This window comes from Pteropus medius, unplaced genomic scaffold, assembly GCF_902729225.1.
Source record: "Pteropus medius unplaced genomic scaffold, Ma_sr-lr_union100, whole genome shotgun sequence".
NCBI lineage: Eukaryota > Metazoa > Chordata > Mammalia > Chiroptera > Pteropodidae > Pteropus > Pteropus medius.
In genome coordinates, this window is record NW_024352787.1 from 1,197,285 (window position 1) to 1,301,526 (window position 104,242).

Here is a 104,242-nt window from a genome sequence, read left to right on the forward strand (position 1 = left end):
CCCCACTGCCATCGAAATTGCTGCCCTGTGGAGTAAGCTCTTCCAGGGAAGAGACCAAGTGCCAGTGCATTCTAGGAGACCTGCTGGCCCCAACTGAAGAGCAGACTCTTCTTCCTTGTTCCTTCCTTCCCTGAGCAATTTGGTCCTCAGGCCACACTGAACTTAGTGGCATCAAATGAGTTGGGGGCGATGGGGAGAGGGATTCTGTGCAGGAGTCAGCATGGGAGCAGGGCAAGGAGAGCTGTCGTAAGCGGCAAGCTTAGCTCAGGAGAATCTCAGCCACAGGTCAACTCACCTTCCAGAATCAACTTTTCCAGTCACAGAGCAGCTACTTGATGCCTGTTTGAAAGTTGTGGGTCCCTTTTCCTGTTCAGGACTCACAGGGCACTGGGATGGGACCAGCTCTTAAAGAGACCCCCAACCCTTGGCAACTGTCCCCTTTCCCTGAATTTTCTGGCCTCTTCCCCAGGACACATAGGCTGGCAGCCTCACTCTACCAGGCCCTCAGGACCTTGGGCCTTGGGGCTGACCCTGAAGCCCACCTGCTTCCTCAGCTGAGGGTGCCTGTACCCCTCCCTTCGCCGGTGGCGCACCACAGTACCCCTCAGGCCCTGAAAAGTGTCACCTCCTCTCTGAAACCTTTCAGCCTCTGCAGAATTAATGAGCCCCTCCAACCTTGGTGCTTGTGCAGCTCTTGATGACAGCTCTCAGGAGGCTTCTCACAGTGATACACTCCTCAGCGAACCTCTGCAGCTTCAACACCCTGGGCCCTGTGGCCTGTGCTAGTCCTCCTTTTCCGGTATTTGGCACAAAACAGGTGCTCTGGACCTACGGTCCCGCTGCAAGCCCCATGCTTCCCCTCCCTGGGACACCCACAGAGGAGAGTGGGCAGGTGCTGTCATGACTGTGAGTCTAGGCAGATCAGACCCGAGTTAGGAGCCCTTGAGAGAGGGGCACACTCTCAGGCCCTCACATCTGCACTGCTTCCAGAAGGTTCTGAAGATCACCCCTAGGGTCTGACCCAGTGAGGCCCATCAGCAGGTCTCCCTCAATGAGCCGGGGCTGACGCCGGCCTTCGATCTTTCTATCCTGACCCATCCTTCCGTCCAGACAGGGATCCCAGGCTGGTGAGCTAGGGTCTGATAGAAACGTTCTACCCCACTGACAACAGAAGCAGAAAGAGAGGGTGTGAAGAGCAGCTGCAATCTGAGCCTTTCCTTCAGAGCCCCAGGACCTTGCTCACGCCCTGAGAAGAGTCACCTGTAGTTGACCTACCTCGCTCACCAAGGGCAATGCACAGGGAGCCAGCAGAGCCTTGTCCAGTAGTCAGCTGCCTTCCTAGGTGGCACAGGACATCAAAGTGCCTGTGCACTCTCCTCTCGGCAGGAATTAAATCAGTTTACCACTAGACTCCACGCTCTTCCTCTCTTCAGCTACCCCTGCTGAAAAAAAAACAACAACAGAGTATCAGCCAAAGTAATCTTCCTGCCACAGGACGTGTGCCCTCAGCCACAAGACCTCCCTACCTGGCCTATACCCCACAGCTTCGGAGGAGGGAGGGAAGAAAGTCACTTTGGGAAGCCAGTTTCCTCTCTGTTCCATTTCTATGCCTCTGACAGGCTGGGATTTAAACCATAGATGTGACTATGGAGCCACCAGAGTCAGGAAATTCAAAAGCATCCACCATTCTCCCCCCGCCCCATCCATGACTGGCGGTAGTGAGCTAGGAAAGCAAGAAGTGCCCTCTGGGGACCCTGACATGCTCCCCCTCTGTGTAGGAGAGTGGAGAGGAGACATGGCCTGGCCTGGGGTTTCCTGGATTCTGTGCCTTAATGGAGCCCAAAAGCCATATTTGCAGCCCTGATAGGCCGCGCTCCCAATGGATGAACTTAGCAGGGGCTGGATAGGCCTGATGGCAATTAAACCAGGATGTTCCCCACCAGGGCAAGGCTGGGCCGAGGCCACCCTCTACCACTGCTCCTTTTTAACTCTCATTTCCCAGAGAATGGTTTTCTCTACCACACGGCTGGCTAATAAAGGAAGCATCAAACCCATCCTTTGATTAGCATCTGGCCTCACTCCTGACTGGTCATCTTTGGAATGCAAGTATGTTCCTTCTGAGGCTTTCTTGAAGTCTGCTTCAGTCAGCGGACGGCTCTCCCACCCCAATCACTCATTCCCAGACCCCTGTGTCTCCAGCATGGCATCCTACGTGCCTCAGTTTCCCCCAGGTTAGAATGTGGAGCAACACACCCTCCTATCTGGCCTGCTACTGATGCAGGCCACAGGACCCAATTTTTCCCAGGTATAAATTGGGCCCTAAAAGATGTCCCTCGAAGCTCATGATCTGTTGGAGAGAAGCTTGCCATTAAGGTCCCTCTGAGCACCTCCAAAAGGAATAGCTAATGCAGCTTCCAGAGGTGCTCGACTTATACACGCCTCACAGACCCTAGGGGAACTTTCCTCTGTGCCCTCAAGGCATTTGGGATTATCCTATTAAAAGGTGAGACCTCTATGGCTTAAGAAGGGCAAGACGTTATAAAATACTCCATACATTGCATTCAGTACATGTTTACTAAGTGCCAACTTGAAGCCAGGCACAGCACCGTAAGTACAAGTTTGCGCAGGAAGGAAAAACACTTTCCTCTGCCCTCCTGGGTGTAGTGGCTGGGCCCTGCCAATTAAACTGACAGAAGATAGACGAGCAAGAGAAAAGGCACACACATTTCATTTGACGCTAATAGTTTTAGGAGGCACAGGAGTCTTCCCAGAAAAAGAGTAAGATCCCAAAGAAGTGGTTAAGGCCTAAGAGTTTATATAGCATTTTAACAAATGCAGTAAATTGTGGAGATGTGACAAGACAAAGGAAGGTAAATAGAGGGAGAAATTAACATAGGATAAGGGCCGCTTAGTAAAGTTTGTCATGCAGATTCTTTTCTGTTGGCTCTGGGCTAAGCGCCTCTCAGGTGATGACAAGCTGTTCTTTCTCTAGTATGGGGAGTGAGATACACTGAAAACTTACATCCTGCTTTTAGCCAAATCGAGGGACAATAGAGGACTTTCTTCTTCTATTTCTACTATTTCCTTATTGCCTTCAGCTAAAAATCGCCTTTAGGCCAAAGGGCATGGTCCCCTTCATGCGTACCTGTGACTGGAAAGTGCGTGGCGGGCCCTCTGCCCATGCTTGGCCTGGAATCTGGCGAATCTCTTGCTAAGTTATCATCTCTTCTGTGTGTGCGTAACCTTATCTAAGTGTAAGCAGTAGCCCCCGCTGGCCACTTCTCTCTGTTCCTCATCCTGTGTTGATTGTCTATAGGGCACACTGGACTTCACATTGTCCTTCTCCAATGGTTTCTCATGCAGGAGTGTTTTATTTCAACCAGATAATGAGTTCCTCAGGGGTAGAAACTGCAGGAGCCTCTTTTATCTAAAAGAGCTGCAAAAGTGGGAGGAATGGGAGACATCACATAGTCCTTGGGAACTTTGAACCCAGATGAGAAAACAATTATGTCTTTATTTTCATTAGGCTCTAACTGAAATGTGGCATTGCAGTTATGGACGTGGGCAGCCGGCCACAGTAGTCTGAAGTGTGACTTTGTCACTGATAGAAATCGCGTATTTTTTCATAGTCCATTACAGGTGATTCAGGTACCTTGAAATACAATGTATGTGCACCACTACCTTGAAATTACAGTTGTTATTAGTTAATAAAGAATGATATGTAACATTATATCAAAAATCTGTTTTTTTTAATATTTTGAAAACTGTATTTTAATATGAAAAATTTTTTATAATCTCATGTATTTCACTTTACTCATTTAAAACCATTTTACTCTGACAAGGGGTCCTTAAGCTTCACCTGAGGGGTTCCGTGGGACAAGAAAAGATGGAGAACCCTTGAGCTAGTCTAACATTTTTGTCATCCAAGTGAGGGAGCTGAGGCAAAGCATTTCCCAAAGCCTCCTGGCTCATCCATCCATTGAGACAGGATCGGAGCCCTGGTCTCCTGTTCTTTTTCAGGGCTCTCCCCACAATGCAGTGCCTTTAAATCCCTATACCTCATTTCCACTCAACACCAAACACATCACGACTCAACAAATATTGGTTTCCAAAGGCTGAGATTTGGACCTGAGCTGTGACTTCCTGACCTGTTAACTACCCTGACTCCTTCTCAAGGTGGCTTGACAAACTGCCTTCCTCTTAATCCATTTGTTATCTTGTACCTGATCCTGGATAGAGCACAGTGGCTGTCCTGCTCATACAGGCCCAGGAAACCAATAATAGTAACAGTAACAATAATGGCACCTGTAAGTGAAAACCTACTCTGCACTAGTCACGCTTAGCTTTATTTATTTATACCTCACTTCATCCACAAAAAGGCATTAGTATCCCCATTTCATAGAAGAGAAAAATGAGGTTCAGAAAAGTTAAAGTGATTTGTCTAAGGCCGTACAGCCAATTGCGTCAAAAATTCAGGTTCTTTTGATGGGTTCAATTACAAGGATGCACCTGGGGCCATAGGTAGGGAGGTGGCGAAGGAATAATGTCTCCCAGATTTAAAGGACAAAATGACTGTGTGCTGCTCTTCCTGGGGTGGGTGGCGCCCCTGCAGCTACGGCTGCTGATGTCTGAGCTTGATGACCACCCTGGGTGTTACCCAGAAAGCAGCTTCAGAAAGGCACTAATTTCTAACCTAATCTGTGCCTGCCCAAGAGAAACAGCCATGGCACCCCTATCTCATCTTTGTGGTTTGCACGTCTGTGTTCCGCAAGCGTCTTCAGCCCCAAGCATAAGCAGTGTGGCACGGTGTGGTTTAGTTCAGGGTACAGCTGTCCTCTGGGTGGGGGGATCTGTGAAGCCAATGCTTTCCCATCCCCTTTTTAATAATGAGGAGGGAAAGGACTGGGAGTGGGTACAGATGTATTTGTTTCTTTTTTTTTTTATCTGTCAATTCATCGATAGGACTTCTAGACACTTGAATAACGTATCTGTTCGCTCATCCTTAGTGAATGTCTGCATGATATTGAACTTCCAGAACTAGCTGGGGATACAACAGTGACAGAACCCTTCTTCTGATAAAGCGGACAGATAAGCAGACAGGCAAGACATCTACAGAGACAGACGCGACGGAGACAGCAAGTTCAGGGAACGAAGGGAACACCCAGAAGGAGGCTCTTCCTGGTTCTGAGTAGTAAGGGAGGTTTTCCTAGGGATGAATGATAAGGACAATTTGTCAAACATTTCCTGCCACTGAAGCAGAGGGAAAGAGAGTGGGGACTTGTACACTGGATCTTTGTGTCACTTTCATTCATATTTCATTGACCCACATAAGTCACATGGCCACACCTAACTTCAAGAAGATAAGGAAGTGAAATCCTGCTGTGTACTGGGGAGAAACACCAGGAAACCACACCACTAACTGTGTCTGTCTCCAACGAAACCAAGACTCATGTGTCCAGCTACCCAAAGGCCACCGCCGGGGCACACTGGGTCAGGGCAACTCCTCAGACCCATTCTTCCTTCTGGACTGGCCCATCTCCACGAACACACCCTACAGCCACCTGCACACACCTCCCACCCTCTCCTTCAATGCACCATACAGCCAAGTCTCTCCCACAACATGCTCGAAGCAGTTGGCCATAGTCTAGGCTTTGCCATCCCTCTCCAGGAAGACAACCACGCAACCACGGCTTCTCGTTTCCCAGTCTTGGCTCTCGGCCTTGACACTCCAGTCCACTCTACATGCTCCATAGCATGGTAAGAATGAGTTAGCTAAAATACGCAGTGGCCCTACTTTTCTTTTAGGACGTGATCCTAACCCCATGACTTGGCATTTCCTACTGTCTCTGCCTGGAAGGCACTCCCCCACCTCCACCTATCCTGTCAAGTCAGCTTAACTGCTCCTTACTCAAGACAGCTCTGGTGTTGCCTCCTGCAGGCAGTCTGCCTCGCCCGTCCCCAGCCCCCACCTCATGCAGATGCTCCTCTTCAGACCTCCCATGACATCCCATTCCTCTCTATATTCATGTACGCTGTAAAGGACTACCGTTTGTCTGATTGTGAGCCAGTGCAGGAAGTGATGAGCTGCCACATATCTTTGTCTTTCTAGGACCTTACTCAGGGCCTGGCATGGAAGAGGTGCTTAGTAAATGATTACTGAACTCAGCAGCATTGGTGAGATGCTGCTATTCCAAGCCCGCCTACCATAGTTTCTACTGGCTTGTGTTCCCACCTCATCCAAAGCCTTCTTCCTACAAAGATTCATTGTCGGGAGCACCTACTTGACCATGTGCTACCCATGGGCAGGAGGGATGCAACATAGTCTAAGACACATGCACACCCACAGGAAATTTTAGTCGGAGTGAGATGTTGGGATGCCCGCAGGTCATTGAGAACCATATGATGCTGGACGTGTAGACAACAGCTGGGGTTGAGAAGCCAACCAACTTGTCTTCCCATGACCTCATACAGTCACCAGGTAGAGGAACTTGATAAAGACTCCTGCCCAATCCTCCCACATTGCAGGTAAGGAAGCTGAGGTCCAGAGAGGTGAACGACCTGAGTCACTGAAGTCACACAGGTAGCTACAGACAGTGCCAAAGTCTAGACCAGCCTACGGCCTTCCAAGCAAATGCTCTTCAAGAGAAAGAAGGGATGGTGCCTCCCACTCCATGCCATGTACACCGAGAATGCAAGCAAACACTCAGTTAACTAGAACCAACCCTATTTTCTTTTCCTTGTACTCTTCCTTCAAGAGGAAGTTGAAATTTAGTTGAATTGTGTCTTCTTTCTCTCTTTCAGTCAATAATTGTTATTTAGGCACCGTTCAGGCTCAAAGCACTGTGCTGTGCACAGTTGATGATCCAAGAGAAAAACCCACCCTTTCTTTAGACTGTGGGAACAGGACACATGTGCTTGCATGTGCTTGCAACCAACAATGAAAGGGAAATGGGTGGTTCCGGCAATGAGGATAGTTGGCAAAAATTTCACAAGAAAATGCCCCCCCAGGACAAATTTAGTCAGAAAATTTCACAAGAAAATGCCCCCCCAGGACAAATTTAGTCAGAAAAGCAACTCCTAGGGAGATCCCTGGGCTCCACTCAATTCCTACCCATGATCAACGCCCACCTGCGACCCTACTGTGCAGCTCGACTTCACTGATGACCCTACAGCTGAAAAGCGCAGAATCGACAAAATGAGATGACCTCGTAATCTCAGTGTTAGACTTTCTCCTAGGCCCAAGGTCTATCCTGGGGCCCTGCAAGGCATTCTTCTCTCTGAAGTTTTCCTGTTGTAGAGGTTGAACATGGAAGTATCTCCTTAATATTTAATTGTTCTTTTGTTAAGCTTTTTTACTGAAATATATCATATTTACAGAAAAGGGCACAGAATATGAACTTGATGACTTTCCATAAAGTTAACACACCCATAGAACTGGCATCCAGACCAAAAACCAGAACATTCTGTGTACCTCAAAAGCCCCTTCCAGTCACTACCTCCCAAGGTTAGCACTACACCCTGAATTAGTTTTTTCTGGTTTTGAACTTTATATAGACAAGTGAAATCACATGGTATATGTTCTTTCGGCTCTGGTTTGTTTGTTTAACATGATTTTGGTGCAACTCATCCATGTTGTTAAAAGCTATCATTCTTTCACTCTCGTTGCTGTATATGTTCCTTTGGTAGGACATACCAGCACTTATTTATTTATTTTCTTGTTGGTGAACATCTAAGTTGCATTCAGTCTGAGACTATGAACATTCCTGATCACAATCTTTGTTGACTGTATGTATTCATCTCCATTGGAATATGCCCAGGGCAGGATCGCTGGGCCACAGGGCGTGTACGTGTTTGGCTTAAGTCAATGTCATACTTAGTTGATATTTAGAAGAGAAAAAGAGAACAATGGAGAAAAAAACTTTAATTCTCTGAAAAAAAAAAAAACGTAAACTTAACCCTTTATTAAAGGGGTGCTTTTCCTCAGCGATTGCACAATTAAAATTTAAAAATAACAATTGGAGGAGAACTTAGATATTTTTCAACCATTGGGTTGAAATCCATGATGGGTTTAAAATGTTGGTTTTTTTTAAATTTTATTTTATTGTGACATATACTCAACGACATTTACCATTTTAACTATTTATAGTGGGTTTTGAAATCACTGTAGTGGGTCATGATCAGAATATGTTTAAAAAATGAAATGGAGTAGAAAGCAAAACAGTAGAAAAGAAAATGCATCGTAGTAAAAATAAATACATTTTGGTGGAACTTTTGGTACAGTGTGCGTGCTCTGGGCTAAAAAAAAAATTTGTAAAATATAGGTCTAGTCCAACTCTTTCAATTGAAAGAATGGAAAATATACTCAGAGACACAAGCGATGTTTCTAAACGCAGCTCGAACTAGACCGTGACATTCTTGTTTCCAGTTCAGAGTATTTTCCAATTCCTATCTCATCATCTTTGCTGCCAGTCTTGTCAAACTTACTGCTAGATGGGGCCGTATCTTCATGGCCCCCCATTTTATCAGCGTGAAAGGGTCTCATAATCCCTGCCCATGGAGGTGGCCCTCAGTAGGCTTCAGAGGAGCCAGAACCCAACAACTAGCACCTTCTGAACCAATTAAAACCCAGGGCACCCCATTTGACCCTATTTACTTTAGGGTCAACCAGGAATAGTACAGACCTAGAAATTTAAAAGAAGAGTGGGGAAAGGACCTGTGGTTTGACATTTTTCAGAATTTTTTTTCTCTTTTGTGTGTATTTCAAGGGCACATTTCAAGTGCAGAGATCTGGAGAGGAAGCACTATAAATAGAAGGGGCTGCAGTGTTGAGGGAGAGGGGAGGAAGTGTGTTCTGAACACCTGCTTGTCTCCCAATCTAGGGCCCTGGCAGGGCTTTTCAGTAGGCTCTTCCCGCCTCCCCCGACCCACTGTGCCCCACCCCAGCTTCTTCTCAGTTCATCAAAACCAGGGCTGGAGCCAAGTGCTCTGGCCTGGGCCACCACGACCCTGCTCCAGCCTATCACCAGCCCGGTTCCACCAAGACAGGTCCTGGGAGAAAGGGGATCTGTCCTGCCTTGGGTCTAAGTTTAACTTGGGTCAACTCAATGAACCTCCATGGCATTCGCCCCTCACCCCTCAGTGGTGTCTTACTTCAATTAAGTTGCGTCTCACCCTAGTATAAAACAGCGATGCCTTCCCAACATCTTAGAATAAAACCTACCCTCAGCCCATGGTCATCTTTGACCAGGAAGACTCCGCAGGAGGGAACGGAAGTGAGGGCATGCATCTTGAGGCTGTATCTGCACAGTATCCAATGTTTTTACTGAGTGTATATTTCCTTGGGGGCTGGCTTTGGTGGGAAAGGGCAAAAAGTCCATGGAGATCGTTGAGAAGGCAGACTCCCCCCTCTACGATCCCTTCGCCTCCCTCACTGGTCACCTTTCACTCCTCCCAGCTACAGCTCCATTACCCAGAGCCTGCTCTCCGGAAGAACTAAATGGTTCTCTCGCTCTGTCACCCCATGAAAACTGGTTTCACACTTTCCCCTCTCCTAACAGCCACTGTTGTTTCAAAATGGAAACCCGCTTCCTCGCAGCATACACTCTTTCTTCTTGTAAGTAGCCCAGGGGCAGCTGTGAGCCAGCGAGTGGCAGTCCTCAGGTTCCAGCCAGGCACACCGCTCACCCTGCCAGGCAGGGCAGCGGCCAGTTGGGGCTGCACAGACCCCTGGCAGACATGCGGAGCCCAGCCCCTCCCTGCAGCCCTGCCAGAGTTTAGGGGGAGGCCTGGGCTCAGTGTGAAAAGGGGGGTGGGTACGATTGGCCTAGGGCTTTGGTTTGACTGACTGGGATTTAGGATTTGGGAGCCAAAGCTGAGCCGTTTAAGACCATAAACTGCACCCTTCACTCAAGCAGTGCTCAACCCCCGTATGTCTAACATTTTTGAAGAACATCCATTTTCAAGAGTCCTCAATTCTAGTCGGCTTTTGATTCAGTGCACTTTATGGAAGTATGAATTACATACCCTAGAATCCATACTTTCTAAATGTAGTTCCATGATTTTTATTGCTGTGCAAACATCACCATGATCCAGTTACAGAACATTCTTATCACCCCCAAAAGACTCCTTGTATCCACTTGCATTCACTCCTCCTTCCAACCCAGACCCAGCCAACCTCTAATCTGCTCTTTCCACATACAGATTTGCCTTTTCTGGATGTTTCACGTAAGGAGAATCATATGCAGTGTGTGGCCTTCGGCGTTAGGCTTCTTTCACTGAACATCACATTTGGAGGTTCTAGCATGCATGTATCAGTTTGTTTCTTTCTATTGCTGAACAGTAATACAGGACCTTGACTTCATATCAAGAGAGGGGAAAGCTATTTCCAGTCATGTAGAAACCATTCCTTCCTTCAAGGACTCAACTGAAAGGGAAGTTGGCACATGTGACACTTCGTGCCTAGGAGACAGACAGACAGACAGAACATCCTGTCATGGCGATAGAGGCGGAAACATGCACTGGATGGAAAGGTTCAAAAAGATCTCCATGGGACAGAATGATGAGCAGAAACCAGTTAGGTCAAATGTCAAAAAACGAAAAACAAAAAACATCTCTCCTTAGTTTTCAAATGTCAGTTGCATAAGTGAGAAGTGCCAGATTGGGTAACACCTTGCAGAGCTGTAATTCAGAGAGATGGCTTTAGGGCTGCACATCAAGGCCAGGATCAAATCTGGATGAAACAGATGAGGATACCCCAGTGCAGGTTAGGCATCAAGAGCTTTTCAGACCTCCCAGATGATTCCAGTGCACAGCCAAGGTCAAAATCAAGGACGACTGCACCAAAAGGTTACTGGTCACCCAAAGTAATCACCTGGCTGTACGAGGAAGGGGGAACCCACATCCTCCTTCCAGGGGGTGGAATCCTGGTTCTCCCCAACAGCCCTGCGCAGACCTCCCCTTCTGGAAGGCCACCCAGGAGGGTACAGCTACTGTCCTCATCTCCACCACTGACGCCCTAATGCTGACATCACAGAGAGGGCCTGATGGAGACAGAGACAAGGCCGCCTTGTAATTAGACTGAGAAGGCCAATTCCTTCCATGTCACTAAAGAGAAACATTCACAAGTATGACATGAATAGGCCCTCATAGAAAATTCATAAAGGAAATGTCCCCATAAAGGACTGATCACAACAACAGTCTGATATGTCTATTTCTACACATTTTTCCATATATTTACCTTCATTGGTAAACATACAAATGTATAGTTTTTGTTTGGTTCGCAATCAAATGATATTACGCTCGAAGAATTATGTGAAAACTTGCTTCTCGATGGAGCCCCAAGATCAGTCCATGTCAGAACTCACAGTTCTGATTCCTTTCTAAAACAGCCGCAGAATGAGAGGTGATTTTCCTCATTTAGCCTTCGCCATAGATAAAAGCCTGCATTGTTCTCAACGGTATTTGCTCTTGAAAATGTCACTTCCGGGAGCCTCCTTGTACATAACCTTTATGTACACGTCCAATTTTTTAAAATAGGGTAGATTCTTGGAAATGGAATGTTGCAATTCTGGGCTCTCCACCCAGCTTTGTTCATTTATTTGCCTGTTCCTGTACCAGTCGTGACTGTAACACGATGCACAGTCGGTGGTTTCGTTCTGGGTTATAGTATGGATTCTGTTGCTCCTGTGAGTAGGTTCCTTTTCCCCTTACATTTTCTAATTGGCTATTGTTAGTGATTAAGAAAACCACTGATTTTAAAACATTGCGATAAAATACACATAACATAAGATATACCATTTCAACCATTTTTAAGCGAACAAACAGTTCTGTGGCAGTAAGTACATTCAAGTTGTTGTCAACTGTCACCACTATCCATCTCCAGAATTTTTCTCATCTCCCCAAACAGAAACTCTGCACCCATTAAGCAAAACTTCCCTCCCCACTCCCCTCAGCCCCGGCAACCACCATTCTCCTTTGCATCTTCATGAGTTTGACGACTTTAGGAACCTCATCCAATATTTGTCCTTGTGTGACTGGCTTCTTTCACTTAGCATAATGTCTTCAAGTTTCATCCATGTTATAGAATGTATCAGTACTTCATTCTTTTCATAGCTAAATAGTATTCCGATGTACGTATACAACAAACTTGAGCTGCTGGGATGGGCAGACGAAAAGGACAGAAAGGAAAGAAAGAAGGGGAAAGTCGAGAGACTGGATAGTGTTTGGGAGTAAGTAGGAAAAGAAAAGAAAACAAACTCTGGCCCTGGGCCGGCCAAGGCCACCACTGGAGAGAGGGAAAGTCTACTGGGCTTGTAGGGCGTTTGCCGTAATCCGAGGCCGCTGATGCTTTTGTGCCACTGGGGTCCACTGGGGGAGCAGGAACAAGCCTCACGTCCTGTCTGCAGCCGTAGGACACCATGCAGGTGCAGGGTAGGAGCTGAGGGTGCCTGACTGCAGGCCTCCCCTCCCCTGAGGTTAAGGAGGTTGCAAAACCTTGAACTGATTAGGAGTGGCAAGGTGACAGGGCTAAGTACAGCTTGGGAGACAAAAGGTCTAGTATGGAGATTTTTAAGAGAGTGTGTGTGAATCCTTTGAAAGATCTTCGAACAGAACTCAGGAGGTTGATGAACTTAAGTGGGAAAGGTTTGCATCTTTTCTTTTTGTGAATTTGTTTTTATTGGGGTGTAGGGGATGTGTTGTGCAATGTTACCTTGGGGTGTGCCCCACCAGTGAAAAGTCCATTCCAACCTTCTGGGGATCGTTCTTTGGAACTTTTTCTTGGAAAACTTTACACCTTTATTTTCATTCACTTCTAACGGAAATTGAATACCTACTTGTATTGGGAACATAGGCAACAATCATTTAGTTGTAGCCATACCAAGAAAATTAACAGAGATTTTTCACATCACACTTTAGTTGTCGCTAAGAACAAAATATTGTTTATGCTCATTGCTACTTTGAAATCATGTGGTCACAGATCTGTGGGTAACAGAGAGAGGGTGGCAGCGTCCAGCCCCAAGGGCCGGGCTGAAGGCAGGTGGAGGTGTCCCCTGGGCCCTCGGTTCTGTCTTTCTATCCAGCACGTTCTCTGTGACCCAGGGACAGGCACAAAGGAGAGCAAGGCAGAGACTCTGCCTGGAGGAACTCGGGAGCTGGTGAGGCACACAGCTGAGCCAGACAAGCCACTGCAACGCTGTGTGATTCGTGCATTGAGCACGGAGTACGGGCTCGTGTGGTCAGACTGGGTTTCTCACGGGAAATAACATTTGAACTGACTTTTTCAGGATATATTAAGAAGTGTGTGCAAGGACACAGGACTGTCATTTAACCAGAAAAACCCCTCCTCTAGCATGTGCATCTCAGCTTAGAATTCAGGGGAGCAAAAAGCAGAAATTTCCCCTGGCCAGGGGGCTGAAACAGGAAACCACCCAGAAACCCTTGGCAGTAGGAGGCAGGGAGTTCCCAGCTCCCCAGGATCAAGCAGACATTTTCACAGGAAGCACCTCTGGGGGCAGCAGCATTTGATCACCCCACTCCGCGCCCCACCCCACCCCGCATTGGAATGCGGCCTTCGTGAACTCACAGGTTGTTTTCTGTTCTGTTTGCTAATGAACCCCAAGCACCTGTGCCTGGCACAGATCTGGCCCCTGCATTTATTTCTTGAATGGGTGAATAAATTCAGCCACAGAGGAGGCAGCTAGATAGGGGAGGCCATAACTCTGCCTCCACATGGCATTGTGTCTCCAAATTGTCATGGTGCCTGAACTCTAGATGACCCGGGGAAAACCTCCACTGAAACCTCAGCCGGGACAGAACTGTTTCGAGGCAATGAGCAGGTGGTATGCCCAACACCTGGGCTGCTCAAGTGCGAATCATCTCTGCCCTCTTCCAGGACTGTAGTGTTGTTGCTGGGGTCTGGAGAGTCCTGGCGGATGTCTCAGCTGCCTGGATTAGGGATCCCTTTCCTCAGAGTGTAATCTGAGCTGGAAGGGTGAGCCCCAGGTTAGTGGGGGCAGAGGGCTGGGAGCATCCTTACCAGAACCTCCATCTTTGAGCTCATAGTAGGTGGGCAAGGTCTCCTCCTGTGACAGGCCTGACATAGGCTGGTCCCTGATAGGTAAAGAATAAAGCAGAGCATTTCTACGACATCATCTCTGTTCCCTTCGATGATGTTATGAGCTGCACCGTGTTATCTACCCTGTCCCTCACCCCACATCAAGCCATTTGTTGAACTAACCTCCAGCACCTCAGAAAGTGACTGGATTTGAAGATACGGTCTTTAAAGAGGTGATTAAATTGAGGTCCTTAGAATGAGCCTTAATCTAATCTGACTGGTGTCCTTCAGATTAGGACATAGACACACAGAAGGACACATGAAGACAGAAAAAAACCAGCCATCTATAAGCCAGGAGAAAGACCTCCTGGTCTTTCTGGTCAACTCTGCTGACACCTTGATCTCAGATACAAATGATACAAATTTGTATCATTTAAGGCTTTCAGTCTGTGGTACTTTGTTACAACAGCCCCAGCAAACTAATACAAATGATCTCACTCTGAATTTTTTCAATGGGCTCTCAGAGGTATCATCCTCTCTTTCTGCTTTTTGTAGCCACAAAAGAGAAATAAAAAGAAATGCCCTCCAGAAAGACCTCGTGACATAAGGATGGGTTATTTGGTTATTTGATGACCTTGCTGCTTACTCAGTAAGAAAAACAAGCTTTCAGAGCTTGAATTTCCCAGAAGCACGAGCTGCTCTTGCTGATGTCAGAGGACCCACGTAAGACAGTCAGCGGGTGTTTGCTAACGTAGATTTTACACACGGAGAGCCAGAGGCCGAGTCGGGTTCAGTGGCGAATATCTACAAGGAAGTTAGTGGGTTTTTATGTTAATAAAGAAAATCTCATGCCATGCCTTAGTTTTTACCAGGTTTAATAGAAATGTGCCTGACTTTACAGCATAAAGCAAATAACAAAAGTATGTCCAACTCTGAAGTTTCATAAGGTACTTGGCAGCCAGTCTTTAAATTTTAAATGCATATCACTGATTGCCTGGAAATGCCTTAGAGGACTTGGGAAACGCTGCCCATCCTACCTGTCGCTGCCCAGTCTCTCCAGCTCACTGTACCTTAAGTCGCTGCACAGATAACAGCCTCCAGCTGGGCTTCGCTTTAATAAGACTGAACCTCCCTGTCCCCGAGAAAGCCCAGACAATTTTGTCTGTTTCCAAAAGAAGAGTGACTAATGGCCCAATCTCTCTTGCTGGGCTATGTCACCTCCTGCAGTCCACATTGCCCAAGCTTAGTGGATTCCTCATGGGCCCAGGGCTTGCAGGGCAGTAGGCAAAGATTTTGCTGTTACCTGGCCCAGCTGCTTCACTCTCTGGCTTCAATTTCCTCCTTGTAAAGTGAGAATAATAACAGCCCCCTGGGAAGGCCTTTGTGAGAATTAAGGGAGTGACATATGTATGAACTTGCCTGGGATCTAGTAAATCCCAGTGTCTGTTCCCTTTCTTCTCAGTCTCTCCCCTTGATGGCAGGACTATGGCTTCTACTCAGCCACCACATATCACTGAGCACAATGCTGGACACACATGACATCTGAATAGAGTGTCAATGAATTGATTTCCTGGTTTCATTCATATCTCATATGTCACTCACCTGTATCTAGCTCAGTTAGGACTGCCTTTGAAGAAGGAAAACTTTAAAACTATTTTTCTGATAACAGTAATTCATGTTCCTTGTACTCAGTTTGGACTATGTATTCAAGTATAAGGAAGAAAATAAATGTTATAGCCAAATACAACATCCAAAGGTAATCATTGGTTAATATTTTGCGGTATTTCTTTCCAGTCTTTTTTCTATGTGTACGTGTACCCAAGTCTGTTTTACTCAGCTGCCTGAACATTCTGTAGTATTTGCCCCGCAGCATCTTAGAGTAACTGCTCAGCTTCTAGGGTCTCAAAGAAAGGATCTTACTTATAGCAGAGCTACATTTGATAGCTCTCTCTCTCAATAGATGAAGTATCTGGAATGTACATGTCTGTTGATACTGTCTCACATTTCTGTCTTGCAGAGAGTAAAATCTGCTCCCATATCAAAAATACAATGGAGGAAGCTGACTATTTCCAGACTCTCATCTTGTAATGAGTATCTATTTAAGCTAGGCAAATAATTTAGAGAAAAAAATTTTCTGTTTTTTTTTGTTTGTTTGTTTGTTTGTTTTTTTTACGTGCTGTTCTGTGCTTTGTTATTTACATGAAGAAACACGGTAATGGAAAAGAAGAGTGACTAATGGCCAAATCTCCCTTAAACTAGAAAACATAGTATTCTAGTTTAAGGAAAAATTGTCAGCAGACCCTCCAACTAGATCCTTTCCCCAGATCACAGTGTCACAAATGCGGTCTGAGGGCTGGCACATCTCCACCCCTTGCTGTCAAATGGATGCTAATTCCTTATTTTACCAAAGTCAACCAGGGCAGCCGGCCAGGAGGTTAAGTGGGTCAGCAAGTCTAAGCAAATTAATCTGATTTGAAGTATATTTTGGAAGTGGCAATGCAAAGATTATTTTGCTCAAATATGAGACGTTATGGAGTCCAACAGGGCTGTTGCAAGCCTCTTTCAATTTGGGGCAGTGTCCACAATTTCACACCAGTAGGGTCAATAAAATTATGGCTTTGGTGGGTGATTCGCATATCATCACAGCGTGGCTTCCCTCGGTGGGTGCTTTTGAGTCCTAAAATCTCCCCTTGAGAACTGTGCCACTCCTCCTCTGTGTGGACGAGTCCAACTACCTTTTGGATACATTTAGAGGTGTGCAGGTGTATGTGTGTATATGTGTGTAATATGTGTGACTTTGTGTGTTGTGTGTGTGCACTTGTGTGCTGCATAGATACACACATGTATATATAAATATAATCTAGGAATTTAGTATATTTCAGGATAAAGAAAAATTGTGTAGAGGAGCGAATATTCTCATGATCAAAATAGTTTAAAAAGTTAGACCTAGCCAAGAAGAAATTGTGCAAGGTTGAACTTGAGAGCCCCTTTCCCCCTTTCTGTCCCTTTACACACACACACACACACACACACACACACACTCTGTGCCCTGAAGCTATGCAACCTGAGAGAAAGCTCTGATTAGCCTCTCATAAAACAGTTTGAGTGCACGCCTGCGCCCCCTTGTGGTACAAAGGGAGCAAGACAGGGTGACAGGTCCGTGGTACTGAAAATGTTTCCCTTGGGTGAATGTCAGTTACTTCTATTTCATTGTTGTTGTTGTTGTTGTTGTTACTAGTATTATTGTTGTTGTTGTTACCACACTCTCTACTGGCTTATTATTCGTGAGGACATTATTAACCATATAGCCTGGCACTGTGCTAAGTAAGCACACACCTTGTTTCGTGAAAGATTTATAAGAACCCTTTGTGTAACTATTGTTAGCATTACCACTTATAGAGCAGGAAGCTACAGCTCAGATAGGCTGAGTAACTTTTCCAGAGTCATACAACTCATAGGAAATGGGTGGAGGACTTAACCTCAAGCCTAACCCTAGGCCTAACTCCTGCTCTTAACCACTTACCCACTGCACTGAGCCCCGCCAGAGCCAGAGTGGTGTTTCTCAAATGTGAGTTACATGTGGATCCCTTGAAAAGAAAATACTTTCTTATGAGTGAAAGAAAATTGAAACTCCTTTGAGAAATAGCATTAAAAGTAAAAGCCTATAGCTGCAGATGACTCCCGGTACCATCACAGCCACCCATATGGCAAAAGGCCCACCTGCAAGGGGCTTCCCTAGATGGCATCAACTGAAATGAAAACATAACCAAATTTAATTCTCAAGAGACATGTGGGCAAGGCACTGCCTTCCTCCGTCAACTCTGCCAATCATTTTTAATAGAAACCTGTCTGAGAAATGCTGGCTTAGAATATGGGTAAAGAATAAAGTGATTGGTGTCACATTGCCCATTTAATAGTGCTCATAAGACAGTACCTAATCGGTGGACCCTTTAATCGTACATATTTTTAAATTCCATAAGCCTTTTCTTGGATTTCATCTGAATTTGAGTCTTGGAGCTGCAGAGCTACCTTAGGCAGAGTCCCCCCAAGGCAGAGCTAAGAAAAAGGCTGAATGCCCAGTGAATTAGCCACAGGGGTTGATTAGAAAGTGATCCCAGGAGGTAGGAATGAAGAACAGGGGAAGGGAAGTGAGAAGGAAAGCTATACAAGATATGCTCTCAATTATCCACCAGAACCCTCGGCAGAGTGCATAGAGTGATCTTAGGGTTGTCAGCCTGCCTGAGGGAGAAGTGGGACATTTGTCATCCCCTGACTGGCTTGTTATCCCACTCTTCACTGATGCAGGGTCCCACCCATGCCCTGCTGTCTGCTGAGCACCACGCTCCCGAGAAGACCCAGGTGGTCTATTCCTTCCTTGTAGCCACTTGTAACATATTACCACACACAGGGTGCCTTAAAACAACAGAAATTCTATTCTCTCTCACTTCTGGATACCAGAAATCCAGCATCAGTTTCACTGGGCCAAAATCAATGTGTCCTAGAGCCTTGCTCCCCCTGGAGGCTCTAGGGAGAATCCCCTTCTTGTCTCTTCCAGCTTCTGGTGGCTGCCGTGTTCCTGGTCTTGTGGCCGCATCACCACACCGCCTTCTCCTCTGTATGTGTCAACTCTCCCTCTGCTTCTTTCTTATAAGGACGTTTGTGATGGCACTTAGGGGCCACCCGAGTAATCAGGATGATCTCATCTCAAGATCCTTAGTCACATCTGCAAAGAGTCTTTTCCCAAATAAGGTGGCGTTTACAGGTTCCAGGGATTACGATGTGCATATATCTTTGGGGCGGGGGACATTTTTCAGCTGATCACAGGTGGGAAGAAAGAGATAAGCCTTGATCATTGGAGGCGAGACCTGTCAGTGCTGAGTGGATGGAGGCTCGTTGGAGCTGGTGGCTCTCCACGAGGCTGGAAGCAAAGGTAAGGCTGACAGCACAAGGACAAAGAGACGTCTGACAGAAAAACAAAGTAGACAGTGCCGCACACCATCGGTTGACAGACCAGGCCTGGAAAGATGACAGTGCAAACAAGCCCCAGTCCTTAGGAATTCCACAATTATATTTCAACTCAGGTGAACATTTTCCATATATTGTGGCATCTGCTTGATTTATTTCTGCAGGAGAGAGGCAGTTATCACATATCAGTTCTGCCAAGGGACATGTAATGGGATAATGCCTGAGATATCTTTTCCTACATGTTTGCTTTTCACTCACCCGGATGTTATTGGAATAATTGCAGTAAGTACCTACCTGGTCCTGTCTTCACTTTCTCCACCCCAAAGAAACTTATCTCCAAAAAGTAAATCTGCCCATGCTCCACTTACATCAGGCCCTTCGGTGGCTCCCAGGACCCCAAGTCATTAAGACAGTGTTGCCAGACAGCACTGAGACAGCACTTTACACCACAACCCTGCTTCTCTTAGTCCCCTGTTTATTGGGAGGGGACATTAGAAAATGCAAGAGACAGAAACAAAGAGACACTTGGATAGCATCATAACTCACTGAAGTTGTACTGCTGAGAGTTGGTCAACACTAGCCAGAGAAGGATTTGCTGGTGGGAGATGGTCTACTCTAAGGTGTCTGAAGCTCTAAAGACCTTTAAATAAAAGCAGCCCTTCCAGAAAAGCACTGGACCTTCTAACTGTGCTTATGTGCCTGCCACCTAACTACTGGTTGAATGAATAAGTGAATGAAAAAGAACTTAGTATCGACACTTGCCATTGGAAAATATTACCAAAATTTAGTTTGTTGTGCAGGTTGTGCATTCATGGATTTTGAAATTCAGAAGGTGCAGAGGGTGCACACACACTCCTACCAAGTTTCTGCAGAGGCGCCCGGTGCTATCTGCAACCTGCATATCCTTGCAGAGTATTTTATGCATGTATGAGCCAAAATGTGCATGCATAAGTGCTTTCTTTCCTTTCACAATCTCTTAGAAATCATTCCATAGGTTTTGAGTTCTTTCATTCCCTTCTCTTTTGCGATTGCCTAGTGTCTCATTGTATAGATGTGCAATAGGTTTTCTAGTCTACTCGATTAATGGACATTTCCATTGTTTCTAATCTTTTGAAAACAATGGAGTAGTTAATTACCTTTCACAAAAGTAATTTCCAGATGTGCAAGTATGTCTGTAAGATAAAGAAGTGAATTTTCTCGGTCAAAAGGTAGGTGTGTTTGCAATTTTGAAAAATATCACCAATTGACCTCCAAAAAGAAGTTATAGCAATTTAGACTCCTCCCAGAATATATTAAAATGTCTATTCCCTCACAATGTTACACAGTGTATGATCAAATGTTTTGCTCTGTGCCAATTTGAGAGATGAAAATGGCATCTGAATATAATTTTAATTTGTTCTTTCTTACAAGAATGAGATTGAACATCTTTTTTATATGTTTAAGAGGTTTTTTGTATTACCCATCTGAACAGTTAAGTCTTCTTTAACCATTTTCTTATTCATTTTATCTTATTGGTTTGTAGAGCTCTTCATATATTATGAAAATTAAGCCTTTACATGGGATATATTTATGATCAAATAGAAATTACATATCATTTAAGCAGACATATTTTCTTTCATTTTATGAATAGTTCATTGGAATTGTAATAGTACAATTGACTACATAAGGCAATTTTCTTACTTACTTTTGAGAATCAAATGAATACATTTGATTATAATGATAAGCTTTTATAATTGGTAAGCTTTTCTAAACTTAATTTTTAGGTAATTAAATATTATATCTTTTCGTGGTGCCTACCTTTCTTTCTTGAGGTTTTATTTTAGCTCACACTGTTTCCACGGTCTGACACATGTCCTTAGGGTTCACATCCCGCCGTTATGCGAAACCCACATCAAGTCCCACACCCTCAAAAAACTTGCCCATGTGTTCCCACCCACATGAGCCTTCCCTTTCCTTAGGCTGTAGAGCATATGATGTGGAATTCACCCCACAGTGTTCAGCACAGCTCGATATTTTTTCTGGTTGTTCCAAACACGTGAGTCTTATCCCTTCTGAAAGGCAAGGATGTCATTCATGTTCTTCCCATCACTAAAAACTCTGCTGAGAACAAAGTATGAACACAATAAATACTGATTAACTGGAAATAACCTTCAGAGGTTCTTAACCTATGTTCCATGAATAGAATTCAGGGTGTCCTGAATTATTATTATGTTCTATTTTATATTATATTGCATTATATCATTATATCATATTACATTATATTATGTTCATTAATGATGTTTTTATAAGAAGGTAGCGATACACACAGCCACAGACATAGGCTGTCCTTGTGTAGACAGATGCTGCCATTGGCTAAGGAAAAGCTGGGACTACCACAGGTGGAAGCGCTGAGGAAGGCTCCTCCCCCACAGGCTTCAGAGGGAGCATGGCCTCTGCCCACACCTTGATTTTGGACTTCTCACTTCCAGAACTGTGAGACAATAAGCCACCCAGTCCGTGGTATTTCTTAACGGCAGCCCAGGAAAACTAATACACGATCTATAACTTTGTCACCAATAGAAATCACAAATATTTTCATGCAAGATTATTGTTGCTACAGATATATCAAAATAGCGTTTAAGCACGTTCCTGCTTTGAAATAACAATAATTAGACCCAAAGATAGATCTTTTTTATTAATGATGTAATAAATAATATCAACTTGTTTTATACTATTTTAATATTATAATAAATTTATTTTAATGTAAGTATTTACTTTATTATTCTGTTTATTTTATTTTATGCATTTAAAAACGTTCTGAGGAGTCCGTAGTCTTCACCGGAATGCCGAAGGACTCCACGGCCTTATCAAGTTCTGCCTGAGCTGCAGCATTCAAGTGTGTTCAGGAGAGGGCAGTAGAGCACCTATGCAAAACTTCATACATATTAGTACTGCATATTTTACTGTATTTTCCCCATGGCAGAAACAGAAATATCCTTTAAATTCACATTATATCTAGAGTATTAATAATGTATGCTCTAATTAATAATTAATAATTAATAACGTAATGTGTGATCAGAATATGGAAATACTTGCAGGCCTGCTATCCTATTTATTTGTTAACTTTGAAAATTTCCATACCATTTTTTTAAATGCTTAAATAAACAGTTGATACTGAAATTATTTTAAAACTGTATCCTACAGCTAGAGTTAGTTTGTAATTTCTATGTCCTACATAAAACCATAAAATAAACATAAAATGGAAATTAATATAAAGAATAGCCTGACCACATTCAAAATATACACAAAACACCAAATAATATGATCCACAGTGATAACAATACAGAAGGGCCTTCTAGGTCCTCGCTCACCCAGCTAGAACATTACCTAAAGGCTTCCTGGTGTACATAACGTAGTCCTTTTTTCTTGGGAAGTAAAAATCTTTATAATTGCATTTTCTCAGAGTCTGCTCACTTTGGTATTTGTTAAATTGTCCAAATAAACGCAGACTGGGCTATTCAGCTCCTTCTTTTCCCTTCACAATTTTGACCAGGAGGCCAGTTTGAAGGCAGCACATTTTTTGTCCTTCTCTTTCTACCATCATCTACGGCCCTTCACAGACAGTAAAATCCACAGACAGACTTCTGCCTATGTTTTTTTGGTGGAACAGAACCAGAGAATGAGAAGAATGCAATAACAGGGTGAGACCCGCCTATTTCTTCTTTGGAAATTGGTAACGACTATGACGAACAACTTTACTGATTCCTAAGCACTCCAGGCCCATATCCCGTGTATCCCTGTGGCCCACGACATGGGGGAGAAATAGTCCCCTGAATCTAAACACTCTATACAGGGCAGTGCTGCCTCTTCACACTGCACGGAAACAGTATTGCATAATTCGGGGTTTAGTTGGATACGACTCTGAGGAATAGCGTGGAGAAATAAAATAAAGTCACTATAGCCAAGAGCTAAATTACTAAAATCAAGTTGGTTGAGGCATGAAGAAACAATTCTGTCCTTGTTTTAACTAACCTGGGAACTTAACCTTTTGAACTTTCCAGTCCTGCATCAGCTCCTGGATATTCATCAAACCTCCAGATAAAATTGTGAAGGACCATGGAAAGAACGTTCATGTATCCAGACCACCTGACAGCCACTATCCAGACCACTGGTCATCTAAAGGGTTACATCTCAGACCAACACAGAGGCTAATAAATGCAGGACCTATTCTTTTCAAGAATGCATTTTTTGCTATAAGAACTCTTAGCTTTTCTTTCTTCTTTGGAACACTCTGGGTATTGCCTAGGTGTGTTGCCAGTTTGAAAACCCTAAGACCCTTGAATAAATCTTAAATGACGTTGGGCAAATTATTTATTCCTGAACCACGTCTTTGAATAATACTCATCTCTGAAATTCTCTCTTAATGTGAGTTGTCTCCTCCATAAAATGGGGTAGCAATTGTTGTTTCATGCAGTGGTTGTACAAATTCAATTCAATTTTGTTTGTAAAGTAGCTGGTGCATAGTAACGCTGTCCTCCCTTATCCGCAAGGGGATGTTCCAAGACCCCCAGTGGATGCCTGAAACCCTAAATATATTATGGTTTTATCTATATATCTATCTATCTATGATAAAGTTTAACTTATAAATTAGGCACTGTAAGAGATTAACAAGATTAACTAATAATAAAATAGAACAATTATGACAATATACTGTAATGAAAGTATGTGAATGACTTTGAGGCCATTATTAATGAAAATGAGGGTTACTCGAACACAAACATCGTGCTACGTTGGCAGTCAATCTGATAACTGAAACAGCCACCAAGTAACTAACTACTAAGTGACTCAGCACATATACAAGAATGGATGAACTGGACAAAGAGAGGATTCAGGTCCTGGATACGAGCGAGCGAGATGGCAAGAGATGTCACCACACTACTCAGAAAGGCGCACGATTTAAAATGTGTGAATCCTTTATTGCTGGAATTTTTCATTTAATATTTTTGGACCAGGGTTGACAGTAGGTGACTGAAACCGCGGAAAGTGAAACCTTGGGTAAAGGTGGGCGACTGTACGTATTCTGTCAATGTGGAACCCGTCACTTCCTGCTCCCCAAAACATGCTTTCCCTTGAAAGAGCCACACATGTTTGTTACTTCATGACCCTAAAAATAGTCAGAGTGGGGCTGTTAAAAAACACATTTCAGGAAAAGATAAAATCATGACTGTAATTCAAATGTAAAAATGGACATGAGTTAAAGGTTTTACTTAGCTCTTCATTCAACAAGAAGCCAAGAAGCACAAATTTATATGTGCTTTATATGTCGTAAAGGATGTGGTGAAATGAATTGTAAAGGAGGCTAAATGTTTTTTTCCCAGGCAGGACAGAATTTACATGGCTATTAGTTATCTACAGCTCGCAGGGTTGTAAGAATCCTTCAGAATCAGAAGGAAAAAAATCAGAATCAGATAAGGCAGAAGGGTATGTTATAGACGATGCATAATTTTCTAAAGAATACACCTATTTTTCATGCCACTAGAAGGTGTTTGTGGCAGTAATGGGCTCCTTGGTTTTATTTCCTACTTCCTAGAATTAGATCATACAGAAACTAACCTGCTGTGGCGCAGGTTGTGAAATCACTAAAAATCAAGGTCCCATGTCCTGTAACAAAGCCACAGTCTCCAGGGGCAAACAAAGCTGTTTGCTAAGAATCAATGCATTGCAACAAAGAAAGCGTGCTGGCAACACAGCAGCAGCACACAACCTCTCCTGCCCCCAGAGCTCATTTCCAGGGTTCTGATCACAGCCAAAGCATGTGGGCGGCACTAAGATCACCTGCCCTCCGCCCCCTGGGTGGGCAATGGACCAGTGGTGGTGGTGGGGGCTGGGGGGTCCTACTCAATTTCACACCCAGGGGGCTGCTCAGGTAAAGCTCTCCGCTGGGCAGAGCTGCACCACTAGCTCCCAGTTTCAAGCCCTGGTGGTTGGCTTGCTTATACAAAACAAATTCTTTCCCCAACACCTTTTCTTCCATTCTCGAGACTCATCAAAAGGCCATGCACCCTACTCTGGGAACCTCTTACCTCCATTCCTGAGCTCATGAAAATGTTAGTCTTAATGTGGCTCCATCGCATTGCCTGTGGACAGGCATTTGGCCTGTGACTGTCGTCACCAAATACTGTCTTGCTTATCATTCAGGTTTAGTACTTAGGTACACAGAGGAAGTGATCCGAATCATTTTTATTGATTGAGCTAGGCGGCTTCTATGTTGAATAGCAGTGGGTTCAGCTCCAGCTCAGCCTTTCTCCACTCCCTTTGGACTTCCCATTCGCCAGGGCCAGGACTAGAGTGAGTCAGTGAGCATTCATTCCTGCGAAATTTAAGGGGTGCCAGGGTGCAAAAATAATCCAAAATTAATTAATTGTCACTTTCGCTTGTCCTTTAATGAGTAGGAAAGGTTAAAGATGTGACTCTAAGTAGATCACACCCCCATGCTGTCTGGCAGAAGTCTCCATTGTTTATGTAAGGACAACTACATGCCTTTATTATTTTTTCTGAAGCCCTGACATCACCTAGTATGTGATGGATTTTTTTAAAAATGAAAGCATTATTGAGATATAATTCTCATACTATAAGATCGTATCCATTTAAAATGTACAATTCAGGGGCGTGGCCCGAAAGGGGGCCGCCCCCTCGCCTGGCACTTACTGCCCAGAACCTGGAGCTAAACCATTCGTAAAGGACCTGCTTCTGGGTAGGGACTTCGTAGGTAGCGGAGCAGCTCCCTCGCTGCGATCTTTTGAAAGTCAACCCTCGACACAAGGGTTTGTAAAAGGGGCGGGGGGGAAGAAAATAAATAAATTGATAGATAGATAGATAGATAGATAGATAGATAGATAGATAGATAGATAAAATGTACAGTTTGACATGAATTTAGTTTTAGAACATTCTCATCACCCCACAAAGAAACACCACACCCTTTAGTCAGCATCTTCTGAACCCTCTATCTGCACTCTGTCAAACTGAGGCAACCATCAGTCTAGTCTCTTCTCTGAAGATTTGCTTGTTCTAGACATTTCACATAAACGGAAGCATACAATATGTGGCTTTCTGTGACTTCTTTCTTTCACTTAGCATACTGTTTTCAAGGTTCATCCATGTTACAGCACGTATCAGTACTTTATTCTTTTTTATAGCTGAGTAATATTAAGTCTCATCAAGTGTGGTCAGAAAGACATCGTGTGGTCAGAAAGACAAAGATGGCAACCGTAAACTGTGTGTCCATTCATATAAGATGTCCAGAAAAGGCAAATCTATAGAGACTATTAACGTGGGGAACATTCAAACCTGTAGAGAATTTTTATAAGAGCTTATGTGAGCCAGACTGTTGACATTCCCAGGAAGCTAGATACCAAATGCTCCAGAAAATGACAGTTTTGCAGTTTCCTTTGTATATTTGGAATTAAGGAGGGAACATAAGGGAAATTACATGAACGTGAGACAAAGTAGCACAGGGAAATCTCTATGATGGAATTACAGAACAGTTAACAAGATTATGTGTCCTCTTGAGGGTGGTTAATCTTCCAAAGGGTCCGAAAAAGAGGCATTTCAAAGGTGTGTTAACCTAGATGCACAAAAACAACGGATGGGGCTTGTTAAGACAAAGATAACCTTTTACTAGGGAAGTTATAGGCCTGAAGTGTGACTACTCAGCATGACCTGCCCAGTTAGGAATTTATGCTTAGATCACCCTGTGAGATTACTTTTGGATAGATTTATTACAGAGCTCCTCTTTTGTCCACAAGACCAAAGGCAGATTCATGGTTTCCTGGAGCTGGGGGGTGGGACCAGGGAGTGGCTGGAGGGCCCTTTTGCAGGTAATGAAAATGTTTTCTAATTGAATTGTAGTGATAACTGCATAAGTCTGTAAGTGTAGTAAAAATCATTCAATCGTACACTTAAAATGAGTGAATTTTATGATATGTAAACTATACTTCAATAAAGCTATTTTTAGAAAATGGTGCAGAGACTTAAAACTGCCTATAGGCCCAGGGATTCAGGGCAGCCTTCCTCCTTTGTCTGTCTGCATGTCGGGCATTGCGCTGCCCCAGGTGATGCTGGAGTGAAACCACTCTGCTGTTGGAAAGCCATCAGACATTGCCCAACATGAGCTGGATAAGTTATCTTATCTCCCCAGGTTTCACTTTCTTCATGTGAATAGCATTGGGTGCTTACTGAAGAACACCTAGCACCTTGAAATCTGATAATATTATATTGTTACAAGGTGCCATTAGGGATGATTTCTTGGCACTATGAGGCATAAATACGGTAATGAGATAGTCATCCAAACGAAAGTGGATTGGGAAAGCATCCTAGCCCCAGGACACTTCATAAAAGGAATGGAACTTTTAAAATGAATAATGTAAGAGTGATAATAAAGAAGGGTACAGTGTAGAGCATAAGGAAAAGTGCATCAGGCAAGAAAGTGGCAGTGAGCACCATTTCTGGATGTGAGGCTTTTAAGGATTTATATGGTTGGTAGAAAGTCTGGCTTCAGGAAACCTCTAACTCAGTTTGATGAAGAATGAAATGAATTTCCATTAGTTACTCCAGTCCTATTCCACCCTTCTGATAACAGAAGAAAATTGAAACCACTGAAGTATGCTTTATATAACAAGATTATTGATTCGATTGGAGCAGGTAATAAACTTGGGGTGAATGCCGCATGTGATTGGTTGAATTAGGTCATATAGTCATCCGTTTTAGTTCATCTCTCTTTTAAACACCGGTCCAGAAATTTCTCTTGCTTTAAACATCTCTTGGAAGCTCAGTTTTCTATCACAAGTTTTCCCTCAATCAGTTGTGGTTACTATAAGTGAAATATTATCTTATAGGTATCTAATTATCAGAATGAATTGTATCAAAAGAAAATTCTGTGTGTGACCAATATTCCAAATGATTTTGCTTATAGACGGTAATGGCCGTACTGGGGATTTTTATTATTTTATTTTTCTGAATTTTACAAATATTCTAAAACAAATTGGTGTTGTTTAACTTTACTTTAATAGTAGGTATTTTAATTTATTTAGTTATGCCAAGTAATACATGAATATATTCTAGTCATAAAAGATTCAAACAGCTCAAAGGCATTTAGAATAAAAAGTTATGTCCGGCACCACTGCTCTCAGCACCAACTCCAAATGCCTTTTTTGCTATAATAACGTAACAGTTTAATATGTATCCTGCTAATTATTTACGTATACTCATATGTAGTTTTCATGCTACTATATTATATGTTTTGATTAAAATATGTTGTGACTTGCCTTTTTTGCTTAAAAAGTCTGGATGATCTTTTATTTTTTAATTCTATTATTATTTTTTAATGCCTACAGCACCTGGTCTCCCATCCAAGTACTAACCAGGCCTGACCCTGCTTAGCTTCTGAGATCAGACAAGATCGGGCACGTTCAAGGTGGCATGGCCATAGACTTAGATGACATTTGAAAGCATTACATATTTATATATAAAATTACACAAATAATATACATAATTTCTTTTTAAGGGCTGCATAATATTCCAACATTATAGCTTATTTTACAATTCTCACATTGATAGAAGTTCGATTCCCTTGGTCTTCTAGTTCATTGGACATGCTGTACAAAGGATTAATCCTCTGTTCATACACAGTTGGGCATGGAAACAAATATTTTTGTAGGAGAGATTCCTAAAAGTGGAAATGGTAGATCTAACATCATTTGCATTTTTAGTTTTGGCAGATACTGCCATATTGCTGTTCGTACAATCTAAGCCATACACACTCTCACCAGCACTTTACAAGTGACCAATTCTTTCACAAATCCTGAGTATTATCATTTAAAAATTTTTGCCAGTCCAATTGGCAAAAAATATCCCATTTTCTGAGTAACAATAAAGTTGAGATTAAACATATTTTCATATATTTATTCATCGTGTTTCTCCTTCTGTCTTTTGTTGATTTTACATGTTGCGAACATATTCTTCCAGTCTCTCTCATGACTTTATTTTAGTTCATATAATTTGTCGTGCAGAGATTTTTCATTTTCAAGCAGGCAAATCTGTCAACTTTTTCCTTATGGCCTTTGTGTTTTGATTCATGTTTATAAAAGCCCTCTCCCAGGAAAAGATTAGGAAACTATTCTTGTATGTACTTCCAAATCTTGAACACTTTTATAAAATTAAAACTTTATTCCATTTGATAAATTTTGTTTTATTTTATTTTATGTATAGTGTAAGGTAAGGCTCTAATTTTATTTTTTTCCCAAATAGATAGTCAATACCTCAACACCATTATGAAATAATAAATCCTTCTTCCATTGATTTGAAATACCATTTTTTATCAAATCAGAATTGTTTTGCATTGCATTTTCTATTTTGTTATTATTGATGTATAGGAAATATATTTATTTAATTTAAATTTTAATACATTTTGACAAAAAAGGTTGCTTCATTTTTTTTCTGTGTGAAAAAAGAAAACTGTCTTCATTGTGATGTCTTGGAATGACAGAAATTGTTTTCAGCAAAGTTCACACAATCTGAAGGTATCAAGGAAAAGGAATGAGTATGAGATGGTTAAGAGGCATTTTTCTAAAAAGAAAATGATGTCATGCTTTGCTACTCAGTGTGGTCCTCAAACTGACAATAGGGAAATTATTAAATTGCAATATCTCAAGGCTCATCCCCAGACCCACTGAATCAGAATCTGCATTTTAACAAGATTCTCAGGCTGTACATGTGTATGTTAAAGTTTGAAAGCACCGGGGTACTGAATATCACTATTTTTGCTTCCCTGGAGATCATGGCTCTTTCCTTGTTAAGAGCACCTTGATTTTGCTTTCCTGAAATGCACTTCCCCCCTTGCACGTGGGAACGACTGGGTGAGACTGTCAACCGAAGAGCCTTTTACATCTTTGCCAAGAGAAGTAGACATTCGACATGAGTTCAGCAAATAAAATTTCTATCTCCTTGGAACACCTGCCATAAATGCCAAAAATGATTAAAGTTGCTTATTCCAAAGACTGCACAAAAACAAAGACAAAAAAACCCAAAATCCCATCCATTAGATCTTGCTCTGCTGGGCTGTCTTGGTTGCTTCCCTTTCTAGGGCCTGGCTTCTCCTTTGACTCTGCAAGGCACATCACGTACGTCGACTAAATTTCATTTTTGCTTTCGTTAACCAAAGTTGGGTTCTATAGCTTACATTCAGAGAACTCTGACAAATTCCTCCAAGTGGGATGTTGAAAGGGACAAACTCCATCATGTGGAATTGGCTGAGTCAACATAAGGCAAGAGACTAGACCCCATCCTTTGCTAGGAAATTAAGATTCTAACGAAGTCATTAGAAAGCTCCAAGCTGTGCAGACACCGCGTTATCCTGGAATTCTGTCCGTGTGCCAGCTGAGACTAAGCTTTAGGAGGCTTGAATGAAGGGTTCCGTGTCTTGGCTGCTCCTTGTGGCCTTTAGTAGAAACCTACAAAGAAAAAAAAAAAAGAGGCAAGCTTTGAAATAAAAAAGAGCCCTAGAAGGCTAGGAGAATGGAGGCCTGTTTCTCAAAGACTAAACCTATCATGTCTATGTCAAGATTTTAGGACCATGACCATGACTGACCCTAGAGAATTTTAAGAACCCAAGATCAGGGGTAGCTCCATGGTGCAATGTTTAGCATGTCTGCTTTACACTTAAAAGGTCCTGGGTTCGGGCCCCAGGTGGAGCCATGGACTATATCTCAGGTGTGCTAGGCACCCCCACGTGCTTGTGGGAGGAGATGCCCCACCTTTAGAAATCTAGTTCTTAAAGGGAAACGGCAACATCCTTAGGTCAGGGGCGGAAGTGTTGGGGGGGAGTACTAAAGAGGGGAAAAAAGAAAAAAAGAACCCAAGATCCCCAGAATGTGGGCTCCTCAGGACAGGGACTTTGTCTTTTTCATTGCTATATTGTCAGCCCTGAGAACGGTGGCAAGCACATGGTAAGTTTTTGTTGAATGAATGACTCAGCATTCATTTCAAGCATTACTAGTCTAAGCATTTGATTTTAAATGCAAACTGGATGAAAGTACTCCACAGTTTTATGGGGTCCATATTGCCAGAGAAACCCAAAGCTGTTCAAACAATGTAGTTTGGGTGGGGCTGACCCCTCAGCTTCAGCTCCAGGGTTGGGCATGGGACCCAGTTATGGCCAAGCAGAGCAGTGAGTCTCCAAACACACTGATTGGTAGAGATGGAGACATCATGATGCACGCTAAGTCAATTTCATCTCTGGATCAACTGTGACAGCTTCTGGGCTTTTTCAGATGCTCGAGATGATGAATGCCCTTTCTCTGCTTAGGACGGCTGGAGTTGATTTTTGTCACTTGTAACTAAAAGGAAACTGAATCATACGCTTAGTCTACAAGTTTGTTTACCCAGGAATTCAAAACAGGATGTCAAATCAGTATACAATCTTTTCAAAACTTTGTTCACTGATTTAGTTGATGTCGTGGAAGGTAATCAGTTGCAGGCAAGCACACCCCCTTCCTTTTGGTTCACTTCAGTTCACTTCCATTTTAGGTTCTCTTAAGTTGGTTGAGCTGCAGTGTGAATCAGTTACAGTGCCAACAGTACTCAGGAAATTTGTTTGGGAAATAAATTGTCAAGCTGCTCATGTGAATAGGGTGTCCCCATGAGCCTGCAGCCTTCTGCTCTTATGATCTCTAGTATTATTTTTTGCCTTTTTTTGTGGAGAATTTCCTTAGGTTCTATCCTTGACCTTCAGCTCCTTCTCTGAGTTGATTCTCTCTCTGTCTCTCTGTCTCTCTGCCTCTCTGTCTCTCTGTCTCTCTCTCTCTCTCTCTCTCTCTCTCTTCCACTGCCTGCTCTCCATGTTTATTTTCCTTTAGATAACATTCATATTTCTATAGCCCTAAATTCTCTTTTCTCCATAGAAAGGTGTATGCAAAGCACAGTGGTCTTTCTCCTGAATGAAAATATTAACCACTGGGATCAGTGAAGCTTCACAGAGGTGGTAACTTGTCTTTAAAAGATGAGTAGGGCTTGGTTGGCAGACAAAGGATAGAGTTGGGGGCACCATGCAAACACATTCCAGACAGAAGTAACAACAACATGTGTGAATGTAGGAAGAAATAAATATATAGAAACATAATTTTAATAATTTTAATTCCCCATTATTAATGTGCAACAGATCAAGTAAAAACAAATAACTGAAGAAACAAAGGACGTAACCAATACAGTTAATAAGGTAAATTAATCAATCATACAGAGACTGTATGTAACAAGAAGTTATATCTTTTTCTTCTCTCAGACTTTTATTTGGAAAATGTTTAAACTTAGAGGAAAGTGAGAAAAGTGATATTTCTCCATTGAGACTCTGGGTCTGGTGCCAGGGAGCATATAGAATCAGAACACAGACACTGCTGCTTCCTGGGCTGTCGATTTTCTTTGAAGATTTTTGGGACAGCAAAACATTAGTTTCATAAAAAAACAACTTAAATATTTCTGAAGCAGAATGCAAACTTGTTTTTTAGGATCATGCTCAGGCCTTCGAAGATGATTTTCACAACCTCAGAGAAACTCACTAGTTCGTCTTGGTCATTAGGGAGACATGGGTGGAAATGTTTGAAAAGCACAAAATCTAAAATTTCTAATTTAGCCCAATTTTATTATTTGGTCCAGCAGCACATCTCAGATGTATCATCACACTTCTCTTCATTCCACAGGACCTGGACTCTGACTTCTTGGGATTTCTCATCATTTCCCAAATATTTCTGTCTTAGCATCTGCTTCGGCCCTGCCTAGAATCATCCTTGAAAATCCAACTCGAGTTTTACTTCCTCTTTGAAATTTTTCTAAGAAGGATGTAGTGGAGAGAGGCTATCTTTGGAGTTTCTTAAACAGTATTAAAAATGTTATTTTAGTTTTTCACTTCCCTTACCAGTTGCCCTGTGACTTACCTCCTTGTAAGTGTAAACTTTCCCTGCCCCGCTACTCAGCAGGGACAAATATCACAATCAAATGGAAATTCTCAGAGACATTACAAGGTTTAGCCACTTCTGTTTTCCTTCTGCCACAACAAAACAGTGGCTGCTCTTTCAGTCTGAGCCCTGGAATGAAGAAGACATGTGGAAGAGAGCCGTCACTAATATACAGATGACTTGTAATGGAATGGAAAAATAAATCTTTGTCGTTATAAGCTACTGAGATTTGGGGGCGTGGAAACCTACTTGGCACCCCAGATAATTTAAGCTCAAGACATTTGAGATTCAACAGACGTAAAAACAAAACAAAACAAAAACAAAAACAAACCTCATATTTTATCTGACTTTTTCTTGTAATTTTTCTTTCTTGTGAAAACCAAATAGAATAACATATTGTGACCATCATTTATTGGTGTTAAGTCAGAGTAATATATATTCTTTTTCAGAAGATAAATTATACATATTGATTGTAGCGAGAAAAGAGATTGTATATTTGCCAAATTCCCGTGAGAAATAATTGTCTAAAAATTGTTCTTCTTTACTGTTTTAATGTTTCCATTAAAGAGTAAATAAGGAAGTGTTCATTCAATGTGCTTGAGATTCTCATTTAGAATTATGATGATGGATGTCACATGGCCCATCATCGCTGCCCCAGGAGAGGTCATTGCAGGAAGTTAAGTCCCTCCCTTTCTTAAAGCTGGCACCTCACCCTCCCCACAGAGTTTGGCTGTGGATCACAAGCAGCACTTCTGTATTTGCCACTAAAATCAAATAAGGAGAGTCCTCAAAATACTCAGATGATATTTGGAAAAATCATCTCAGAGCAAGGGGCTAAAAAATTATATATAGTCCTAGATTTTGTAGCAAAGAGTTTGAGATAGGAAATAAAAGATATAATACACTATCATTTGACTGCTTGTTACTTATTATTGTGCAGAAACTTCCATCTCATTGAGTATTTTAAAAAATCATGGTTGAAATAAGAGGTTTTCTCTCAATTTATGTATAATTTGAATTTTTCCATAATGAAAGTTTAAGCGGGGAGGGAGAGGGAAAGACAGAGACAAAGAGAGAGAGAAAGGGGGAGAGACAGAATCAAAGTAGGCCTATCTGGGGGGTGGGGCTGTCACCTGACATTAGCTAGAGTTTAAAACAACTGAATAAATTACTTAACTTTCTTTGCTTCGGTTTACCTGTGATATGGAATTAATAATACCTTCCTCAGAGAATAGTGTCTTCATAAGGGATTCCAGGGACAATATCCTTTTGTTCACAAAACAAATACTTGTTTGTAATGAGACTTTTTTCTCTGATTACTAACGTAACCCTCAAAATATTCGAAGTCTCTAGGTAGGAAGTTTGCTGTTGCAACTTAATTATAATAAAGCATTTGGATCTGGCAGCAATGCTGTTTTAAATATAGGTATGTGATTAGGTAAACATTTTAAAGGACTGGGGGGATAATTTTGTCTGAGTAGCCCCCAATTGCCTGCGTGTTCTCTATGGATTTGGATCTCTAGCCTGGCTGCCTTGTGGACCACTCTTTGAAAGACTCTGGGCTCCTCAGCTGAGGGAAGGCCCAAAGGCCATCTCGGTAGGAAAACCTCGAGGGCATCTGTGTTGCTATGTTGAAATTGCTAAAGTTCACAGTTGAATGCGATGTTCCTCCTCTAACCAGAGAAGGGGGAAGTAGGTTCCCTGAGGACCCTTCCATCTCTCTCCACCAACACTTCTGCTCCTGCAGGCTACAAGTTGTAATCTTTTAACTGCCTTCTGTGGCTAGAGATGCATTTTCCCCATTTTTTACTGTAGATCCTTGGAAGGATGAAAGGCAATTTAGAGAGGGCAGAAAAACCTGCTTCACTTCGGAAGTAGGCATTTATTCTTTAACTCAGACTGATGTAGATAAAAAGGTAAAGAACTTGATGCTATTCTCAATCAATTTCTTTCTTGTTGAGTTCCCTCAGGTCTCCAAGTATTTAGAATGTTCTGTTATAGCATTTAGAATATGCAGTGTATTTTTATTTTCCTTATTGGACAGTGAGTTCTTCTGATATATGATAGATGCTCAATGAATGTTTACTAAATGGATGGATGGATGGATGCCCTGGGAGATGCATGGATGAATGAAAGGATGGGTATGTGGGTGAATAAATGACTGTACAAGTCAAAGGATAGAAGGCTATCTGTAAGCCAGGGAGATAATAACAGCACCTATCTCATAAGATCGTTATGTTAGATATCTTTATTATTATGTTATAATTATCACTATTGATCCCTAGATTTGCATTAAAGAAGTCTGAATTTATCTTATTTTACATCCTCATTCGTGAAGGCAGTTTTAATGGTTAAGACTGGGTTTGGATCTCAGGCTTACCCATTGCTCATCCGTCCATCCATTGATCCCCTCAGTTTCCCCACCTGCAACGTGGACATACTAAGAGTGTATTCCCAACGGGATAGGGTGAAGTATTCCATGTAAACCGCTTAGTACAATACCTGGCACAGAGCAAACACATACTAAGTGTCAGCCGATAGAAACAGCACAGTGTTATGTTGAAATGGTGGTGCAGGCACAGGTGGTGGTGAGGCTGCCATGCTGATGACTTCATGGCTGTCTTCACAAAGCAACTTTTCCTGGGAAAAAAGGGAAGATGGGCCATAGTGGGTCTGTGATGGAAACCACCCCCCAAATTCCCATGGGGTGAGATGGATGGTCATGGCTGACAAGTATTGGCTTCCTTAACTGAAGAGGAATTCAAACTTGTCATAGCTGGAACGTGGCCCTGTATTGGCCCTTCCCCTCCTGAATTGGTTTGAAGGCTAATTCATTCTGTGTCTGTGTGATGACAGACCTTTGTTGAACCTTTATTGTGCTTTTCAACTGAGTTTCTTAACACATTCTTAACACTTGTGTTTATAAAGTAGGATGAACTAGACACAAAAAAATTATATTTACCCCCCAAAAAGTAACTTATCAAGTTGAGGAAGGTAATTGTTCTCTTGGAGCCTAAATTTTCTCACGTATAAAGTGAGAAGTTTACAAGATCAGCTGTAGCACTGCGTCTGGTTTTCTGGGGATGTATCTGGCACTCTCATTGTGGTTCCCTAATTCCTGGACCTTGTCCTGATGGTGTATGGACACAAATTTCTGTGAGTTTTGTTTGGAATATCGATATTAAATGGCAGTTGGGTACCATGTCCCAGGTTCAAGTACCCTGCTTGCTATTCCTTCTTCTCTGTCACCATCTGCACACCAGAGACCAGGGGACAGCTGAGCAAGACAATATCTGATTGGATGCTGGGGAAAAGGACAGAGAAATTAAGTGATAATAAGCCTCTATCTGTACAAAATCTTTCCACTGCTGGGATTGATGGCCATACCCTATTTCTATCCTCTCCTCAAGGAATGTCTAGGCTGTGTACTTTTTGCTTATTAATAAGAATAAATGTGCAAGCAGGAATGCAACATTATTATGTCAGCCAACATTTATGGAGTATTTACCACGTGCTTGGCGCTATTATCAGTAAGACTTTTACAAGCATTGTCTCTTTCCCTCCTTTTCAGGATTACTCTTAATCAGACTCTTATCAGCTCATAGGCACTATTACAGCAATACCAGTTGATAAACTATGGAAATACCACAGTACTGATTGGTAACTAGGTGATATTCAAGCCCACCAAGTGCCTCCTACCCACCCATTGCTCTGGCCCTGAGGGGCTGCTCTGGCTTCTACCTACTAGCAACCTGCTGGGGCTGCAACAGCTCCCACCCAATTCGTTACCTCAGACCCATGAGAAATGCCTGGTGCTGACCTGGCTCTGCAACACTGTGTTTACAACTGGCTCCCTCCGTAATTATGGCAGCTGCTTGTTGTAGTGGCCTCCATGGTATATAATACAGGTTATTCAATATTTTTAATATCACCTGATTTTCCCCCCCACCAACTAGCAGATTAAAGCAAACTTGACTAAAAGATTTTTTAAAATCTTCTCAAATCAGATGGTTTCCATTTTTACCTGCTATCTTGGAGATACTGTATGCATGTATCTATAATTATTACACAGCTGTAATCACAGCGAAGTTCATTTTGGTGTCTTGCTTCTTTTACGTAACATTACTTCACAAGCATTTTCTGAAAGTTTTACATGATATCAAAATTTTTATTTTAATGATTTATCAGGTGCCATTTTGATTTAAGCCAGATTCTGCACTCTAAAAATTATGTGTGAAGGGTGTAGGAGGAAGAGAGAAAATAAAGACAATACAATGTTCTCTCTTGTCATTTACTGGGACCTCCCACATCCAGAAGATTTTTCCCAACACGTGTCAGATAGCTAGACAAAATATAAAGTTCAAAGGTCTCCTACTGGGCTGAATTCATAGTCCTGGGGAAGAAGAAATTCCAATATAATTTCACAAGCAGCTGTCATTACAACTTCTTGAAGATCCTCGGTTCTTTGGTTCTACATTGTTTTGCAGCCATTTTCTTGGTAAGCTCAATCCCCATGACACTTTAATGCTTTTTGTAGAAGTACTAAGACTACAATTAAATATGATAACTAGAACAAATGGTTAGTTTTGAAAACAAAGCCTGTCCATTAAGTTCTAGAAAAAGATCACTAGTCAGAAACATCAGTTGATCTCAGAATGACTAATTTGTTTACTTACGAGAATCTTTTTTAAAATTGAGTTATCTTTTTCTATGCCCTACATCAATTGTCTCTATACTTCCCCATGTCTTCTTTCAAGTTGGAAAAGTAATAAAGAAAAATGAGAGAGGGCTTGATAACACTAGATATTTGACCCACTTTCCTGTTATAAGGCTTTTAAAAAAATTCTTTTTCATAGTACACGGTATTATCCCATGCTCAGCTTGCTGTAGGCAATTTAGCAACAGGATTTACCTAATAGAGCAGTTTTTGCTTGATCTAATTTTAGGTAATTACCTCTCTTTTCCAAGCTTGTTTTTCTAGTACTTCTGCTGGTCTTGGTTTGTCACACAGCAACGTTTACCCCAGGATCCCTGCTTGTAAGGCAATAGAAAGAACAGCTCAATTTCTTAGATTGACTATTAAGCATGAAATATAAATAAATGGGTAAAATAAGGAATTCCGCATCAATCATAAAATCTACCCACAAACAGGTATAGAATTTAAAAAAAAAATCTGAACCAGAATGCCTAAGTCAGTAAAAGATTTCATAAAACCAAGCAAATGCCAACATTACTGACAGCTGGATATCTAATCTGAGTCATTACCCAAATAGGGTGCCCTACTGTATGATCCCCGAATACTGAGAATTTTCACTCAAAAGGTTATGCTTTCCTGGAACTGGGCTTGCTAATGCCTTCATAAAGTTAAACCCGGGAAATAAAGATGTTAGTCCCAGGAAATAAATTAAAGAATAAAAGGGGGGGAAATCTTTTTACTTATAGAGCTTTCAATCTTTTTGTGTGAGCACATTTAAAAATGCTTGCTTTCAAATAAAGAAATATATTTCCAAATATTTATCACAGGGGAGAGGGGGAAAATATCAGGGCCTCCTCTGGGCCAGGCACAGAGTAGGTGCATTTTGGCTGTCTTCTCATGGAAACTCAGCCAAACTACATGCTGAAAACTGTCCCCAGAAGCTCCATGGCACTGGCTATCTGAGCAGGCACTGTCATGGCTTCCCTGCTTATGTCACAAAGGTTTTGTGAAGACCAAATTAATGAGTGCCGTTGCAGACCGGGGGTGGGGAGACTTCAAACTCCTAAGAGCCATTACCTGTGTGGGGCAGGAGGCTACTTTTTACTTAAGACACTTTTAACGTTATACATTACATTTGAAGCAATCGACTTTTCGATAACAACTTTTTATTTATGCGCAGTGTGCTAAAGGTTTCTTAAAGTTTAAAACATAACAACTAGTATTATTAAAATATAACAACAATTAGTATTATTCACTTCACATTTATTTATTCCACTCGAATCTAATAAAAATGAAAAAAAATACCATCTGAAAATTTCCCTTTTTAATATGTACTTTATTTTTAGAGCATTTTCAGGTTTACAGAAAAAAATTAGCAGACAATACCCAGAGTCCCCAGTCTCTTTCCCATCCTTTCTTCCTCTATTAACATCTGCCATTAGTACAGTAATTTTCTTATAATGGATAAGCCAATGTTGATGCAGTATTATTGACTAAAGTCCATAGTTTACATTAGGGTTCACTTTTCGTCTTACACATTCTGTGGGTTCTGACAAATATATAATGACATGTATCCCCCACAACAGTATTATATAGGACAGTTTCACTGCCCTAAAAATCCCCTGCGTCCCACCTATTCATCCTTCCTTCCCAGGAACCCCAGGTGACCGCTGACAATAATTCTCTCCAAACTCTAGCCAGGCTCCTCTGAGTCTTTTTTCTTAACTCATTCTCAACCTTGGCCTATGAAGACTCGAATGAACACTAGCATAATTTCTAAAATCCCAATTCCTAGGATGAACTGAGCCCCACTTAAAGTGCCTCCCTGAGGAAACTCAAGGCTGCCAAAAGAATTGACTCTTCCAGCCAACAGCTGAAGATAAGATCCCTGTCCCTCGGCCTCTGTGGGAGGACAGGAGCCTGACTTTGACAAACGCCAGTTAGCAAACCCAGATGTTTTCCCATGGACGAATCTCCCCTTCCCACTTTTTATAATTTTTCACTTCCCGCCCCCACCATTCCCCTTTCCTACTCCTTCCTCTCCCTTTAAAACAGCCAGTCTTCTCTGCATAGATCAAAGTTGAGTTCAGTTTATGCTGGATTCTTTTCCCTACTGTAACTGATTAAAATCTGTCCTTACCACTTTAACATCCTTCTTTATCTTTGACACCACTTACCTTTTTACTGACTCCGAAGTTTTGTCTTTTCCAGAATGTCATATAGTTGAAATCATACAGTAACGCAGCCTTTTCAGGCTGGCTTCTTTCACTTAGCAATATACAGCTGGGGTTCCTCCATGTCTTTTTGTGGCTTGACAGCTCATTTCTTTTTGTCTCTGTATAATATTTCATAGTCTGGATGCACCACAATTTATTTATCTATTTACCTTCTATAGGACATCTTGGTTGCTTCCAAGTTTTGGCAACTGTGAATAAAGCTGCTCTAAACATTTGTGTGCAGGTTTTTGTGCAGACATAAGTTTTCTGGAAATGTAGTGTTTACTTTGCTTTTCCACTTGACACACAATCTTAAGTCACCTAAACACTTCTAGAATAAATATGATTTAAAAAATGGTAAAACCTTAATGAACCAGAGAATTTAACATGTGCAATGTGCAATTAATTAAGATATTTTCTTCTATATTTGACTTTTAAGTAAGGAGAACAAATATATAGAGAAACAAGCTATTGGAAATTTATAAAATCCCACATCTTATAGGTTGAGTCCTGGGGATTTTTGCAGTTTATATTTGCAGTTGTACCAAATCAATGTCTACATTTTGTAGAAGAGAAAAAACTTTTCCTTTTCCTTTCTAGGTTCTTTGGCTGGCCTAAAATTAAATTTACATAAGTCAAAGAAAAAATTTAGTTATGCATGTGTGGGAGAAATATGAGACTCAAAGAAATGATCAAAGCAGGCAGATTTTATACCTTTTAGACAAAGAAACACTAAATTTGTGAAGAATTGACAAGACAAGGGGGTTTGGGCTTTGGGTAGTAAATTACTGAAGAAGAACAAGGTTTGTTTATACAGCCCTCCATTCTCAGTTCCCTGCTCTGGTGATAAGGATGTGCCTCTACCTCCCAGTCCAGGGAGGATGCCTGTCACATGGGAGCTTTATCTCCTAATTTCAGGGGACAAAGGAGGGTCAATTTCTTCTTGCACTGGCTATTTCTTAAGTAACTTTAATTCAAAATAACCAGTTGGCCAAAATGGCATAATTTGGAGTAGCATATTTTGCTCCCCCTCAGTCTACAAGATGGGCATTCTCACTACAATTGCTTGCCTTGTCCATAGATCTTAACTAAAGAGCTCCCTACAAAGTAGATGCCATGCTTGGCACTGTGAGATTTCATAGCACACTGTGACCCTGGCCCATTGATCAGATAATTGTCAGGGGCCCGGTCCACAGCTGTGGAGGTGGCCTTTTGCGAAAACACTACCTGTCAGGGTCAAGGCAATGGAAGTCTTCGTTTAGTCTACCAAGAAAAATGCCCCTCTTCTTCTGAGAAACATTCCTTCTCACCATGTGGCATATATTACACTCTATCAAGTTATAAATGATGCCCTTGGCGTTGTGCAAGTCATGACCCTATTATGCCAGCCTGTTCTATACACTTCCTTCCTTAAAAACCTTCAGTGGCTCTCCATTACAATAAATAAAACTTAAACTGACTGCAAGACACTTCATAATCTGCCTCCCACTAGTTTTCTTGGCATTACCATTCACTATGTGCCCTTCCATTTCATGTCATATTGAGCCCAAGGCTGGGCCTTTTTTTTTTCCCCCTCTGTCTAGTATATTATTAGACTGTTCCCCTGCCCATGTACCTGTACTGGAAGATTGAGACAAAAAGGCACAAACTCACATTAAATAAGGTAATTTCATCACAACCTCCTTTCTGCTCTCTTCTCACTTCTTTATGGAATTTGTCACTCTGAATTATCATCATTCTTTTGTCTGGCTTCCTCACCAAACAGTGAGCTCCTCAAGAAAAGAAAACTTTAGAAATCCCCTCTCAGTGGGAAGTCAGCGAAAGCCTAACGATGCCCTTTCTTTTCACTTTCTACCCAGTAAAATGCTGCCACCTTCCTCTGGAGCTGACAGTTTCAGTGAGATTCTCTCTCAAAAGGCCTCACCTGGCCTCTCACAGTCCTTGACATGAAATCTAGACACTCTTAAGGTTGTGGATGGCTCTGAACCTACCCCCTCTACCCCACATCCCCAGCTTGCTTTCCTGCCGCCGTAAACTGTCCACCATAAGTTCCTTTACAGATCTCATTTCTTCTTCTGTCATGTGGTTGCTGTGTTTCTGGATATTCTTCCACTTCATAATCACTCAGCAGTTAGAACAGAAATAATCTAATCGGACAACTGTTCAAGTCTCACTAGACCATCAAACCCTATTGTATTATTTCTCCAAGGTTCTTTTGTCAACTATGAAACTACCTTCCCTATTCAGCAATATTCAAATCCCAATTCCTTCTTTAGGTGCTATGTCCCCTTCCAAACTTCCATAGTTAAGGAAAGAGTAGAAGACCCCTTATTCCTCTCAAATTTATTAGAACACTTAGTCTTATAAAATGACAAAATAGTGAACTTATCCCTTTCTGCCCCACCCCAAAAGAGGATCCTAAGACTTAAATTATTTTAAATTGATTTTAACTTATACCAATAATATAAGATGTGAAAACTTCAATAGTTAGAGGTAAATTTAAAGCCCCCCACTTCCATTCTTCACTATTGTCACCAGGCTGGTGTGTATATTTCCGGATCATTTTCTATGATTGCACATATATGTTTGGGTAGCGATGAAAATATTAGTGTAGAATTTTTGGTTTTGCTTTGAGTTGCAGAACTATTAATGGGAGTCAAGGCCAAAACCTTAAGAAATTATAACATGCCTGCCTTAGCCTTTTGTAATATTTTTGCCCTGTGTGACATATATAGCTCAGAAGGCAGCCAATTGCTCACTGTCAAACTGCCAAAATGAAGCAGAAAGTCTGATAATAGCTATGGATTTTTGAGAAACGGCTTGGCCTATAGGATGCCTGTAGCTTCACTTCCTGCTGGTAGCCATGGCATGAACAGATGAGGGAGGTTGGGATCCCCCCAAGGAGTAGTGGGAAGTGTTGATTTCTGTGGTCCAGTAGGGGGTCTGCTTCTCAGTGCCAGTCTGCTGTCAGAATCTCAGGCTTTTGTCGTGGACGTACCAAATAATGACTAAGGAGGCCAAACGCACTTGGTTTAAGTTTTGCTCTCTAGGTTTTGGATAAAAGCATTTAAAAATTTCATCTAACATAACTTGGGTTACTTTCATAAAGCAAAATTAAATAAGCCAACTGCTGTTGGAACTCCCGGCAGCTTCCTAATGCTTAATACCTGATGAGAATTCTGATCCATTTACAAGACAAGCTAAAATTGATGAGAAAGAAAAACAAATACTTAGCCTATGATTGCATCATCACTTCTACATTTTTTTCCATTTCAGAAGGAATTCTGGCTGCATACCCTGAAGTGAAAGTTGTTGGTTAATGGATGTTAATGGGAAACCTAATGGTGCAGCAGAAAGCCAAGACACTTTGTGCTATAGCCCATGGCAAAGTACAGATTTATGGAGATATGTTAGCACTGCCAGTTCTTTTATAAGTGAGAAAAACATCTTATCCAAAACATATTTTTCCAATAATGCAGTGAAACCTCTTTGTCCCCCAAAGGCTGAACCAATATGAAATAATGGCAGGCATCACTCAAGTTTTCCTATAACATGATCTATTTACATAAATATGTATATGTGTATTTATCCTATCTATATAAAATTTCTTTACAAATATAACATATGTTCACTATTTTTTAAAATGGAAATACTATGCAATCACGAGGGAGGTAAGTCAGCCTGTATTTGACCCCATAGAATTAACCCACTATAAAAATTTTCAGATGTGTCCTTCCATTCTTTTATCTGTGATCATATATATTTTTCAATTTTAAATACTTCTTTCTATGAGTTTTAATACATATATAGATTCATTTACTTCCACCAAAATCAGGATACATAACAGCTCTATCATGCTCCCAAATTCCTCTTGTTATCCCTTGTAATAATATCTTCCCTCACCCCTAATCCCTGGCACTCGCAAACACCTATCGCTAAAACTTCGGGCTTTTGAAAATGTCACATAATGTCATGTAAATGGAATTATAGAATCTGTAACCTTTTGAGACTGGCTTTTTCACTCAGTGTATATGAGATTCATCCAAGATTGTATATTAATAGCTCATTACTTATTATTGTTGAGTTTGTATGAATATACCATGGTTTGTTTATACATTTTTGGGTTGAAAGACATTGGATTGTGTTCATAACTCTGGTGATTATAAATAGAGCTGCTATAAATATTTGTGTACATATTTTTGTGTGACCATGTTTTCATTTCTCTGGGGTTTAAATATCGAGGAGTAGGATTAATGGGTCATATGAGAAGTATATGTTTACTTTGTAAGAAACAGTTAAATGTTTTCCAGAGTGGCTATACCATTTCACATTCCTAACAGTGCTTGCTATATGAGAGTTCCAGATGCCTTACATTTTTGTCAGCTTTTGATATCGTCAGGATATATTATTTTAGCTATTCTGATAGGTGTGTAGTGGTAACTTGTACGGTTTTAATTTGCATTTTTCTATTGGCTAATGATGTTGAACATTTGTATTTATTTGCTATCTATATATCTTCTTTGGTAAAGTGTCTGTTTAAGTCTTTCGCCATTATTTAATTGGGTTGTTTGTTTTCTTACTGTTCAGTTTTGAGAGTTCTTTACATATTGGAATAAAGTCCTTTGTTAGTGAGGTGATTTACCAATATTTCCTCCCAGCCTGTAATTTGTTTTTTCATTCTCTTAACACATGTGGACATTAACAAAAATAAAATCATGAATTGCATGTTATTTTATAATAAACTTAGCAACATATCTTTAACATCTTTCCATATTACTAGTTCTTCTCGACATAATTTTAATGGTTGCAGACTATTCCATTATATTCCAGTTCACAGAACAAGAACATCAGACCGGGCATTTCTGTGACCATGATCAAGACAAAATGTGACACCTTTGTTATTATGTACCATAATTTATTTAACAAACTCCTCTGTGGAACATTCTGGTTGTTTTCTATTTTTTAGTGTTAAAAATATTACACTGGTTAACATACTTAGAGCTAATTTTTTTCATACATTTAAAATATTTCTCTAAGACAGATCTTGCAAATTACATATATTTTAAAGGCTTTTTCAAAAATATATAATACCAACTTGCCTTTTGAGAAGGCTATTTAACTCTCATCATCAGAGTATGAAATAACATCAGGCACTATCATTGCTTTTTAAATTTGCTTCCTTGGTAGATTAAAAAAAGTGTGTCATTGGTTTCTTAAAAATATGCCATTCTTTTATTACAAATAAGGCTGACTATTTAATTGCCTTTGCCACTCATATATTTGTGTGTGTAAGTGTATGTGAATTGTCTCTTCATGTCCTTTATGCATTTTTATATAGGAATAGCTCATCTTTTGCTTATTTTTTCTATAATAACTCCTTATTTTATTGCAATGTTTTCCCCCAGGGTTTTATTTCAATGCACCTTAATTGTGCAGGCCCCTTTGAGTTCTTGTTCGAATCCATGTAAACCAAGGATCTACCAGTATGAGAGTTGCCAGATTTAGCAAATAAAAATAAACAACAAATACTTTTAAAATAATTATACCCCAAATAGACATGGGATATATGTGTACTAGAAAAATATTCATCGTTTATGTAAATGTAACTGGCATCCTATACCTTATCTGGCAACCCTAGCTGGGAGTCACACCTGCAATGGAGTATGGCTTAATTGGGTGTTAGTTTCCAAAATTCTGCAAAAATTGTATAAGGCCGAAAGTGTCATTAAAGTGCCTTAAGTAGCTTTCTAAGTTCAGTATGCATGGACTTCTGCCTTCTACCCTTTTTGATAATTTTTATGCTCCAAGAACCTCTCAAGAAAAGAAGAAAAGTCACTGGGAAGATGCCTTGTCATTCAAACTATCTCACTCTTGTGTGAAGTGTTTCTGTTTGTCTGTAGGCCCTTTCTATTTTATATCAGTTTTCTAAAAATGTTTAAACTTGTAGTTATTGGTAGTTGTGGTGGTTCAACAAGATACAAGGGAAATTCATCTCACATGGGTATTAAGTTCTAAAGTTAGCTCTTAAGGAAAACATGACCACGCTGTGACTCCACTGAATTATTTTTATATAGTTACCCTTCAATCTAGAGTCCCCAACTCCCTCAGCCCAAATTTTATTTTCAATAAACATTCTACTCTCAAATTACTCAAATATTTTTCTTCTGGGGGAACCTGTGTATTTTGGCCCATTCAGTAGCTACTTAAGAGCAATCATGGTGACGGGCCTCATAGCGCTTGTTGTGCAATCATGTCCTGTTTCATGCATCCTTTGTCTTTGTTTCCCTTTATGGATGCTTTTCTATGAGCTTTGCCCAACATTTATATAGTGAAATATACCTAGAAATACTTGGAAGTTTCAATCATTAGCCAGGATTCCAAAGCAACATGTATAGAATGATGTGTTCATTTCTCTCAAGCACAATTTGTGAATGACATCAAATCTCATTTATTTCTAGCATATTCCAAACACTTCAATGAAATAAAAATTTGTAATTCTTGCTCAAGTGCATTTTAATAGTGTTTGGCTTGTAGTCAAAGACATTGTCATATTGTCTGTCTTCTCTTAAATATATTTATATCTGTACCTATAATACAAATTCAACATATTTATATTAATACGTGTATAAAAATGTTCACTCAGATTGTCATTTTACATATCAAATATATTTCTTTTATTGGTTAATACTATCCAAATACACTAACTCTCTTTCTATCCTAATTTTCAAACCCACCATGGTATAAAAGAATCACATGGCTCTAGTCATTGCTATGGTCTCTGGAAAATCTGGTTCATTTTTGAGGAAATTGGAAGGTCAAGGAGCAGCTCAAATATTTACAAACAAATATGCATACAAATATATACATGCATAAATATACATGTACGCATATATACATACACATATTCACATATGCATACACGTTTAAACTTTTTATCATGGAAAATTTCAAATGCAGAAAAGTAGAGGGAATGGTATAATCTTCCTGTACTAATATCCAACTTCAACAATTAACTTTTTCACAGCAATAATATGCATTTTAATAAACTTTTAAAAAAGTATAACATACACACAAAAAAGTATACTGATAATAAGTGTACAGCTCTATGAATTATTACAAAGTAACAGCACCCAGATAATGACCACCTAGATAAAAATACAGAACACAACCAGCACTGCAGTTGCCCCACCACGTGCCCTCCTAATCATTACCTCTTTATACCTCCCTAAAGGCAACGACTATCCTGATTTCTAACGCCACAGATTAGTTTTGCATGTTTTTGAACTTTATTTTAATGAAATTATATTAGTTCTACTTAATATCATGTTTGTGAGATCAATATATGTTGTATTTAGTAGTAATTTGTTTTCATTGCTGTGTACTATACTACAATTTATCCACTCTACTGTAGATGAACTTTAGACTTCTGTTTTGGTGAATACATCTTTTGGTAAAAGTAAGTAGGCATTTAGATCTAGGAGTGAAATTTCTGGTTTCTAGAATATGTGTGCCAAACAAATTTCCACCAATTTACACTCCCACTGGCAGTGTATAATCATTCCAGTTGTTTCACATTTGGTATTGTTAGTCCTTTAATTTTTAACTCTTTTGTTGTTTGTAGCTGTATCTTATTGAGGTTTAATTTGCAATTCCCTCATGATTAATATACATATATATATACATTTTTTTTTTTTTTACCATTGACTATCTACTCTTGTAATGCATCTTTTCTATCTCTTGCCTATTTTTCTACTCAGTTGTCTTTTTTTAAAAAAATTGATTCATAAGAGTTCTTGCATCTTGGATAGGAACACTTCAGTATTTACATGGACAGCAAATGTTGCTAAACTGCATTTAAAAGATGCAAGGTCATGAAAGAAAGTATTAACAGAATACGAACATTGTTGTTCACTGCCTCACTTATAAGATGAAGGGTGAATCACTTAAACATCTATAAAAATTATCACAATCTGAGTTTGAAGGTTGGAGTTTACCCAACTGGGGTAATATTTTTACCAACTGGCCTATTTTTGAAGTTTCAAGAAAAAGGCAAATAAATACATGTAGTGATATAGAGGAGTGAACGCCTGGCTAGTTACCCAGATAAGTCGTTCACTAGATGGCATATCTTCGTGAGAAAGAGAGAAGCAGCTCCTGGCATTGGGAACTGGCCTGGTACTCACACCTAGGCCCTGTTGAGTATAAACAATTTCACAGAATATGAACATCAGACAAGGCCACTCTGACCACAATTAAGACAAAATATGACCCTTCTGTAATTATGTCTAAACAAAAGACAAAAAAACTGAATATTGTCCAAACTCCAAAATGGTCAACATTCCCCTATTTTAAGAACTGACTACTGTTGTGTGTGTGTGTTGTTTTTGTTTGTTTGTTTGTTTGTTTTTACCAATTACAGCTTTAGCCTCAGTCTAGTCTGCCCCCCTTCTAGATAAGACTTATTAAGATATCCAGTCTTAAGAATTATTCTTGCTTCTTGGCAGTATCTAATCCAGAGCAAAGCTCTAGTCTTTTATACACTCCCTCAAATCATCGAACACAAGCTTGAATCTTATAATGAGTACCTTTCTAATATACTTTTACTGAGACAACCCATGGTTCCCTATAGTGTGCATTCTTTCTCACTGCAATGAGTAATAAATGCAATGAGTAATAAACCCAGCCATTGTTGTGTTTCTGGTTGTCTTTGACTAGAGGTCATTGACTTGGGGAATCCAGAACAATCCAGCAGCCTAGTACAACTTACTTGTCAGAAAAGTGAAAACTGATCTATCTCTGGGGTAAATTTACATTAGCCACAGACACAGAAACTGATGGATAAATAAAATTATTATTTTAAAAAGCAAACCCCGAATTGTCAGAAAAGGCAAATATATAGAAATAGAAAGGAGATTAGTAGTTGCTTGGAGGAGTGTATAGAAAGGGGATTAAATATTAAAGGTCATCTCATAGGGGTGACGTCCTAAATCTGTATTATGGCCGTGGCAGCATAACTCAGTAAACTTGATAAAAATCATTAATTTGTACACTTAGAGTGAACTGCATGGTATATAAATTATAGCTCTATAAAGTTGTAAAAACAATCCTAGAGGAGATCAGCTATTTGAATCCAACACTCTCTCTGTAAGCAAACTACATGGCAAGCTACACTGTAAACAGAAAGTTGGCTGGTGGGTATAAAGTTAGAGCAAGCTGGATTAGCTAAAGGCATACCTGTTTATTGCACTTCACTTTACTGTTTCACAGATGTTGAATTTTTTTACAAATTGAAGGCAAGACCCTCCACCAGCAAAAAAAATTACAACTTGCTTTATTGCAATACTCACCTTATTGTGGTGGTCTGGAATCACACCCTCAATATATCCAAGGTATGCTTATATATGATTAGAACATGTCTATCTACATCATCGAGATACTCCATCAACAGCACTGCAGATACAGTCTTTGGGCCGGACCAGTGTCTTCCCTGAGTAACTCTTTGCCTTTGTGGCTTTTCCGGGTTCTGCTGCACAAATAATCTCTCTTCTGGTCCGACTTTAGCTTATAAAACAAGTCTCATTGTCCTGGGGACCATTCTTTTATCTTAAAATATATGAAGATCTCTCACACGTTGGCTCTGAACTACCATGAATTGTGTTTTTAGCCCGTTTTTCAGGGCCAGTTTCATTTCCAAGTTGCAGTGCTTAGACTGGGAGGGAAGGTGTCTATGGATGACTCACTTCTTGTCCTTTGGACTATCACAATTTTATATCAGAAATTGAAGGTCAGTGAGGTGACTTTTATCTTCTAGAAAACCTTAAAAGCCCATTCCTTTACAGGCATACAACAGAGTATAGCTGTCCTTCCTGCAACTTGACACAGAAGTGGGTTGCCAGGTAAAATACATGCATGTCCTATAGAATATTTAGGACATATATGTACTAAAAATTATTCATTATTAATTTGAAATTAAACTTTGGGCATCCTGTAGGTTTGAGACTAAATAGAGGCCCTGGGAAATGCAGAAAAACAGGCTGTCCGAATTACTTTGGTGGAGAAGAGTGGAAGAAACAAACACCAGATATTTAAGAGTCTTAAATCAGAGGAGGCAAATGTCTTCTGTAGCAGAGAAACGGAAAAAAAATCGTATTCCTTAAGTTTTACAGCAGAGTCACAAGCATTAGTACTTTGAGAAAGGGCGAATCACAGTCTGGGGTGCATGGAAGGAAAATTTCATTTCTTCCTAGTTTGGAATTGGAATCCCTACTCAGCCTTTCTGTATGACAGCACCCACACGGCAGGGCAATTCCATTTTATTCATTGGGTGGGGTGCGAGAAGAGCTCTCCACGTCACGCCTTAGGTACTGCTCGGACAACGCAGCAGGTGACCCAGCAAACACCGGGGTGGGCGTTTCCTTGGAGAGTCCGGATCCGGATGTAAGGGGTCGGCTCCGCCCCGCGGCCAAGGCCCGGCCCCTGCCCCTCCCACCAGGCCTGCTGCATGGGATGACGTGTCTGAACTCTGGAGGCGGAAGCAGGGAAAAGGTCGAGGGGTGGGAGTTGGCAAGGTGAGGTTGGCCAGTTTTGCGCATGCACTGGTAGGACCGTGTTGTGTTGGGATTCCAGAAACCATTTTTATTGAGGAATACTCCACTTCTCCGGGTTTTTGATGATGCTGAGCTCGGAAGATTGAGGAGGCTGAGAGGTTCGGAGGGAAGAAGGTTGGGGATCGGACTCCCACGCCGTTATGGGCTCGGCTTCAATGAGTAGCCGAGTGGCTGCGGGCAGTCCCGCACCTTTCTTTTCTCTGTAAAAGGAGGTTAACCTTGTTTGGAAAACCTGAGGTTTATTTCAGCGCTGAAAGTCTGTGGTTCTAAATTCTGATCGCTAGAATTTCTGTGGTCTGGCCAGTACCAATCCTGTAGTGCTTTCCGGTTACTTGCACCTCTTGTCTTTATGTGTCAGACGCTGCGCTAGGTTCTGGAAATGTAGAGATGTAGGTTGCAGAGATGAGCTCCTTACTCCATGGAGTTTACATGTAAATGGGGAGTGAGACAAAACAAATAGCCACACTAATTCGATAGTGGTAAGTAGTGGTAGTGTGGGATGTCAGGGAGGCGTTAAACAGAAGAGTGATATTGAAGAAATTAAAACCTTTTTACTACCGAAAGCTTTTCTGAAAGAGTTAATTGAGCCACATGCTAGCCAGAAAAAGGACCAGGTCCTGGGGCATGCAGTCTAAACCACCACCAGCAGCAGCGCTAGACAGAGAAGACGAACTTGGCTGCTGTCCTGGAATGGATGGGCCTCTTTTTTAATACAAACAGTTCGGAGAAGAAAGATGTGTTTTGAAGGAATTTAAATTAGCTATAGATAAAGAAGGTAGGAGCCGGTGAAGCGGGGTTAGTTCCTGCATGGGTCGTAAAGAAGTGTTCGCTCTTTTGGACTGGTTGTGGGCAACAGTCTAGAGAATGTAGTGGCACCTGTTGGTAGGCTATTCTCTAATTGTGGAAATAACTACATTTGGAATTTAATTCCAAATTTTATCATACATTCAGTAATAGTATCAGTCTTTTGTTTTTTGCCTATATAGAAAGGGGATTAGCTGTTATGTAGCTGTTAACTGATTAGCTGTTATGTAGCTGTTAACTGATTAACCTTTCTTGTCTCTTCCACCTTCCAGCCGGCTCTAATTTAATTTACGACATCTCAGAATTTCTCTCTTGTCAAAGAATTTAAAGAGTTTTTTCAAAGGTTGCTCTTGCCAGAAGTGGAATTTGAGAGGCAATTATAGTAAGTAGTCCTAGATAACTAAGATTTTGGCTTCAACTGGGGTGTAGCTGTGGACGTGGAAAGTATTGAAAGGGTTTAGTCTAGCTCAGTAGCCAGGGGAACAGAACTTGCTGAAGGACTGAGCGTGAGAGAAGAAGACATTTAGGTTATCTCCTAGGTTTTGGGGCCTGAGAAGCAGGGAAGCAGCGATGCCATTTTCTGAAATGGAGAAAACTGGGGGAGTTACAGGTTGGGGTAAAAAAACGGGTAAGTGAGATCGAGAAGGTCAAGTATTTATTGGTGCCAAATTGATGATAGTAAACAAAAATATTAGTTTTCTTCTCCTTTCTTAATTGAGAGAACTTCTGCTTCCTCTTATAGTGGAAGTCTTTGGGACTTCAATTACAGAATATTGTAATTCCTTTTCCTTAACCTGATTTGCTTGAGGGAGACTAAAAAGGGGGGAAGTGACACTTTCACTGCTAGATTGGCTTTTGTAAAAATGGCTTGTCATTCCTCTGTGCCAAGAAATGTGTTATGTGCTTAATGTACATTTTTTTTTTTCCATTTAATCTTCAAACAACATTAAGAAGATGGATGTTTTCTCTCTGCTTCCCAATTCTACTACTTGGGACTTGAGTAACTTGCTCAAGGTCATATGACTAGATAGTTTCACGCTGGAGCTCCTAGTGCAATCTATCCTTGCAAGCAAGAATTTTATCTTACATTGTTCTGGTTACGCTACAATATAAAAGTGATTCTTAACCTTTTTGCAGGGTCATAGATCCCTTTGAAAATTTAATGAATGTTACCAGCTTTCCAGGGAGATGTGCAAACACCCACAATAATTTAGATAGGATTGCACGGGGCTCCCCACTTTTCTGAATTCTTTTAGTGAACTTGCCCATTCCTGAATTCCGAGCTGGAGGTACCTTCGGGTTATAATTCCTTGCTGTATAGTCTGAGTTGATGCACTCTTCTGAAGTATTTAGTTGAACCTTAAGGCTCAACTGAATCGACTTCGTCACCAAAGCAAATTTCTCCTTGAAAAATACTCGGAAAATGCACCACACACATAAACTTAAGTGCACAAACACGGACATGATGCCACTGCAATAGGAAAAACAACAGAAACTTGCTCTAGGATAATCAGATTTCTTTTTCGCTAGAACTACTATCCTCATTCACTGAGCCCTAGGGTGTGCCCCCATGTCCTCCTTTGCAAAGAAATGTCAACACTACCTTCTATTCGCCTACTCCTGTTTTTCTCCGCACCTCTTTTCCACTCTTAAAGAGGTCTTGTTTGTTCTATGCAATCACTGCCCCATGCAAGAATGAGCCACTGCATCCAGTACTTTGAACCTGTCTGTGCACACACCTCTGAGTAGCTGTTTCTTTGAGGATTTATGGCTGTTCTTCCCCATTTGTTTCCTCACCCTGCTCTCAACCAGGTGTTTACCAAACTTCTCTCCACCAACTTCGCCTCCATCAGCAAGGACTCTCTGGAGCACTAATAGGGGGTTGGCGTGCTGCGGTCAGCGTGGTGTGGAAATTTAAGAGATGTGCAAGGGAAACTGAGACAAAGTAACAAGCCGGGAGCGTCAGCCAAGCGGAACGATCCACGGCGCTCCAAGGGAGCTCTTAGATCCGAATTTGGAGTAGGAACGTGAGCGCCGGAACATCTCTCCCAACAACCATTCAGCCGGCCCGCTGAAAACCTGGAAAGTGGATTTCCTTCCCTGCCTCCCGGAAGCTCCTCAGGGCGCTTGCTGCCGCTCTCACTGAGCATGTGCAGGCAGCATTGCGCATGCTCAGTGTAGATCCGGCTCGGTTTCTGTTGCGGGACCCGCCGTATCTCCTAACGCAAGCGGAACTGTCCGTCGCGGGCTGGCCTCCTTCAGCTTGGGTGGCCTTGTCGTGTCCGAGGGCTCCCCGCCCCTCATTCCCTTTTCTCCCCTTCGGCTTGTCTTCCCTTTCCCCGAAACAGCCGTCATGAGCGCAAGGCTGCCGGCGTCGTTTCCACCTCGGTGGCCGCGGTTGTTGCTGCTGTTGCTGCTCTTGCTGGGAGCGGCCCCCGGCCCGCGTCCGGGCGCAGCTTTCTACTTGCCCGGCCTGGCACCGGTGAACTTCTGCGAAGAAGAAAAAAAAAGCAACGAATGCAAGGTGGGTGAGGCCCGGTGGACCTCCAGGTGCACTGTAGGAAGGGGAAGTCTCCCTCTGCGGGAGAAGCTGGGGTCCGAGGGGAAGGAGGCGTAGCAGGGGGTGGGGCCGAGTGTCTCCTGAAGCTCTTGGGCTTGGCCGGGTGTCGGTCGGAGGCTCTGAAACTGCCCTTGAAGGGGGCGTAGATTCTGTAGGACTCAGTGGGCCTCAGGCTCACCTCCGTCTCGTGGGCCGGGTTGCACGAGCAACGGTATTCAGTTTTCCTGGAGCAGGGACTATGTGTGTGGCGCACCCTTGGAATTGAATGCGTGCATGTCAGCAGCAAGCGTTCCACGAGTGAGTTGTTCGCCTACAGCCCTGTGTCACGCAGTCCAAACAAGTAGACCAACTGGTCTTCCAGTAACTTTATTTCATTGCTTCCTGTTTTAGTCTACTTTCTGGACCAACTCCTGGTTGATTCTGAGAGCTTCTTCCTTCTAGGACTTTTATATTTTAACTTCACGTTTAGCGGTTAACCGGTTCTTACTTGTGAAACATAACTCCCAGAACCGCGTAAACTGCATTAATAAAGAGTTGTTGTAATGGTTGAAACTGTGCATTTTTATTTTTCCAGTGCAAAAAAAAATTTTTAATGTATAAAAAATAAATAAGATCCCACTAGTTTCTCTGAGATTGTTTTTAATGTATAAAAAATAAATAAGATCCCACTAGTTTCTCTTAAGACCTTCAAACTCAAGGTTTTCATTTTAACTGCTAGTAAAAGATATAAGTAACATGCTTTTAGGTTAGGCCGTATAAGCTATGATGATATACATACATAATTATTCTAAGATGGTAAAATTTAACTTTTGGGGCTTGAGGATCTCTTTGAAACCATTAATATTTTTAACAATTCAAATAATCGTTCAGCAAACTTTTACAATCTATAAATAGATTTACTTATTAAGCTTGATTTTTTTCTTTTAAAAAATGGGTGTTTATTTTATATCTGCTGGCTTTACTATAGCTGTTAATTTGAACTTATTTTAGGGCATTAAAGAAGCTATTAAAGTTTTCATAGCATTTTACAGTTTCTGTTTAAAAACTTGGATCTCTAAAAATATCTAAGGACCTTTAAGTTTAACTCAAGTCAATAGTTGCAATTGTAACTCTCATACCCTGCAGTGCAAGAAGCTTTTACTTTGAGAATTCTGAATTGAGAATATAGTGCTTCCTAGTGGAAGGGAGAGCTAGTCTCGAAAGCACACTGGTTTTTCCATTAAATATGTTAGTAACCAGCCTTTAAAACCTAATATTTGGTCTTTAAATTTAAATTTAACAGCAATTGTGTATTGTATTCCTTGTGCCTTAGAGACAATAATATCTGTCTTCTAGGAACCTCAGTGAAGGACATAAATTTGAACAGATTATTGAAATCTGATATGTTATAAAAGATTTATGTCCAAAGTACTCTAAAACAGAAATGAGGAAACATCTGTGGATTGGAGTCTTTGGGGAAAGCTACAGAGAAGGAAGTGACATTTGAGATGGACTTCAGAAAGTGATTATGTGTGAAATTTACAGGTAGTCTGCCAGTTAGATGATTTTTGTTTTCTCAGCAAGGTCCTTTAAGTAGCTACTTTTTTAGTTAATTTTTGGTTAATCTCAGAGAGTCCTTTTGAATTTTTAATTTTCAAAAGTATAGGGATAAAACAGGCAAGGAAAAACACCATTTTTCTGAAGCCTTAGGATTGCATCTTTTTTGCCAGCTGCGTTCACATCTCCGTCAATGGAAATAACTGATCAGAAGAAAGATATACTTTGAGCAGTTTTTGTTTTTTCCTACAATTTGACTAACTGATACAGGGAGTTTAAAGTAAACTAATATTTCTTCTCTTTGCCTCTCAAAGGAGAAAAACAGCAGTTTAAAATTTCACTGCTTCGATCGGGGTATTAATAATTTTTTTTCCAATCCATTCCATATTTGTTAAGAAGGACAGTCTTGTGTACACTATTCAGAAAAAGCTGAAGGGACTTATTTTAAAAATTAGAAATGGAAATGATTATTTCCAGAAGATAGGATTAGAGTAGGGAATCAAGAGTTTAATGAATTGGTCAGGTCATTGATAGTTTCCATCTGAAACAGGGATAATCATTTGCTAATTATCTATTCCCCTTGAAAGATATTTTGCATTTCTTAGAGGAAAAGTACCATATTTATCATTGTGATATTAGAAAATATTCAGAAGTGTACAGATAAAACAAGTATTGATATCTTCAGCATAAGTGTAATTATATAGTATAAGTCTTTACATGTACTGTCAAGTCTGTGTCCTGCATTTCACTCAGTGTGTACATTGAGAGACAGACAAAAGAATCCTGAGGATTTGGTCATTTTCTCCTCTCAAAATATTTTATGTTCGATTTACTGGCAATAAACAGAAACAGAAGTTAAGTGCACATAAAATTCTGTTTATATTGCTCTGACTCCAATTTATGATCTTTATTCACCTTCATATAAATGCTATGACTGAGTTCTGTGGTTTTTTTTCTTTTAGCTTGGTATCATTACATGCGCATACATTTGAATATCAACATAATGTACATTCTTACTGGTTTTTCTTGACTACATAGTATTTCGTTCTATAACTGTACTGTGGTTTACTTAACCATTTCTTGCTTGTAGAGCAATTAGATTGGCCCCAAATTATCTCTCTTATAGCTTTGATAGAATGTATTTATCAGGAATTACTGGCATATTCCCAAATTACTAGGTCAAAGGCAAGAAGCAATTCTATAGCTTTTTAAATTTAATATTGCCAGGATTCTTTCAAGCAAAGTAGGTTTTGTGCACCTGAAACTACTGGATTTCGTTAACCAGTGTCACCATAATAAAAATAAATAACCTGTAAAAAGAAAAAAAAAAAGATAGGTTTAATTTATAACACCATTAGCTAAATGATTCCACAATATTTTATAGTTTTTGTTTTTCATTTTAATAGCTATGTGATGGTACCTAGGACATTTTTAATGCTACCTTATTTTCATAGCCGTTGAGGTTTCTCTTTTTTAATTTATTTCTTTTATTTGCCTTATTTTCTTAGTTTTTGAAACCATAGTAATAAAGGATTCAGCCACATAATCCCTTCCTGTAGAGTCCATTTTACTTTCTTAAAATCAAAGGACAATAAGTTGACTGCAATAAGTAGAATAAAGCCCTGATCAGAAGTGAAATAGATCTTCCCAGGGTGTAAAATGTGCAGTTCTGATCTATTTTGTGAAAAGTTTTGGCAGTTTCAGTTAGTTACCACATGCTGTTTAGGTTTGGAGTGAGTCTTAAGTGTGCTGAGTAGCATTCTGATAGCTAATAGCTAAAGATTAGTGAGCAGTTGTTCACCCTTGCTACTTTTTAATTTTCAGTAATTACTGGATTTTCAACATTAATTCAGACCCAATAGCTAAACTCTATAAAACATCTGCTTCTCTGTTACTATTTGATCTCTAAATCATGTTCTTAGATGAAAGATTAAGGTTTTCTTTCCTGTCCAATAAGGAAAGATAACCGAACATACCCACTGTTGTTTTTTTATTTTTTTAAAGAATATTTAAATGAATTTAACAACTTTTTAATAAAAAGGAGACCAAATCAGAATCATACTTTTAAACTTAATTTCTTGATAGTTATCTTTAGACACTCTTAATAAATGGTGTGTCTGTTATTTGGGGAGCAGTTGCCTATAAATATGGAATAAGTCAAATTTAAGAGTTCTAAATGTTGCTCTGGACACAAACATGATTGTATATCCACCTGTTTTAATTTGACCGTAGAAATAGTTTGAAGATTTTGAACTATCTAAAGAAAAAGTATAATTTACATGTGTACTTATCAGTATAATTGACACATTTATTTATTGATATGTAGTTTCACATTCTCATAGTTTTCTCTGGAATAATAGCATTAATTTTTAGCTTCTGAAAACTAATCAGTGTGTGGGAGTTACAGACAGTGTTTCAAATATGAAATCTGGCATGGAATGAGTGACTTCGATAAATTCACATTCCAACAATTGTTCTTCCTTCTGGTGAACAAGTACATGGAGCTAAGTTAGAAAGTTTGCTTTCCAAATAAAAATTTTGAATAAAATTATTTTAAAACTGTGATTGTTCATTATGGTAGATCTGAGAACTAGGATTGGGAAAGCAAGCAAGGTGCATGTGGATAAAATAATATCCTGTTGCCTTTGGCTCTCCACAAAGGGAATCCCTTCCAAAGGTATGTACGTGAACATCTGAAAGAAAACCACAGACGTGTGCTCCATACCACACACCCTCCTCATACTCACACAGACACAAGTAATTTCTAGAAACTGTTTTGTGCTGTTAGCCTTAGAGCCCAGCTCCTATTCTTGCAGTTTTCTATCATTGCCCTCTCAATAAATGTTGTAATTGTCGCCACTTTAAGTATACTCTAAAAGGAGATTCTCTGTTGCCATTAAGTATCCATGAAAAGCTTTGGAGGAAATTTATAAAAATTTTTCTTTGTTCTTATTCTCAACTTTCAGACCTATTTATTGCCCTTTGCTATTGATATATGCCAGGTACACACAAAGTAATACAATTGTAGTCTTTGTTAGTGATAATTATATCATTAATTCTCAGAACAACCCTGTGGTTTTTAGATAGGGAAACTGAAGCTGAGTAAAACATAGTAACCTCAAGAGTACATACATAGCTAGTAAGTAGTGAATCCAAGGTACAAACCCAGGAGTGTCAGAATCTGAAGTTTGGGCTCTTCATTGGAATACTGGTTTATCTTCCATACTGAGCACTCTCTACTTCTTTTCCTGCCTTACTCTGGAGATCCTTGGCTGTTTATAATCCTGGACTTCCATAGTTAATATAGTTATTATATTGTTTTCTCTGATACAGTCTAAAATTAAAATTTTATTTTTTGGTGGCGTATGGAGAGGAAGAACCTTAGTATTTAGGTGATCATCTTCTAGGCATTGCAGGTCAGATAACTCAGAGCTCATAATCATCCATTTGTGTGTTCCAGCATTTTTTACTATGTCTGCATTAAGATTTCTCTTCAGAATTTTTGCCACTTCTCCAATATTTAACAGTTGAAGCTTCCATAGCTTTTCTTTTTTTGTGGCTTTGCCTTGGTATCTCAAAACCCTCATTGTCACTTGCTTTGATCCTTGTACAAAGTCACATTTCTTTACTGAGATTTCTTTCTACCTTGAAAACCAATTGTAGATATGGGGTCTCACAGATGTGATGACAGTTAGGTAAGATGTAATAAAAGCCGAGACAAAGGAACAAGGAAATGGGGAAAAATGTAGTCCTGTGGCATGGCTTATGTGTCTTAAAGCAGTAAAATAGACTGTAGTTGTGACCAATGCTGGGATCAGATGTAGAACTGGCAGATTAGAACTAGAAATAAAAATTGTACATTTGGGAGAAGAATTTAGAAAGGAGACTATAGAACTCCAAACCAATTTCCATTATGAATTTCTTATGGTGCATTGTAATCAGTCTTTTTGTATAAATCTTCCTTTAGAATTTATAGTCTTTAAGATTTATTTATAACTTTCTTAAAATGTTTACTGTTGTAACAACTTTTCATGCTTTTAATAACTCAATTTGGACATTTTGAAAGTGGGAATGTGAAGTAGCTAAGTAACCTTCAGGGCTCGTTCAAGTTATATCAGTGATATTTTGGAGTCAGTTGTCTATTTAAGGCAAATTTCCAGAAGGAGATGCACTTGATTTTTGGATGAGGAATAAAAATGATGTTTAGAGTGGAAAGTGACCTTGAAATTAACCAAATATTGCCCTCTTATAGCACATTGCTATTTTAGTGATAAAATTAAATCCCTTAGAGATTGAGTAGGTACCCCAAGAATATATAAATAGCTTTGTCACTCTTTTATTTTCTCGAATATTTATTTTGTCTCCCATTTGGATTATAAATTCTTCGAAGGCAAATGTTAATGTGTTTTGTATTATCACTCACAATATCTAGTTCAGGACATTGTGGGCATTAAATAAATACAATAATTGAATGATTTTGTTTGTTTTCAGAATTATTTGTTAGTGTTCTTAAGTTTTCACATACATTGCAAATTCTATGATTTTTCCCTATTTAATATTTCTTTTGAAATCATCCTCCCTGCTTCTTGAACATTTTCCACACTAAATTTTACTCTCTCATCTTTATTTCTTACTGTTTTGATTTAGGTCCTGTCACTTCATAGGTCTAAATTCTGCCCTCAACTGTAAAGCCTTTTCTTTTTCCAACTCTTACTGTGACGTTTTTCAAAATTCAAATAAGTTGGAAGAATAGTATAATGATCACTTGTATAGCTGCCTAGACCCCTAGAGCCTACAGTTGTTTATATTTTTCTCTATTTGTTTTATCTGTGTGTGTGTGTATTTTTTTAGGGATGCACATCATGATGGTTTAGTGTACTTTTGCCCTTGATTGTAACCACAAAAAGTCATTAGCGGTCTCATTTCCTTTCTCTTTTCTCTCAATTTTTAACATTTTCTCTACTGCCATATTATGAGGATCTCATTCTTATAATACTTTTGAAATTTTATTGTTTCACTAGAAGGATCAATATTTAAAATACAGTATCATAATGTAGCATATTTACAAATGTAAATTTCTCTATGATGTTAAATGTATCATTAATTTTAACTTACATTTCTTAGCATGTTTTAAGTGAGATGATGATTCTTAAATTTTCAGATTTTTACAATTTAAAAAAGGAAGAATGAATAAAAGTACTGCAAAACTAGTCAAGATGAATTGAATATCTAAGGTGTGTTTTGATTAGTTCAACTGAACAACTGTAAAAGGTCCATAATTTATTGGTGATATCTGTGGTGGACTAACTTTCTTATAAAAATAAATGTGGAAAAGTGTCAGAAGAGACAAAGATGAAAAGGACAGAGTAGCAAAAATTAAAAGTGATGGTAGCAACAGTTGAGTTTACTTTTTTTTGAGGTAGTAGTCCAGTTTTTGAACTTTTTTGTCTTAAAGTAGAGCAAGTAATTCCTAGGTCATAAAGTTATTATGAGAATTGTGCTTGATAATTATTATCTTCTTCCCTAGAGTAATAGCTAAGAAGAGAGTAATGAATAGGCATAAATAGGAGTTGAGAATGCTTACTGTCTTAAGTGTCCTTTGATGGAAGGAGAAGAGGGAGGACCTCTCACAGAAACGCTCAGAATGATCCTTATACTAATAAATATTTAGATTCAGGAATTCTACTTTCTGTAAAATAATAAATAATAATAGCTGTGCTTATTTAGTCATTTAACTTATTGCATACTCACTGTTGACCAGCTTCTATGTCATTTTCAGTTATTACCTTGTTCATTCCTCACATTAAAAATTATTACTTGCCTAAAAGCTCATGTTAAGAGTAGACCTGGCAGTCTGACACAGTGCTTCCTCCAAACTGAAGTCACGTTCCCTATTTATGTGCCATATGTTAAATTTTGTTTTTAGGTGAAAAGTTTGTGAGAATTGTTTTTTTGGATTTTGCTATTTTGGAAGATTTTGTGGACAGCCCTTAATAGTTGTAGACATTCTTATAAATCACAAAGTAAGGCTAAAACATACACTTGTTGGGTGGCATCGTTAATACTCTTGTTATTAGGAACAGAATTTGAAGCTGCTTCACCAGATCAGGAAAACTTGGCAGATAAGGTTAATTAATTAATTAATTAAGTTTATTGGGGTAACATTGGTCAATACAATTATATAATTTTCAGGTGTACATTATAATTTGATATCTATATAGTCGATTGTGTGATTACCACCCAAAGTACAGTTTCCTTCAGCTACCATATATTTGATACCCTTTGCCCACTTCACCCTCCCCCAAAACCCCTATAGTTAAGGTAAATTTAATGGGGATTTGATATTAGCTAAAATACCAAGAAGATGGCTAAAAATTTAAGAATGAACAAGTAAGAAAACAGGGAGGGAAAGAGTAAATGGGTCTTTGGGTTATAGACTAAAATGAGGTAAACGTGGTTATAATCAGTTAAAATAGTACTAAATTATATAAACAAAAGAGTAGCATGATTTCTAGAAGAGACATTCACCTGTCTTATAGTTATTCAGGACTTACAGTAGACTTAGAGGGAACCAGTGAGTTTGATTTCTAAAATTTTGACAAGATTGTTATTTAAAAAGGTTAAATTGGAATTTAAAGTGGTATAAGTTAGCTTAAGGTCAGAATAAAGTAAAGAATAAATTCATGGGGAATAGTAAAAGTGGAGACAGATTTCCAGGACAGGTGCTTGAGGCTAATTTGGATCTTAAATTTAGCTGAGTATGAACGTCAAACGTTTCATAGTATTAAGCTCCTGTGTGTAATACAAAGTAAAGCCAAAAGAATATATTTGCAGAAGCTCTCTTAAATTTATATGAGAGAGCAAAAAGTAGTAAGTTAATTTGGTCATGAGCAAGTTAGTACATTTGAAGAAAAACAATAATTATATTTTTGCGATAATGAGCTCTAAGTTGTTAGTTAAAGAACATAGGAAAGAGATGAAGAGTATCTATCATTGAAGAATTATGCTTATGATCAGAAAGGGTAATGAAAAGTAACAATGTCATTCTATACATATGTGAAACTTTGATGTCTAAACCTCGAAAATTGCCTGTAATTCTCAATGAAATACCTTTTGAGAAAGATACGAGGGTAGGGCAAGGTCCCGAGAAAAGCATCTGGCATGATCAGGAAGATAGACAAATCAAAAGATTAAGACCTTTCTGTTTTGAAAAATTAAGACTCAGGAGATATGAGAGAAGTCAGACAATGAGTAAAGGGTTTTCTCTCAGTCTTATTAATCCTGTAGCCAAAATATGTACTGTAAAACTTCAAAGACAATATCATAGGCTAAGCAAAAATTCTTGTCTCATCCATTGGGTAGAAATAGAAGAAACTTTCACCCTAAGTTTATATGCCCTTGAATAGTGTTCTAAAATTTTTCACATAGCATTAGGTCTTTGAACTCCGCGCCTGCTTTAGGTTCTCTAGGAATTTAAAGAATATTGAAAAATATCTAGAAACCGGAGCTCAAGGACAGGGTAGGAGTCCATTCCAGCTTGCTGCCTGTTTTTGTAGAGTCCTTAAGCTAAGAATTATTTACACTTTAAAGTGATTTGGGGGTGGGGGGTGTAAATCAGAAGAATAGTATTTAGTGGTGAGTGAAGATCAAATTTCAGTGCCCATAAATAAAGTTTTATTGGGCGACAACTATGCTCATTCACTTATGTACTGCCTATGGCTGCTTTTGCACTACAATAGCAGAGGCTGCATGTCCTGCAAAGCCTAAAATATTTACTCCCTGGCCCTTTAATAAGTTTGCCAACCCCTGGGATAGACTGACAACATTAGAGTTATTTTTCCTGGTAGAGGATACATTGTAGTGACTAGAATAAGAATGATAAGTATATGAAGAGGGGTATATAAGCGGTACCAAGCAGCATTTTGTTGTTTTCTGTTGTTATGATAATATTGAAGCCATTAGCCACCTATGACTACTTAAGTATAATTAAAATTAAATAAAATTGTAAAATCATTTCTTTAGCCACACTAACCACATTTTAAGTGACCAATAGCCGTGTGTGGCTAGTGGCTACTATATTTGACAGTGCAGACAGAATATTTCCATCATTACTTAAAGTTCTATTGGACATTGCTGCATAATAGTAAATACTTACATAGTATTTTGTTCTTGAATCTTCTCAAAAACCACTTGAGGCAGGGAGTAGTATTACTTCCATTCTACAAATGAGAAAACCGAGGCACAGGAAAGTAAAGAAATTTGCCCAGGATTACACAGCTAGTAAATGTCTGAGTCGGGATTTAAACCCAGGCAAGTTAGCTCAGAGTCCCTGTTCTTAATCACTTCATATTGAACAAAGTTGAGAATAAGGAATATACTTAATTATAGCTCGCAGATTTAGCTTATATGGTGAAAATGTGGCTCTTCACATTTTGAAACTCAAGGTCGTGTAGAGTATACTAGCTACATTCCTCTCTAGAAATAAATCTAGAGATGTGTACTGGATTAGCTTATAGGAACCTTTCAGTCTTCATTAAGATATATTTAAAAGAGTGTTTGGAGTCTGATGTGTCTTCATAGCAGTAAAAACTATAATTAGTGAGCATCATTTTGGCAGAGTAAGCCATCAGCTGGAATTTTGCCTTCACAACAGTTATACACATATGTGTATTCAAGTATGCTGTAATGCTTAAATGTCGTATCCCATTATCTTTTTAGCTAAAATGACCAATAATATAGTCTTGACTATTATGCAAGAAGACACACATTTGTTGTGTGTTTGAGATAGTGTTGCCATTAAGTTGTCATTTCATTTGAGTAGAATTTTTGAGTTGCATATGATATTGTTTTCTGTACTGTATTCAAAAGTTAATGTCTTTTTCCCATTTTATAACATGAATGTTGGATAAGCATTTTAGTGGACCAGCAGTGTAGTTTAGGCATTTTCAATTCTGAATATCATTATATTGATTTGGTTTTACTTATTTGTGTATTTATGAAGTACTTTATAACTCATCAGTACCTCTGCGAGGTAAAAACTTTCTCCCATTTTGCCGATAAGGAGACAGAAGCACTCTTGAGGAAAATGAGATATTAAATAACTTGACCAAAGTCACACAAGTAGTAAGTGATAGAACTGGCTGGGGTTTGAACCCAGGCAAACTGCCCCAGAGTCTGTACGCTTGCCTGCTATGTTTTGCTGCTTTTCCATTGACAGTGTATTATCAGTTTGTTGTGCATCAAACATCTTGACTTGCTTTTGGGATGTTAACAAGTACAGACAGCACGACTACTGACAGCGCTAGTGAATGAGATCAAAATGACAGGTGTAGTTTTATGCCATTCCATGTAGCCTAATGATCACAGACTCCAGATGCAGCCATAGCAGGCTAACTCTGTGAAAATAATTTGTCCCAAGTAAACAGCTCCTATTTAGTTGTTTTTGGTTAGCACCAGAAAGTACTTCCATACCAATTATTTACTGGAACTTTCTTTACTCCTTGGAGAAATTTTGGGAGCTTCAGTAGGCAGGTATAGCTTTAAATTAGCCATATTTCCTAAGAAGTTGATAGAGCTTTTCTTTCCCTCCCCCATTTTCGAATTTTATCTGGTCTTGTAAATTTCTTTAATTGGTATTTCCCTGTAGTTAGCATTCTCAAATTGATTAGAGCAGCCCTCCAAAGTTAGACCATGTTGTTATTGTCCATCTCCTGTCTGCTTAAGGGTGATACACAAGTATATTTCTCTTATAGTTGATCTAGAAATTTCTTGCCTGCTTGGGAGCATTATTTTTGTGCTACAGAATGAAATATTGAGTTTGAAAAACAGGTTTTTAAATCAGCATCTATATTGATGTAATAAATGTTTTAGTTAAAATATCTTATTAAATTTTTAGAAATTTTAGAATTTCAAAAGCGTTTAAAAAATATTGGAGACATTTGCACCTCTGAGAATTATTTGGGTAATACATGTAAATCTCACTCAAGTGAATGAGTTTATAAGAGAATTGTTTAATGTAGGTTGCATATCATAAAATTTCACATTTCAAACATGTTATTCTTTTTCAATTCTAAGCATGACTTTAGTTTTAATCTTCAGTTATTTATATTCTTATTCTGTGTTTCTTTATTTTCAGGCTGAAGTAGAACTATTCGTGAACAGGCTTGACTCAGTGGAATCTGTTCTTCCTTATGAATATACAGCGTAAGATCTTCAGCTTGGTTTTTATATAAAATTTTGTGTGACTCATCAGGATTTTGTACATTTAGAACTTTAGTTTCTCCACAGTTGTGGATAAATTCACATGCATTTAAAAAATGTACATGGCCTGAAAACATTTTTTAATGGGTATTTTTTATTATTAAAATGTGAAATGTGATCTTTTTATGTCTCTTTGCAATACAATGGAAGCACCAACTAGAACAATGTATTTCTTTTTCATCTGAGTGGATAAAAAGCCATCTTTTTCCTTTAAATTTTTAATAATAAAAATTTTTAAACAAAATCCTGTGTCCCACATAATCAGTCCCCAGAAATAATTACTTTAATGTCTGCTCCACATTTTTTCTCTGTCTGTTCTAATGTATGCAACCACATTTATATATTTTTGTTTTAAACAAAAGTAGGTTTATACTATTATATGATTTGCACCTTATTTTTTCTCACTGAGTGTAATGTAGGCGTCTTTCCGTGTTAATGCACAACTACCTCAGTTTTTTTAGTAGCAGTTTATTATTTCTTTGTAGAGATTTGTTTGTGTCCATGTATGATTTGTTTTACTAATAACTTTTTAATGAACATTTGGTTATTTCCATCTTTTGATATTATAAGAATGTTGCATCAATATCATTTATTCATTTGACCACTCTATACCATATTGGGTATAAAACATAGTTTTTTAATTTTAGTTGGCTTTTAAATTTGTCTGAGAGTTTCGAAAGAAAATATGTGTTTACTGTAGAAAAAAAGCACACACAAGAAAGTAAGACTATCCTATAAGAATCCATATGCCTAAATATGTATGAGAGTGCAAAATTCATTAATGCATGAACCATAATTTATATAACTGTTGGAGACTTGAATGCTTTTTCGAGTTTTTATTTTCTTATATAAACAAACATCTCTTAAGTCTTTGTGGCTTTTTCTGGGAAAACTTAATGACCTCTTATATCCAGTAGATGGAGAGTCTTTATTGAGGCCTTCGCAATCCCAGTTTTTTATCACTCGAGAGTCATCTTCCTTTAAGAATCTAACTGATCTGTAGCTATCATTTTGCTGGCCTCAGGTACTCCCATATCATTCCAGAATGAACACAGAACTTTAATTTTCTATAGCAAAGCTGAAAGTAGGCTATTATTTCAAAACAGAACTTTATTTAAATCTGGTTAGTAATACAAGGGAATTACAACAGAGAGGGAAGCTTACAAGTGACTGATGATGACCCTTCCACAGCTCCATTCTCAGAAGGTCTGGCAATGCTTCTCATATTGGGATGTGTTGGCCAGTGTGTCAGGATGCAATAGAAACCCAGGGAAAATTGACATATCTTCCTGAAATATCATTATTAAGAAAAAATTTGGATTGGAAAGTTATAACAAAAGGAGCTAAGTTATGTAAAATTAAGAATATTATTTAGAAATCAAAGCTTTTTTTTTTTTTTTTTTTAACGCGCTCTGGCACCTGGTCTTCCTGCGTGGTCTCCAAGCCAAGTACTAACCAGGCCCGGCCCTGCTTAGCTTCCGAGATCAGACAGACTTGGGCGTGTTCAGGGTAGCATGGCTGTAGACAGAAATTAAAGCATTCTAAGGCATAACTTTGAGATATTTTGTTCTTTTGTTTAGGGGTAATGTGGTACGTGGAACTTGAAATATGAATATATTTGTTACTCATCTATTGGAGCCGCTGGAATGATCATTACCTAATCTGCCCTCAAGATTGTCTAGGGGTTTGTTATTTTATTATTTCCTTTTGTATTTAAAAACTTAAATATTCTTTCCCCCAGGTTTGATTTTTGCCAAGCGAATGAAGGAAAACGCCCATCTGAAAACCTCGGTCAGGTACTATTCGGGGAAAGAATCGAACCTTCACCATATAAGGTTTGTATTCAGTGTTCTATGTTATTTAGTTGCATTTTTCTTCTTATAGAAAATCCTGAGATAACTTGGCTGTCATAGCTAAGGAGGAATTCATTTCTCTTTTGCATCCAGGAATAGTTTCTTCAAGTTACAGTTTAGAAGGATCCCTCCCCTTCTCATGATATGTCATGGATAAGTTTGTCTTAACGAACTTATAATACAACCAGTATTATAAATGATAAGGTGGTAGCCGAAAAGACAGTGCTCAGACACCCAGCCTGACCTCATAGAGAGACCTAGAACCCAGGCTTCAGTTATGAAAAGTTGCCCAGCTGCTCCACATCTCCTTCCCCTCTTTGGGAGCAGTGTCCATAGACTTTCTCTGTTAGCAAATACAGCACAACTTGGACTCTTTCATTGGGTTTTTGGGAAGCTAACCTCTCCATTTTGACCATTGAATATATTTGGAACATCTTTGATATATTTTTAGTTCATCAGTTAAACCAATCTAAGCACAATATAAGATATTCTGTTCAATATAAGTACTTCATCGTCACCCAGAATAGTTCTACCTTTTAAATCTAGTATCTTTTAAGCCTGTTATCTTTCTACATTGCATAGTCTCTTGTTCATTTTATATCTGCTGTCTTGCACAAAGAATAATGGTCTCTCCCCTTTAGAAAAATTTAACCAGTTTATAATAGTAATGTATCAACATATAAAAAATTAAATAGTACAGAAGAATATAAAATGAAAACTTAAGTGTGTTCCCCCTACCCAGTTCCACATCACAGTTTCTTATTATTAATCTTTCCTGACATTTTCCATACACGTACAAGCATATATAAATAAAATTAGATTTACTTAATGCTTTAACATATTCTGAACTGTGCATTTTTCTTCAACTCTGCCTTGAGCATCTGTTCACATGAGCATTCCTTTTAATGGCCTGACCTCAGGTTTTATTCCCCAGCCTAACAGCTCCCTCTCTTGGTTTCACGTCCTTCTCTTCAATGGCTTAGACCCCATGGTTAGCTGCTTTCCCTGCTTCTTTATTAAACACACTTATCTCTCTCCCTTGTCACTTTATTACACTGAGGATCTGTCCATCAAATCTCGGAGCCAAGATTAGTCCCATTAGCCCTCTTATTCCTTCCAGCACTGTACTTATACTGTGAAGCACTGAAGGAAAAGACACATAATTGTGCTAGTTTAATCCACTAAAGTTTATTATTTTCAACCATAGGTATGTCCTCTTAAAATATTCTAACCTGTGATTTTCTACCCCAAACATGCCAATAATTTTTTTAAAATTTCAAAGACAGTAGATTTGAAAGCCTAATGGGAGAAGTCACTGGGAAAAGAGGCACTCAAAGTGTATGGACATGGGTAGTATTGGGTAGGGCAGGCATATTAATTGTGTTAACATCTCCCTGATAACAATATTTTGAAAGGTTATTATGGGAGTTATCACATTCTTTTATAGCAGAGAGTGACATATTAAATAGTGCAGTTAACTTAAAATACTTCTATGAACTCTCAGCCCCATCTTTCTGTTTATTTATTCTTTGGCCTTGAGAAATAATTGAAGAGGGGAGGAACATTAGTAACACTGTTCTGTGAACTTGAGGGACAGCAGGAGTCTCTAGTAGTAAACAGCCATTAACAGCAGTAAACAGAGAAGGCCCACAAACCCATGGAAAAGTTTTGTCCCTTTGGGGCAGAATTTAAATGCAAATTACTTCCTTAGTAAGATCCCATTCAGAGTACTTTTGTGTGTAAAGACTCTGCCTTGCTCATGCAAAAGATTCTTCTTTTAGGCTTCTTATTTTTCAGATTTAATTTTGTTCTAGGAGTTGAGATAAAATAGAACAGAGGGAATATTAAAATGGAGAAAGATGTGCACCTAATATTTTCTATGCGTTTCCTAGAATTTTTTAGGATCAAGATTTATGCTAAAACAAATTCTTTAAGCCCCAATTTTAAAGAGAGGCATTTCTTAAGACCAAGGCATAGGAGAACAGAGTCATGGGGGCTAAGATATCAGATTTTTTCTCCCAGTCAGCCGTAAATGTATTGACTTACATTTTTCAGTATTCAGTATTGATTTCAGTATTGATTATTTGTCCTTTATTTTTAAAGAATTTTACCTTCAGAGCTGTAGTAAAAATAATGGTAATAACCAACAATAAAATGAAATCCCAAATCTGCTTTGCTGTCCTTTATCTATGACTTCAATTGAGGTCAGAAAAACAGCAGTGCAATACATTGCATGTGTTATGTGAAGCTGGAGCCACATTCATAGGATCATAAAATCTCATCTCCTGTCTAACCACTCATATAAACTCAGTTAACAGTACTTAACAGAAGTAGCAATGCAGCCAGAACAAAACTCTTGGCTGACAGGTGGCAGCAGTGGTTTACACTTGAAACATTTATCAGCTGATACACAGAAACTGGTTTAGGGATTTTAATAAATAATGTACAAAAGAATGAACTACTTAGAATTGAAACATATGCATATTTGTTTTTTTTTTACCCCTGGTAATAATGTTTAAATTTATTAAAAAGTATAAAATTATGAACTGTTCATGGTTAGTTTAGTAAATTACTGCCTTCAGGATACTAGGAAATATATTTTTTAAATTAAGACATAAATGGGTCTCGATAAAGTAAACCTACATTATATAATATGATGTGAATGTCATTATTTTTACACACATGAAATAAGTCTTAGACTCCAAAATTGGAGGAATCCTTAGTTTTCAAAATTTGGTTTAAAAATTATCAATTTTTGTGTTTCAAGTTTACTTTTTGTTTCAATTTTCCTCTTTGTTTTAACTTTATTATTAAATAAGATCCTGAAAATTGACAGTTGTTTCAAATGTAAGTAAGAAGAATCACATTTACCCTGATTTTAGACATCCAAATTTGGCTTCTTGTATCATCATAGTTTGTTATTCACTACTGAATCTCCATCACCTGGCACAGAGAGACCGCTTAACAAATTCCACCAAATGAATATATGGACATAAAAACTTGTCTGCTTGTTACTAGAAAGCCTTCAAATCCGTAATGTCAAACATTATCAGGGGACATTGCTGTGGAGAGACTGATGTTCCATTTTGTTCTCCATGTAGATGTTTTCCCTTCTAGGACTCCTTTACATTTAGAAGGTGGGTTAAGTTGAAATTATCAAAAATAAAACCTGTTACTTGTCAAATGAAAAATTGATGAGCAGTTTTTATAGAAAAAATAAGATTGAAATTTAAATCTGATTGAGCTATGAGCAGTTTTTAAATGTTTGTTATCAATTTGAATGCACTTAAGTAATTAATGAGACCACTGTTTTTACTCTATGGTATAGATGTGAAGGAACTGGATAATTTTTTTATAATTTACTTTTCACTTTATTTTAATACAGTTTACATTTAATAAGGAGGAGATCTGTAAGCCTGTGTGTACAAAAACATACCATACAGAGAAAGCTGAAGACAAACAAAAATTAGAATTCTTGAAAAAAAGCATGCTACTGAATTATCAACATCACTGGTAAGACATCGAGATTTTGGATTTTGGGCTTTTCCTTTTCAAGATGAAACCTGTTTCACTGAATGTATAAATTACCTCATTGACTCTATTAAAAATATAGCAAATTAATTTATTTCCCTTTTTTGTTATGAATATTAACATGAAGTAGTGACTTTTTCTTGCCAGAGGAAAGTACCTAGGTCAGTCTTCTAGAAAAATACTGTTATTTTATACTTGCAGGCTATGAGAAAGACCATTGAAAACAAAATTTAGGTTTTGTTTAATGTTTGATAAATAGCACCTACTTCAAAGAAAATACGTACACTTTGTGTAACCCGTTTTTTATTTTATAAACATGCTGTAACGTTAATGAGGTCGTTACCAATTTGTGTTGTAATCAAAAAGCATTTAAAACTTTTATTTCTGCTTCCACAGTAGTTGTTACTTACTCAAAAAAAGAATATTAAAAAAGGGTCTCAAAATCCAACTTGTCAGGTATAACTATTACTATTATTCTAGATGTTTGCCAACAACAAATGTCTGTATTCTGTGTGGGGTCATGGTTTACACATGTTTTTGTGTGTTTGCCTTTTCTAAAAACTATAAGATGCTGGAAGTGGTGAATAGGAAGATTGTCTTCATGTGTTTCCTTTTGAATGTTTGTCATATCAGTATCTCAAATTGACCCATTTGCTCATATCCAGGGAGGTTAGGAACTTTTGATGTCAATTTGGACATGACCTGATTCTGTGGCTCAAGTTTTGTAGGTGGAGCCTCATTCCCTTTTGCCCCCTCAATTCCTCTCCCTCCTCCCTTCCATACACATAAAACGAAAAAGACATAGGGAGGGCAACCTTGGGTCACATGCCTATTCATGAACTAGTCTGTGATCAGGGAAATTCACTCTGAGTAGCCAGACCTGATTAGTGTACACCTGAACGATACAGAGTTTCCCATAACAGGGCTCTATTAGAAGAAAGGAAATTTGCACATTGCACTTGTATCAGCTTCTTTCTCATGTGACCCTCAGTACAAACAGGAACTTGAAAGTCTCCTCCATCTCCTCATTTCTTTGGTTTCTGGTAAGCCAAGAGCTTTTTTCCTCTAAGCTTCTATGAGAATATTACTTAATTGCTGAATTGGTATAACTTGGGATACATTTATTTATTTAGAAGTAATTGAAATTTCCTTCGGTGTATTATTCTCTTTGCTTCAAATTATTCTTTACTGCCTTCACAATGACATTTAAGGCTCAGTTCTTTCATTTACATATTAGCCCCATTCACCTTCTCTTTCTCTTAACAGCTGCTTATTTGTTTCAAATGAAAGAATGACCCTTAAGGCCTATTGGTGATTTTTAGCTATCTCCACTGCCCTCTGTTCTTAGAATACTGTTTAGAGTCTTGCTCCTAAAGGTAATAGAAGTGGCTCTTGTTCGTAACTTCTTCACAATACTTAGAAATATTTTTAACTAATTTATGATACAGTTAATATAGGTACTGTTTTGATGCTCAGATGCTTAATAACGAAGAATAAATAACTTAAAATAGTTTACAAAGTTAGAAAGCATTTGATAGTAAAATTTACTAAACAGTTTGTGATAGGTGTCTCAATTGCAAACTATTTTGTTTCAAATGGAGTTCATGGAGGGTAGAGGGAAATAATGAAAAGGAGTCCTTAATGGTAAAATATTGGGGCCAAGCATTCAAACTTTATCCTTTTGAGTCCTCTTTTTATACTTTTTTACTCTATCACATTGAAAATATTATATTTAATATTTTTTGAGTTATAAATTCAAGTAACTACTACTCCCTGGTAATACTTGAAAATTATATTCTTTAAATTTTCTTGTGTACGGTCATGCCACCCTGAACAAGCCGGATCCCGTCTGATCTCGGAAGCTAAGCAGGGTCGGGCCTGGTTAGTACTTGGATGGGAGAACACCTAGGAAGACCAGGTGCTGTATGCATAAAAAATAAAAAATAAGGGATTGTAAGCTGACAAGGTACTTGCAGTCTGTGAGGTCAACCAAGGGTTGCCTCCCCTAAAAAATAAATAAACAAACAAATATTTTTAAGGTTTTTTGTTTTTGTTTTTGTTTTTTTGTTTATTTTTAATGCTTCCTAGTACCAGGAAAAGGTTATTGTGTCAAGGTATTGTATAAATGATAAATTTAGGACTATAATTCTTATGTAGTATTTTCTCTGATATGATAGCGTAAAGGTATTATACTTAACATATTGCTAGTATACTATTTATTTATTGAATGGTCTTCGCACTCTAAAAAATTAAAGCAATTAACTGATTTTTTAGGCCTCCAGAAAATGTGAATTATTTACATTATATAGCATTGCCTTCATGCTTCTAATATTTTATAGTTTTTTTCATGGAAACCACTAGCCTGCTGGTTGTAATAATGAGCAACTTAATAGTTTAGGTGATTCTAAAATTTGGTACATTGGGTACTATTAAATAGCGTTTAAATGTGACGAGACATGTTTTATTAGGTCATTAATGTACATCTGGGGTGACTATAAAATCATAATTTTACTTCCTAAGGCATACATTAATTAAGAAATAAAACATGCCCTGGAGTGTTGTCTTTTGACTATAATACAGCTAGTATATTTTTAGTAATTTTTTTTTTTTTTATTCGCATCCTGCAGTGTGCTTTGGGCATAGGGGACCACATGCTCGGACTTTAATGTAGTCATGTAGTGCTACAGAACCTTATACTTTACTTTTACTCTTTTTTGTTTAAAAAGTTCTTTTTCACTTTAGAACTTGAAAGATTTGTTTCTCTAGCTTTATCGTAGTATTTCTTTTAGAAATAAGTTGGAGTTACACAGTTTTAATAGATAATACTATAATTTTCACTTTTTCACCTGGCCCTTAAGTTGAATATTTTCCCATATCTTGCAATTATATTTTTCTCCTTTTTATTGAGTTGCTTGAGTGATAAAAGACATTTGCTTCTATACTGTTCCCATAAACTCTGACCTATTTAAAGCTTTTGAATATTCTGCTAAAGGTAAGTTATACTTAGGTGTCTAGATAATGATATTATTAAATAAGGAAGTGTAATAAATAAATGTCCCTTTTCTACATATGTTTATAGTTTCAGCTATAAAGTTTTTTTTTTTTTACTGCAGTGTATCATATTGGCATAATGCTTCTACTTATGAAATACCACATTTCATCAAAATTCTTTGATTGTAGTTTTAACATCTTAAGGTATTTATAGACATTTTGTGAAATGATGACATATTTGGGCAGTAATTCTTAGTCATGTTTGGTAATTTCTTCTTGACTATTATTTCTGTGAATAGGATTGTGGATAATATGCCTGTAACGTGGTGTTATGAGGTTGAAGATGGTCAGCAGAAGTTTTGTAATCCTGGATTTCCTATTGGCTGTTACATTACAGATAAAGGTCACGCAAAAGATGCCTGTGTTATTAATGTAAGTTTGTGATAAACTCTATACTTCTTTTTAAAATACGGCTTTTTGGTAGATGGATTCAGTTTTTACCCAGACAAAAAGTGTTATATTTATCAAATGAGTACAATACAAATGTTCCGAAGTACAACTACTTAGATCTTAAACCTAAGCCAGATTAACAATGTATAAATTTAACTCTAGAACTAAAATAATACAGATTCAGTTCAACATTTACTGAGAGTGTCTGTTACATGCTAAGTACTACACTAAGGGCTAGGACTTCGTATGTTCTGACTAATAAAAGTTAGATTTATAATCTTACATATGAAAATATGTAGATAGTAGAGTGCCAAAAAAGACCTCATTAAATCCATGAAATTTGTAAATTTAAGTCCATAATATATTATATTGCAAAAGTTTGGTATTATACCTTTTTTAAAAAAAGTGTCTTAAATGGTTACTAGACTTAACGTGGTGATCATTTTGTAAGATATTTAAATGTCAAATCACTATGTGGTTGGTACACCTAAAACTAATATAGTATTGTATGTCAACTCTTTCAATGAAAAAATAAATGTGTGTAAAAATGAATGAATTAAATAAGATGTCTTGTCTTCAAGACCAAATTTGATGTTTAAAAACAGAATAATAAAGTGAAGACATTAATATAGAAAGTAATTACAATTATTGGGATATATATTAAATTAAATTTTTTGTAATCAGGTCACCCTGATTTAATCTCTTCATTTATATGATCTGGGAGTAGAAGTTAGCACGAGCTTGATCGTGAAACTGGTTATAACAGTAATGCTTTTGTGCGAGTTGACAGAGACACTTGAATAATTTAGGCTATTATTGATTTAGTCTGATTATAAATTTCCATGGGAGAAAAGAAAATGTATACGATTTAGCATGTTCATAACATATAATATTTTAAAATTTGTTACTTTTATCATAAGTAAAAAACTAGAAAATATTAGATTTTTTTTTTAATAAGTACTTATTAAGTTTTATGTAAGAGTTAAAACGTTAAGCATAATTTTCACCTCTACCAATCAGTTTTGGCTTATAAGAGTTTAGGCTTAAAACTTAAACATTTTTATGGGGAAGGATTAAGATCCTGTTCAAGCTTAAATTTTCCTACTTGTTGTGGCTCATTTTAAAGTTTTATGTTTTGACTCTTGTATAGCCAGTCTTCTACCTTTAATTCTAAGTTCTTTTCTATAGTCAGAATTCCATGAAAGAGATACATTTTACATCTTCAACCATGTTGATATCAAAATATACTATCATGTTGTTGAAACTGGGTCCATGGGAGCAAGATTAGTAGCTGCTAAACTTGAACCAAAAAGGTAACTATACAAACAGATAAGTAAATATAAGTGAAATGTAGGCCCAAAGAATAAATATTTTGGGCCTAATGAGCTTTTTCCTTAATCAGTGTTCTGGCATTTTAGGATTGATTTTATTAAAACTCCCTGTATGATTTGTTACTGAGTTATGGTTTGTCAAGAGAAACCATACAAATATTTTTTTCCTGTCATGGTAAAGTGGTCAAACCAAGGTGACTTTTTGTTTAGTTTTCAGTCAGGAAGTTTTGACAACTTTTCTGTGTCAGCTTGGAATGGAGGCCGTGAGGTGGCTGGGTCAGTGTTCTCTTTTACGGTGGGAAAGCATTGCCTCTGATGTTTGCAACTCGACCTCTCATCAGAGGCACAAATGAGCGGACTAGTACTATCATTTAGAAAGTCTCCATGTTGTGCTTGCTTTGGCAGCACATATACTGGAAAGTCTCCATGCAGTGTTAGATGCCAGTAGGTGACAAGTCATTGAAAGGACATCTCTTCAAGTTATCAATTTTTTAGTATGAAAGTACCTATCAGTTATTTGAGATCCTTTTTTGATTCTATTTTTTCCATGACTTCTCTCCCCTCATTGAATTAACCATTTTCTCATGCCACTGGTGGCATGCCATAATAAGATGGCAGTTAATTTAAACTTCCTCAGTGGTTTTTTTTTTTAGATTATTTAATGCTTTTTAAGTACACAGTTTTCAAGTTTGTTTCTAATTTTGAGTAACAATTTGTACACATTCTTAAAACTAAGCCCATTATTTATACAAGGTAAATATTTGTATTAATATTAAGTCTGATGTGATAATTTCACCTTTGTCAGTAGCATTATGAAATATGTACAAAATCTCTAACCTTTACTTTACCCCATTTTTTAAAACTGTACTTTATCAGCATCTTGCCAAAATGTTTCTTCCCACAGCTTCAAACATACCCATACAGATAAACCAGACTGCTCTGGACCCCCCATGGATATAAGTAACAAGGCTTCTGGGGAGATCAAAATTGCCTATACTTATTCTGTTAGTTTCCTGGTGAGTTTGTTTTTATCTTTAGTATAACTCAGAAATTGATTTTATATTCATACTACTTGCACTAATTCAAATATGAATGACTAAGCTTGTCCAATAGATAAACTTTTAATGAGCTGATTTTTGGAATAGTTTGTCAGTGCACCAGGCAACATAATCACACCGAAAATTAAATCTTCGTTTAAATGAGACATATAGGAAATTGGAGAATTGAGCCTGATTAAGTGTTAAGTCATAAAAAGTTACATATGAGACAAAAGGTAGAAAATAGAGGTATGAAAATGTCAAAGATACGTGCAGCAAGCATTTATGAAAACAACACCATTTTTAAAATCTGGATTTGGGTATAAACTTAAATGGAGAGTTTCTTGATGGTAGATGATTTATATAAATTCTTAGGGAATTTAAGGGAAGGTTTTCATTAAGAGAGAGTTTCTTAGGAGGAAAGTAAAAGTTCGTTTTATGAGAATCTTAGGCAGTATTCTACCTCTATTTTTAATAAACTATTGTGGCAGTCCAATATAATTGTGACATTTACTATCCCCATATAGTGTGTAATTTGGCAAGCCGAGTGCAGTAAACAATATATATTTCTTAACAGAGCTCAGTGTGGGTGACACCTGCCAGACATTCAGTGTTACCTGGGTTGTGACTGTGGTCTGGTTAAGCGCCTCATAGGCATAGATAGATGGTGTCAAAGCAAATAAGTTTTTCCATTCGATTTTCTGAAAAAATTAAATATAGCTCTAAATTTTGACATCTAAAATAATCCCTTACTATTTAAGACTTCAAAAAAATAAAGCTAGTAACTAGTTAACTTTAGGAACTCTTATTATTTTTTATTTACTGTTTAATCTCATCCTGATTTTTCTAAGATTTGAGTAAATTGAAACTTTCTGAATCTCACAACTAACCCAAGTTATGATGAGAAATTGCATTTATTGACTGAATGGAAGGTCAAGCTGTGAATGGAAATTTTTGGATTTTTAATATAGTTTTTCTGCAAACGCTTATTTAAAGAGGTTTGTTTTCAATCCTTCTAGGAAGATAAAAATATCAGATGGGCATCTAGGTGGGACTATATTCTGGAATCTATGCCTCATACTCACATTCAGTGGTTTAGGTAAGACTACAGATTAATCTGCTTTATGTTCTTTACTTATTCTAATCTTTGTCCCTTTGAACATTTCATTCACTCTCTAGTCCTTTGCAGTTATTCAACAGTCTGACCTTTTGAATCAGACTTAGGTTCAGTCTCTGGTTGTGAGTCAGGCCAGGTCACTCAGTTTTTCAGAATCCATTTCTTTACAAATATCTGCCTTGTGGGACTATTCTGAGGATTAAAGGAAATAATGAAACAGAGCATATGAGCACCTTACCTGGCATGGAAGAGTGCTCAATAAGCAAGGTTCTGTTGCTGTTATGATTATTCATTATTCTCTTTTAAAAGCATGACTCATAACTTTTATTTAGAAAACTGTTCATGGTGCCATTACTCTCCTTTTCTTACTTTGCTGACTGTCCTTTTGAAACTCATTAATTTACTGAGTAAATTTGTCGTTCAGTAAATTTCTTGAGGGACAGATTAGTCCTTTGTTGATTTTTGCAGCTTGTGTTGCACTGATTTGGGCACAGTAGTCATTTAATAATGTTGACCATGGACAAAAAAGTTCTGGTTTTCAACAGACCACAAAACTATGTTATAAGTATATCATAAAGTTATGTATCCACTGTATCTACTGGAAGGACACATAGCAGAACACAGTTAATTGAATTTATTGGATTTTAAGTCAAATTTCGATTTTGAAAAATGCTGTTTTAATATTTACTCAATAAACGATTTTTTTTAAAAGAGTGCTACTGTTCCAAAGATTAAGCTACAGATAAATCCTGACATGCTTATTTCTCCAGCATCATGAATTCTCTGGTCATTGTCCTTTTCTTGTCTGGAATGGTCGCTATGATTATGCTACGGACATTGCATAAAGATATTGCCAGATATAATCAGATGGATTCTACGGTGAGTGAAACACGTGAACTGTGCTTTGGTTTTTCAAGAATAGCCTTTATTTTTCCTTTGGAAATGGTTTAAACAATAGCTTTGGACAGAATCTGCCCTTAAAACATTCTTCTCAAAAGTTAGCCTGAATTCACATTTTCACTTGGAACATGATCCTTAAGAATTGGTATTCTCTAGAAACTTAGTCACCACAGCATTCAGAGCCGCACTGTTCACAGCCTCATCTGCGTCAGTAGATTGGTGCAGAATGGGTGTAGTTGCACAGCTCCGGTTCTGTCCTCTTTTTTTCACTTATGTGCCATCAACTCTCAGATTCTCCATTCCCAGCATACACCCAGTTTGTGAAATAGCAAACTTGAGTGGATTAATTTCCAAGCAAGTTTATTTGTGTGTATATTTAATTTTTTGAAATTAATTTTAACTGAATTTTTATCATTTCAACCTTTTGGTATATTCACAATAAAGTTCCAAGCTCATTTATTCTCAAACATTTTAAGTGGCATAATGTTACACATTTTATAATTTTTCATTTCATAGCAACTCTTTAACAGAATTTCCACAAGAATCAGTGACTTGTAATAAATACAAAAAACTCAGCCTTTTCCCCTCAACCTTTCTGTCCTGTCTTAATGAGGAAAAGAACACATTAATGTTTATGAGCTTTTTAGCACTTCTACTCTACAATTTTTTTCTGATTTTTATTATTTTATTAAATATTTTACTAAAATGTTTTCAAGATGCTCTGTTCATATTAGCAATTCCAAATAATCACTGAGTTAATGGAATTTTTTCTTTAATTTGTACAGAGGTGTGCCATGGCATATGGGCCAGGACAGCCCTGCTTCCACTCTTGCTCTCTTTTTTTTTCTTCTTCTAGTTTCTTTCTGTAATGGTCAGAACAAATCTGTTCAAGCATAAGTCAGATCATTTCACTCCTGATCACAGTGGCTTCTTATTTTCTGAGTGACAATCAAAGTCTTTACAATGTTCCATAAGGTCCTGTAGTACCTCTTGGAGCTCTGCTCCAGCCATACTGGCCACCTTGCTGTTCCTCAGATATGTCAAACATGTTCTTACCGCAGGGCCCTTACACTCAAAAGTTCATCCTTCAGATATTTACATGGCTAGCTCCCTTACTTCCTTCAAGTCTTTACTGAAATATGAGCTTTCCATGAGACCTTCCTGATCATCCCATTAAAATTATATCCTCTCCACTTCCCATACACATCTATACTTTCTAATTTTTCTGTATAGCACTTAAACCATTTAATGTACTATATATATTTTTTTTTACTTATTTATTGTCTGCCTTCCAGTGAGCACATGTACTCATGAGAAGAGGGATTTTTCTGTTATACTCACTGTAGAGTCACTGATGTTTTCAACAGTGCTAAGCATATAGTTGCTCAGTAAATATTCGTCAAATGAATGAATAAATGAGTCAGTCCTTTACGTTCCAGATTTGTTGGTACATTTCTGGGCTCAAGATAGATAAAAAAATGTATCTAGGGGTACCCCACCACTCCCCTATAAGCCCCCACCACCAAAAAAAAAAAGTGAGCTGAGGCCAGAGCAAGAAGCAATGCAAGCCTGAGAGGTTGAAGTTCTTTGGGTTGATGCTGATATAAAGTCTTTAACCAATTGGGAAACTAAACCTTGGGTCATTAGTGAGGGGACTGAACCTTAGTCTACTCCTATATTAAACTTGGATTCTTGCAGGGGAAGGCCAGATGAGTCTGGGTCTGTAAGTGCCTTCTGATTCTTGGCCAACTCAAGTAGAAATTCTCTGAAGGAAAGTCTCCCAACTTTAGCTTTTAATTTTAATTAAATTAAAATTAATTTTAAAATATAACCTATTAGCAGAAATTCATAAAAATTCATAATAAACAACAGAGTTAGACACCCCCTCAAAGATTTGTCGCTAGAACTATTATTTACAGAGTAAACATTTTCCGTACATAATAATAATGAGTCTAAAATTGGAGGTAAACAAAAGTGTATCAATGAAGAAAAATCAGTAGATGCATAGTATTGGATAAAGTGGATGGCTTTCTGGGAAAAAAAATAAGGTAGATTCCAACTTCATTGTATTGAAATGCTTAATGCTTTAAATGAAAATGTGAAACTAAAGTATTAGAAGAACACATAGGAAGTTATTTTTCAATCTTGGAGAAGGGTAGAATTTTATAAGTATGACAGAGAGCCAGAGGCCATAAAATAAATGATTGCTCTATGATTACTACATTAAAAAAAAAATCTAAATAGCAAAAAAATACCATCGAGTAAACATTTTTATTTTTTATTTTATTTTTTTTAGCCGAGGCAACCCTTGGTTGACCTCACAGATTGCAAGGACCTTGTCAGCTTACAATCTCTTATGTTTTTATTTTTTTACGCCTACAGCACCTGGTCTTCCTAGGTGGTCTCCCATCCAAGAACTAACCAGGCCCGACCCTGCTTAGCTTCTAAGATCAAATGGGATCGATCTTGTTCAGAGTGGCATGGCCGTAGACAAGTAAAAAGATAAATGTCAGATTGGAAAATATTTTATCACCTGTCACAAATAAATTGCTAAATTCTTCAATAAATAAAAAAAATGCCAAAAATTTTTTTTAAAAAAAGTCAACAGCTCAGTAAGAAACTGGGCGAGGTACATGAAAAGAGAGTCCATTAAAAAAATACAAATGATTCTGGAACATATAAAAAGATGCAACATCATTCATAATAAGAGAAATACAAATTAAAATTGCAATGCAAAATTGTTCACCTGGTACACAATGGTGGCATGGCAAAATCTGTGTCTTTAGGAAAGTCACTTTATATGTTATGTGGAGAATCATTCAGAGTAGGGCAAAATAGGAAATATAGAAACCAGTCCAGAGGCTGTTTGAGAACTGCCAGGGGCTGTTTGAGAACTCTTAGTGACGGAATGATGGCAGGAGAGAAAGAGGGCATTAGAAAGCTACAGAGGGTATTTAGGAGGTAGAATAGAATCCTGGTTGACCTGTTAACTGTGGAGAGAATGGAAGATGGAGAGAAGTCAGTGAATAATGCCATGTTTCTGGTTGATTAAAGGTCCCTTCTGGTTGCTGTATTGAGAAATGAATGGAGAGACAAGGGCAGAAACAGATACCAATTTAGTGCAATAGCTGGATGAGAGGTGACAACTTGAACCAGGGATGGGTCCTATGGTTACCTTTTGGAAATAAAGCTCTAGGATTTGTTAAATGATTGTATTTGAAGTATGGGGAGAAAAAAGGAGGAATCAAGTATTACTCCAAAGTTTTGGGGACTGAGCAACTGGTAGGATGGAGTTTTTATCTCCTGGGAAGACTGCAGGAAGAACAAGTATAGGTGGGGAGAGAGAATCAGTTCAGTCATGCATAATTCTGTTTGAGATGTCTATTAAAAACAGCTAAGTGAAACTGTTGATTAAGCAGTTATATATGTCTGAAGATCAAGGGAGCAATTTTGGCTGGTGACAACTTATTAATATTTTCACAGCCAAGCCTACTGTAGCAGCAAAGTAGCTATGGGACCTAATACCATTTGCTTATTTTGGAGATTAATAAATGTAGGTTGAAAAGGATAGAGTGTGATTAAAAACTAAGACATCAAGTTGGATCATAAAGCTTAGAACTGGGTAGCTATCACATTATCTTCATATTTATTTCTAAACTTTCTCAATACCTATATTTATAGACCTTTACGTACAACATTCCTTTAAAAACAGTTCAGGAAAACTATATAAAGCTCTATGAGTCAGGCTTTATACTTCAAAATTAAAATAAATATTAACATTATAAATTTTTTAAGATTTTTTTTATCAGCATATTCAACAATGAATAAACTCTGTAGTCTTGGTGATATTACATGACAGTTAAACAATTTTATTCCCTTTTTAGGAGGATGCCCAAGAAGAATTTGGCTGGAAACTAGTTCATGGTGATATATTCCGTCCTCCAAGAAAAGGGATGCTGCTATCAGTCTTTCTAGGATCAGGGACGCAGATTTTAATTATGACTTTTGTGACTCTATGTAAGTGTTAAGTGAAGTTAAGTAGAAAATACTTTTTCTAAATAATTATTTGAAAACTAGTTTTTCTAAATGAGGTAGCTAGGCTAAATTGTCTCTTAAGAGTCCTTTTGGCATTCAAATCTATGTGCTCTAGCTGTATGTGACTTGGGGCGGGATAAGCTGTGCCCCAATGCTGACTTCATATCTCCCTTCAGCTGCATGGATACCAAACCTTTGTCATGGCAGCACTGGAGCTGGAGATGACTAGGTCCTAAAAGACCATCTGGGCCTGGGTGGCGTGGAGCCAGGATCACACAGGTTAACTACGCCACCCTATCTGGAGCCAGTGTGGTTAGGATTCCAAGATATTCTTGACTTCCACTGAGAGACAAAAAGAAGAAGGAGTAGGCAGGACCTTTCATATCTTGGAAGGATTTAGGAAGCAAGACCTCTTTTTCTCTCTAGCAGTGTTCAGGAAAGGTCTTCTAATACAAAAAAATATCTCATCATGCCACCTGAAAATCTTCAGGAATTTTACTTAAATTTTTGTTAGTTAGGACAATCTTTTTTTTAAATAAACCTTTAGAGGTATCGATTGGCCACAGCAGTGTTCTGAGACTACTCTTTGAGGATACATTATTTCCATGGTTTTCCAGTTTTCCCAATTGTGAGAAAAAATATGAATAGAATTTTCTAAATTTTGCATTTTTCTTATGTTTCCTTTACCGATGAACAGTAGCAAATGAATATTTCTGGAAGAATTCAGAAACCACTGACCTTTTAATAACATTTTTTAGTGGACATTTGTTCTTAATGTTTAATACATATTAAATATGTAATACTAAAGTCATTTTCTGTTAGTAAAATTGTTCCAAATTTTTATGATGGAATTAACTACATAAATGATTTACAGAGACGATTATTACTTCAAAATGTCTGGCACCTGAGTAAATTTGGGAACTACTGATTTACACCTCTAGGCTCAGTTTGAAGATTAACTAGAACAAATATCTTTATCTGCTTAGATAAGAAAATGCAGCTGTGATGTAGGACATAATTTTGAAGTATATTATATTCAAGAGGGTAGATTGGGAGAAGTCATCAAGGAAGAGATCTGGGCACAGCCAGAGGATAGCATGCAGGCACTAGATCCCCAGAGAGCCAGGATGGAGTTAGAGCAGAATGGATGCTTGAAGATAAAATTATGCTTTAAAGTTTTATCCAGGACTGCCTTCTGTCACTGCCTCGACATTGTTGGGGTGAGCTAGGAAGTGAGCTTGTGAAGAATGAAGGTTTCAGAGACCCTAGGACAGGAAATAAGAGGGATCATTTTCCTTAAATGCTCGAATACGACTGCTTCAGAACCGTCCATTTCTCAGTCCTGTGGGGGAGTGAGGGGAGTGCATTTTAGCTGAAATTCTGGTAGATCTTCTAAAGTTACCCTGATTGTTTTCCTGATGTTCATGAGTTTTTCCTCCTGCCCCTCAGTCGGTGCTGCTCAGAAGGTGTGCACAGCATGTGCATGGCTACGTATACCTCGGGAAACCCCAGGGGCTGTGTCACTCCTGGGATTAGAAACCACTTGAATTTCTTTCTGAACAAGTCATAACTTCTGAGTCCCAGTTTAAAGCTAGAAGTCTCTAGAAATATAAGGTAGTATTTTTATTCTTATTAGTAAGGAGAGTTATATAGGGAAGAGAACAAATAAAACTAACTAACCGAATAAAGGTAGGAGCCAAAATTTACCTAGAGTCATTGATCAAGTCTTTCAGTAACTATGTTCAAAAAGCTAATGGTACTTTTTCCCCTTGTTTTATTCTTTTATTAAATTCTGTCTTGTCTCTTACGTTTGAATGTTATAAGCGTTTTTTTTCACCCCAGGGGTGAAAGAAAAGAACAAAAAGTGAGAATATTTCATGGTGGGCGTATTTTTATCGATGTTAATTTTAAAGCTGTATTTCAATCTTAGAAGAGCTGAAAGCACTCATGAGCATCCAGTCAGCCTCCTCTGATAACAGGAAAGGTGGGGTCTTAGGCAGCTTGACAAGAAACTTCCAAAGTGGAGCTTGCCTATGTGTATGGTCCTACTGATGCATTAAATATTACTAAATGTTCAGTGTGGCTACATGGTAAGATAGCATATTTTCATGAAGTTGTCCTGAGTTTATTTTTAAAAAAATGAGAGAGGTCTTGCATCACTTTGCAACAAAGGAAACTAATAAAATATGTAACTTTAAATTATATTTTAGTTTTTGCTTGCCTGGGATTTTTGTCACCTGCCAATAGAGGAGCACTGATGACTTGTGCTGTGGTCTTATGGGTGCTCTTGGGCACTCCGGCAGGCTATGTCGCTGCCAGATTCTATAAATGTAAGTAAAAGCTACCTTGACTGGGTGTCAGATCACAAATCTAATCTTCTATATTAGCATGTATGAGCCTTTGTGTTTGATTGTTGATGCTCTTTATACAACATATATTATAGGTATATATCTTTATTAAAAGAATCTTATGAAATGGATGACTAGATTTATTTCTTCAGAAATGTTCATACAGCGAGATAAGCAAATTTAGGTGCTACTTATCTACCTTCCCCTCTCTGTTTTCTTTTAATTTTGACTTAAGTTCAGCTGAACAACTTAGATTTGCTACATTCATGGAAACATAGACTAATAAAGGAAGAAAGTATACAAATGAGTATCACCAATTTATCTACTAAGCCAAGTAATACATACAGGAATACCTTTCTTATGACCTCTTACAACAAGAGGTCATACTTAGAATTGTGTCAAATTTATATTTATAAAAATGAACTATAATTAAAGTAAACTAAGCTCTCATTATTTTAAGGAGCTCTGAAATAAGTTACTTTTGTAATATAATTAGTTGCAATCGCTTTTATTCTGTAAAAGACAAAAAGATCAGGGGGCGGGGGCAGAGAGGAAGGATGCGATATGATTACCTGACTTGGAAAGCAGCTTTGCCAGGGTCAGTGAATGCCAGAGTTTGCCTGCTTTAGTAATTCAGGATTCCATTGAGATGGTCCCATAGGTAATCAGTGAATTAATGTGCCAACGAGATGGAACAGAGCTAAGGTTGATATGAATAAGGCTTGAGCTAAAACAGGAGGGTTACATAGGTGGCTATAGTGTGTAGTTGACTAGACTCATCCTCAAGTAGAAATATTAGTTAGACTTTGCCAGATGCAATTTCAACTAAGTATGTGAAGTCCTATGTGTGTGTGTGTATAAGTGTGTGTATAAGTTTAATTTCTCTGAATTTTGTCAAGTCATTTTTTTCATCCTTTACTAAAGGATACAGGATTAGGGTTGCCATGTGTATTTTAGCACATGCAAGATATAGTTGGGCCCCTGCCTGCCACATAAACTCCCTCTTTCTTGCTGTTTCACCTATGCTTCAGTTCTTCAGTCAGATTGTGGACCTTCATACCTGCCTAAGGACCTTACTACATACTGTTCCCTCTACAGAACATTCTGAGAGGTGCTATTAAATGGCCTCAGTCACAGAATACTTCATTAGAAACATTTCTTATGTTTCAAAAAATATTATTTGAATTTTGATCAAAATCAAATTAAACCCAAATTAATAATAGTTTGTTCAGCTGAGCTTAAGTCACAATAATTTCTTTACTGATAATGCTGTGACTTCAAATCATATATATAATTGTCATTTTCTTTTAGGCAAGTGGTACTTAAAGGTGCTTAAAACTGTTAAAAGTTTATTTTAAAACAAATAAACTTTTGTTGTTGTCAGATCTCAGCCAGTTTCATATCCAGCTTTTAAACTGGGAGCAGAGGAGAACTTTCATTTTTTACTCTGCATACTTAAGTTTTTTATTTTTTTTTAATGGAAAAAAATATTGGAGAGGGGCGAACAAAGGAAGGTAAAATGTTCATAATAAAATTTGTTCTGTCAAGTGGCCACAACCCTTCCATTCTTCTCAGTCACCTGATCTAACACACTGATCTATCTCCCCATTCCACCCATGCCCTACCAGAAACGACAATGCTAGAGGAATTAAGATTCAGACTTACTATGGAAATTTAAATTTGTTGCATGTCAGGCTTTAGAGTTCTTGGTTTTGTAAGAATTTCTGAGACAGACCCCAAGAGAAAATCTTAAGTACGCCTTATCTCTACCCAGTCCCATTGATTGAAACTGGCTTAGCATTTAAGGGTTTGTTTTGTTATGAAGTTAAAAAAAAAAGGCATAGAAATGAAAAACTGGTGTGGATAAATTTTCTTTCATTTATTCTGTGCCGAAGCAAAAATCTCTAGAGCAGGACTTAAGCCAGGGCAGTCTGTGATGCGCATCTCTGATTTGGATCACTTGATAGGGAATCATTTGCTGTCTGACAGTTTGTCCAGTACTAGACTTGGAGTATTGCCTTGAAGAAAAGTCTGTATGTTATGCCATTTTTGTTTTCTTCTGCAGCCTTTGGAGGTGAGAAGTGGAAAACAAATGTTTTATTGACATCGTTTCTTTGTCCCGGGTAAGTGTATATTTCAATAATAACTTTCTTAACCTAGCCATGTTTTAGTTCTCCAATTTTTTTCTCAAAATGCTTTAAGTGTTTAATCTTCTCTTGTCTCTAAACCATGTACTCAGTACAATGAATTTTTTAAAAGGGGTAAAATTAATATTTAATAAACATTTGCAGAATGACTACTACATGCCTTATCTGGAAAAAGTGCCTCTAGATATGAGAAATTTTTATATTCCTTTTTTAAAAGCATGTATCTTAGTCTGTAGAAGTTAGTCTGGCATGTCTCCATGTATGCTGTGTTTTAAAGCTTTGGACATGATCATAGAAAGGAATCCTCACCTGAGATAACTCAGGCAAGGACACATTTTCATATTTTTATCAAAAGCATTGCTGCTTTTTAGAGTTTATTCCATTAAGTAGAGTAACATACCAAAAAAAAAAATTTTTTTAAATCCACCATATAAAAAACAAAACAACCATATCCCTTCAGAGGGTAGCTTCTGATACCAAGTATCTGATGTACATTTAGCCCTAGAAATAGAACCCACTTTCTCTCCAATTCCCCAACTCTCCCCATACTCTCCTCTAGCCTCTCAGCAGTCAGCAGCAATAAAGCAAGCCAAAGGTTAAATCTGGAAGCTAGGACTGTTCCATTTGCAGGCCAGAAATGAAAGAGTTGCAATAGCTAGAATTTTAATACACATTTGGGATAAATATGCTTAGAATTTCACCTCCATTGAAGAGTCACATGCCTCTCAGCCATTCATGATGAAAATATGTAAAGAGTTAACTTTAATAAGCTGCTGGTAGGAATTTAAGTCAGGCAAAACCAATCCGAAGAGCAAGCAGTTTGGCAAGTCTAAACTTTCAAATTCACATACCCCATGACTCAGCAATTCCACTGTTTTGTATATAACACAGAAATTGTAATACTTATTATATATGATTGCTACTATAGCATTTTGCTTCTAACTCAAATTTTACCTAAAAGCTTATTGTTTCTTTCAGGATTGTATTTGCTGACTTCTTTATAATGAATCTGATTCTCTGGGGAGAAGGATCTTCAGCAGCTATTCCTTTTGGAACACTGGTTGCCATATTGGCCCTTTGGTTCTGCATATCTGTGCCTCTAACGTTTATTGGTGCATATTTTGGTTTTAAGAAGAATGTAAGTTTCTAGATGTTAACCTATTCAAATGAATTTCAGCTGTGGAAACGAGCATGTGTCACCTTAAAAGATATGTGTCTGAAAGATATAAAATTGTCATGTGAGATCTGGATTTCATAGAAAATTGATGACTTCATAGTTTGATTACAGTCATTCTTAAAATAATAGTACATGCTTAGGAGTGTGGTATAGAGATTACAGATATAAACTTAGATTTCAAAGTTTTGTAAGTAATGGAAACTAATACAGATAAATAGGAAATGAAAAGCTAATTTAACTAATTAACACTTTGAGTATCTGCTAATATTTGATTTTAAGGAAGATTATAATCAGGATTCAGTCTCTCCCTCCCTCCAACCTGTCTTTTTCCACCTCTGCTGCCCGCTTCTGCCCTCAGGCTAAGAGGAAAATGAGAATTTATTCTTCAATGTCCTTCTCTGACTCCACTATCCTTGCTCTTCTCTGAAAATATTTAGTCCACAAGGATAAAAGAAATAACATAGTGCGGTATGCTTTGTGAGATGACCTGGAACGCCCTGGGAGAGGCTATCATTGGTTCATAGTCTCCACTGCACCTACCATGCCAGTCTACTAAAAGATTTTTCCGTTGTTGGCATTTTGTTTATGTAGCATAGTGAACTGACACAGTTTAAAATTCTTTTAATTACATAGATTAAATAAGTACTTAAAATTCTAAAAATATAAAAATTGAAGATATATAATGATTCTGTGCACATATACCTACATGTAAAATAATCTAGTCCATGGAAGTATAATCCCTGTGAGACTATCAAGTTTTAAATTTTAATGTATCATCACAAAAACTTTAGAAGTATGTTTTGAACTTTTTTGCAGGAAAATGGCTTTCTACATATGTGCCCTTTTCCCCCTTTTGAAACTCTGTTTAGGTACTTTAGATTCTAGTTGTTTTTACACTACAATGTAGTAAGTTATGAAAGGGAGAATAATTGAGAACGTCACCAATACCTTATGGTCATAAAGCTTCATATAGCCATTCATTGTCTTCTTCGTGTTCTTAAGTCTTTGTAAAATTGAACGATTCTAATAAAGATGACATTGTCCATCACCAAATAAAAACACATTGACAATTTCAGAACCAGCTGATTTCTTACAGTAAGTATATAAATTTAAAAAAAAACAAAAACAAAACTAACTCTGCCTTTTTATTAGCGGTTATTTCCCAAGTACTATATTATCTTCTTCTTTGTATTTCTTACTTTGTGTAAAGCCATTAGTCAGTGAATACTGCTGGAAACAGTGGTGGCTTGTTCCAGTAGACAGACAAATATCGTACCTGGTGGTATCTGCTTTGTTGCTTCTAAATACAGGTTTCTGTTTGATGACTTAAGTAGACTTGTGTTGCCATTAGTGTCAGCATAGAAGCTGAAAAAGTCAGGCAAATAATCTAGTACAGAGAAGAATTTTTAAAATAGATATATAATTATGCATCCTTTCTTTCTTTCTTTAATGAAGGCCATTGAACACCCAGTTCGAACCAATCAGATTCCACGTCAGATTCCCGAACAGTCCTTCTACACAAAGCCGTTGCCTGGCATTATCATGGGAGGGATTTTGCCCTTTGGGTGCATCTTTATACAGCTTTTCTTCATTCTCAATAGTATTTGGTAAGCTAAAGACTAAGCCTTCTTATTCCCATTACCATTTTATGTAATACTAGCTTTCTCTTTTTATTTATATGTATTACCGTTTATATCTTATAAATGTAAGTCATTCTCCAATAAGAAATTTTAAGAGTTGAAAGGTTATTTTATCTTTCCATGTGGGAAAAAAGTAACAGCTATTATTAATTGAGGGTTTATTAATTCTTACTCTTACTTAATTCTGAGCTCTCTGTGAGATGGCTATCATCCCTATTTTACAGAGTTGAAAATGAAGCTTTGGAAGTTATTTGTCTATGTCACATAGCTACCACGTGACAGAAAACCCAAGTCTCTCCACATCAGTGTTCTTAAAGAAGTAATCTGTACTGCTTCAGAAAAGATACTCTGAGCTCTTGATAGAGGGTTTGCAAGCACGCATTGAAGGGATGATTGAGCTACATGACCTTCAAAGTCCTTTTTAATTCCAAGATTCCTTCATTCTCCAATTTCTTATTTGCATGGAAAAACTCATGTGATAATTTTGAGCTGTTCTGTTAGGTTGTATACATCGCAGTATATTAATGATCATGATTTGAGCACATTGTCATATGTTACAGAAAGTACCAAGTAGCATAAAGTCAGAACTAAATTTGAACTTTTTAGTGATTGAACCTCTTTCCTTTTTGATTGTTATATTTTCCAAATTCAACTGATTTTATCATGTATGATAAAGTATATGCTGTAACCTTTTCCTAGTTTGTTTTGAGTCTGCCTTTCTATTAATTTTTTATCAAATTTATCTGACACCAGTAGACAAGTAGACTAAGCATATGTGAATAAATAAGAGTTTCAGGTTCTACCTGAACAGGAAGGTGAAGATCATGACATTGCCATATCCTTCCTTCTCTGCATTCCTGCTCCCCACCCCATCACCATCTAAACCAATGAAAATTTGTTCTTTGATTAGTTGGAAGTAAAAGCAACATTTTCAGTTCAAGAAAAATGAAAAGATTATGTCATTCGCTGTGTCAAAGAGACAATATTCATTATTTTATTTTGACATGTTTGATTATAGGTCACACCAGATGTATTACATGTTTGGCTTCCTATTTCTGGTGTTTATCATTTTGGTTATTACATGTTCTGAAGCAACTATACTTCTTTGCTATTTTCACCTATGTGCCGAGGTATGTATTAGCAATATTCACTTACGTTAATTTGTAGACAATATTTATAATTTTGGCATAAGACCACCTAGAATACTATTAATTGAAATAATTTTTATAGGTATGTGTCATTAAGATAGAAATTGACCTGTATTCCTGCATCAAATATAGCTCTCTTTAGGGTTGAATTAAGATTGTATCTTAGTTCAGTATAATATTTACTTAGTGCTTAACTTTAAAATGCTAATTTCCTGAGAATAGCACATTATGCTAAATTTTAAATTTTTAGTTTTTAAATGTTTTATTTAATATTTTTTTTGTAATATAGATATTTCTAGGCTGAAATTTTAATAAAAATAAACAGATTTTAAGTGGAAAAATCCATTGAAACATTATATTGTAATGAGTTATATTCATGGCAACATGGCAGAATGATGGCATCTTTGTGTAATAGGTAGAGTTGTTTAAAGATTTAGATTGTGTTAAATCATTCTTTTATAGTCATTTTCTATACAGGAAATAAAATCTAACTTTGCTTAAGACCCTTTTTAAAAATTTTTAGGTTAAATTCACATAATATAAAATCAGCCATTTTAAAGTGAACATTTCAGTGGCACATACCACATTTATAGTGTTGTGTAAACACCACCTCTGTCTATTTTCAAAACATTTTCATTACTTGTGAACAAAATCCCATATGCATTAGGCAGTTATTCCCATTCTTCTCTTCCCCCTAGACCCTGCAACTACCAATCTGCTTTCTGTCTCTACAGATTGATCTCTTCTAGGTATTTCATATAAATGGAATCATCTAATATGTGTAGCCTTCTTTGTCTGGCTTCTTTGATTTAGCAGAATGTTTTTAAGGTTCAGCACATTGTAGCCTGTATTAGTACCTCACTTCTTTTTATAGTGAATAATAGTCCATCGAATAGATATGACCCAATTTGTTTATCCATCGATGGACATTAGGTTTGTTTCCACCTTTTGGCTGTTATGAATAGTGGTGCTATGAACATTCATGTACAAATATTTATTTGAATATCTGTTTTCAATTTTGGGAGGTATAAATGTAGAAGTGGAATTGCTGGCTCACATGGTAATTCTTTGTTTAACTTTTTGAGGACTCTTTCCAGTGGCTGCACCATTTTACATTTCCACCAGCAGAGCTCAAGTATTCCAATTTCCCTATATTTTTGCCAATACTGCTGCTTTCTGTTTTTAAGTTACAGCTATCCTAGTCTATGTAATGTAGTATTTCATTATGGTTTTGATTTTCATTTCAGTGACTAATGATGTTGAGCATCTTGTGTTGACCATTTGTGTATCTTGCTTGGAGAAATGTCTGTTCAGTTCCTTTGTCCACTTATAAATTGGGTTGTTTGTCTTTTTGTTGAGTTGTAAGTGTTCATTATATATTCTGGATACTGGATCTTTATCGGATATATGATTTGCAAATATATTCTCCCATTTTCTAGATTGTTTTTTTTACTTTTTTGACAATGTCTTTTACACAAAAGTTTTTAATTTTGTTGAAGTCTGATTTATCTGTTTTTTGCTATTTCTAAGAATTTATTGCTAAATTTAAGGTGATAAGGATTTACCCTTATGTTTTCTTCTACATGTATAATTTTAGCTCATATATTTAGATCATTGATCCATTTTGAGTTAATTTTTATATATGGTATTAGTTTGGGGTATGAGTTCAGGGTCCGACTTCATTCTTCTGTATGTGGATATCCAGTTTTCCCATCACCATTTGTTGAAGAGACTATTCCTTCCTCATTGAATGGTTTTGGCATCCTTGTTAAAAATCCATTGGCCATAGATATATTGGTTTATTTCTGGATTTCCAATTCTATTCTAGTGGTGTATCTACTATTCTTATGCCAGTACAACAGTTTTGATTGCCATAGCTTTGTAGTAAGTTTTGAAATCACAAAGAGTAAGTCCTCCAACTTTGTTCTTCTTTTTGAAGATGATTTGGGCTATTCAGGGCCCTTTGCAATTTAATATGAATTTGAGGATCAGCTTTTCCATTCCTGTAAAAAAAGGTTGTTGGAATTTCGATAGGGATTGCATTGAATTTGTAGATCACTTTAGAGATTATTCCCCATCTTAACAATATTGTCTTCCAATCCATAAACTTTTATAGGATGTCTTTTCATTTATTTAAGTCTTTAATTTCTTTTAGCACTGTTTTGTAGTTTTTAGTGTATAAGTCTTTCACTTCCTTGGTTAAATTTATTCCTAGGTATTTTATTCTTTGAATGCTGTTGTAAATGTAATTTAAAAAAATTTTTTCCCCTTTTTTTGGATTGTTCATTGTTGGTGCATAAAAACACAACTGATTTTCATGTCGATTTTGTACCCTGCTACATTGCTGAATTTATTTATTAGCGATAGTAGTTTTTGTGTGTGGATTCTTTTGGATTTTCTAATCTTGGTATTCTTTTAAAATATATTTATTTTTCACATATTCTAAATGGTAGGAGAGACAGTATTTCTTTTACAAGATCTCCTGCTAAGCTATAAATAGCCACTTACATAAAAGTAAGAAGAGCTGTTTTAAAAACTTAGCCTTGTCTAAATTATGTTAGTGAAAGCTGAAAAAAGATTTCAACCAAGCCTTAATAGAATGATCTTCTTCCTAATATTGAGTTATACTTACAGAGTATAAGATAAGAAATACTAATTTTGCACTAAGTACGCTTAGTAAGTAAATAAGCTAAGTAAAAAATGCTTTTCTTTGAGAACTGTACTTTAAGGTAAAGTTTAATGTTTCATTATTCATAAACTGTTTAAGATTTTTCCACATATTTTTAGCTAGTCTTTAAGTAGTTCCACCAAAGGTAAGAGGTGCTTCTTAGCACTTTTAGTGAGGAAGGAAATGGGTTAAGTTCAGTAGGAGAAAGAGACTGGAACTGATAGCAAAAATCAGGTTTTGGTGGCTATTTCACTTAGCTATGTTTGCTTTATAACTTTATTCTGCTACATGTTATCTATTGAAAAGTCATTCTTATTCTTTAATTTTTTTTCTTTTCTACTAGGATTATCATTGGCAATGGCGTTCGTTCCTTACTAGTGGCTTTACTGCAGTTTATTTCTTAATATACGCAATACACTACTTCTTTTCAAAACTGCAAATTACAGGAACAGCAAGTACAATTCTGTACTTTGGTTATACCATGATAATGGTTTTGATCTTCTTTCTTTTTACAGGTAAGAATTAAAATGATTATTTTTAATTAATAAAATTTTAGGCAATTATTTATAAATATTTTCCTTTTAGAAAACCCATGCAGGCTTCTCCTATTTAGCACTCCTATATTAAGTCCTTAGTGCAACTAAGCATATTTTTGTCTGCCCCCCTTTGACGTGAATATCAGTGAATTAAAGGCGAGAAAGCAGAACCTAAGGGAAGAAGACTAAACAAGGTCCATATTGTGCTAAAAGTACAGGGTCACCTGGACCAGTACATCTCAAGGTTTTCCCCTGTTAACCTCCTAATGGTACCATCTTTCTTTTGCCCATTTCAAAAATAGAGTTAAAAGCTCTAGTTTCATAAGTTTAGGAATAAAGTAGAAATTGGGGGGGTGAAATCAAGATAAGATTGAGAATAAATGATATCAAGAAAAAATAATTATAGGACATCCCTTATGCTAAAAGTTTTAAACTATAAGTTTATATCTCTGCTTTAAAATCCAAGTACCTAACAGGATATAGTGTATATTGTATTGGTGTTTCTACATATGTATATCTTCTGTATCCTTCTGGATAAAAGTTTTCCGTATCTCAGAGCCCTTTGGGTGTTTGGTAAATGCTTGTGGAATGACCGAACTGAAAAAAGAAAATTGGGGGCCTTTCTTTGGCACAATAAATGTACATCTGAAATTTTATCTAAGATTGTGTTGCATGCTATATGAGGAAATACAGGATCCCAAAAGAAAAAAAACTTTAAAAACATTAGAACTGTTCTACTTTTTACTCATCAATTAAGATTTAAGAGCATTAGGTAGGGTTTTGAAGTGCCCCTGTTGCTATATCAGTGTATAACAATCTTCAGGCACATATATCAGTTCTGTATTCCAGGTCATTGGTCAGACATTGTGAGGTTGGTGTGTGTGTGTGTGTGGGTGGTGGGGGGAGTGTGCACGTATCTTGGTGCTATGTGATAGATTTAGACTCACAGCCATAAATCTTAACAAATGGTCTGTAGAATCAAGGTAGTTTATGAAACAAGGAATTACTGTTTTTGTGTATCTGTGTATCTATAAATGCATCTATAGAATAATTTATTCCTTGCCTACACACAAAAAATAATCTTAGTGAATGTTGTTTTTCTAAGCATTTGTTATAATAATAATTTAACCATCATCTAAACTTTATTGTTCTTGATTTTTAAAGTGTCATATTTTCGCTTAGAGTTGTTAAAGTTAAGCCAGTAATTTTTAGTGTATTTCACTTTGTGAAAAAAGTTCTCTACATGGGAGTGGTGAGCACTTTTAATGTCTTGCATTTTTCTAAAGTGGGGTATACCCCTAGTTACTTCAGGACTCCAAACTGACGTCATTTTTTCAATCTGTTTTACAAAACAAAGTAATATTCTGTCACATAAGGAAAGATGCCACTTTTAGTATGTACATTATATCCATCCTATATTAAGAAAAAAAATACTAAAAGTATTTTGTTAAGAACAAAATAAACTTATCTATCTTTGGATTGCCGGTATGGTGATAAAATGTTTTTCTCAACTTAAAATATCTTCTCTTGTTGTCTTGAAGTTCTTGCTAAGCATGAGGTTGTTTAAAGATATTTATGTTTTTAGTATTACTTTTCTGAAATTAACCCCAGCTTCTTCCCAAGCTTAGCTTACTAATGACCCTTCGAATATCTGTAAGGTACTATGTGTTCTCCAAAATAGTGACTTGGCCATAGTAGGTGCTCAGTACATGTATGATGTAAGAATGAGTATAGTGTTTATAACTTCCCATAGTAATGTCTCACTTGATATAGAAAATCTCCTTTATTACTTTATGTTACTTTTTTTATATTACATTTAAAACAGGAGTGAAAAACCATTGGGACTTTACATATAAAAATATATATTTTTATGTATATCTCCTGTATTCTTCTGTACCCCTACATGTTGACTATTTCTGAGGAGTAATCCTAGAAAAAAATGGTATGCCTTAGTTTTTTGAAATGTGTTTGGCAGTTTCACAATTTAGTATACATCCTTTTGCAAAACAGAGTCTCTATAAATTTATGTTTAGTAAATCTAAGCACAGAATAGTTAAAAAGAGTACTACACTCAAAGTCAGGAAAAGGGAATTTGGGTTCTAGTTCTACTTAACCAGCCACAAGGCCATTAGGGATTACTTAATCCCTCAGAGACTCATTTTTGTCACCCATATAGCATTCATATCTCTTGGAGTCTAGAAAGATGAAGATACCTGAAAAATCAAGGCATATATTTTTTCAGGAATCATTTCATTTGCTCTACATAACAGTCTATGGAGGCAGCTAGGGCATGTAAAATTATCTGTTTGATAAGGTAAAGAAATGGGCTTGTAGATTTCAGTGGATTAGTTCAAAGATGATATACACAGCTTCTGACAGAGCTACTCTGTCCTGTGGTACCACTACACTTCTCATTTTTTGTGGAGGTGCATCTTTGATAGTATCCTAATTATATTACTTTTAGCACTTTATAAAACATTTTTGAGTTATTATAATTCTTTGAAAACTGATAATTCCCAATAACTATACTTAGAAAATACCTCCGTTTTATTATTTTATGAATCTGATATTCTATTTAAGCTATTCATATCATACCTTGAATTTTAATATCAGCTTTCCATTTTATGATAAAATATTCTTAAACAGGAAAGGAAAATTGTCATTTTGTACAATTGTCATTGTACAAAAAGTTTTTCTGTCAGTTTCTGTAGAAAATTTGATTTCAGGTGGTTGTACATTTTTCAAAAAAGCTCATGGATCTATGCTATATTCCTGGTAAGGAATCGGTCATTTTAAGTATTTTTGTGTAAATTATGAGGCTTCCTTTGAAAAAGGCTTTTTGTTTTTTCTTTTGTAGGAACAATTGGCTTCTTCGCATGCTTTTGGTTTGTTACCAAAATATACAGTGTGGTGAAAGTTGACTGAAGAAGCCCAGTGTGTCCAGTTAAAAAGAAATAAATTAAATTCTTCATCAACAAAGACCTGTTTTGTGACTACCTTGAATTTTATCAGACTTATTGGCCTAGTAATCCTTCAGAAACAACATAATTCTAAATACACCTCTTCCCATACACTTGTCCCTACAAAATGTGTTTTCCACACTAAAACGTTTAGTTTTTCACACTAAAACGTTTGTATTGTGATTTGATTTAAGTATATATTCAGTTGTTCTCAATGAAGAGCAAATTTAAATATTATGTGCATTTGTAAATACAATAGCTATAAAATTTTCAGTACTTCTAATGGCAGCAATAGAAGAGGCCATATTAAACAATACTGATGAAATGCAGGACAGTTCATTGTAAATAGGATTTTCTAGACTCGGTAAGTGGAAAGAATTATTTTTCTTTGAAGGAGACAACTTTTTATCATGGTAATTTTGAAGGATGATTCGTATGATGTGTTTATTGGGATGTGGCTTTTAAAAAAAAATCTTGTATTGGTTGTAATTGTTCGTACCTTTTTTTCTGTGTTGACTTCATTATTCCCATGGTATTGGCCTTTTAAACTATGTGCCTCTGAGTCTTTCAATTTATAAATTTGTTATCTTAATAAATATTGTAAAAATGTCTTCATTGCATCATTATCTGTTATATATTCAAAGAGAATCTATAAATATAATGGTGTTTTAAAATGAGTTACACTGTTTTATCAGATTTTACTGATTTTTGTTCATGTAACCTTTCTGAGTTTTGATCTAAACGAAGTTTCAGTGTCCTGGACTTTGTGACAATTCTAAAATTTTTACCATTAGGCGGTAATGGAAATTTTAAGTCATGCATCTAGCCAGATAAATGGTGTAAGTCTAGTGGCTAATATACGCCCTACTTCATTGTCATTCAGGATTTTATGTTTTTGACTTGTTTTTCAAAATACAGCATTTTTGATTTTTTAAAAAGTTGGTTTTTTTGATTAGCAAGGACTAACAAGTCTTTTCTATGATTGCATTGTCTTAGTTTGGATTTCTCAAACAATTTTTTTAGAGTTAGGAAATAATTTCCTCTTTCACATTCATCTAATTGAATTTCATTTATGTAGACTATAGAATTTAGGAATGATTTCAGAAACATTAATCTGCTTATATTTATGAGAATATTCATCTTGTATTTTAGAGACTCAGTGCTTACTGCTTATGAAAGCAAATCAGATACTGTCTTTAAACTTTTGTCTAAAATTACTAGCTGTTGCTCATATGATATTGGTGAGTTCTTACTCAATATATTATTTTATGTTGATATCCTTTTAAAAAAAACTGACTTGTTGGTTTTAAAGAGTTCTAGTTATTTTTAACCTCTCACAAAGAAGATTTAAGATAGAAAAATTTCTTTCAAATTTTTATATCTTTTGCAGTATATTTAGTTTTTTATATATAATATTAAGGTACCATTGAGATAGGCTGGTTGACTAAACAAAGAAAAAGTTTTATAAAAATCTCCAGATTCAGACACTTAATTTTGTTGGTCAAAATTAAGTTTCTTTAATTTTATTTTTCCTTCTGTGAACAATTAGCTTAGTGATTAAAACAGTCATCTTACTGTTTTTATGTAACTTTTATTTTTTCTTTATACTTTGAAGTAACGATATTTTACACTTAAGCAGTGAAGACGCAGTTGGAAAAATAAAAGTATTGAAGGAAAAGACTTAGAAGGGAGGAGAGGTGAGGAAGGACACTATGAAAAGACAGGCAAGACCAGTGGTGAGAGGATAGTGGGAGAAAAGTCCTCTTCTCCGTGGCTTTTATCATGGTGACTACTGAGGAGTCATCGCCAGCGTTAGTTAGGACATTCTCCAGGATGAAAGCACTGTAGTCATAGCATGTGGAGGTGGTGGTTCAGAATCTGAGGAGGCTTTTCCTTAGTTTGAATATCCCCAAGAAAAAGTTAGGTTGCCTTGTGATCTGAGCTCCATGACTGGGCTGCTCTGAGCCATCTTACAAATTATACTTCAGAGATAAGGGGCTGCTTCTGGGCTAGGTTTGTGAAAGCCCTGCTTCTGATATATCCAGAATTGCTCAGAAAACCAATGAATCTCAGCTATTTGGAAAGGTTTTTAAAACCCTCATTCATTAAGCTCTCTTCTTTCATGCTTTGTAACACAGTTATTTATCAGGTGTCTGTCTCCCCTCCACTAAAATTACAAGTAAGCTCTTTGGGGACAGGGGCTCTATCTTACTTACCTAGGTTGCCATGATGCCATGAACACGCACGGCAATCATGTTTTCTGAATTTTCTTTTCTTGTCACTTTAGAATTTACCTAGGTAAGTCATTTTTTCAGTGTCCCAACTCGTGGCCAATTTGCTAATCTTAGCAACATCAACATATAAAGTAACTTTAATGCTATTTAACATTTGCATTTTAAGTAATCAATGCTTTAGCTGGAAGGAGTGACTGGAAAGAGTGTTATTTAGGTAATGTAGGCAGTTTAAAGGAGGTAGGTGAATGTAGACCTTTCTGTGTCTGTTATGCCATAAGAGCTTGTGCATAATGCAGAACAGAAGTTGCTCCAAGGCCAGAAATGGGCATCTGGTCCCTTTGTTCTATTTGCTGTTTGACTTGAAAATTACTAATACCTTAAATGTGCTATCAGTACCTCATACTTCTACATATACTTGCTAAAATTAAGTAATGACTCACACAACACTTTTAACAACTACAAAGCATTACAGGTCTTAAATATTTTTCTTATATTATTAACTTGAGAAGACTTTATAAAGACCCTCTTTGGTTTTTAATGAACAGAATAAATAACCTCCATTAACAGAATGAATTCTTCACCTACCTGTGGATAGCAGGGCATTCCGGTAGGTCATTATATGTAAATTTATGTTATTAAGTATACTTTCATATTTGCATTTTGCTCCTATAGCCAGAAAAAATGGTGGCCATAATAACATTATGCCTACAATGAGATCTCAGGTGTTTTTACTTTGATAGAACCAAACCTGTTTCCTCCTACTGATTTTTCTCTCCTTCAATGTGATTTAAAGTCTAAACACTAAAAATCATTGTTCTGCATATTTCCTCCAGCTTTTGTAATTCTGGATTTCTTCAGCCTGCTCATTTGAACTTCATATCTTCATTTTCTCAATTATCTTTTTTCCTTTTCATTCTTTGACCCACTGATATATTTGACATTCTTATTAATAATGAATTATTTTGTAAAGAAAACAAGGTCTAAAAGGTCCTATTTATTATCTTGGATATTTTTTGGAAAACTAGGCCACGTGAATGGTATTGACCATCACAAGTAAGTAGCACTATAATAAGTCATAAGTCATTAATTTATCTGAAAAGTTGTGATAGGTGTAAGTCAAAAATGATAGATTGCATTCACGCTAAAAACTAGTTTTAATTGATACCTTACAATCAATGACATTGTATACATAGAATTCAAATCTGATTTTCTTCCTAAATATAAGATGAATGTTTTGTTTTTGTTTTTTGGTTATTAGCAACATCGTAGGTGGGTGGGTCAGAGTGAAGGAGGGTCTTCTGGCTAATGTTATAGCAAGACAATTGTTGCGTGTTAACTTGGACTATCTTAACGTACAGCAGTAAACAAAGGCAGTAGAGCCAGGGTTAGCCACACTCGTTTTCTGCTTCAGCAGCGCTAGGGTGGAAGGAGCTGGGGTCTCAGAACTCATCAAATGATTCTTCTGCCGAGCCATGATCCCACTTCACGGTCCCCTCTCAGCGACCACACCACCAGGACTCAAAGAACACCCTCCAGACTTCCTTCTCCTCTGCCCTGGATGATGTGACTTTGAAAAACGTTACAAACCCTTTGAGGAGAGGGGACATGATGAGAAACTAGTGAAGCTGCAGAACAGAGGTGGTAGAATCTTCTTTGAGTACATGAAGAAACAAGATGGTAAGGACTGGGAATACCTGAGTGCAGTGGCAATTTGCTCCACATGCAGGGAAATATGAATCAGTTGTTCCTGTAATGGCACAAACTAGCTGTCATCAAATATGACCCCTATCCATAGGACTTCCTTGAGGCCCATTACATGACCATCAAAGAATTTGACAATCAGCCTATGCAGGATGAGGACCCAGGAATCCCGTCAAGACAAACACACCCCGGGAGGCAGTGACAACTAGAGCCAAGGTTTAGGCTGGTTTCCCTAGAGTCACAGGGGTGACTTTGGACCTTCACCAATGCAGTGATGTATCTTTGGGTAACCCTTAACTATTCTAGAGATGATACACCCACCTTTGTAAACCTCCCACTGAGAGAGAGGGGGAGGGTGGGAGAGAGATGCGAATAGAGGTGATATAGAGGGGACACAGGATTTAGAGTTTGATGCGGTATGTTTTAGTCCTGCGCTACCACTAATGAGCAGATACCTCCCAATATAAAGCCTTTGACTGAATTACTTTTCATCTTCATTAACTCATTTATTGCATACTGATGTTTGACAGTTCTGTTATCTTAAATATTACTCAAATTATTGTTTAACTTGCAGGCTTATCCTCCCAAGTAGATCACAGACTTCTTAAGGGCAAGAATCACTGCTTGTATCATTTTTGGTTCACGCTCAGGGCATAACAGTATTTTGCTTATTGTAGACAAATATTTGTTGATTGAAACTAGGATATAAGTGATACTGATTTTAAATGTTTAAATTGTTTGATATAATGACTTAAAGATACCTTTTCACTATTTTGTTTAGCTCTCAGATTCCAGAATGTGCTATTTTGAGTTCATAAAATTATGCATTTCAACGTGTATCCAGCAACATTGTCTTGTACATTTGTTCTATGTTCGTTGACAGTTGTTAAAACAAATCAGCACTGGCAGAACTTGGCCAGCTCCTCTCTACACTTAGTTTGAACTGTTACCCGTGGAACCAGCTCAAGCAAAACTACAAAGAGGCTAATTGAAATCAGAATGCTGGGTCATTTCTCATTCAAACAAAACAGATGGCCCTCTTTGCCACACTTCTGTCAAACTTGGGGGGAAGTAATTAAATGCATTTTTAATGCCCACACATGCTTACTGGCTCCTTAGAGGAATTATACACAGCTATTGAAATGCTGGGGATGGAAGAGGGTGGGCTCTTTTAAAAAGCAGAGCTTGTTTCCCTTTATTTTGAAGGTTTAAGAAAAGTCACTTTAACAGGGATATTCAATATTGACAGTTTCAACTTAGATTCGGAATATTTATTTTAATTTTCACTTAATTCATTTTTTTCCTTTGGAATAAGTAATCCACACATGGTAAACAATTCAAAATGTACAAAAGAATATAGAGAAAAGTAAGTCTCCATTCATACTTCAGTCACTTGAGTTCTCTCCCCCTGCAGACAACCACTATTAACAGTTTCCAAATATCTTTCCAGAAATTTAACCTTTATTTTAAATTTACCTACCGAAAGCTCTTGTTTGGATACCTATTTAACTGACAATAGTATTTGTTTTCAAAATTGGTGTGAGGGTTTTAAGAAAACAACTGTGGAGGTTGCGTTTTTATTGTGCAGAGTGTGTTCAGAATATTAGTACAAAGCAGCACCATTATTAAATGACACCTCATTGATGGTTAATAAATTCGTAAAGTGGTATAAGCCACCTCTTAGGACCTGTTTGAGGAAAGAAATTTGAAGGGAAAACTCTTGCTCCATAGCTCAACTACCTGTTGACCTGGGATCATTGCCGGATCCCAACTAATGGGTATATCATCTAATTCCATACACAGAAAAATGTGGCCCCATAATACTGATCTTTGAAAAACAACTTAAAAACAACCTGATGCCTGGCTAAAATGTACACCTGACAGTTTGTCTTGATGCTTGTACCTCCTGGTTTGTCTCAGATGCCAAAGATGAGCTCTCAGCTTTCTCTCCACCTCCGTCACATATCCATGGGTTTTCTTCAAAGCTTAATTTCAGGGGAAGTCACTATATGGTTTATTTCTACCTTAAGTGTGATTTTTTTTTGAAAATCTCTGTCAGGGTTGCATTTTTAACCAATGAGTAACAGTGGAATAAGTTTTGTGTCCTGAGGAGGAAAAACCCCAAGGATGGGTGTGAACAGATTGAGGAGGGAAGTACAGTTCCTTCTCAGCACCTTTGATATTGCTGCACTGCGGTGGCTAACATTGTGTCTCTGGAGCCACCCTACCTGGTTCGAGGGCAACACTCTCCTTTTTGCTCTCACCTGTCATCAGGGCTGTGACCAGAAGCCCAGATGCATGGATGCTTCAAGGTACCCAGCTCACGCTCCAGGTTCCAGCAACTCCCCAAATACATCCTACCATGTCCTGGCACCCAGGACAGTCCCAGGAGGCTGAGGGGATCCCTTCACCAACCTAACCCCGAAGTGGTGTGGGTTAAAGGGTGCCCTGAGGATGGAGGAGCAACTGGCCTCACACAACACCTGTGAGTTACTCTCTTCCACTGGAAGATGTAACCTATTTTTAAAGCTGTGAAAAAACTAATCTTAAATCCTTTCTGACTTACACTTACCTTCAAATATTTAATCTCTAGATTGCTATAGTGTGTGAGTGAATGTATGTGAAACTCTTTGGCAAGTGACAAAAAACTAAAAGGGAGTTGGGTTAAGATGTGATTTTATATTAAGCCACAGTTAACCTCTGATCCTCCCAGTGTTCTAGTTATACAAATACAGTGGTTTGGCATTTGCAGTATTTAT

General features: G+C 37.8%; 2 protein-coding genes, 1 long non-coding RNA gene and 2 pseudogenes across 8 annotated transcripts in view; 2 read left to right on the forward strand and 3 right to left on the reverse strand.

Moving 5' to 3' along the window:
- The window catches only part of LOC120591555 (G-protein coupled receptor 183-like), a 5,205-nt gene extending 3,783 nt beyond the window's left edge, over positions 1-1,422 (reverse strand). The window contains exon 1 of one of the 4 annotated variants that reach the window (XM_039849052.1): positions 1,276-1,422. The gene's annotated coding sequence lies outside the window, so the exon portion shown is untranslated. Of the gene's footprint in view, positions 1-295; positions 479-675; positions 736-1,275 lie in introns of those variants that run through there. The other 3 variants (XM_039849053.1, XM_039849054.1, XM_039849055.1) reach the window with 3 other exon arrangements.
- A 33,864-nt stretch (positions 1,423-35,286) lies between these two features.
- On the reverse strand, positions 35,287-50,376 carry LOC120591787 (uncharacterized). Its single transcript, XR_005649998.1, has 3 exons — positions 49,260-50,376; positions 37,955-38,031; positions 35,287-35,640 (listed from the first exon to the last, which is right to left on the reverse strand). It is a non-coding gene; the product is annotated as an uncharacterized LOC120591787 (long non-coding RNA).
- A 113-nt stretch (positions 50,377-50,489) lies between these two features.
- On the forward strand, positions 50,490-98,159 carry TM9SF2 (transmembrane 9 superfamily member 2). 3 transcript variants are annotated; one of them, XM_039849483.1, is made up of 19 exons: positions 50,506-50,617; positions 51,596-51,705; positions 53,136-53,847; positions 65,555-65,622; positions 67,421-67,514; positions 70,918-71,045; positions 74,354-74,486; positions 75,693-75,817; positions 76,740-76,851; positions 77,892-77,971; positions 78,760-78,868; positions 82,774-82,906; positions 85,135-85,254; positions 87,338-87,395; positions 88,398-88,557; positions 90,052-90,203; positions 91,255-91,366; positions 94,396-94,567; positions 97,446-98,159. In XM_039849483.1, exons 3-19 carry the CDS (start codon positions 53,677-53,679, stop codon positions 97,511-97,513), a joined length of 1,995 nt encoding a protein of 664 aa, XP_039705417.1. In that variant the 5' UTR covers positions 50,506-50,617; positions 51,596-51,705; positions 53,136-53,676; the 3' UTR covers positions 97,514-98,159. The 3 variants fall into 3 exon arrangements, with proteins under 3 accessions (XP_039705418.1, XP_039705417.1, XP_039705416.1); XM_039849482.1 differs by lacking the exon at positions 50,506-50,617 and adding an exon at positions 50,655-50,998; XM_039849484.1 differs by lacking the exon at positions 51,596-51,705 and having other exon boundaries at positions 50,490-50,617.
- On the forward strand, positions 72,875-72,993 carry LOC120592094 (uncharacterized; annotated as a pseudogene).
- LOC120591899 (uncharacterized) lies at positions 81,263-81,381 on the reverse strand (annotated as a pseudogene).
- Positions 98,160-104,242: the final 6,083 nt, after the last annotated feature.

What these genes read in the sequence shown, in the direction of transcription:
- TM9SF2 (XM_039849484.1), top strand. Translation starts at nt 53,677, where the DNA reads ATGAGCGCAAGGCTGCCGGCGTCGTTTCCACCTCGGTGGCCGCGGTTG. An exon ending in CGCTGCCAGATTCTATAAAT is followed by an intron (nt 85,255 to 87,337) that starts GTAAGTAAAAGC and finishes TTTCTTCTGCAG; the next exon opens with CCTTTGGAGGTGAGAAGTGG. An exon ending in ACATCGTTTCTTTGTCCCGG is followed by an intron (nt 87,396 to 88,397) that starts GTAAGTGTATAT and finishes TGTTTCTTTCAG; the next exon opens with GATTGTATTTGCTGACTTCT.